The sequence below is a fragment of the Rhinolophus hipposideros genome, assembly GCF_964194185.1.
Source record: "Rhinolophus hipposideros genome assembly, chromosome: 20".
Taxonomy (NCBI): Eukaryota; Metazoa; Chordata; class Mammalia; order Chiroptera; family Rhinolophidae; genus Rhinolophus; species Rhinolophus hipposideros.
The window spans coordinates 32,442,273-32,586,451 of record NC_138066.1 but is presented as its reverse complement, the minus strand read 5'-3'; the positions used below and the strand labels follow the sequence as shown (position 1 = coordinate 32,586,451).

General features: G+C 44.4%; 4 protein-coding genes across 8 annotated transcripts in view; all 4 read right to left on the bottom strand.

The window, feature by feature from the left end:
- The window catches only part of PHOSPHO1 (phosphoethanolamine/phosphocholine phosphatase 1), a 7,194-nt gene extending 1,580 nt beyond the window's left edge, over positions 1-5,614 (bottom strand). The window contains exons 1-4 of one of the 3 annotated variants that reach the window (XM_081028838.1): positions 5,391-5,614; positions 4,066-4,164; positions 2,178-2,287; positions 1-477 (exon numbers count right to left, since the gene is read on the bottom strand). The exon at positions 1-477 is cut by the window's left edge and continues 388 nt beyond it. In XM_081028838.1, coding sequence (XP_080884964.1) covers positions 1-344 — 344 coding nt within the window. In that variant the 5' untranslated portion in view covers positions 345-477; positions 2,178-2,287; positions 4,066-4,164; positions 5,391-5,614. Of the gene's footprint in view, positions 478-2,177; positions 2,288-4,065; positions 4,165-5,282 lie in introns of all 3 variants that reach the window. The other 2 variants (XM_081028837.1, XM_081028836.1) reach the window with 2 other exon arrangements.
- A 34,535-nt stretch (positions 5,615-40,149) lies between these two features.
- Positions 40,150-102,008, bottom strand: ZNF652 (zinc finger protein 652). 2 transcript variants are annotated; one of them, XM_081027893.1, is made up of 7 exons: positions 101,992-102,008; positions 101,802-101,877; positions 60,849-62,000; positions 58,288-58,435; positions 57,805-57,920; positions 57,230-57,374; positions 40,150-49,271 (listed from the first exon to the last, which is right to left on the bottom strand). In XM_081027893.1, exons 3-7 carry the CDS (start codon positions 61,746-61,748, stop codon positions 48,760-48,762), a joined length of 1,821 nt encoding a protein of 606 aa, XP_080884019.1. In that variant the 5' UTR covers positions 61,749-62,000; positions 101,802-101,877; positions 101,992-102,008; the 3' UTR covers positions 40,150-48,759. The 2 variants fall into 2 exon arrangements, with proteins under 2 accessions (XP_080884019.1, XP_080884020.1); XM_081027894.1 differs by lacking the exons at positions 101,802-101,877; positions 101,992-102,008 and adding an exon at positions 99,741-100,126.
- Positions 88,150-88,504, bottom strand: LOC308488738 (ATP synthase subunit g, mitochondrial-like; the record flags this gene model as incomplete). Its single annotated transcript, XM_081028752.1, has 1 exon — positions 88,150-88,504. The coding sequence occupies one exon, from the start codon at positions 88,502-88,504 to the stop codon at positions 88,196-88,198; it is 309 nt and encodes a 102-aa protein (XP_080884878.1). The 3' UTR covers positions 88,150-88,195.
- A 26,497-nt stretch (positions 102,009-128,505) lies between the features above and the next one.
- Positions 128,506-138,348, bottom strand: PHB1 (prohibitin 1). Of its 2 annotated transcripts, none has more exons than XM_081027891.1 (7): positions 138,263-138,348; positions 137,034-137,148; positions 135,524-135,685; positions 133,211-133,353; positions 132,944-133,060; positions 130,620-130,715; positions 128,506-128,863 (listed from the first exon to the last, which is right to left on the bottom strand). In XM_081027891.1, exons 2-7 carry the CDS (start codon positions 137,119-137,121, stop codon positions 128,651-128,653), a joined length of 819 nt encoding a protein of 272 aa, XP_080884017.1. In that variant the 5' UTR covers positions 137,122-137,148; positions 138,263-138,348; the 3' UTR covers positions 128,506-128,650. The 2 variants fall into 2 exon arrangements, with proteins under 2 accessions (XP_080884017.1, XP_080884018.1); XM_081027892.1 differs by having other exon boundaries at positions 138,091-138,270.
- Between the last annotated feature and the right edge of the window lie 5,831 nt (positions 138,349-144,179).

The window sequence follows — 144,179 nt, the reverse complement described above, 5'->3', positions numbered from 1 at the left end:
AGCGCACTCTCCACGCCGAACGTGTTGGCATCCGAGATGAGAATCACCTCGAAGCAGGCACCTTGCTTGGCCACAAACTGCAGCAGGTCGCCCATGCCCGGGGACAGGGGGATGGCCTCGTAGATGGCGCGCAGGTCCCGAGGCCTCACTCCCTGCTCACCCAGGTACTTGAAGACGCGCTGCATGTATTCATTATAGAAGCCCTCACGGTAGGTGGCGCGCAGGCTCTCTGGCAGCCTCTGGCCCGGCGCAGCGCGCACAATAGAGTCGTCGCTGTTTTCATCCACGATAGTTTCGTCAAAGTCGAAGGTCAGGAGGAAGCGAGGCGCGCCCTGCGCAGCCATCCCGCCGTCCTGGGAGCAGAGGGGAGAGGAGCAGGAGGAGGAGGAGGGAGCAAGCGAGAGCGGGCAGGGCGGGTGCCGGCCCGGGAGAGGCTGGTTAGCGGGCCATGGCCAGAGGCGCTGGCATATCCAAGACCTGAGGAGGACCCAAGGCTGGTTAAGCTGGGGTACCAACGCCGCCGCCACCCCACCCCCCAGCTCCCTGCCCACCCCCTTGGCACCTCTATTAACTGCACTGGGGTTTATCCTCAGAGGATCATTCTCCTCCTGGACCTAGAAGGGCTTCTTTGGCACCTGTTTCTGCTACTCTCGTCAGGGCCACTGGACCTTAACAAGTCAGCTTAAAAGAGAGGAAGAGCAGCTTCCAAGGGGTGACCCTTTGGGAGAGGTTTCTGAACTAGGCCTTCTAGTGAAGTACTGTGACCCCCGTTGTTGGTGTAGATAAAGGGAGGGCAGAGGGGACTCTCCATTCCCTTCTTTCCTAACAAACAGTCAGGCTTGAAACCACCCATTCACCCAAGGGGAGCAGGCTCCACAGTCCCCTTCTGGGCAGTGGGCTGATGGCTATGGACTGTGGTGCACAATGAGGAGCCAGGCTCCAGGAAAAACTTGTGAACACCATCCAAATTATGTGGACAAGGAGTGTCCAACCTCAGGTCTGGAGAATAGGTGCCTAGGCCTCTGCACTGGCTGGAGAACTGGATTTTAGTTCTTGGAATAACCAGATAGGTAGATTGACTGCACAAGACCCAGGAAGGCTCTTTGGGAGCTGCTTCCGCCAGATGGCTCTGGGCAGGGGTCCAGGGATGGGACTCAGCTTCTTTGGGGGAGTTTTAGGGCCCTGTGTTGACAGCTTATCACTAGTCACTTGCCAATTCCCCTGGAGGGCCTTGTCAGTGGATGGGGTTCCTGCCAGAGTCCGAAGCAAGCGGGTAGCAGAAGCAGTGGGGCTTGGGGAGGTAGGCGCCTCCCGTGCCAGGCCACGACATACCTGGGAAACAGGTAAGGGAGAGGAAAGAGAGCAGCAGTGGCTGAAAAGGCAGAGGAGGAGGGAGCAGATAGTGGGGGTAGTATGAGGCAGTGGTGGGGACGGAGGGGGCTAGGAGAAAGTCATGCTGGGGTAGCATGGAGACAGACTGGACAGGAAGACAGTGGGGGTGGGAAGTTCCAGAAAGTGGAGACCTTGGGCCAGAGTCATGTTGACGGGGAACATGGGAGAGGATGGAGACAACAGGGCGAGTGTGAGGGCACAAAGAAACGCAAGCAAATGGAGACAGCAGAAGCCCTCAGCAGCCTCTATACCACCTCTATATGCCAACAGCTATATGGGCCCGAGGGTCAGAGTGAGCAGGTCATGCACAGCTTCAGAATATCCACCACACTGCCTTTCTCCCTCCCAACCTCCCACCCGTGAGTCCAGACGGAGCTACTCCCCCTTCTGTCGTCTTCCTCACTCCCTCTTTAATATTCCCGTGATGCTTACAGCCTGGCACACCTTGTGAAACAGAATTCCAGGCTCCTAATTTCAGAGCTGGGATTTGAACCTGGCTATCTGCCTCCCTAAGAGAAGTGTTCCTTTGACCTCATCCTAGAGTCATCCATCCACTGGTCTCAGTAACATCCATCTGGGACTCTTCAGTGGCCCAGAGTCCCTGGAGTTAAGGATGTAAAAACATCAGGACCCCTCAACTGGGATGGAAGCTTCTCGGGGTTAATGGCGGCCCAGTAGAAGTGAGAGTGAGCCTGAAAGAAGCTGGATAGTGTTCTTCCCACCCCATGATGGGGACATGGGGGCTGAGACCTCATCCTAAGAGACCCCTGGAGGGACTTACTTACCCTAGACAGGCATCGGAGGCCAGCAACTGGAAAACACCCGCTCATTGTTGGTACGTCACTCTGAGCACCACCTGTAGGATCTGTTGGCCTCTAGCCGTCGTCCAGAGCTCCTGACAACCACACAAGTTCCATGTGAGGGTGCCTAGTCAGCTAGCTTTGCTTCCACCACCAATGCCACCTGGCCTGTCCCCTCTGCTGAGCCCCAGGAACCACTCCCAGGGGCTCAATAAAAACAACCCCTCAGATAGGCAGAACCCTTACAGATCACAAAGCCCTTGCTAGGCATACTCTTAGCAATCCACTAAGATGCTGGAGAGGTTACAGATATTATTGGAGACTCAGAGAGGTTAGCTGACTTGCAGAGACCAATCTCAAAACCAGATCCGAGTCTGGGACCAGTGCTCTTCTCTAGTGTGATCACTGCCCCTTTCTCGTGTACGGTACATCACAGTTTACAAGTCACCTTCACTCATATTCTCTCACTGCTCATCACAGTCCCCTGAATTCAGCACATGAGAAGGGCTCGGAGAGGTTAAATATCTTGCCTGTGGCCATGCTGTTTCCATGGAGCAGAGAGCTTGGCTCCTGAACACCTGGCCACAGCTTTGCCTGCCCTTTCTTCACAAGGGAAGGGGCAGATAAACAGGCTCATTGTACCACAGCTGGGGGACCCAGACCCCTGGGAACCACAGGAGATTTGGGACTGGCTTCTCTGGTGCCTTCAGGGACCCGGAAGTCAGACGGGAGAGTCAGATTGAAATTTCTGCAGGCTGGAGTTTGCTACATGGCTTTGGGGACAGGTTTTGGCTTTGTGGGGCCTTCACCAACACAGCTACAAAGGACACCACCTACAACTCCCAGTGCCCCCCTTCACACACACACACACACCCACCCTCCACCCTGGGGTTGAGTAAGAGGCCAGAGGCAGCTGGGACAGATCTGGAAAGATATTGAGAGCCAGGAGACAAGACAGGGAAAGGAGCAAAGATCTGGCTGGCTGCTGCCCTCTGGCGGTGACAATGGATGACACTGGAAACCCTTCTGACTTTGTCAAGGTGACACTCTCCCCAGACCATCCCAGGACAGCAGGGAAAAACTATTGCCCCCAAGACAGAGACTGGGACATCCCAGGAGCAGGGCACAGGTCAGAGGGAGGGGCTCTATCACCCTCCATCTTGAGGTGCCCCATTCCTCCCCACTCCCTGACCACACATACATTAATCACTTTCAGTTGGGATGGGATGTGGGTCTCAGTTCTTTTGCAGAGGAGACACAAGATCAAGATGATGGGAGAGAAGGGGAGGGAGGCATAGGAACAAGGGAATGGCAGGTTTTGGGTTGGAGGGCTGTCCCCAGGCCTTATCTGGAGGGAGTTCCAGCCTTTCAGAATCCTAGCTGATAACATATGGGGCCAGAGAAAGGTCAGGGGATTCCACTCTGGTTGTAAAAGCAAACAGGAACAGACACGCCAGGCACATGGAGAAGCAAGGGTTTAGATACAAAGATACAGAGTCTCTAGCAGCCATCCATTCCATAGAAAAGGGTCTCCTTACTTTGCCCTTGTTTCTTTTTCTACTTTGGTGGAATATTCTCCCAACTTTTAATCATCCTCAAAACTTCTCATTTCTCATAGCAAAAGACATCGTTACTTTTTTTCATATACTAATAACAGTATTTAGGGATATTGGTTAAACGTTTATTATTTGGTAAGTTGCTTTTGTTTCTTTTAGTCCCCAGAGCAGAAAGCCAGGCATCCTGGGTTTTTTCCCCTGGAAACTGAGAAGACCGTGCTGTGAAACCCCACCCCTACCCACAGTCCCACAGTTGTTAGAGGGACCCCAGGCCCCATTGGAATGTGGCTCCCGTGATGTTCAAAGAAGTTACTCACCTCTAGCAGCTTTGTCCTGAGTGATCAAATCATTTTGTGGTCATCAAAAGGAGTCCCTCAAAGAAAAGGGGGGCAGGATCTCTGAGCTTCTTCCACAGGCTATAGCAGAGAGAGGAAAGAAGGGTTTCTTTGGGGTGGCAGGGGGCCCATAATTAGTCCTATCTAAAAGTGGTGCCTGCCTCCTGATTCCACACCAGGTCACCAGATTCCTCCCAGCTTGCCCCTACTTTTTATACGAATGCTCTTAGATGACATCTGTGGGAATGGGTGGGAGGGTCCCCTGGGGATGGGGGAGGAAAACAGGCCCCTCTTTGGCAGAGGCCCTCAGATCGAAGTTCCACTCTTAATGGATGGATGGAGCCCACAGGCTCCTGTTTGGGACAGTTTCCCACAGGAAGTGTGCAGGATGGGGATGGGGGGAGGGCAAGGACCCCAGAGATATCACAGTCACAAGACCAAATCTTGTATCAATCATTAGAAACCAGATTCAGCCACTAAGTTGGAATTCTTTTCCTTCCCCAGACAGCGCTCCAACTTCACCATGGTCTCTTCTTTGCTCACCACCGCCAGCAGCAAATAGGTGAAAGAGGCCCAGAGAGGTCAAGCTAACATCCTGGGCCACACAGTATCAGAGTCAGAGAATTAGAACTCAGGAGGCTCTGGTGGCTCTTGGGAAAATTGCAGCCAAAGCTTCCCTTACTGCCGTGGAGACCCCGTTGGACTGTGAGATTCCTGTCCTGACTAGCTGGAGGTGATGACCTGGAGCCCTGGTGCCAATGAGGAAGCTGGCACCTGGAGTCACCTCTGGGCTTGCCCTGCTGGGAGGGGATCCTCGATGGGCAGGGAGGTGGCAGCTGCTGGTGGAATGGGGGGAGAGATATTTTTAGAGGTGGCTGGAAGACAGGCACTCTGGCACACCCCCAGCTGGCGATTCTTCGCTTCAATGCAGGGCGGGGGGGGGGGTGCGCAGCTCGGGGAGACGAGGGGACTAGTGGGTGGCGGGGAGCAAAGGGGCACCGACTCTTTCGCTTTTGCCGAGTCGGGGACAGAGGGATACCCGGCAGCACGTTCCTAGGGCAGGAGAAAGAAGGGGGACTCATTCCTCCCCTCCAGGGACTCCCCCACTGACGCGTATAGGAGCTCCCTCAAACTCCACACAGCCCCCACTCTACACTGGGACCCCAGCCCTCCCCTACCTAGGGAATCCCAGGACTCACGTGGGGAACGGCAGCTGCAGAGGTCTGTCCCGGCTGAGTTTGGAGTGTAAAGAGTGGGGAGAGGGTCTAGCTGAGGTATTTGGGCTCAGATGAAGTCAGGGTGCTTACGGGTATTGGAGGGGACGCGGTGTCTTATCCACCCCCGGATTTCTGGGCTCCGGCTCAGGAGTCCCTCCGGTCCCGAGGGGCCGTGGATGATGTGCGGCTGGGCCGTCCCCTCCACCTGCCCTCCATCCCCCCCGGCCCGCCGCCGCGTCCCCTTTAAATGCCCGGGAGCTGGAGCCCGGAGCCGCGGCTGGCGCTGCGGCTGCCGCAGCACCCGGGCCCACCGCAGTCCCCACACGTCACAAGTGACTGTCCAATCACAGCGACGCCGGCGCACATCAAAGGGGCGGGCTTCCAGCGGGTCACGCCTCTCGGCTGCCCCGAAGGCTCCCGGAGCAACTACAAAGGTGGGATTGGGCGCCGCTGGAAAGGGCAGGAGGGTGGAGAGGGAGTGCAGCCCTTTCGGAGGAGCGTGGATTGCGGGCACCCTTATTAGAGCGGCTGCAGGCCTTTGGGTAAGTCCCCGCCCGCACACCCAGGAGTGCCAGGGCTATGGACTCTCAACCGCCGCATGCAGGGCTCCAATCCCTGAGATGGGCAGAAATGCACCCCCACCTTCATCTTTCATTTGGTGGTTCTTCGTCTCTAAGCCCCAGTGGTAGGCACGGGTTGACCCAACCCAGGAAAAGCAGTTCCTCTGTTCCTTTCCCACATGCGCGTAGTTAGGTGCTCTTTGCCCTGCAGGCGGAGTCACAGCACCCAGTCCCGGCCTTTGGGACCCTTTCCCCGTTACCGTTTACCGGGGATTGCCAGGAAAGACTCTTGCGCTCTCCCACCCTGTAAACACTTGAATTAGGGACTGGACAGTTTGCCCCTGTGCGAGTGGTGTTGTGAATAAAAGAGCCACTTTCTCCTCTTCTTCCTAAGAGTCTGTTCCCAGCCGCACTCCCCCACCCGTTTCTGCGCTCACCACCTGATGGCGAGGAGGAGAGAAAGTTCTGTTTAGCGAGGAAAGAGGTGAAACTTATATTGACTGAGAACATGCTATGAACAGGACCCTGGACTCGGTTGCTGCATTCATGGTTCAATGTTCACAACACTCAGGAGACATTACTTGCGGGAGTTGAAGCCCAGGCACACCTGACTCGTGGACTCCAAGGAGGCTGTGTGGGTGGGGAGAATAGAGGTGTCCCCAGGCCTGGGTCTAACTGCAGTCCTCCCTAAGTCTCTCCAGCTCCACTCCTTGAAGACAGCCAGCAAATGTAAAGGCTCTGAGTGATCTGAAAGTCCTGGGGTTAGAATCCAAAGAGGGAGGAAGGGTCAGCAAGGAATTACCCTAATCTCGGGCGCCAGAGGCTAGGGGTACATTAATGAACAGGACATGTGTGCTGTGATGAATGCTTTAGAACTGCCAACCTGATCCTTAAAACCCTTGACAGTAACTGCTAGTGCCTCAACTCCTGAAACTGGCTTGCTGTTCCACGTCTTCTCACCCCTACCTTCACTCCTCACCCTTTCTTCCAGCTCTCCAGCACACTTTGCTTTTTCCTTGGGACCTCCCTCCTCAGGAACACACCTGTTCCACTTGCTGGGCCAGCTCAGCCTCGACATTATCTCTTGCCCTGTTGCACACCCCACAGCTCCATTTATTACACTGATCACATGTGTGCTGCCAGAGCACGTAGTAGGTACTGTATGTATTTTCCCATTTGTCAATTCATGTAATCCTCACTACACTATGACCTGGGTGCATGGCTCATTTTACTATTGGGGAATCAAGGCACAGAAAATTGAGCTGGCCCAGGGTCACCCAGCTGGTGAATGAACGGTAGAGCTGGGTTTCAACCTGGTTGCATTAACTGTTATCCCACACCATCTCTCTCATTCAGTGCCTGCCACCTCTACTCTCCTGCAAGCAACAAGGCAATAGAGACCATGTTTGTCTTATATATTAATGTTCCCCTAGTTCCTAGCATATAGACTCTGGCACACAGTAGGCCTTAGATGTTTGCTGTTGAATGAAACAAGTCCCCTGCTGTGTTCCATTTGTGTTGTCTCATTAATCTTCACATTAATGAGTCACTCCAGAATTATCCCCATTTTACAACAGGGAAATTGAGATTCAGAGATCAAATGACTTACCCAGGGTCACTCGCCCCCAGGAGGCACTAGTCAAATCCTGACTCTTGGATGCAATTAGCAACCCTTTTCAACCTTGTTTCCAAGTTCCTGATGGGACTGGGGAAGGGGTGGGCAGAGGACTTTGTGTGGCTGCCTATAGCAATCTAGTGAATTCTTACTGCCCAACTCTGCCTTCCAGCAAAGTGCCTTTGTGAAAGAAATGTAGATACTCCTAGTTCTCCTTATACTAAAAATTTCAGTACACAATCCTATCTTTTTAAACTTTCCCCTCTTATTGTGCCAGTAAGTAAGCAAGTTGAATGATCAGTCATGTGCCCAAAGATAGGGACAAAAATGAAATGGGAATCCCACCTCCCACTCCCATCGCAGACCCCAGCAGGTTGAGGCCTCTGCCCAGCGCTCAGGCTGCAGAACTTCCTCTCTTCCTGTGGGGTTCACCTTAGAACGCAGGACTGTTATTCAGGACTGGAGTCATCTGAGGTGACAGGGACAAGAGTCCCTGGTGATCTCTGACTCAGGCAGCCAGGGATGGAGCTTTCCAGCTGGTCTTCACAGACATTGTGACTCTTGCCCATGGTTTGAGTGTTAGAGGCAGGAAGGTCAGGAATCCAGGAATTTGGCTTCCTGCTTTCCAATTGGCTTGGTGGGGGGAGGAACAGGGTGAGAGGAAGGGGCAAATCTGGCCAAGTTCCACACCTGAGGAAGGACCAACTGGGTGCCAGGCTTATAATCCCCACAACAACACTAGCAGAGGGGTTTTAGCATTCCCATTGTTACCAATGAGAAAGCAGAAGCTTGGGGACATTAGGAAAGCACCTTGCCCAAGGAGGCTGTGTAGCAAGAGGCGGTCAGCCCAGATGTTGAGGTCTGTACTTCTCTGTGTGCAGAAGGCAAAGTGCCTTCGGTGATCTGGCGGCTGACGTGGGCAGGCTTAGTGGAAGAGGCCACTGGGAGTGTCCCCGTTCAGGCAAGATCTGCTGTAGAGCGCTCCAGGTCTAAGGTATTGTGTTGGGGGTTGGGACTGAGGCTGAACAAATCCCTTTCCAGGTCTCTCATCTCCTTCCTAGGCAACAATCGCCAGCACTGATGGAGTATATGCCAAGTAGTGTTCTAAAAGGCTCAGTTCTCTTCATTTTCACCTCAACCCTATCATCGATTAGTCCTCCCATTTTACAGTGAGAAAAGTGAGACACAGACCGGTAATGTGATTCGTCCAAGGTTCTGGAGCTAGGAAGTTGCAGAGCTACATTTTTAACCAGAACATCACACGGCCTGCCATAAATTTTCTGAGTTTCGAGATATCCTTCTACGGATCAGAATGCTGCCCTACCCCCACCCTGGTCCTTGGAAGAATCTGACAATAATATAGGTCAAGACTCTTATCTTCAGAGCTGGATCCCATCAGTAGCTGTGGACGGTCTCCTGCTCTCCAAATCAATATTCATTTGTTTGTGCTTTCATTCATTCAACAAGTACTAACTGCATCAGGCACTAAGGGATATGATATTGAACAAGATACAGACCCTGCCCTCAAGGAGCTTACAGTCTGGAGAGGGGACCCAGACAATCAAGCAGGACTTCCCTAAAGAGGGTTAGACAGGAACAGTGGGCACCAGGGCAATTCTGTCTCATTCTTCGGCAGCTCAGGCAGCTGGCACTTGCGGTACCTACAGCATAAAGGGGAGGCTCCTAATCACCTGGAGATGTCCCATTCTGACCAGTGCCCTTCACGTCCCATCTCAACTCCTATTCTCGGCTGTGCGGGCTGTCCCCTCCCCTATCCGCTCCACCTCCTCTGTGCAGCCTAAAGACAACCCAGGACAACCTTCTCCTCACCCTTATCTGCATCTTTCCCTCCCTGCCTTCCTCGCTTCCAGCCCTTTTCCATACAACAGACTTACTCTGACAGAGCTGTTAGAGAGAAAAACCACAGCCCCAAACGGCCTCATACCTGATCTAATTGCAGTGTTAACCTTCCCCAGAAATGTAATCTTCATCAGTCTGGAATTTTCTGGTCAAGCATCAGTAAGGTAACCTGTCACATGGGCCTTCTCCATCCTGCATAGAAAGAAGAGGTGATCTGCATGATAAAAACCCTTTCCTTTCTCTTCCCCACACACACAAAAAATGTCCCAGCCCAAAAATAATCCTTTTCTTTTGTCAATAGCTCCCTTGCCCCACGCTTCTTCCTATAAACTTTCCGTGCCCTTCTAGTTGCTAGGTGGGAAGCTGCCTGATTCATGAATTGCTTAATAAAGCCAATTAGATCTTCAAATTTACTTGGCAGAATTTTGTTTTTTCAATAGAGCTGTCCACTGTCCTCCCTCAATAAGCAATAGGGGTGGGGAGTAATATGGCCGAAGGAACAGGACAGAGAAATGAATGAGCAAATAAACAAACCCCCTTTCTGCTACCTGGCAGACACAACAGGTGAAGTAGAGAAAGCAAGCTCCCAGAGTCCTCTCTGGGCCAGGAAGTCCTTTCTCTCTGACTCAAATCCCACTTATTTTCTCTCATTTGACTTCTGAGTGTCAAAAGAACTCAGAAAGAGTCTGGAGGCTTTGTTCCGAAGAAGGGAGAAAAGCTGAGTTCTCACAGTAAAAAACACATTGTTGAGAAGAATCAGTTCTGCATTCTTAGCTTCTAGATTGGTCTGAGATGGTAATCCTTTAGATGATTGGTGGTCTGGATAATGAATGTCAGGTGGTCTGGATACCTGAAACTCTTTCCTTCAGGGGGGTAGGGCTATCTGAGGTGTGATGTAAATCCAGGCACTTACGTAGGACTGGAAACTTGAAAAATTTAAGTTTCTAGTTAAAACAAGAATTGTTTCCTCGTGTCTCAACCTACTTGATTTTGGTAATTTAGCAGCTTGAGTCCAGTGACTTCATTTTATTTCTTCACTCTGTTCCTCATGAGGCCCCATCCTGTGTAACACTATTCAGCGACTTGAAATCTGCCACTCCAGTCCCTTTGTCTTTGCAAATACCACATGAAAGAGAACAATGTGATTTAGTCTCTGCCTGCCTGACTTCCCTGATAAAATCCCTCTGCTCCTCACCGCATACTCTAACCACACCAGCCTTCTTTCAGATTTTCAGATGTGCTACCTACCACAGGCCCTTTGCACTTGCTGTGTGTGTCAGACATTGTGACACGCTCTGCCCAGAGCACTTCCACCCCACCCATTGCCTCTCATGGAGTTCAAGGCTCAACTCATATGTCATTTCTAAAATGACACTTATCCTGCCCTCCCATCCCCCCATCATAACCTCCCATAACACATCTTCACAGCACCCTGTACTTCTGGCTGATTGACTACTGTCTGCCTCCATCAGATTGTCAGCTCCAAGAGGATAGGGACCATAGTGGGTTTGCTCCCATGGTGTCCTCAGCACCTAGAACAGGACTTAACCTAGAGTAGCTGCTCAATAAATATTTGTTACCCAAATGATTGCAGAATTCTCAGTCTAGTCTATTTGTGTAGGGTGTGGTCTTATGCCTGGAATGAGACCAGAGCCAGTGGTACCCAGCCTCAGTTCTTAGCTTGGCCAACTGACTGTTGATATGCTAACTAACGACAGCGCTGGCAGCTCAGCCTGATTTTTCCTTCCCTCGAGCAAACTGCCCCACCCAGGAATCTTCCCACCCCAAGGCAGGTCTGTGCTGATGGAAGGTGGAGGGACTTGAGGGCAGGTTGATAGGAACATTCCGTTCCTTTTGCCTAAATCCAGATGTTCCCACCAGAATAAGAGTGCAACCAAAATAAGAGTCCCTCATGCTTTTAGTAGGCTTTGTAGCTTACAAAACACTCTGTAATTCACATTATTTTCCTGATGAGACAAATGAAGCTGAGAGAGGTTAGGTGACAAGTCCAAGGTCATATAGTTAGTAAGGTGGCTAAGGCAAAACTGGAATGCAGATTTTTGAAGGCAGTCAGTTTTCTGGAGGCAGTTACACAAGGGGAGAAGATGTGCAGCTAACCAGCAAAGGTTCCACAATTCTGGCCTTTTTGCCCGTTATTTGATTTGTTTGTTCTTTTTTCATTCATTCATTCCTACATGCATTTATGCATTTGTTCAGGAGACAAAAGCTCTAGTGGTTGCCTTCAAGGAGGCCACAGTCCAGTGCTAGCATTTTGAAGCTATGGTCCATCGTGAATGTCCAGAGCTTATTATGTATACTTTTTTGTGTTTATGTACAAATGTGCATTTTTCAGGTAACCTTCCAAAAATTTCTGTGACACCGGTTGCCTTCTCCTCCCCTTCCTGCAAAAAGTTTCAGAAGCATTGCTGTAACACATGCTACTTAGTGGCAGTGGACAGCAGCCCAGGTGCTCATCAGTCTTTCCTGCCTATTTGGGTGACTAAGGCCCCAGCATGTGACCATCTCTGGCCCAATTGATAAACCTGGTGTCTGGACCACATGACCCAACCAAGGCACTGCCCACCTTGGACAGCTCCTCAGCCACTGCTCTCAGAAGATCAAACATATAGAAACACACACATACACCCATTCACTCCAACATCCTACCTCTCAAACTGCTCCTGACTCCGGGAAGATACTTGGTTTTCCCCTCCAGTATCAATAATACACAGTACCGCCCAGGACGGCGACACTTACGGAGGGCGTGTGTGAGTCAGACCCTTTGAGTGATGCGTACACCTTCATTCCTTTAATCCCTACAACAAGCCTGCGAGTTTGGGAACTTGCCAAAGCTTATACAGCTGGGAAGAGGTGGAGCTGAATGAATTATAAGAGGACCTCTTGGGGACAGGGTGTGGCGTTGGGGAAAGCTGAATGTGTTTAAGGTCCTTCTGGGCTGGTGCGGTGGTCAGGGCGATTACAATAGTTCCCCGTGAGAACTGCAGCCCGCACTAGGCATTCTGCTGAAATCATTCCTTCTTTCATTCAACAGCTGTTTCTTGAGCACCTTCTGTGTGCCAGACATGTGTTGGGGATTGTGGTAGCCAGCCTCCAAGATGGCCTCAATGTCCATAGCTGGTGTCCACACCCACACCTTCGTGCAGTCCCCTGCTCACTGTATCAGGCGTGTCTGTGTGAAGGTGGCATTGTGCAGAAGCCAAGGTGACCATATTTTCCCAGCCTCCAGGTGATCTGGGAAAAATTCAAGTGAAAGTGCAAGATTAGGGAAATGATTTAAAAAATGCAATTTGGATGCAGAAAGACTCAAATTTAAGACGTCCTCCAATGATTTATAGGGATAACAGGTAGAATAATCTAACTGAGGCTTGTTGCTAGAGTTGCAGGTTATTCTTTGTAGTTTCCGCTTTTGAACAAGCAAAATACACAGTGTATCTATATCACGGCAAAAAGTGCCAAAATAAGAACCTGACCTGCCCATTGGGCATGCACACCAGCCTTGTCTCCAGTAACAGATTTGTTGCTTGTAAGTGACCCCGTAGCCTGAGGACTCCCTCTTTCTCTGCCCTCCGCCCCCCTCTCAAACCAAGGACGCCCTCCTTGTGCTACACTGCATCCTGAGAGCTCTTTGGGGCTCCCCACTGCAGACCCATGGCCATAGCAACCATATTTTCCAGATCAGGATGGACAGACAGTGCAGCAAGCCTGAAGTTATATTTAGAGGACACAGGGACCGAAGCTGTGGCTTTGTGGGAAAATGAAGGGCACAAACTAGCAAATACCCACCCAGAAGACCCACTCATCCTGAAGGGGCAGAGGAGTCATTCATTTATTCATTCGTACATTCTTTCAAAAATTTTTCCTTGAGCGCCTACTGTATGCCAGGACTAAGCTAGGTGCTGGAGAAACGACATGAGCAGACAGAGTTCCTGCCCTGGGAGTGTTTATACTCAGCTAGGGAGACAGACAGGTGCATGGACAAGAGTCTGGAGCTTCTGGTGAACATGGGAGGGACACCCACCCCAGTCAAAGGGGAGGACCAGGATGTGTGTGTGTGTGGTGATGGCAGGGGAAGATTCCATGAGCAGTGACTTCTAAGCCAAGACCTACAGGGTGAGTAGGAGTTAGATGAAGAGGAAAACTTTGTACAGGCACAGGGAAAACTTGTCAAAGGTCCTAAGGTGAGAGCAGTGGTAGAAAGGGCAGAAGGAGCGAGTCTTGGGAGCATTATCCCTCAGGGCCATGCGGAACCAACTGAAGGTTTGGAGCGAGGGATGGACACAATCACGTTTGCATTTTAGAAACATCGCTTTTGTTGCTGTTAGTGACTGACCACACCCCTTTTTATGGCCCTATGGCTAAGCATGCCTAGCTGAGGCAGGGGCCTTTGGAGAAACTATGACCCAGGCTGACCCAGTCCCCAGGGTGTTGGGGGGATAATGACAGGCTCTCCTCTTTTTCGTAACCCGCCCCAGCAGACTTCAAGGTCAGCTTCTGAGGGCTGCTATATTGGGCTCTCGTGGGTGAGGGTTCCATCCCGCCTCTGCCCACATCAGGCCAGCTTCCCCCAGGATTGAGGGGTCATTTGTATCTCCAGGGTGGCAGGTCCTCCTCCCCAGAGCCACGGCGCCCAAGATAACAGGGCAGCCTGGGAGCTGTTTATGAAAAGGCAGTCTAGTGGGGGGTGGGCAGGGCCCTCAGGAACGGTGACTGGTGCCACAGATAGCAATTGGGGTGGGGAAGGCTGTCTAAATTACAGCTCTCAGAATAGAGGGGCCAGAGGGAGTGGCGGGGCATCCTACCAAGGAAGCACTGGCAGCCTGCCAAACACGTCAGGGCTCCAGGCCCTGCCGCAGGCAGAGACCGGGTGACCACATGCCAGTGGGGCATGGGGGATGCCATTCATCATTGGCCAAAGCAGCTGGGCAGCTGTGAGGTGGGGTCAGGCAGTCGCAGGGAGTCTCCTAGGGGTTGGGAGAGAACCAGCCTGGTGGGATCTTCTGGAACGGGTGAGGGTGGTGAGGGGAGAAAAAGGCTGAGAGGAGGTGACATCTCACCTGTCCCTAGAGGAGACCCTCTGTCACATGTCCCTGTGGATTTTTCATGTAAGGAGCATGAGATACTGTGAAGATAATAAGAATGACAAGCATAATAATAGCAGCTATGTGTCAGGCACGTCTCTAAGCAGTAATGTACATCAGTTCACCCTCACAGCTCCACCTGACGTAGTTGGTATTATCCCCATTTTATAGATGAGGAAACCGAGGCCCATAGAGGTCAAGTATGTGCCAACTAGAGCTAGTGAGCGGTAAACCTAGGACGAGAGCCTAGGTTTGTCTGACTCAAGCCTGGCCTCCAAGTCAGGGAACACTTGTGGAGCCTTCACCTCACTGGGTCTTCAGTTTTCTCATCTACCTCACAGATCATAGTCTCTTGCTCTGTGTGAGCCTCTGAGAGCTGTTGTCGCAATCACACAGGACAGCATCATGTGCTGGGAAGATCAAGTCTGAAGACCTGGCTGAACTGTGTGACTTACCTACTCCAGGCCTCTGTTTTCTCATCTACACAATGGGGAGCATCATAGATACCTCCTAGGGTCATCTGAGAAGCTGATGAGAATATACATTTATATGCGTGAAAGTGTTCATATCTTTGAAGGCAGATTATATATCAGAAAGTGTCACATTTCAAATGATTATTATGTTGAAGCTGAATATTTATAAAGGCAATCATTTCCAGTTGACTGGGGGAGCTCACATATGCACAGCGCCCCCAAGGAGCAGCCTTCTTTAAGCTGTGAATAACCCCTTTGTCTGTCCTTGGTAGATATTCAGTTTTCTCCTAAGTGGCCGCTTAAAGCAAGGAACACTTGCATTCATTTTCTGTGAGGATTTGCTGCCTTGAAACTGTATTTCTTCAATTGCTTGTTCTGAGGTGCCGATTTTCAGCTGAGGCTGGGGACGCCCCAGCCCCAAGTTCCCAGCACCAGCTGTTTCCTGGGCTGGGGTTCTCCATACAGAGAGCCAGGCTTGGCTCTGGATGACCCTTGTCCCAGACTGCTGCTGGCTTACTGAGCTTCGTGACCTCCCAGGTATGTTACTTCATGTTGTGCAAGATCCTCTAGTCTGCCCCAGGGGAGTGCTGCAATGAACCCCAGAGGCTGGAACTTGCTGATTCATCTGGGGTGCCAAGGGCAGGTTGAGGGCACTGAGTCCGGGGGAAGGAGGAGACCGCATGTCTGGCAGCCTAACTGACACTCCCATCATGCATGGCTGCCTTCACTCTCTCTTGTTCCCTGGCTCAGTGTCTGTCGTGACCAAGCACCATGCAGGGAGCAGGGAACCATACCTTCCACTTGCTTCTCCCAAGCCCTTTCCAAGGCCGGGTCTTCTCCTCTCCCCCTAGGATCCTGGTTATTCACAGTGAGGAGCCGGTTCACCTCCGCACCTGTACCTCCCGGTGAGATGTATAATGGCAGGGTTAGTTCTGCTTGAGGCGCGCAAGGTGCATTTGAGCCAGGACATACATCCTGGCTCCTACCGTTGCCTACGAAATCCAAGCGCCTGGCCGGTGTGAGCACCCCTCTCTATCCTAGGGAGGATTCTATGGAGGCTCATTAACAGCGAGTCACTCATGCACTCATTCATTCAATGAATGCTTAGTGTGTACCTACTATGTGTCTGGTGCTATTCTAGGTACCAGGGGCACAGACGATTTTTGACCCCATGGAGCTCACCTGTAATGGGAGCGGTAACCAAGTAAATACATAAAATGCCAGACAGTGATCTATGCCCTGGAGAACATAAAGCAGGGAGGGTATTGAGAGTGGGGGGAGAGGTGGTCGGGCACCCAGGGCAGTTGGAGAAAGCCTCACTGAGAAGGTGTGGGCACCGTGAGGGATCCAGCTGGGCAGCTCTCTGGGGTAGAGCCTTCCGGCAGAGGGAGCAAGCAGCAGGAGGCCAGCGTGTGGATAGAGTGGAGGGAGCCAGGGGGCCACTGGAGAGTTATGTGGAGAAGCAGCTTTGAAGGATGAAAGTTTTTGCTGCGAAGATCTTCCCAAACTCTAACTCAAGTCCCTCAAGCGAGTTAGTTTAATTAAGCTGGGGATAAGGGTTCAGATCCCGATTTGCTGCTTCTTGTGGTCTGACCACATCTCTAACCACATCTCAAGGGACAGTGGCCAAGCCTCCCCTAGAAGTCAGTGTCTCCTGCAGGTCCTTTCCTCTCCAGCCTTCCCCTGCCTTTCCATCCCAGGCCTTCTCCTGCTCCCGGTATCCAGAGATGACGTACCTGCCTGCCACCTGCCTTTACCCCTCACCCCGCACATACCTGCCTAATGTTGTTATCACTTCTTTTTATATCCTCTCTCCAGCTATAATGAGAGCCATGGGAGGGCAGGACTAGTTTTAAACTGCTTGGAGTTTATTGTGTTGGGCATATTGAAGGTCTCCATAAATACTCTTGAACTGGTCAGGATGTGGATCCTCAAAGAAGGCCACCTGTCTTCTTGGGGACACGTGGGCTCCACGCAGTCTTCTTCATACCATAGCCCTCCGTGGGCCTGAGGAATGCAAGGAGGCCTGGAGTTTAACAGTCCTGGGGGACCCAGGCCTCACTCATATCTAGAGAATTCAGCTGGAACTTCAGGTTCCTTCTGCCACCTTGGATTTGACCATTTGAATTTCAGATTCCTGTTACCTCTAGGATGTCACCGAAGATGAGATTGTAGTCTTTCAACACCAGGGTTCCAAGGAGGTGCCACAGGGGCTGACATAAGGCAGGGGCAGCTCAGTGAGTTCCCTCTACCCCACCCTCACTTCAACAGGAGGAGGAACTCAGCTTTCATTTCACATGTGTGTTTCCAGATATGATTTCAGTTTGAAAAAGGATTTGCTTCGAAGGACACACACACACACACACACACACACACACACACACACACACACTCTGCAAAATATGGCTGTAGCTGAAAGTGTTGGAAGCTCTGATTCTAGACCTGGCATTATTTGACCAGTTCTGGACTCAGTCTCCTCACCTAGAAATAGATATTTGGAAATATCTTTCCAACCTCAGGATGGTAGCTGTCAAATTCTTCAAAGCAGTGTTCTCTAGCTTTAATGTTTGTGACATGGGGAGTGATTCTGACGTAGGTGGCCTATAGACCACATCTTGACAAACATTGCTTTTTAAAAAAATTCCTTGGGCCCAGTGGCTCAGGCGGTTAGAGCTCCGTGCTCCTAACTCCGAAGGCTGCTGGTTCGATTCCCACATGGGCCAGTGGGCTCTCAACCACAAGGTTGCTGATTCGACTCCCACAAGGGATGGTGGGCTGCGCCCCCTGCAACTAGAAGCGGCAACTGGACCTGGAGCTGAGCTGCGCCTTCCACAACTAATATTGAAAGGACAACTTGACTTGGAAAAAAGGCCTGGAAATACACACTGTTCTCCAATTAAGTCCTGTTACCCTTCCCCAATACAATCTTTAAAAAAAATTCCTAAAAGAGAGCATTTGATTTCTGGAAGGCTATTTAAGAAACTAGTAAGAGTGGTTTCCTCTGGAAGGGAATTGGGAGGCTTGAGGCATGGGAGCATGGAAGACCTACCTTTCACTGTATTCTCTTGTACCTTTTGGATTTTGCACCATATGCATGTGTATTTGAACCATATACATGTATAAAAAATATACATTTATTTGAGAAAATAAATGTTAAACATTTAGAGCATTATTCAAGTACAAGGTAAAAAAAAACCCAAATACCCAAATATGACCACTTGCTGTATTCCCACTGCAGATTGAAGCTGAACCACAGGGAAAGCCAGAAAACCTATTCCTGAGGCCTTTGGGAAGAGTCACACAGGGTGACCCAGAGACCCACCAAGAGAAGGGGACAGGGGAGTGACCCAACAGACCTCTCTTTTAGGTGTGTCACTCAAGCTGGGTGAAGGGTGGCAGGTCTTGAACTGCACATGGTTCCCTTAAGGGAGATACCAAGGATGCCAGAGAAGTTAAAACAAAGTAAAGCAAAACAAACTCAGTACACTGGGCCGTGCCTCCCCCCACCCCAGCTCCCACAGTACAGCTGTACACTTCATGAAAACTGCCTCGAGGTGTTGTGCTAATCTGGTTACTTGGTGGTCCCCTACCTCCAGTGTCAATTCCTCCAAGGCAAAGAGCGTATCTTGTTCATCCTGTGTGTCCAGGGCCTACGCCCAGCCCTGTTTACAGACTACGTGCAAGTGCCTAAGGAAAGAAAGCTGCTCATGGCCCCACGTCAGGCATCAGTGCAATTGCTCCTACTGCACCACCCAACCGAAGCAGTTTACAGCAACCAAACAGTCTTCCCTTCTGTTCCAGCCGAGCTTCCTACAATCCTGTAAAACAGACATTATTATTACCTTCATTGAACAAAGGAGGAAACGGTCTTATTTCTACCATCTCGTATTTTGTGGCGTTGTCTTGCCCAAGTCACTTCACTTTGGTTTTGTCATCTGTAAAATGGAAGCCATTGTTGCTGATATATCCACAGGCCAGGGAACACCTAAGAATGCAAGTGTTCAAAAAGGTGACTAGCCAGAAGCAGTAAGGGAGGGGCAGAGAGCAAATTTAAACCCAGGCTTTTGAAATGAAATATTTCTGCTGCCCTACCGAACTCAGGTAGTAGCTATGAGCTCCTTATCATTATAAGGTGGTGCAGAAATACTTAGAAAGTATTTTTCTGTTTCCTTTTTTTTTAAAGATTTTTTTGGGGAAGGGGAACAGGACTTTATTGGGGACCAGTGTGTACTTCCAGGACTTTTTTTCCAAGTCAAGTTGTCCTTTCAGTCTTAGTTGTGGAGGGCGCAGTTCAGCTCCAGGTCCAGTTGCTGTTGTTAGTTGCAGGGGGCGCAGCCCACCAGGCCATGCTGGAGTTGAGAAGTCAAAACGAAAACGTTGTGTTTGAGAGCCCACTGGCCCATGTGGGAACTGAACCGCCTTCGGAGATAGGAGCGTGGAGCTCTAACGGCCTGAGCCACCGGGCCGGCCCCAGAAAGTATTTTTCTCTTCTTGTTTTTAGTCATCATTAGGAATTTGTTAGGAGAGAGGGGACAGACAAAGGTATACTTTTATACTTATTTAATAACCTTTTATTGAGTACTACTATGTACACAGGTGCTGGGGAGGCAAGTACAATTATGATACAGAGAAAAGGAAGAAGTTTTTAACTTCTTATTGCAGGCTGTTGCCTGTAGGGAAGGTATGTGAATCAGAATCCTGGAATATTAGTGCTGGAAGGATTCTTAGGGGTGAATATAGACCTTCTTACATAGATGGGAAAACTGAAAGGGCTTGACCAAGCTGCACAAGTTAGAACATTCAAGTGGTTTTTAATGAGATTTATTAATGAGAAAATAGTATTGGTCCTTAGCTTCTGATCCAAATGGAGGGAAGCAGGGAAAGGTGGAGTGCATGAGGAGAAGACAGGAGGGGGAGGGTGGAGTCATCCTGCTAAAGGAAGCCAGGGAGCCCAGAACAGGATCCAGGACCTTGATCCCCTCTCTCCCTACTGGTGGGGAGATCCTTGAAGCCTTCCATTCCCTCAACAGAGGATGTAAGCAGGAAAAGAGGAAGATTGGCACATCAAACTCTGAGCCCATCCTCGGAGCATTTTCCAGAGCCTCACTCCAGGGACTAACAGTGGAGGGATAGGAATTCTCTCTTTTCTGCCAGTTGTATCTCGCGATGTGCTTTTTCCAAGTCACTTCACCCCTCAGTTTTGTCATCTGTAAGATGGGGCCATTGTCCCTGCCACATCGCAGGCCAGGACGGTATAAGAGGATCAAACGAGAGGAGAGTAAAGCCGAGGTTATTCGTGCCTGGCTTTTCCTGCAAACAGATTTCTACCCCCTCCCCCAGGACCTGTCCCAAAGAGGCGTCTGGAAACTCAACAGAGCCAGCCAGTCTGGGAGTTAAACAATCAGCAGCCCTACGCGGAGATCCGCCGAGACAGAACAGCTATTCAGACGGCGGGGGCGGTGAGTGGGGGCCTGAGCGGCGAAATGTGGAGAAAGAAGCGTTTCACACGCGTCCCCTCTCGGCCCACGCTCGTTGCCATGGTCGCCCCCCTCCCCGCTTCGCTCGCAGCGGGCACGGAACCCGGGCTCGCACGGGCCTCGGCGCCCGCAGGGCGTTCCCCTGGGCTTCCGGGTTTGTGGTGGCGGGAGCGCGGAGCGGGTCACGTCCAGGAAGGACGAGTCGCCCGCGGCGAGGACCCGGCGTCCGGCGGGCAGCGGCCCCGCCCAGCCCGGCCACGCCTCTGCAGGCGCCACGTCCCGGGAAGCGAGCAGTCGCTTGGAGCGACGCCCTCTCGGGGCCGCGGCGGGGCGGGGCCGGGGAGCCCCGCGACAGTGACCCAGGAGCCCGCGTCCCCGCCGCGCTTGCGTCCCCGCCACGCCCGCGTCCCCGCCGCGCCTGTGACTCGGGAGCCCTGCGCCCCTGCCACGCCCGTGACACAATGGCCGTGGGTCTGCCCTCCCCACAACCCAGGAGCGCGGGTTCCCGCCGCGCCCGCGCCTCTTCCCAGCCAGACGTGACGCTTCCCGGAGCGAGCGCGGAGCATCAGCTCGCAGTTGGAGGCGTCCTGGTCCTCACCGGCCTCCTTTGTCAGCTCCGGATACTTGCTCAATTGAGAGTCGGCAACTTGGGGTCTGAAAGCCACCCGGAGAAGGAGCTCAAAGAACTTTCGCGGGGTCCTCGCCTCTGCTGCCTGGGGTCAGGTCTGGGAGCATTCCTGCTGCGCTTGGCTAACACTCTGGGAGCCAATGGGGACCATAGCATGATAACCGCCGGCGGAGAGGGATGTAGAGCGCCTATGGGGGGACCCTGTGCGTTTCACTGATGAGAAAACCGAGGGGCAGTGAGGGGGGCTGACTTATTCAAGGTCAAGCCCACTGTAAGTTACGGCACAGCCAGAATGGGAGCCCATGTTTGTGTAGCACAGCCCAGTGCATTTCTCCAACACTCCCATACCCTACCTCAAATTAAATCAAATCCACCCTGAGGCTAAGGACAACCAGACTTTTTGCCAAGAGTGGTTTGGCTAAATTAGTGAAATGCCTGAAAAAAATGGAAGGTTTCTATTAAAAGCTGTCTCCACGGGCCCAGAGTATTATAAGCGCTCACCCACTGGCTCCACAAATCACCTGCACAACTTCCTCTGCATTTGCAGCCAGGCAGCTCTAGACCTCCCTGCAACTCCCCACCCCCCCATCCCTTGGCATTTTCTTCTCTGGCACCTGGAAGGGGCAGAGATGCCCAGAGACCTGGTTTGACCCCTACCTCCTGTGTTTCTTTGTCTTAAAAACATGCCCAAGGCTGGGAGAGGAGGTAGGGGAATGGGAGGTGGATTTGATTTTTCTACTATCTTATACCTCTATTTGGGGTTCTTCCGTTCAACCACAGGCAGTTCTCAAACTGTGTCCTAGCTCTATTTAGACATCCCTTCATTCCTGGTCTTTATGGAGTGCTAATTTAGTCATTATCCAAACACACCATGGCAATGTTTCAAACCACACCAAGGAGGACCCACCACATCAAATGTGGCTCTTCCTAGATCACTGCCCTGCCCCCAAACATTTCAGAAAGGAAATGGCCAGCTACTGCCATTGTGGTAGATTGCAAACCTTAGCCTGGCCAAGACTTGCTTTGGTCAGGATAACCCAGAGGGGGAGCTGAGAAAGCCAGCTGAGAATCTGGATCACTCCCTCAACCTGTGGGTGCTTTAATCAGACGTATTATTGAGAAAATAGGAGTGTTGGTCCTTAGCCTCCTTAGCCACCTAACCCCTCTAGATATTCTGTGCCTCTCTCCCCATTCCATCTTCTCACTTATTGAGAAACACTACCTCATGGGACACTGGAATGACAGACCTCAAAATGCTTTCAGATGACTGATCTATGCCCAAAGAAGGAAGAGAGGCATGTCTAATCCCCAAATACCTGAGTACATAATGTATACACATAATTTCTTTGTGTCCCAGGGACCAACTAGGTTGGGACGCTTGGATCAAGCTCTTTTTGATTTGAGGGTTTGGGAATCCTGGGCCTTTCCTTCTCGTGCCTCTCCTGCATTAGGGCCCAATCCTGGAAGTGAGGTTGAGGACATCACAAACTTTTTTTTTAATATTCCCCTCCCCCTTCACCAGGCTCCTCCCCCCGTCCAGATCAAGCTGTTGTTTCTCAGTCTAGTTGTGTAGAATAGCTCCCCTGGCCCCTGGCCCATGCTGGTATTATGAGCCTTGCGCTCCCCCCGGCTGAGGCAGTTGGTCACCAGTCATCGCTTACAGCAGCTCATGACAACTCTCACCAGCTGCTGGCCACTCATGCTGGCTGCCGGCCACTCACGCCGGCCACCAGCTACCCATGGTGGCACACAGCAGCCAGCTGCAGCACACGGAAGCTTGCGCCAACCTCCGGCGGCTCATGGCAGCCCAGCTCCAAGGAGAGCTGCTGTTTACAATCTTAGCTGTAGAGGGCGCAGCTCACTGGCCCACGTGGGAATCGAACCAGCTGCTGCGGTGTGAGGAGCACCGCTCTCCAACGCCTGAGCCACTGGGCGGGCCTCATCACAGACTCTTAAATAAGAAGTCACTGTCAAGATCCACTGGCCTGACCCTCTCATTTTGTTGTGACTCCATTATTATTTATTTGTGTATTGAGTACCTGCCATGTGCTATAGTTAGATGAAATGACCAAGACAACTCTCTTCCCTTGGGGAGCTCATAGTAGGAACAGAAGACAAATAAGTCTGCCACTAATTACAAACAACATGATAAGAATTGTGACAATTATGTGCAAAGTGCGGGAGTGACTGAGGAGGGACCAGCTTTGCTTGGGGAAGAATCAAATACACAGAGGATGTAATGCCTGAGCTGGGTTTTGAAGCATGAATGGTTGGCCCAGAAAGGTGGGTTGGGATGGAGACTAAGTTAGGACTAAAACCTCGTTTTCTAGGCTGGTGTTCTTTCCATAAAATGTCACTCTTTCTATGATCTTGAGATGATTTGCTGGGGAAGCTGGAGGCCTGAATTCCCAGCTGTCTGAAGTGGGGCACCAATGCAGCAGCCTGGGAAAGGCCGTTGCTATGTTCAGCCTTGACCCAGTATCCATCAGCAAGACCAGACCTGCCTGGGCAGTTGAGGGAGGAAATGAGAGACAACCTTTCAGGCAGACAGCAGTAAAGATTTGAATCCTTCAAAATCTTGGCATGGCCTGTGTCATGCAGGGTGTCATGCAGGGTCTCTGCTCCCGCTCCCCGCACAAGAATGCAGGATAGGGAGAGGCCAAAAAGGAACACATGGAGCCATAGGTAGGGGAGTTATACTACTATATTCTCTCTGGCGGCTGGGTTGGAGACACAGGAAGCAGGAGCCACACTCTCCGCCGTCCTAACTGCAATCCGCGCTTGCCAGCCACCATCTTCTTGCTAGCCCCCATTTTTTGCTAGCGTAGCCACAGCAGTTATATTAGTGGCCAATGGCTCATTGGTTACAGCTGACGGCCAACTAGCCACAGCTGATGGCCATCCAATCACAGTTGATGGCCATTTACCACCTGAGCCAGCACCTTTCCACGTGAGGCCGAGAGCCTGGAAATTGCTGTCTGGGGCTTTGTCCCCACACTCCACGCCTACAGGGTCTCACCTCACAATCTACGCAACAAGCGTCTTCCACGAGGGGCCCCGTGCAAGGAGCCTGGAGGTGAATGCAATATCCTGGACACAGCCAGGCTTTCTGGACACAGCCAGGGTTTCTCAGGGCACCACCAGTCCTTCTGGGCACAGCCAGACTTCCTGGGCTTCTTAGGGTACCACCAGTCTCCCCGGACACAGCCAGGGTTTCTCAGGGCACCACCAGTCCTTCTGGGCACAGCCCAACTTCCTGGGCACAGCCAGGGCCCTCAGGGCACTGCCACTCTCTCTGGGCTCAGCCAGACTTCCTGGACACAGCCAGGGCTCTCAGGGCACTGCCACTCTCTCTGGGCCTCTCGGGGTACTGTGCTGGAACAACAGCGGCTCACAGTCAAGGTGCTTACATATTCTCGATAGCGGCCGGTCAAGACACAAAAGCAAACATCCACCAGTTCCACTACATGGTGGTAAGTTCCAAGCAAACAGTGAAACGGTCCATTAAATCAGGGATAGAAGGCAATTCCCCATAGTCCACAGTCATTCGCCAGGGCTGTCCTGGGGGTGAGGGATGACCTGACCTCACCCTCATCTCCCACGGAGGACTCAGCAAGCGTTTCCTCCTGGGACTACAAGTCCCGCATCCGGGCTGCCTCAGCAAGCACTTCCCAGCCCACAGGGCGGCAACAACCTCCACTTTCTCCGGCCTCTGCTGGTTGGGGAACCATCCACGTCTTCCCTCCCCTCCACGGGGGTCCAGCTCTCTGGCAACTGCTCCTCCTGGTCTTCCTGAGACTGAGTGTTCATAACGCACAAACTGCTCCACTGCCCTTTGGGGAGCTTTGGCCGGCACTGTACCCTGCTCGCTGCGCCATTTGTCATGCAGGGTGTCATGCAGGGTCTCTGGCCCTGCTCCCCACATAAGAACGCAGGACATGATGAGGCCAAAAAGGAACACCCACGGAGCCATAGATAGGGGAGTCATACCACTATATTCTCGCTGGCAGCTGGGTTGGAGACACAGGAAGCAGGAGCCACACTCTCTGCCGTCCTAACTGCAATCTGCGCTTGCCAGCCACCATCTTCTTGCTAGCCCCCATTTTTTGCTAGTGTAGCCACAGCAGTTATATTAGTGGCCAGTGGTTCACTGGTTACAGCTGACGGCCAACTAGCCACAGTTGATGAGCATCCACTACCTGAGCCAGCACCTCTCCACGTGAGGCCGAGAGCCTGGAAACTGCTCTCTGGGGCTCTGTCCCCACAGCCTGGAAGGACAGCAGGGTCTAATTGTTTCATTTATCTTAGGCAAGGAGAGGAGAGGAAATTTCCATTTCTCTCTCTATTTGTAAGCACCACACACGTAGCCTGGTGCATTTGATTCTTGATTATCTGTGTGTGGCTCATCCACGGGTGAAGAAATTGTTTCCCAGACTTTTTGGTCCCTGTCATCTGGCTTGTGATGCTCAGAGGATGCAAATGTCTTAGCACAAGACAAGCCCAACTCCGAATGGCAACTTGCTACATCCCATGTGCAACTAATTATAGCATGAATATCCAATAACAATGAAGTTACGTTTTATTCTTTTGGATCAGTCTCTATATTGCTTCCACTCCTTTAAAATACGAATAAATTGGAATGTTCATATTATTTTGAAAGACTGGAATAAGAGAAATATCAATAGGCAAGTGAAAGGATGAGAAAGGAGTGCTCCAGGACGTCCTGAGACTAACTTCCTGAGGGATGGAGCCTCAGCTCTGCCGTGACCTTGCAGGGTGGCCTTCGGTGGTCACCTCACTCCAGGAGTCAGTTTCTTCACCTATAAAATGAGGGTTGATTGTGGGGACAGAGTCCCAGAGAGCAATTTCCAGGCTCTCGGCCTCATGTGGAAAGATGTGGGCTCAGGTAGCAGATGGCCATCAGCTGTAACCAGTTAGCCATTGGCCACTGATACAACTGCCATGGCGGAGCCAGTAAGTGTGGATTGCAGTTTGCAAGGGGTTGGTGTGTTGGTTGGTTGGCAAAGAGGCAGACGGCAGATTGTGGATCGTGTGGTTCCTGCTTCCTGTGTCTCCATCCCAGCCGCCAGCAAGAATATAGTGGTGTGACTCCCCTATCTAGGGCTCCGTGGGTGTTCCTTTTTGGCCTAGCCATATCCTGCGTTCTTGGGTGGGGAGTGGGAGCTGAGACCCTGCATGCCAGTGAGATGTCAAGGAATGTGACACATGGTGTTTTGACTTAGAGAGTTTTGACTCTTGACCCTAAAGCCCATCTGCCTGACTTGATCCCTATGTCACGTGGAAAACAGTGTCTCCTGGTGATTGTCTAGCACATCAGTCTAGAACAACAAAGTGAAGGAACATAGCTAGGATTGAGAAGCAAATGCACGTAGCCCAGGCCTGGGTGAGCATATGGAGAGGGAAGTCTGGGAGGTGGGCTCGGGGATAGGCACAAGGACCGGATGTTGGTGACAGGGCTGGCCTGGAGGAAAACCAAGGAGGCAGAAGTGGCTGTACACAGTCCTTCCAGTTATTAGTCAGGCGGCCTTGAGGGAGCCTGCGCTCCTGCCATTCCCCCAACCGATGGTTTAATTTAGGGGGAAGCTCTTGGGATTCATTCAAATGGTCCCTGAGTTCGGTGGAGGTTTCAGACGTTCCACCATAGGTGTCTCCTGAGCTGAAATCCCCGGCTGTCTCCCTGATGTGTCTCTAGGGTCTGCAAACTTGGATCATAAAGAGATGGAAAAAACCAAATCCTTTTGAAAAGGGCCCTGTTCTTTCACTCAAGACAGTGGGTGTGGGTCTTAATAGACCCAAACCAAACATGTCACATCATCCCCAAATACCTAATTCTATTTATGCTCCTTGTGGTAGCGACTTGGGCAGAAAGATATGGCTCCCTGAGGACAAGAAAGGTAAATAAGGGAGTCTTAATTTGTAACTAGCTAATGTTTGAAGTTCTAATTCTGTAACTTTCCAGGGTGAGCACTATTTTGTGGTCTAAGATTGTCTGGGATATTATTTGCCAGCCTGGGCCACCATCATTCACCTCAGCCGGCCTGCATTCCTCTTCTTCAGCGCTTCTGCTGCTCCAGGTCTGCACTGGGCTGGCATCTTCCCAATGAGTTCGCTAGGTTTTAATCCACCACCATGCTGGTTTACAGGAATGAATATCTTCTCACCTGGGTCCAGCATGAGGCGAAATGAAAAACCCAGCTGTGGAATCAGTGCACCAGTCAAAGCAGCTCAGTGGCTTCCTAAACTGATTTTTGCAAAGTCACAACCAGAAAGCAAACAGAGTAATTACTACATGTGGAATACCCACTGTTCTCATTTTTCAGTTCAATATTCCTGACTCCAGAGGGGCATGCCTCATTACTCTGACTGGTCGATCTCTATTCCTCTGCTTCTGACCCCTTTCAGGGCTTGACCTGGTCACCTCACACATGAGGGACTGTGCTTCTGCATTCATCCTCCAGGGACCCCTGGCTCCCACCCCACATCAACGCCCATCCATTTACCCAAGGGGGAGCCTTCTCTGCAAAAGTCTTCTTTGAATTAATCGGTACCCACCCACTCAGGGTGGCCACACTCTGCGGTTACCATTCCGGCCATCCACTGACAACATTACATAGTGTGATTTACCACTTTACATGGTTATTAACGCTTCCTGGGTACGAGTGGGCAACACAGAATATCAGCCCAGAATACAAGGTCCTGCATAGTTTCCTTCTTCTCTGTCTTGTCTTTAACATCAAGTCCAGATGCTTGGGACAGTGGCATGGCCTTAAGTCGGGTTCCCTGGAAACTGATGATTTGGGAGTAGAAGTCTTTAATGCCCACTCCCACTCCTCCTTTTTAAAATAAGCCCTCAGATAGTGTTGCTGGCACAGGCCTTGTATCAGTCAGGGCTCTACCAGGAGAAACAGAACCAGCAGGAGATGTGTGTGCGTGTGTGTATGTGTGTTTTATATATAGAAATAGTTTTAGATAGAGATAGATATAATTGATTTATTGCAAGGAACTACACAATTGTGGGGGCCTGTCTAGACGAGTCTGAAATCTCTTAGACAGGCCGGTAGGTTGGAACTCCCAGGTAGGAGCTGCTGCAGCAGTCCACAGCGGAATTTCTTCTTACTCAGGGAAAACTCAGTGTAGATCTTAAAGCCTTTCAACTGATTAGATGAGGCCCCCCAAATTATTGAGGAGGATCTCCTTTACTTACAGCCAACTGGCTGTGGCTGTTGAATACCAGCACAGCAACACCTAGATTGGTGTTTGATTGAATAAGGGAACTGTCGCCTGGCCAAGCTGACACACAGAATGAACCATCATTGGCCCGATGGCAGGAAAGGCAAACCCATACCCCAAATTTGTGTTGATTTCAGTCCAGATGAGTTGTTGCCTCATCCGGAGTGGAAGGGATCCCATGTAATCATCTCATCGGCAAGTGGCTAGTTGATCTCTGAGGAATGGTGGTGCCGTTACCAGGGCATGGCGTTGGTCTCTTACCAGCAAGCAGGTCGGTTGGCAGTAGCGAGATGAATCTTGGTGAGTGGCCGCCCATGCTATTTGGTCCGATTATAGCTTTCATTCCCTACCTCCGTGGATCTCCATGCAGCCAGAGTGAGTACTGGGGTGACAGGGGCTGGCTAATGTCTACTGACCCAGTTATTCGGTCTCCGTGGTGTGTAGTGCACCGTCTGCTGGATGTACTGATGTGTAATGTGAAGATGTACACGTTTCATGCCCCTTCCCATAGGCCCGTCCGCACGTCTCTTTCCCATGCCTCTTTGTTCCTGATCTTCCAAACTTTATTTCTCAAGCCCCTAGACAACTAGTCAAGCTATCTGCCACTGCTCATGTCTCTGGTATATCCTTACCTTGAATGACTTCTCTTTCCATACGTAGTGAATGTCCAGGTACACCGCCAAAGCTCGGCCCACTGGGAGGAGTTTCCTCGCTGCTGTTTTTCAGGACTACTCAGAATAGGACTGTAGTGCAACAACAGTCTATTCCCAGCTGGCATCCAGCAAGCCAACCCATCTGTGAACCAGGCTCTGCTTTTTCCCCTCTTTCTTCGGATGAGCACAGTGAAGTACCCCACCCCCACTCCTATGCAGCCACCACACGCGTGTGCAAAAGGAGAGACCCTGGTGTAATGGTGGCGGATGACATAGGAATCTGCACCACATGCTTGTGTAGCTTATTTGTACGTCTTACTTGTGTCCTCTCTTCACTTGTCAAGTTCAATCCTGGATATATTCCTTGCATCTTAGAGTGCTACCTGACCTTATGCATTGGTGGGTCGGACAGAATCAAGCTCAAGATGGGCAGTTCTAGCTGCGTGAACGCTGATGGCCATGGTCAGGTGTTCTGTTTCTATCAGGGGCCAGTGGCATTCCAGAAGCTATTTTGCAAAAGGTTTATAATGATCTTATGCAAATGGCATGGACTTGCTCCAGATCCTATGTTTCTACATAATTCTCTTATTGGGACTTGCCATAAATTCCACATAATTTTTTCACCGATCCCTCTAATGCTATGGATGGCCCTTATGTACAGGTGGTAGGCCTGTTTGCACCATGGCCTGGGTCTGGTACCCCACCCCAAAGATTTGTCCTTTGTTTTGGATGCCCTAGATCACCGGACATCGAAACATTTCACCAATGTGGCAGGCCCTCGAATCTTCCTAAGGCTTATTGTCCACCCTCTAGAATACACATGTCTTAGCAAAGCCTCCAAAATACTTGCCACTTCTCGTCTATCTAGTCTGCTTAATATAATGTCATCAGTGTAGTGGCTCAATGTCATGCTCCTCAGGATGTCCAGACAAGTCAGCTCCCTTTGGACTGTATTATAGCAGAGGATGGGAGAGATGACACAGGTGGGAAGTAGGGGGAATAAGACCAATATGTACACTTTAATCCATCTAAAGTGAATGTAAATTTTTTCTGACTTTCCTTGATAGTTTTGGAAAAGAAAGCATTCACTAGACCAATGGCCACAAACTATGTACCCAAGCCTGCGTTCATCAGCTTTAGCGAAGATACCACATCTGACACAGCATCTTTCAGTGGGGCTATTACTTACTGAGTTTGCAGTTGTCCATTTTAACCCCCTAGGGTCTGTCTGGCTTTTGCAGGGGCCAAACCGGCCTCTATTCTGCACGCATCCTATCATCCCCATTGCTACTGGGGAGTGTAGTTGTGTAACGTTGGCTCTGGCCTACAGAGGACAGGCACTTGGAGCTTCTCAGTGACGATCATGGCCCTCTCACCAGGTATTTCTTATCCGTTTGATAAAAGGGGGTATTCTCCAGGCTGTCCTGCAGAATACAGTTCGCTGTTCAATTTCCAGCTTTTCTTAGTATATCCACTCTAGCATGCCCACTTCTCTGAGCCTCTACTTAATTGTCTTCTATAGCAGTTTTCGCTTTCTGCTTCTCTTAGTGTAGGCCATTGCTTTCTCCCAACTTCCAACAGCCATCCCGGCAGCATGATAGCACCAGCTCCTGGGATCTTTGCTAGAGGCCATTATCAGAAGGCTCCCACATTAATAAACTCTTACTTATCCAACCTTACACCACCCTACACCCTTGGTCCAGTCCCATAATACTGGCTTCTGTCCGTTCATGCTGATTAGGTCCTGCGACTTCAGGATATGGAACCTGGTCAGAATCCAGTCAGGAGACAGAAATCACACAGTAATTTGAACAGGAAAAGTTTAAAATGTAGAAAAATGAAGTATAACAGGGACCTGGAGTAATGAAGGATTGGCTAGTAAAAAAACAAAAAGAACTCAAAAGAGTATAGGGATAGCAGACAAAAGGAATGGTCACTACCCCTATACTGAGACAGATCACCTAGGGAAGAGGCCACCTTGGGGCTGACACCCAGATCTCATTGAGAGGACAGTCGGGACTCATTGGATGGCAGAAAAGTCACTGTGCTGCTGAGCAGCTAGGACCTTCTGGAAATCTGCAATGTAGAACTCACCAAAATCTGTTCTTGAGGATGCTTGGGAAAGCCACGCATGAGGTGTGTCATTGGAGGCGGTCCACTATGAAACTGCGGAGGAAGGCTGCTGGCTGCTGCCAGCTGCACGCGCCACACTGGGCAACGGAGAAGCTGCCTGTGCTGCAGCAGGCTGCCAAGAGTAGCACCCCAGACCTTGGAAGGAAAACCCCTTTCTCCTGAAGTTTCTCCATGGCCAGCTAGTGACAAAGCTTAACACTGTGCCAGCTGGCAAAGGAGAAATAGTTAAGGGGCTCAGATCCATTCTCACCAACAGGCAATGAAGGATATGTAGGCGCTAAGAGACAAAAATTGACAACTGGCAGAGAGTCCTTTTCTTCCTTTAGGAAGGCTAGCACTTCCCTGGCTCGTATGTTGTGACTTGAGCCTCGTTATTGGTCTGGTGGCCAGGAGAGGTGGAGTAGATCCAGAGAGGGGTGCATTATTGCAAGGCAGAGGCCTCTGCACCCTCTTTAAGCAAGAGGGGAACATCAGCCTCTTACAGGGAAGAGTGAACCACATGTTCACTCCTCCCAGAGGATTCAGGGAGCTCTGGGATTTCCTGGACCCAGACGTCCCCATTATAAATTTCAGGGTCCCACCAGGGCCCAAGCAGGGCCCTGACCTTGTCACAGAAGGCTTGTAGTGGATGAGAATTCAACTCTACCAGGGGCTCTGCCTCTTCTATCATTCGTCTTGGGCCTCACCCTCAGTTTTCTTAAATTCTGGGTGCAGAAGGTGAGAGTTTCTCTCTAGACACTGCCAAGGCAATTACTTTTCTGCGGCTGCGTAACAAACTATCACAAACAGATGCCTAAAAGCAATTCTGTAGGTAGGGCATCTGGGCAGGCTGGACTGGGTCAACTGTGTCATATATCGTGTTTCCCCAAAAATAAGACCAGGGCTTATATTAATTTTTGCTCCAAAAGATGCATTAGGGCTTATGTTCAGGGAATGTCATCCTGAAAAATCATGCTAGGGCTTATTTTCCGGTTAGGTCTTATTTTTGGAGAAACATAGTAAGATAACATAACCATAGGAGGAGTAGCTCATGGTATTAACAAATTCCGGGGATTAGGGTGTGGCATCTTGAGGGGCTATTTTTAGAGTTCTGCCCACTGCGGTACCCCTCTGGCCTCCAAAGATTCATAGCCCTCCCAAATGCAAAATACATTCACCTCTTTCCAAGGTTCTCAAGCTTCTCATCCTATATTATGGCATCAATTCCAAAGTCCAAAATCTCATCTAAACATCATCAGCTCAAAAATCCAAAATTTCATCATTTAAGTCAGGTGCAGATGAGTCCCGAGTATAATCCTTTAAGTACAGCTCCTGGACACAATTGCTCTCCAATTACGGACCTGTGAAACTGAAGAAATAAGTTCTATGCCCCCAACACTCCCCACATGCAATGGTGGGACAGGTACAGGACAACAATTATATTATGGTTCAACAACTATATTTTAGGAAAGGTCACCAGTCCAGAGCTGTGTTTAAATCCAGTCGAGCAGACTCCATTAAGTTTCAGGCCTGGAAACAACCCTTCATGACTCTTGACTCTGCCCTCTGGGCAGTTAGATCCCCCCTGAGTCACTCACTCTTCCTTTTTCATGAAAGATGATGGCACATGTTTGCAGCTGAGTTTTGTGAACCAGCTTCCTGCCAGTAAAATATGGGGGACCCAAAGCCTTCTTTCATTTTCTACTCGTGTCTCATCCAGTCCAAGCTCACAGTGTTTCTGCAGGTCTAAAGTTCTCAAGAACCTTGTGGATTTGCATGGACTGCACAGGGATTCGCTCCATTCGGCAAAAGGCTCTCCCCCTGGGTCTTTCTGGGATAATGCCTCAGAATTTAGCTTCTGCTGAGAAGGCTAAGGGGAACATACCCTCAGCTTCCTAGAGGTGCCCTGGTTTGGTGGCGATCTGAAGAATTCCCTGTGTCCCCAATTTATATGGTGAGATCCTAAGCCCTAGTGTCTCAGAGTGTGGCCTTATTCGGAAATGGGGTTGTTGCAAAAGTAATTAGTTAAGATGAATTCAACATGAACAGGGCGAACCCTCAATCCAACATGACTGGTGTCCTTACAAAAGGAGAAAGTTGGAAACAGACATGCGCACAGGGAGAACACCTTGTGAAGACGGAAGCAGAGATTGAGCTGGTGCTTCTACAAGCCAAGGAGTGCCAAAGATGGCCAGCAAACCACCAGAAGCTGGGGGACAGGCCTGAGACAAGCAGATGTTCAGTCTTCAGAAGGAACCAAACCCACCCTACTGACACTTTGACCTTGGTTTTGTAACCTCAAGAACTGTGAGACAATACATTTTTGTTGTTTAAGCCACTTAGTTTGTGGTACTTCAGTGTGGGGGCCGTGGCAAACTAATACAACCCTGAGTCTCGTGACTAACTGGCCTTTGGGTCTTTCTGGAGTTTCAGCCGAAGGTTGAACAGCTACACACCGGGGCTTTCTCTACGCCAGTTCTGACAGCCGTTTCTGGGTTTTAGTATCTTTTGCAATCAGGATAGGCTGAGAATTTCCCAAATCACCAAGTCCTGGTTGCTTTTTGTTGAATAGTTCTTCCCTTAATTTCTTTCTCTCCTCTTGTATTTTATTATAAGCAGCAAACAGAAACCAGGCTTTGCCTAGAAAGTCTCGACTAAATATCCGGGCTCATTGCTTGTAAGTTCTGTTTTCCATATAACTGCCAGACACAATTCTGCTAAGCTTTCTATCTCTACATAACACAATTGCCCTTCCTTCAGTTCCAATAACATATTCACTTCCTTCTGAGCCCATTAAGTGTCTTAAAGTCCAGGTTTCTACTAATGGTCTGTTCATGGAGATTGAGCCTTTCTCTAAGGCAATTTAAGATCTTTCTATAATTTTCCTCATGTTCTGACCAGCATCTTGAACATTGTATTTCTACCAAAGTTCTGTTCAAGGCAACCTAGGCTTCTTCCATCATACTCCTCAAAATTCTTCCAGCCTCCACCCACTGCCCAATTCCAAAGCAATCCCACGTTTTTAGGTATTTGTTACGGCATCCCACTTCTAGATACTCACATCTGTTTTAGTGTTCTATTGCTGCATAATGACTATCACAAATGTAGTGGCTCTAAACAACACAAGCCCTCTGACTTTCACACTTGCCTTCAGTTGGTGATTGAACACCTCTGGCCTTTCATCTTTCCTTAATGTAGCAAAGACGTTCACCAAAAGCCTTCAGATTCAACGTCTTCAGAATTAGTACCTCCCCAACCTCTCAAAGGCCTGTGATATTACCACCTCCCTGCCGTTCCTTCCCTTCTCTGGTTCACCACTAGTCAAGTTTGAAGCATTGTCCCACTTCAGCATCAGAGGGCTGTCAGTTCCACCTATCATTAGTCATGGAGTCTTCACTACCAGCTGCCCAGCATGGGTCCAAAATCCCATTGTACAGTCAGCTTCCCTGAACCAGTCCTGGTACCAACTGTATGAGATCAGGTTCCCCGGGAACTGTCTCGAGTGTTGAGAATCACAACCTGGAGAGACTTCAAGGTAGCAGGATTGGACAGAAGTCAGGATGGGCAGAGCTGAATTGTGATGCTTTCACAACAAAGGCCTCAGCTGAACTCACAGGGAGTTTGGGAAAGGATGGCGCTTCAAAATTGTTCCACCTGGAGACAACAGGACCTCTGCACCAACCAGTCATTGGATGTGGGCTGCCCCTGGGAAGGGGAGGAAGTGTGACTTTGAGGGAGGTGGCTGTCTTCAGCTGGGAGCAATTCCTGGCGAGGGACAGGTGAGAGCTGTTAGCACAAACACTCTGGAGCAGCAGGGAGCGTGAGGGCCTCAATCCTGAGCGGGAGAATCTGGGTGGCACACCACGGCACCCCCTGCAACTACTGTTTTCTCTATCTCCTAGGAGCTAATATTTGTACTTTGTATTAATTGTCTATTGCTGCACAATAATTTATCTCCAAACTTAGTGGCTGAAAACAACAAACATTTATTATCCCATAGTTCTCTGGTGGTCATGAATCTGAGCTCAGCTTAGACAGTGTCTCTGGGTCAGGGTCTTTCATGAGGGTCATCAAGCTATGGGCCTGCGCTACAGTCACACTTGGAAGTGGGCGACAGAGCCCACTTCCAAGTTCACTCACGTGGTTGCTGGCAGACTGTTCCCGGTCATGTTCTCCACAGGTTGCCTAAGTGTTTTCATGATGTGGCAGCTGCTGAGTGGAGAGAGACCACGCCCAAGTCTTTTTGTAACTAGCCTTAGTAGTGACATTACATCCCTTCTGTTCTATTCTTTTCCGTACAAGCAAGTCACTGAACCCAGCCCAACTAAAGAGGAGAGGAGAGGATGAGAGTAACAGGAAGTAAAGATCACTGGGGCCATCTTAGAGCTGTCTGTCACAAATACTACCTGACAAAGCCTGAGCTGAGCATTTTACCTGCATTGCTTTATTTCATCCTCACAATAACCTAAAGGGAATTGCTATTAATATCCTCTTTTTCAGATGTGGAAACAGGCTCAGAGTGGTTAAATAACTTGCTCATGGCCACACAAATTACCATGTAGGAGAGAATATTGAGCCCAGTTTTGTCTGTGAACAAGCCTGTGTGTTTCTAACTCCTTTATTATACCGTCTCTCTCAACATCTTGGGAAGCCTCACAATTGTTGCAAAATATAGAAGCTAAATAGGGTGCTACTATGCTTTCGGTGCAGGGACTGAGGGACCTGTCAGAGGGCTCTAAAATCAGGCATTTCCTAACTCAGAAAGTTCAGGAATAAGGCTGGGAACGCAGAAAAACAGGCCAGAAGACTGGGTGGAGGGGAATTCTGAAATGGTTGTTACTGGTGAGATCAGCTGTGGACATGAGAAAACCCTCCCTCCTTTCCAATTCATAGCTGCTAAGTATGGATTGGAAAAAGGAGTAGCAGGGACCTAGAAAAGAATCAGCTAAAAGTATTCTTCATTTATGACCAAAAGAGTTAGCCTTTTTGCCTACAGGACTGTGCAGTTGCAAGCTCCTGGTCACTGTGAGATGTAAATCTGAGGGCTGTTCCAAGTCATCTACTGCTGTGTAACGAACCACACCAAGTCTTAGTGGCTCATACAAGAATTTATTTCTAGCACTTCTGTGGGTTGGCTGGGCAGTTATTCCGCTGGTGTCACCAGGACTCCTAGCCTAAGCATTCATTTAGTTGGAGTGTCAGCTAAGCGGAAAGGCCTGAGACGTCCTTCCCCACGTCAGGAGTCTTGGCAGGGACAGCTGGGACCTCTCCATGCAGTCTCTGGTCTTCCAGTGCTCTAGCCTGAACTTCTTCCCGTGGCAGTCATGTTCCAAGAGAATAAAGGCAGAAGCTGCAAGACATCTTGAGACCTAGACTCCAGAACTTACACATCATTTCTGCCGCATTCTCTTGGTCAGAGATGCCACAAGCCCGGCCCAGATTCTAGGGAGTGGAGAATGGCAAACCTCTTACTGGAAGCTCACAGGGGGAAGGGCAAGGGCGTTCTGCAAAAGGGTGTGGACACAAAGAGGTCTGACTCATCCAGGGTCATTATTATTACCATTGACAGTGGAGATCTCAGGAAGGAAGTTTATGACTTTGGTACTGGCAGTGGGTTACAGGTCCATGAGAAAGGGCTGCAAGGGGCCTGGGATTTGAACTGTCCCTACTGCAGGTGCTGGAATCAGCAATGGTTAGTCTGTGCCAGGGGCTGCAGAGCTCAGACCCAGTCAGCAACAGAAACACATAAGACTTCAGATGTTGGAAGATCCAGTTCAAACAACCTGATTCTATACAAAAGGGAATTGAGGCTGCTGTTGGAATTCAGTAATACACGTACGAGGTCTGACAATTAAGTTTGCGAACTTGTTGCAGCGATGTTGCTAACCTTTTTTGACATCAGAGGGATTATTCATTATGAATTTGTACTAATTGGACAAACAGTTAACCAGGTTCACTATTTGGAAGTGCTGAAAAGGCTGCGTGAAAAAGTTAGACGACCTCAACTTTTCGCCAACAATTCATGGCTCTTGCATCACGACAAAGCACCAGCTCACACGGCTCTGTCTGTGAGGGAGTTTTTACCCAGGAAACAAATAACTGTATTGGAACACCCTCCCTACTCACCTGACTTCTTTTCTTACCCAAAGATAAAGGAAATATTGAAAAGGAAGACATTTTGATGACATTCAGGACACCAAGGGTAACACGACGACAGCTCTGATGGCCATTCCAGAAAAAGAGTTCCCAAATTACTTTGAAGGGTAGACTAGGTGCTAGCGTCAGTGTGTAGCTTCCCAAGGGGAGGACTTCAAAGGTGACCATAGTGATATTCAGCAATGAGGTATGTAGCACTTTTCTAGGATGAATTCGCGAACTTAATCTCAGACCTTTAGAACAGGTTTCCTCTAACTACAGGCAGGACTTCTTGGCGGGTCTTCAAATTAATTTAGAAGTTCACGATCAGCATTTAAAAAATAGGATAGTAAAGGACAAAGGGGGTCAAATATGAGGTGACAGAAGGGGATTTGACTTTGGGTGAACACACAATGCAATATACAGATGTATTATAGAATTGTACACTTGAAACCGATATAATTTTGTTAACCAATGCACCCCAAAAAATTTTCAAAAAAGAATAGGAAATATCAAGTGTAGCACATACAAAGGTATTTTTATTTTTTCTTTTTTTATTTATTGGGGTGACAATTGTTAGTAAAATTACATAGATTTCAGGTGTACAATTCTGTATTACATCATCTATAAATTCCATTGTGTGTTCACCACCCAGAGTCAGTTCTCCTTCCATCACCATATATTCGATCCCCCTTACGCTCATCTCCCACCCCCCCACCCCCCCTTACCCTCTGGTAACCACTATTGTCTGTGTCTATGAGATTTTGTTTCTAATTTGTTTGTCTTGTTCTTTTGTTGTTTTTGGTTTATATACCACATATCAATGAAATCATATGGTTCTCTGCTTTTTCTGTCTGACTTATTTCACTTAGCATTATACTCTCAAGATCCATCCATGTTGTCACAAATGTTCCTATATCATCTTTTCTTACCGCCGAATAGTATTCCATTGTGTACATATACCACAACTTCTTTATCCATTCATCTATCGGAGGACATTTTGGTTGTTTCCATGTCTTGGCCACCATAAATAAAGCTGCAATGAACATTGGAGCACACGTGTCTTTATGTATAAATGTTTTCAGATTTTTTGGGTAGATACCCAGGAGAGGGATTGCTGGGTCATATGGTAATTCTATTCGTAATTTTTTCAGGAATCTCCACACTGCCTTCCATAACGGCTGCACCAGTCTGCGTTCCCACCAACAGTGGATGAGGGTTCCTTTTTCTCCACAGTCTCTCCAACACTTGTTACTATTTGTCTTGTTGATGATAGCCATTATGACTGGGGTGAGGTGATACCTCATTGTGATTTTTATTTGCATTTCTCTGATGATTAGTGATGTTGAGCATTTTTTCATATGTGTATTTACCATTTGTATGTCTTCTTTGGAGAAATGTCTCTTCAGGTCGTCTGCCCATTTTTCAACTTGTTTTTTGTTGTTGAGTTTCATGAGTTCCTTGTACATTTTGGATATTAGCCCCTTATCGGAGCCACTGTTTGCAAAAAGATATTTTTCTTGACTTTTTAATTCACTTATATAAATAAGCTCATAGGTGTGTATATCGAATAGCTGAATAATAAAAAAATACTTATCTTACTATGGGTCATAGTCAAAGTTTAAAAGCTACTGATTTAGTATATGTTGAGGTGGGAGGAGTATCAACTTTAATCAATAAAAAAATGTGTTGGGGCCACCCGGTGGCTCAGGCGGTTAGAGCTCCATGCTCCTAACTCCGAAGGCTGCCTGTTCGATTCCCACATGGGCCAGTGGGCTCTCAACCACAAGGTTGCCAGTTCGACTCCCGCAAGGGATGATGGGCTGCGCCCCCTGCAACTAGTAACGGCAACTGGACCTGTAGCTGAGCTGCGCCCTCCACAACAAAGATTGAAAGGACAACAACTTGACTTGGAAAAAAGTCCTGGAAGTACACACTGTTCCTCAATAAAATCCTGTTCCCCTTCCCCAATAAAACCTTAAAAAAAAAAAAAAAAGGAAGAAACACAACATTGCTTTAAAAAAAAATGTGTTAACATCAGTATTGAGTCAGAGTTACAAGATGATCGAGAATAAGAATGGTAATTCTGTGATTTGGGCAGTTTCGTTCTGTTCTAAGAGGTTTGAAGCAAAGGGAACCCTGAACAGTAAGATTTCCTTTCTATATGCTTAACTCTTTCATTGGAATCCTTCGACAGAACAAAACAGGGCGGGTGCTGAGCCAGAAAAGCTTGTGACAGAAAATGAGCAGTCTTCCGGTTGGCTGCCATAACAGCTCTGCCGGAAAGCCTCCCACGGGTCTCGCCACCTGACATTTTGTCAGATAATGACTTGTTCACTGTCCCACTGGCACATGAAACGTGCCTCCTGACAGCAGGGCTCTGTCTGGTTCACTGCCGAATCCAGTGGCTAGATCAGTGCCCAGCACACAGTAGGCACGCAATAAACATTGGTGCAATAAACGAACGAGCAGAGGAATAGATGGGGATTGGGCAGGAAGAGGAACCTCATCCTAAATGCCACATTTTATGGTCATCGCTTTTCATTGAATGTACTTTGTAAGCTGTTTCCATCTGTGCTTATTTTTCTTCAAACCAGTTCAGAACCCAATCATGCTGCTTTTTTTCAAATACTGTTTTCTCGGATATGTTCAGATTATTGCTCAGCCGGACTGAGTGGTGTTACGAAAACCAATCAGCATGGAGCCAGGCAGCACCAGAAAAAGAGAGAACTAATCACTTTGGCCAGCAGCTTTGAAAACACGTTCTCCTTCATAAAGAGGTCAGCAGGGTTTGTAGGCGGGGCAGCCTATTAGCGGGACGGGAGACAACTGTTAATAGCAGATCCGGCTTGTTCATTTTACAGATAAAAAGGCAAGTAATTGAGCAAGGAGACCTCAGAATGTTGTCAACAGAGGATGAGGAAGAAATGAAGTGAAGAAAGACACAACGGATATGGCTACTTTTTTTTTTTTTTTTTTTACTTTGACCATTAGCATTAAGTTGGTTACCGTACACATCCAAAGGCCCAGCATCTTGGAAATATCATGAAGTGGCACACCTTGTACCAGAGTCTCACAAGAATAAAATAGACAATGCTACATCAAGTGGTTAAAAATACACAAAAAAGTAGTTTTAACAGTCTATAAATTTTTTATACTTAAAATCATGATTGAGTTGAAATAAAAAAGTGCATTTCAATTGCTAAAAAAATAATATTGGTATAGTTAACACAAGGGGGAAAATCAGTACACTGAGGGATCTGACAGGATGCTAGAAAAAAGATGACTCAGGGAAGCGAGGCTAGTTTGGAGATTCAGGAGGGGAGCTGTTCTACCTCACTGTGCTTCCTAGGGGCCAGGCAGCTCTCCTCTCCCCAGTATCTTTCCCATCCTAAGGGATCCTGTCCTACCTACCTGTCACATCCCCAACTGAAAGACTCTTCTAAACTTCTTTGCAGCATGAAAAGTACCTGCCCTACATGAGTCAACTTGACCTTCAATCATGTCTTGGCAGAGGTAGGAGAGGGACACTGCCCCCCCCCTTCTGGACTTGACACAAGTACCCCAGCCACACGGCCTCCATCCTTAGGACTTGGCAGGCAGAACAGGGACCAAGCAGCTTCTGTTTTGTCAAACTCCTTTGGACAAATGTTCAACATTCAACAACAAGCTTTGTAAACCTAACACTAAACAATTCCTGGCAAGCAAACTGGATATTCTTTTCTATAAGAAATGAGGAAAAGTGCAAGTGATTTCAGTACTACTGGGGAAAACAAAAATAAAACAAACAAGTTACACCTGGCCACCTGTTAACCTAAACCACTCACAGCTTCAGTATCATCTTTTTTTTTCTCTTTTTCTTTTTTTGTCAAGTGTTGGAGTTACAGGTGGACACGTCTATCTATCTGTATTGCTCAGGGTCAGACTTGGCTGGGGAAAAGGAGTCAGGCAGGTATCTGTTAGGAAGGCCATTCCAGGTGCAAATGCCTCCTGGCTCTGCAGGAAAATGGTTCCGGGCTGGTGTTTCCCTTTCGTTGATGACCTGCTTATTGTGGAGGAGATGCTGCAGGGAGCACACACAAGACTCCTGGTCGGAGAGCTGATGAGGGTTAGGAGGGAGCCCTAACACAAGTGACAAACTGAATTCTAACCTGGAGGGGGACTGGCTGCTGCCGGGGACCTCCCTGACCCCAGGACTGGCTTCCTGGTGTAACAGACCTCCACTGGAGCAGAGCAGTGAGAGGCGCAGCCTCATTCACACTCCAGAGTTACCCCCGCTGCTCTTGTCCTTCTCAGAGATGGGAGGTCCTGCGCTGGTGGTAGGATCCGGAAGAGAAGTAAGGAGGGTGGCCTTCCTGCTCTGCGTTTAGCACACAGCGGATTCCCCGGTGGGAAGGTCCGGGCTTTCGCCTCGGGGCACCGTTGTTTTAAAAGAATAATGAAGGTGCCTGATCCACAAGGACCTATAACTGACACATCAAACGTTGCATCATGAAGGCTGAGCAACTGCTGGACTTAGTAATAAGGGAAAATGTCTTAAAAAGCAAGATCTACAAATATGCATTGAGCCAAGAGAGGATATTCTATAAGAGACTTAAAAGTGGGATCTTTCTTTAGAAGACTTAGAATAAAAAAGTGAAAGTACTTTATTGCTCCCTTGTGGACAAAGCCAGTACTGCTGATGGAATAGAACAGAGCCTACATCAAGAAATGAATAAGATGCATATTCCAACTTCCAGAAGATTGCGATGGACTCATCTGATTTTCCGAGGCTGCATACATATCTACGGGGATAAAACTTTAGAAGTTGACACCAAAATGATGCTACATACTTTCTTTCTTTCTTTTGAAAAACCTAATGAGTTGAATAATCAAGCAGACATTTATTTCTAGGAGGGTTAGAGATTCTAAAGGAATATTTCCCACTGACTTTCAAATGCAGTTAAACACAGTTTCGAGTCCTTTATAGGGTAGGAGTTGGCACCTCTGTCCTTGTGATCACATGATCCCTTTCATCTGTAAAAGATGGGGAGGGAGCTGTGTTTGTTCAGAAGAGCTGCATATGCAGAAACTACTGGATTCTTTGGCACACCCGGTACAGAGACAGGCTCTTTGGTCGATCAAAACCAACAATGCAAGTATCAGCTTTCCTTCTGAAGCAAAGTCCAGCTTCTACCCCTTCTTGCCCATTTCCTTCATCCCCATTTCCTACATGTCCCCCAAATAGTTTTCAAGTAATCTGTAACACCCCCCTCCGTCCCCAATCTCACCAGAGAGGCTCCAATAGAGTAAAAGCAATCTGGAACTAGAAAGTAGAGGGGACACTCTCAGGGGCAAGGGCCCTTTGATACTTGCACCAAGTATTTCTTATCACAGAAGACAGGAAACAAGCCAACAGTCTGTCTCTGGGATGTGGCTCCTCCCAGTGTAAACTCAGCACGGGGCACCCACTTGTTACCGCCTGTGACTCTGAAAAGAAAAGCCACACGTTTCAAAGGGGTCACTTTAGGTCGCCAGTTACTACCTAAAAGAGGCAAACTTCTAGGTCAATAACAGGGAACTATCAAAGCAAATGAAAGCAAAAAGTATTTAAAAGAACAAGGAACACTTGCTACTTATTTCTGTAGGAATCTACCTTTTGCATTTTGTCACTAGTCTTCCCATTGCAAATAGCCAGTGAAACCTTCCAATGTCTTGAATGTATTCATTAACAAACGTAACCAATTCTCACACTTTTGCACTGTCCCACCAAAACACACCATCACCAGACAAAAAGGATTAAGAATCGATTAACAGCTGCCTTCTTAGACTCCCACTTTATGTGGTTATTAGTTAAGTCTCGAAAACCTGAGCGTTAGTATTATGAACTTTAAGAAAAGAGGCATGACATTTGAAGTCAACAGGAAAGATTTTAACTAAGGCCAAAATACTCAACCTAATAGCTTTCATTTACTTAAAAAAAGAAAAAAAACACCAACACAACTCAATCCAATTTCCCTATTTTAAAGAGTTTTCAGTTTTGGAGGAGAACTGAAAGGGAGCAAGAGATATGTACACAGCCCAGACTTCAGTTCTGACTATGAAAGATCAGCCCATTGTTAAAAGATGTTTTATTAATAAGGTGCTCACTTCACATGGAGAGCACACTGCAACTCCCTTTTTATTACATCCTTCATATATTATCTATCAATCATATTTAAAAAATTAATTATATGAGAACAAGTAGAACAGAAAGTATCTGGAAATTTAAAACAAAAGGATGTCAGAGGCAGGTCAAAATTCAATGAAGGACTTTTGATAAACCCAGAGAGCACTTTTCAATTATTTGACTACAATGAAATTGTGGGTACAACCTTGCTGAATGTTTCTGGAAGAGAGAGGGCACACAGGAATAGGGCACAGCCACAGCGGCATTCAGGATCCCTTAATCAGAAAGGGGAGGCATTCAGGACCAAGATGAGAAAGAGAGGCTCAAAAGAGATACTCAACGACCTTCATTTTAAAGGAACATCTAGTTTCTGGTGAAAGAAAAGAAAATGAAGAGTAAGAGAGGGATAAAATCTTTCATCCTTAGAGGTGCAATATGTGAATAAAATATAAATAAAAGTTAAAAATGTAACCTAAACATGATATGAGGCAACAAAACAGAAATATGTTCAGAATTCTCATCCAAGGTTTGAGCTGTTTTGTCGAGCCAAATCAACCGGAATAGGGTGAGCTGCAACAGTCACGGAGAATGAAATAATCAGAGGTAGGATTTAGACCAGGAACAGGATGTTTTAGGATGCTGGCTTTTTGAAGGCACTCAGGAACAGAGTGAGAGAGATTGAAGCTGCAGTGAGATGATGGAGGATGGAAGAGAGGTGTACACTCACAGATCTGTCATGTGAAAATTAAACAGCTCCAGGAACATTGTCACAATACATGTGTTATTGAGTAAAAAGAGCAACAAGGTAGAAATCCACTTTGTAAGTAGTTTCTTACAACAATATAGCTTCTACTCAGGGAGTGAGAAAGACAAATTTGTTTTCCAAATAGGCAACTCTGCAAAATAGTTTTACCTTAAATGAAGAATTTGATAAATGGTACATTATCTGGTTCTCTAAACAAATTTACTGAAGTCCAAGCTTCAAAGTTGGGACAACCAAGGAGTTTGATTTTCCTTTGAATCTTGCAAAACCTATCCTCTAAGACAAAAAGATCTGATCATAAAATCTATAAAAAGGCTACAGAGTATAAAAGCATAGAACTATGAAAGTGGATATATTGATGGCAACTTTTATGGCTTCCATAGAAAGTGTAGAGAGGGTCTCTGGTTTGCTTTAACGAGGTAGTGTCCAGGGTTGGAAGGTCATCGTTAGCTATTATAAATGCTACAGATGACAGAAGCAGGTTAGCTGTTATTGCATAATGCCACTATCTCTAATGGCTAATGACCTCTCATTCCTGAAAAAATGATCTTTTGGGAAATTTCCTATCTTGGCTTCGGCAAAGGAAAATTAAAACCCAATATTTACTTGCTCAATTTTATAGTTTGAAGAATTCCAGGTGAATTGATTTTTATAATAGTATAATGGTACATAACTGATAAAACTCTTAAATGTAACGTAGCCCCTTTTCATTCAATACTTCCCATCAGTCTAGAACAGCATCGAAATGTGGATCATGTGGATCAGCAATGTAATAAAACCTGTCTCTTCTATACAGTAGCTCAAACAAAAACGTTTCTCTAACTTTAGCTTTCTTGCATTTTTTTTTTTTTTACAATAAAACCCCACCTACCACCTGTGTTTCACTAACTGAGATCTGCAAGATGGGGTAAATACATATACATCTGCAATGGATTCCTATTTTTGCTTGATCGTCTCAAAATTTAAAACTTCCTGTGAAATCGAAATGAAACTAAACATACATATCCATTCAACAAACATGAAAACTGCAAAATTTTTCAAGAAGTAGCAAATTCAAAGTTTACAAGCATTGTCGAGATATTCTGCCTTCAGTTAGTATAGAAGGGACAATCAAATTATAGGGAGTGTCTAACCACAATGAAAAGGTACCGCCAACAAATGTAGCTTTTGAAAAGATGGTACAACCATGGCACTGGTCATGCTCAGTCATTAATTTAGAATGGTTCATGTACATGGGAGACTGTAAAAGCATACGTAACTGATTTGCAAAGGTTTCTTTGAACTACTGTCAAGTTTTATGTGGTAACCTCCCTGCCGGCTAAAAATAAGAATCAAATCACAAATATATGTGGAAATAAAGCCGCAGGCCTTTAAACTGTTCATGTTGTTTTCTTCATTCAACTTAAAAAATCTAACTATGAGCTTACCTGACTCAGTTTGAGAAAGCAGCAAGCAGCCTTTCATTAAGGCTAAGAGTTTATATTTGAATAAAAAATCCATGAGAAAAGAATAGGAAAAGAAAAAAAAAAGGCAGTATCAACCCAAGAAAGTCCTTGGGAATTTTCCTCAAGTCTTAACCCTAGCAATGACACAAGCCTTTGGAGACAGTAAAATTAAGCAATGAGAAGCAGCCTCAAGTTGATATCTGTATAATGCTGAGTTGTGGCCCTTGTAGTTTTTAAAAGACTTATTTAAGTACAGATAAGGTCTGAGAACTCAAACTCCTCCATAGTTCTTTTTTCATAAACAGATAGCAAGTAGTAAGTTTTGAAGAAGTCATGGGGTGCTGTACTACATGTGGGAGAGAACACACCACACAATGTAACTTTTATCTTAGTAAAGGATCCCAATCAAATTTTCAACCCTGAGTTTGAGTCTCAAGCATGTTAAAACCTGCAGCACACACGTTTAAGGCTTAATCCTGCAGTTCTTACATCCACAAGCATTCAAGTTGTGAATATTCTTAATGCATTTCATTATTCATATGTAATATGACACTGATGAGGAGCCATTATGTTCTGGCAGATTTTCCTGAAGACCAGAAATCCCGTCAGGAAAGGTATACTTATATAAGGAAAAAAAAAAGGGAAGGTTCCAGATTGTTCCACAGTACATTTAACTAGAACTGTACTGTGTGACAATGGTGATTTAAAAAATAATAATCATCCTTTTCTGCTTCTGTTAAGGGTGGTGGTGATTATTTGCTTAATACTGGTTTTCCTATGTAGCAGATACTTTCTTATGGCTATATTCACTTGAATAAAAAAATGAAAGGTGACTACCTGAATTTTCCAGTGTATAATTATAGTACACCTCATAAATGGTTGATTCAATGGCCTCAAGTCTAGAATTCAGAATTGCTGCCCAATACCTAATTAAATGTAAATTTAATTAGAACAAAATAAGGTATAGCCAATTAGTTAAGCCGCAATTTACATCTTTTTAAAAAAACTCATTTTAATATTATAGGCTTGGTAATGAAGTAATGATAGTTATATCTACGTAAAGGTGTAGATCCACAAACTTATCATGGAATGCAAAGGAGACTGTGGGAGTAACGGGAGGCAGACATTAAAGATACAACACCCATAAACAAGGAATTAACTTTCCTTATTAGTTTGGGTACCTGGGTGTTCGAAGAATGTATACAAAGATTTAAAATAACATACTTTAGAAATGATGTCCAAAAACAGTTAGAAAAGTATTTGAGATACTTTTTTGCCTCATTCCAAAATTTTTCTACGCTCATTATAGAAGACAAAGGCAATAATCAGAAGGGGAAAAAAATGGAACTGTTACACCAAAAAGCTAATAGAGAATGCAACGTTTTAAAAATATGGACTTAACCTCAATGGAAAGAGTTCCATTTTTCCCTACTACAGAGCTAATCAGCCAGAAAAGTGCTTGAAGTATGTCTGCACATTTAATATAAAAATAAAAATAAATAAAAGCCAGGGTTCTGATTCAGGCAATGATTTAAGAGCCCGAGGAAAGAAAAATGAAGAAATTTCAAGATTGAAAAATCAAGGGAGGGAGAGAGAGAAAGTAGACTGAGCTTTGGAACTGAGAAAAAATAATACAAAATTTTTAGCTATAATTGAGTCTAGATAGATTTGATCAGTTAAATACATGTTAACCCTTCTGGTCAGCCTTTCCTATAATAAACTCCTGATTGTGCTCTTTTGAAGTTCCCCAAACTTGAGAAAGTCACCTGCCTAAAGGTATTTGGATGCCGCTGTCCTCATCACCTCGGAACGCTGCTATCACATAATTATTTGTAGAGGACAGGGCAACAAAATGTAGGTGTTTTTGTTCCCTCACTGCAATTCAAACTGTGTTGGAATACCTAGCTCAAAGTTGTGGAGCTCTCCAGTGATACAACAAACATTTTAAAACTCAGAACCAATTTATGTTCTCATCCAAATTTCTCAGTCACTATCAGCAACATCACATTTGTGATTTTAGTGTGCTGTTTTCTCTTTTCATAACAATTCTGGAAAAATAAAGCAACCTCAAAACGAGAAGTGTATTATGAGACTTCAATTTGTCATCCCATAAAGGTTGAGCATGAACACAGTTCATAGGGAAGTGAGAAAAGACGTGACTGGGATGAAACAATCTCCACTACTTCCTCCTCTTAGCAGTGAACAGCTTTACTCAGATGTTCAAGACCTGCCAGTTTCAGGTGACTTCTACGGAAAAGGCCCAATACTCTGCAAATCATCCACTTAACGCACTAACTGAACCGAATAAAACATGGAGGACAGGAACATGTCAGTGAGCCCAACAGACACTTGAGTGTTAAGCAGAGATTTAAAAACTAACAAGAACTTAACGCCAAGTTCTGAAAGCAAAACCTTATTTTTGCCGTAACCTGGTCTGGAGACCTTCTCAGATAACATCTAGTTTCTGAAGCACCTTTGAGTTGTACGGATGTAAGAATAACTTTGAACTATAGAAGTTATATGCATCTTTAAGAATCACATTTTGATGATTATAAAAATTTTTTTCTATTTTACAACATAGGTCCAGCTACACTGAAAAAATTACACTGCTTATTGAAATACATTTCATTTTAGAAACAGACTACTAAAGAAGTCTATACAAAAACTCTAAAATAATTTCTGTAGTAAAATAAAGAGTGTGTTAGGAGAGCTACATAAAGGAGAAAATGTCCATCTTTCTCTATAATGCTTGATATACTGTGAAACATGGCCAGCTCAATTCTGTAGCCAGCACCAAAAGCTGAAAAGAATTACGATACACAGTGGTACAATTAATGCTCTGGATTAATCTCACAGCCTTCCCGATTAGTACAAAGGAAACCAGGTCTGTCCCCTCTTTGAGGAGAAGTCCAGGATATAAAAGCAAGCATACCTCATCAGCTGATATGAAATTATAAAATTCCACAAGTCTGAGTATCTGAAATTTATAAAAGTCACCAGAAAATGCGAGCAAATCGGGCTTTAGTTTGGTGGTTCCCCTGGTTTAGATGACAGTTCCCTCCGTGAGCTTCAGGTGGGCGGCTTGTTCACCCCCTCGGATGTGCTGACTCACCAAGACACGGACAAAGCTCTTGGCGGAGGCTGAGGAGTCTGACAGCTACAGACACGCGCCCCCACTCCCCTCTGCAAACTCACACGTGGGCACTGCACTCGCGGAGAACGCTCGTAAGGAGACGGACGTTAATGAGGCTGTGCGGAAGTGTTCTTCTCCGCCAGGTGCCGCAGAAAGGTGTCCTCGCCCTGGCCTCTGTGGTTTAAAGGCTCGCTCTTAAAGAGAGCTGGAGGTGGGGGCAGGTGAGGGACTGGGGGGATGGGGAGGTGGTGAGGGTGGTGAGGGTGTGGGTGGATGTGAAGGTGTGAGAAGGGGTGAGGGATGGGTCGAGGCGGGAGAGTGTTTACAGGATTCATGTTGATCGGAGGGGCTGGGGTTGTGGGTGTGTTCACCACAGAAGGAACTGGGGTGGCCGGGGAAGTTGTCAGTGGGATCTGGACAGCAGGCGGCACGTTCACGGGGCTGGTCACCCGAAAGCACTTCTCCTTGTGGGCCTTAAGCATGTTGGAGAAGCGGAACCGCTGGCCACACACATCACATGGATAGGGCTTCTCGCCTGTGTGAGTTCTGCGGTGCCTCTTCATGTTGGGGCGGCTGGTGAAGCTTTTGCCACAGATTTCACAGATAAAGGGTTTCTCTCCTGAGATGAACACAGACACAAAAACATGATTAACACACTAGGCGGTAATTATGTGCTCCTGTTATTCCTCATATGAAAAAAGACTAGCACTCTTCTTCCTTATGGCATATTATGTGCTAATCAACAAAGCAGAGTGTCCCAAAGTTAGGACTTAACAAATAAGAGCAGACACAAGCAAGACTTACATACAACCTATCACCTGGGCTTGGTTACAAAAAAAGGCATCTGTAGCAGTGATCCTGGCCGTCTGTGCTACGTGACCGACTGTTCACAAGGCTTTCCCGTGCTCAAGGAAACACATCACAGATGAATCTCTGCCTCTAAATTTAGGCAAGTTAATCTGTAAGCAATTTGACATTCCAACCAAAAGTACGACTTTGCTGAAAATGTCCTGTGGAGCAAATTAAGTCTCGTGTCCACTCGTACATGCTCTTTAGTATGGGGCTTATTACTCTTTGGTATCAGACTAGGAAAATACTGGCCAGACTCACCCTCCAGTGAGAATTTCACACTGCAGTTTTTTTCCAATGGGAGTGCTACTGGCATTTCTTTATTACGTGGGACTACATGGCACATTTGAAGAGCACTCAGCATTCCTGGTGCCAGGCTCCTACTGGTGCAACTGGTACTACTGGTACCACTATTGGTGCAAAAGTGATTGCGGTTTTTGCAAGTATTTTTAACCTTTTAAACCGCAATTACTTTTGCACCAACCTAATAAATGCCTCCAAGAGATTCTGATGACAAAAATGTCCTCATACCATTTTCAAATGTCCATGGGTGCGGGGAGAGTTGAGAAGGGAGCTACTGCTCCTGGTTGAGAACCACTGGCCCGGTGAGTCAAAAAGGAAACACAATCCTATAGTTCTAAGGGCACTTAGGGAGAAGTCAGGTTTGGGTTCTAGGAGCTTCCTAACTTTCCTTTGGACTTATTGCTTAGTTCCAAGTTATGTCTGCCTGCTACTCTCCCCAGGCTATAGTGGGGAGATGGCGGCATATGTCCATTAATCACTTTATACAGAATGCTGAGCTGAGGGGAAGAGTGCCTGTTACATGTGCTTCAGTGAGCATATGCTTGTACTTATCAATCCCTTCACCAATTCTCAGTGCATGTGGCAACTCCTGCTACAAGAGAGTGTACCGTCACTTCAATTATTGCTGCCTTTCTTTCCAATAGGTGGCCCTACTCTACTCTATAAATAAAAGCTATTGTGTACTGAGTCTTACTGTGTGTGCTCGTCACTGGTCTACGCACTTTACACCTATTAACCGTGGTGGTCTTCACAATAACCCACCAACAGACCGACAGACCCTATCAGGTAGGTTTCTTATTATCCCTATTCTACTGATAAGGAAACTAAGAAACTCAGCCAAGATTCTATTCTACAGCGAGTGGCGAGCCAGGTTTTAAATCTCTGCAGTCTGGCTCCAGAGTCTATGCTTTTGACGCATAAACCCCAGCGCTTCACACCTCACCCCTCTGCACATTCCTGCGTACACCAAGCAAAGTTATTTTCTTACTGTTTTCCTCCACTTTGGGACCCTTTCTATACTAGGAGCAAAGACCTCTTTACCTATATCATAGTCCTTATTTCTTCTCTCTGCCTTTAAAAACTGGTATCTCCTGTTGCTCTCCTCCCATGGAAGCCAGAATTTTCCTTACTTCCCTGACAAAGAGTCAAATAAACAGTCAGGAGTGACCTGTTTCCTCCATCTCCGTAACCACCAGTACTATTTCCTGACTATTATATTTCTCGTATCTTTCAGCTTTTCATTACTCAATCACTGCCCCTGATCTTCACTGTGATTTCATATTCATCTTTCTAGATAAGTTCTGACCCCAGCTTGTTTTCCTTTTTAGTCCATTTCGTCCAATCACCTTAAAAACTTCAAATTCTATGTTAAATGGAATGGATTAAATAAATTATGATATGCCCATCTGATGGAAAGTACCAATAAAAATATTATAAAAGTATAGAAATATAATTTTTAAAATGTTTTAAAGATTTTTATTAAAATATAGCAAACATACAGTATGTTAGTTTCAGGTGTACACTATATTTATTCAACAGAAATGTAATTAACATGAACATCTATACTCAATTATCTACAGTCTACTAAGTAAAACAAGCAAGTTATGAAAATGCATGTATGGCATTATCCACTTTTAATGAAAAATATGTATAGAAAAAAATGGAAAGAAGTACAACAAATGTTACCAGTGATTATCTCTAGGTAATGGGATTATGAGTGATGTCTTACTTTATTTTTTAAACTTGTATGTACTTTCTGTTTTTCTAAACTAAACATGCTTCACTTGTTTAAATGCACACCTGTTTTAGAATGCTTTAAAAGCACAACTGTTTGATGACCTATCGAACTCCTCCCTCCTGGATTCTCCAGAGGAGGTATTCTTCACTCCCAACAGCCATATGGAAACAGAGCCAAAGGACCTACTCTGATTACTAGTCTAATGGGAACAAACACTCGCCACTCGATTCACTAACACTTCTTGGGTACACTAGACACTTCATTCGCAAAGAGCATGGATTCGTTGAACGTTTACTAAATGCTTAGACATTTGGCTTTTTGTTATGTGCTCAAACAACCTGGATCCAATCCTGGCTCTCTCTAATCATCTCTCATTTGTAGTTTTGTAAGCTATAATGATTTGCCACAGAAAGAGCAAAAACTATTAGAACTGGCCTACCATAAATCCATGGATTCAAATTAAAATGGGTCCTTTTCACTGCTTAATAATCTTTCACTCATTTCTTAATGCCCTACCAAATCGTCCACATTTGTTGTTCCAGACATATGCTCATGATCCCACCTACTTCTAACTCAGATTATTCACCAGGCCCCATCTCCTAATTGTGCTAATGACTGATGTCAAGGTTCCCCTGAAACCTTAAAGTGTGATTACAATGAGGCTGAAATAAGGAAAAATCAAAATGTAATATTTGAAATCAACCACCTGTATAACGTCCCACTTTAAGGAAGAGCTAGTAAATGGATGGCTGGAAGATTTATTAACAGCTAAATTCATCAAGGTAACTAGAACAGCATGTATATCGATACAGCTAAAGATCTGACCTGTTACATATGATAAAGCGAACCTGATTGTAAGGCACAGTATTGTAATGAGTCTGAAAAAAGAACATTCTAAATGAAGGCAGACAATCTGCAGGGAAGACAGAAAGGAGGAAGAAATTAGTTAGACGTCTTTTGTACTGTTCCAAGGAAAAGGCGATCTGGCCGATAAACGCAAGCAATCCAGTCTGCTTATTATGAGTGTCCTTGAGTAGCATCAGAAGTCCCTATATCGATATATCTAGCCTAAGTCTCTTGCTTGAGCTTTAAACCCATTTTGTAAACTGCCCACTGAACATCACATAGATATCTCAAAATAACCAGTGATAAAATAAATTCATTATCCTACCTAGCAAACCTGCTCCTCCCTCCACTATTTCTCTATCTTGACAAATGGTATATAAGCCCCAAATATGGGACTAACAATTCACTCTTCCTTCCCACACCACTGATATCCAATCAATCTCCAAAGTTCCTTACACTCTACCTTGCCTATCACTTTAATTTCATCCACTGCTATTACCACAATCCTTATTATCACAATCATTCACTGCAGGACTACTGGATACGGGACTACTGCCAGTATCCACCTGACTGGTTTCACCACCTCTATTCTTGCTCCCCACCCTCTAACCCATTCTCCACACTGTAGCAATAGTGACCTTTCAGATAGTTGTGTCACACTCTGCTTAAAATTATTCCAGAACTTCCCACCGTCCCTAGAATAAAGTCCAAATTTTTTTTACCAGACTTTTCTTGTTTTTCTCTTTGCGATCTGGTTCCTGCTTACTGCTCTCCAGCATCATGTCTTATCATAGTCCCTGCCTCGCACCCCTAATAATCAAACTCTAGCCAACTTCTTTTAAGTTCCATGTACTTACTACGCTTTTCTCACCAAACCACTGTTATGCCTCGCTTGTCTATCACCTCACCTGACTATAAGCTCAGTGAACCTAGGGACTATTTCAGTCTTGTTCATTACCGTAGCCCCAGTTAGCAGATTCTTATACATAAATATTTGTTAATTCTAGGACAGGTATTTTCCCCTACATGGGAATAATCTCTGAAACTGACATAATCTTACAATGGATGACATGCCATTGTTTAATTTGCAGGACTGTTTTAGTGGGACATAAATGAAGTTTGTCTTACAAATGATGGCTTCATGGATTCAACGAAGTATGGTACTCACCATTAAGATTATTTAATTACCTTGCTTTGCTGTAATTCCTTGTCCCTGACAATCTTTTGATTATAATTTAGCTTCTAATATAATTTATTCTTTAGGTAAAAATATGCTTTCCAAAGACTATAAGAGTTCTGAACCCCTTGCCACTCAGCCTTTTCACTGTAAATTAATAAATTAGCAATTTCATTTATATATCTTTAAGACTATTTAGCACACCCCAATCCCTCTGATCCTGATCTACTTGAGTACACTGACAAATTCTGGAAGCTGAGAACCAGACTCTGGGTGGTGCTTGTTGCCTTTATGATGTCCTGTGTATCCCTCCATTTTATTACATTAAATTTATATCAGAATCATTAAGAATGTAGTTCTGCAGTCAGACTGTCTTGGATAAATTGTGTAATTTCTGAGCCTCAGTTTCCTCATCTGAAAAATGAAGACAATAATAGGTGATTGTGGTAAGCTGAAAATACAAGAAAAGTGCTGAGAATAGTATCTGGCACACAGTACACATTCAATGCATTTTAGTGCTATTGTTATTATTGTTATTACCACCATCACTATCATTGAATTGTAAGCTCCTTGGGGGAAAAAACAAGTCTTAATTCATCCTGTGTCCCTAGGCACTTAGCGCTGTGGCTGGTACAAGAAGAATCAGCAATTACTCTATGTGGAACTCACCCGGAGTCCATCCACAAATCCTAGAAAACCCTGCCTGAGGGCTGGTCAGTTTCCCCAGATAAGATCTGCCTCACTTCTCTTTAACTGCAAAGAAACAGCCCAATCAATGTCAGTTCCTGCAATGGCCTTAATCCCCATCAAAACATAGTCTAAATGTGTTTTCACCCAGCCTTAAGAGCGCTATCCCCTCTTCTTTAAAGCTAACCCTTCTCCTTGTATCTCCTCAGGTACTACTGTCATCCTTATTTAATATCAAGGAACCAGAGGCTGACAGAGGTTGTCACAATGTCACTTAAGGTTACAAAGCTAGTAAGTGGCAGAGTCAGGTTTGTCTAACTCCACCATACATCTATTTTCCCAATTTGAATTTTACAAACAGTATTACAAGGCAGGTGACAAACCAGGCGGAAGTATTTTAACATTGGTGTTAAACAAGGTCTAGTATGTATATTAGGTTTGTACAAAAGTAATTGCGGTTTAAAAGGTTAAAAACAATTGCAAAAACCGCAATTATTTTTGCACCAACCTAATGCATAAAGAGCTATTATAAACAATAAGAAAAAGTCAAACATTGCAACAGGAAGATGAACACAGAAAAGGCACAAGCAATCCAGAAAAGAAAATATACTGATACTCAATAAACATATGAAAAAATGCTCAATCTTACTTAGTAATTAAGTGCAAGTTAATACAACAGAAACCATTTCTCATCTATCAAATCAACAAGGATTTTATTTAGCATTGGAGAGGGTTGGGGAAGTAGGTATTTTCACGCATAGTTGGTAACAGTGTACGTGGATGGCTGTTTTGCAACATACCATCGTCTTAAAAATACACACATCCCTTTTCCCTCATAATCCCATTTCTAGGAATTTATCCTAAGTAAATAATCATGAATGCATTTAGCCACAAATTTATCATACATTATTTGTAACAGTAGAAAAATTAGAAACAGAAATCTAAATGTCTAATAGGGAACTGGCTAAATAAAAATGGAGATAACATGCTTTACTTTATAGGACTGTTGTAAAAATTCAATTATATTGATTAAATGAGAATGTATAAAAAGCACTTAAGATAGTGTCTGGCATATATGCACATAATAAATAATGGCTATTATTACAGAATAATAAATTTACAAGAAGGAATATTATAGAACCATTAAAATGATATTGCTACTAATGATAATACAGTAAAATAAAAAGCGGATTAAAATAAAGTATAAAGGCCCACTTTTGTTTTATTATTATATACACCAACACATATATACTTATGCATAGCATTTATCTATATGAAGAAAACTAAAGAATTTTTAAAAAGTGTATGCCAAAATGTTAACAATAGTGCAGTGATAAGATTATAGATCATTTTTATTTTGTTTCCAATTTTCATATTTTCAAATATAGTTTAATAAGCTCTTTTAATGAGGATAAAAAATTATGTAAGATTATTATTATTATTATTTAAGTTTAAGTAAATTTAGCTAGCTATATTCCTTTAGAAGAAATAGGAAACGTTCACCTTGCCTATCTGGTCAAAAAATGCTTAACATAAAATTTTATTTAACAAATACATTAATCACAAACATATACACTCTGGATTCATATTATGGACACTTAAGGGTCTGAGGAAAGAATGAAGGACAAAGGGCAAGGAAGAAAGAGAAAAAATGCAGAGAAAAAGAGAGGAAGGAATGGGGAGACAGACGCACAGGGAGACAGGCAGAAAATAGGAAATGAGTGCAGAGGCAGAGGCTTAAATGGCTGGAGGTCCCTTTCAATCTTGTGACAAACATTTATGGGGCACCTACTATGTGCCAAGCACTGTGTATGAATTTCACACAATTTCTGCCTTCAAAAAAAACTTTCTGTCAAGTTCATAGTTTCCTGTTGAATAACTAAAAATTGAATCCTAAAACGTGACTCAAAACTTAGAGCCTATACAAGAGCCACCAAATTAATTATAAGAGAAGTTGTTAAGTACTCCATATATTCTGCTATCCATTTAGGCTTCTAAGTTATTAACTTTTGAGGTGTAATTTACTTAATTCAATTCCTCTCATGACTGTCTTATCTAGTCAAATTCTTAAAATCTGAGTTTGCTCTGCTCTGAATGGGGAAGAAGTCTACCAGGCAGGCATTTTTCTTTGGACTTCCACAGAGAAATGGAAACTAAAGAGATCCAGCCATGGGCAGAATTTCCTCACCATTAGTTAAGCAAAAAGAACAGCAGGCTAAGCAAGATAACTTCTTATGGTTCTTTCTAGCTTTGCTACTCTGTAACAGACTAACAGAACCAAGAATCAATCCTATGATTAGATTTTATTTAGAAACCTGAAAAATGTTTCATACTGTGCAATTTGTGCAAAGACAGCTAATTCTGGGACACCAAGTTAAGACTGAGATACAATGATAGTGTTTAAAGGGGGAGCTATTATTTTCGCCAGCTCCTTGGAAGGTGGATAGACAAATGCTTACAAGATTCAAATCCACGCTATGGAGCATATACCCCTGAAAACACAAAGTGGATAAAACATTAAACCTCATTTGATGGGTGTGTCCCTGAAAAGGAGTGAATTTTGGTAAAGCAAATCCAATCAAACCTGACGACTACTGAGAGGGTATTCTATTTAAAGCAGTCAGTGTCCTCCATTTTTTAAAGGTCCAGAACCTGTTCCTTAGAAAAATAACATGCATACACACAAAAACAAGTTTTGTGCCACTGCAGGAGATCCTGTGCCCCAAAGAAAGAATCCGTTTTCTTGAAGGAATTTGCAGGTAAAAGGCCCTAACAAATAATCCTTTTTAAATAAACAGAGTTATGACAGCCTAACTATTCAGTGTTACAAATTGGTATTTTTCTGTATCAGGTTTATTTAAAGTGCAATTCCCACTCAGAATGCAAACCAGTGGTTTAGATTTTTAAACAGACTCACAGGTGACCATCGTCAACAAGTACTTGAGACACAGCTGTCTCCTTTCCCAGAAATTCTTACCAGTGTGTGTTTTCATGTGCTCGTCGAAGTACTGCTTCATGTTGAAGTCCTTGCCACACCACTGGCACATGAACTGTTTGTGCCCAATGTGGATGCTCATGTGGGAGCGCAGCTGGTACTTGTACTGAAACCTTTCGTCACAGTTCTGCATTGGACACAGGGGAGATTTCTGAATGCAAGCACAGTAGCTTTCCTTGAGCCCACCCTACAGTCTCTGAAACAGGTTTATTTTTCGTTCGCAGCACAGACCCTGCTTCTGTCAACTATTTGGCTCTGCTATATTTCTGCAGCTGAGTTATTCATAAAAGGGACATTTCTCATATAATGGTCACTGACGTATACCCAACTTCTCTGGATTACTAAGAAAAATAACTCATGTGTTAGTCCCAAATTTATCTTATTCCAAGAGAGTTCACAAGGCGTTAAACATGACATTTCTCTCAGAGCACGTGTTGGAAGTTCTGTGGAAATGCAGCCTGGCATCCGGGACTACAGCACACCCTTCTCCCACTGCCTCACTGTCCACACAAAGGCCAGTCCCTACGCCTGGGCCTGGTGGGCAGCACATTCCTTACCTCACATCTGAAGGGCTTCTCTCCAGAATGCTGCAAGGAGTGCACCTTGAGTGACATACTGCGTTTGAATGATTTTCCACAGGTTTCACATGTAAAAGGCATGTCTTTCGTGTGTGCTGCAAGACAGAATGCATTTGCACTCAAAATAAGTCCATCCCAAAGCCCGAACTGAAAAAGATAGGTGTTACTACTGTAAGGGCATCATGCCGGCTTCACTTTCTACACGCTAATTTGGGAGGCTTTAATAGCAGTGTTCTGAAGAGAAAAATAAATAGCAATGTTGAAAAACCACCTGGGTGTGGAACACTGTATCATCCAATTTGGTGATGCTTCCTGAAGACATGTTCTTGCATTTAGTCTCAACAAGTCAAAAGTGACTAAAGTAAGGCAATTCCTCATAGCCTGCCCAATCTAGAGCATAAAACACACCAAAGAACAAGGGAAAATTATAGGTGTGAGAGAAAAGCAGCTGACAAAACTTACCAACCATGTGTTTCCGCACATGAGCCATGGTATAGAATTTCTTCTCACAAATTTCACAGGAAAATTTCTTCTCTGCATATCCATGGACAATCTTGATATGTTCATGAAGGGACCAGAGTTTCTTGAATGATTTGTTACAGGAAACACACTGAGCAGGATAAATAGAAATAATCTTTATTTACAGGGGCTCACCAAAAGCCAAACCTGCCTACTGGCAGATGGAATGGGTGTGCTTTCAATTCATGGCACAAGGGCCAGAATCCAAACAAATGCTATTCTTCCATGGAGTCCACGTTCCAGCACCATCAGTGTGTTCTAGTTTCTAAGAGGCATCTTTTAGAGACACTTTGGGAGTATGAAAACAATGGCAAAAAGACAAGAACAAATGGAAAGTGCCACTAATATTGAAGAATTAACTGCTTTTATCCAATTTGTATTGTACCAATAAAAAGAACCTTCAAGTTTTTGAAAAATATATGGATTACCAAGAGTAGTTGCCTCCTACACATGGGTCTCTATGCAGTATAATAGGTGTTCACCACAGATTACAAACTAATTTAAAATTAGCATAAATAAAAACAAGGTAAAACACATTCATGGTTACAGAGCTGTAGAAGTATAACAATGTTTTTGTACCTCAGAGAATGTATTTAGAGCCTTCATTAATACAAATTACTGAGATTTTGTATTTTCTCAAATCTAATTTGCTCTACTAAATATTTCCCTCGGGCAGAATTTAATGTAACCTCTACACTGTTAGGATCATTCTCCCTTTCCCCATGTAAGCATCTATAGGAAACACATGAAACATTTCCTAGCTCTTCGTATTATAAATTATTAATAGTCTAGAGTATCAGGCATAAAGTGTACCAAACTAAAAAGATTCTGGTTAAAGCAAAACAATACTAGAACGTTCTACGTAACCATCAGACCCTGGGATACTTAAGGGAACAAGTTGGTATTCACTGTAAATAAAGATCTCTTAACATCACTGTCACTTCAAGAAAACAAGGACTCTGAGAAGAGTTAAAAAGATAAGCCTCTGGCTGGATATTGCTTGAGAAAAGCACAGACAGATCTTTATGAACCATTTTTGGGGGGCAAGGTTTTAATTTTTATTTGCTATAGGTCATCAGGATTATTAGGATCTGTATGTAAGAACAAAGCAGGGTTCTTTAGGAAATCTAAAGAGTTCATTTAGCGGCATCCAAAAACCTAAACAGAAGTTTAAACGTATAATGGTAAGGAATAGAGAGGAAAGTCACAAAAAAGATTTATTAAATGTTTCTGTACGTTAATAAAGCAAATTTGTTTTTTTAAAAAAAGCTATATAAAGGTCAAGATCAAGATACACCTTTTCAGCAGTGAATCACTACCGAGCCTACGTTCGACCCCTAGGGTGCAGCACTGAATCACACTCCCTTTAGCCCGAACTGCTGGAGAAAGTCACCACCAAGCAGGGCACTGGCAGTTACTGGAGGGTACTGGCATCATGACTCAGTCTTCTTTTATTTACCCAGCGTTTGGGAGATCAAGTCACAACTGGCAAATCAAAAAGCAGTGAATTTTTAGCAAATGTAAATTACATTTTAAAAAAAATCTCTTTCAAGTAAAGCAATGATCTCAGTTGTTGATCAAAAAAAACAAGAGGAAATGTGAAAAATAAGTAGCACTCCAGGAAACAAACCAAAACACAATTTCATCTTTTAAAAGAAATTTAGCTTAAATATGGTACAAAATATGTCTATTTTACATATGGAGACATTAATAGACTTACCTTCTATAAATATTCATTGATACGCATTCACATGTACAAACCAATAAACCCAACATAATATAATTCACTCGCATAATATAATCATCTCTTAACCTATCACAGTACAGTCCTTTCAAGACACCAGGCTGGTTTGAATACCATGTTTTGTTACTTTGCAATATGGTACAGGAGCATTACATAACCCTACTGCCAAGTGGGCAACATTTTCAACCAGCTCAGCCTCTGTTTAAAGTTTGCATTTTCCCATGGGCTCAGCCTCTTGACAAATTTAGTGTTGTCATCTCTCCACTGGTAAAAGCAAACTCACTCCTGGAGGTCTTCCATTTCCACCGGTCTCCGTCATTATGGTTTTTGTCCCCATCAGCTGCTCTAGAACCTGGCATCCTTTTAAGCCTAGAAAGGGACCTTTCTCTACTCCTGAACTTTGCTCAGTATTTCCCACCTTGACAGAGAAGATGCCAGAACGAATAGATTACATGTCCTACCACAGTGAATCTCAGTGCAAAGACGGTGATGACTCTACCTCCTGGGAATCACCTATAACAGATCCCCCTTCCAGTGTACCTGGGTTCCCACTAGTCCAGCATCAGTTATATTTAATGCTTGTGAAATAAAACGTTAAGCTTGGTTTTTGTAAAGACCAAAGCAGGAGCTTTTAAAAAGAGAAATTGGTGAAATCTGTCCCTTCAGCCTCTATTGTGTTTATTCTCTTGGGCGATACCAGGTGAGTCTGAACAGCCAGGTTCTATCCTGGAAAGTTTGCCCTCTCGGTGATGAAACCTACCTGAATATTTTTTTCACAGTCTGTTTGCTGGTGAAGGGACAGCTCACTTTCCAGGACAAACTTCTTGCCACACTTATCACAAATCTGCATGCGCCTATGAGTAACGTTCATGTGCTTCTCCAGGTACCAGCGAGTATTAAAGACCCTGGGGCACTTCTCACAGGTCAGAGTCTCTTTCTCTTCACACTTAGCTTTCTGGACTGGTGCTTTGGGCTCCTTTGCGGCCCGCTTCTTACGCTTAGGTGGCTCTACACTCTTCCTACGACCTCTTGTAGTTCTGGGAGTAGGGGAAGTGGCAGCTGCGGCAACAGAGGCAGCTCTCCTCGTTCTCCTTTGTGTAACGCTGACTTTCTCCACTATCTTCTCCTTTTTCTTCTGCCTTTCGTTCTCTCCATAGTCATTGCTGTCATCTGTGGCCTCTTCCTCACTCTCTTCCTCTTCCTCCTCACTGCTTGTCTTAAGAACAGGAGTCTCTTTGGACTGAGAAGAGACACCCTTTTCCCCTTTAGATACATTTAATGTTTGATTATTAAGGTTTACCTCCACTATGATCTGCTCCCTTTTGTAAGAGACTTCCTCCTCTTCCTCTTCTGTGTCATCAGAATTCTCCCGGTCTTCTTTAACAGCATGCACGTCAGACACTGCTCTTGTCTCCCTGAAATATGGCTGTTCCTCTGTTTCATGGAGATGCGGTTTGCTCATCTTGGTGTCCACTAACACAGAATAAGGACTTCCTGATTCCCTTTTGTACACTTTGGTGGACAGGTCAAGTTCTTGGTTGGCACCATGATAAAAGGTAGATGGCACTTGACCACGACGACTATCCTCCTGTGCCATCCCTGCTACATGCACAGCACAGTTTTCAACCAGCTCCTGACAGGAACTGGCTGTGTGGCTCATTGGTAAGTGGCCCAATTTATTAAGCAGTTCAGACTACAGAGAAATAGCTTTAAAACAGGGTAATTATCAAGACTCAAATCTTTTTCCATCCACAAAGAATCAAATGAAAAACAGGTATTCCTGGAACCTGTGTGCAATTCTTCCAGTGTTGCAGCACCAAAGCATAAGTCAAAAGGTTTGGTATTATGGCAAGAGCAGAGCACTAGTGACTTTTCTTTTGAAGAAAGCTCCAAGTGACTTGGAGCATCTTATCTACAAAGAAAAACAAAGAGGAAAAAAGGTCAGACACCACTATTTTCTTCTTATATCATGAACTTATAAAACAAACACAGCTTAAAATAATTAAACTCTTTATACATATACATATATACAAATATATATATATATACACACATATATGTATATATATATATATACACACATATATATATAAATATATATATGTATATTTCTTTATCTTGCTTAAATGGTTCAGTGTGGGCCATAATTTTACCGGGTTACATGAGCCATTATCCATCCAGTTCACTGAGCTATCCTTAGCGCAGTGCCTAGGTGTTCAGGACATATTAGATGACATCTAAATGAACAGCTACTATTGCATAGTACCCATTATCCTACATGCAATAGGACATGCTGATATGTCAGAATATACACTTGTACATGGTCTCTTGTACATGGTACAAGGAGTTGACAGTCTTGTTATGTAATATGTGTCATACATGAAACATGCAAGAGCTATATGCTGGCTGGCTTTCTTTTCATTATTAGTCACTACAACCCACCAACATGAGAGCTCATAGAACAAAAATGGTAGTGGGCTAACTAACCACTGTGGACCAGGAAAATAAAACAGCTAATTGACCTAACTCCTGTAGAGAGAGAAAATGTCCCTGGCTTTAAATAATTTATAATCTAGGTATAGATACTACTATAGATATTACTGTTTTCAGGTTTATTGGAGTAATTTCAAAGTTGCAAAATATTTTTACATTTTTTCTATGCATAGCTCACTAGATCTACTCAATAACTGGGTGATTTTTCATGTGTCAGTTGCACAGAAGTCTAAATTCTAAGAAACAGTAACCATCAGGTTGATATGGTTCCAAGAAAAATAAAACCATCAATTAAAAAAGAAAGATCAGAAGGGTACATAATTTGCTTTGTGATATACCTCACACTGCTGTTTAGCCAACCACCTAACCTCTGGGTCATATGATTATTACTGCAAGCACATACCCTGTGTAGTTGACAAAAGGAAAAATACTGCTTTTTCCTTTTTGTGCAATGTGCAATGCAAATGTGCACATGCATTGCAAAGGTCCTCATTAATTATTTCTATTTAATTACTACCACAAAACTTTGGGGTTGATTTTTTTTAAATTACAAGTTTATTGGGGTGACAACTGTTAGTAAAGTTACATAGATTTCAGGTGTACAATTCTGTAATACATCATCTATAAATCCCATTGTGTGTTCACCACCCAGTCGGTTCTCCTTCCATCACCATATATTTGATCCCCTTTATCCTCATCTACCACCCGGGGTTGATTTTTAAACTATTCTTATCTCCATATTCTTTCTCTTTATGGATTTCTTCTCTTAAAAAATTATTCTACTTTTGTTTTAGTGAAAGGAGTGATGATAAATGCCACTATGTTTTACTTGACATTTGAATAGATATATTTATACTTTTTTTGTACTTATTAATGAGAAAAATTATGCCTCTGAGAGGCTAACTTGTCTAAGACCTATTCAATAACAAAAGCAATGTGTGACCCCAGGCCTGCCTGACTCCAGAGCTCCTGTTCTTTCTATTTCTACTATGACACATGACACTCCAAAAAACAATTTAAAATCAATTATTCCTGTAACCACGTATCTTTTTGCAACAAACAGTTTCATACCTCATATTTTAAGTAGAAAAATCCTGGTAGCTTTATTTTGCATGTGCCAAAACTTCTGACCCATGGAAATAAGGTAAACTACTATAAGTACTGTTAAATAAACTTACATTAATTATCTCAAATTAAGCAAGGGAGGAGAGACAGTAAAATTCAATTAACCAGCAAAAGCTAGGAATTAAATAAAATGTAGGAAGACAAAGAAAAGTAAATGAAGGGAAATCCTCTGTGGTAGTCATAAATGCATTCTTCCTAAATACTTCTGGGTGCGAGGTAGGGCTGCATTTTTCTAACCCTGCCCCCTCCCTGAGGCTGGGTGGGGCCCTCTGACTACTTCTGGCCAGTAAATCATGAGTAAATATGACACACAGAAAGCCAGGGCATTTTCGAACCAATATGAGACCCTCCAGACCTCTTTTCCCTCTGCCACAGGGACCAGCAATCGTCAAGGTGATCACCGCTATCAAGCTGGGTTCAAGGGATTAAAATGACCTACAGGATATGCACAGTACAGTGGATTTTTTAACAATTTAATTGCGTGTGTGTTTGCGTGTGTGTGTTTTCAGAGTGTGTTTGTTAAAATCACTGAGATCTTGTGTTGTTTAATCCTGCGGCAGTATCTGGCCTATCCTAGCTGATACAAGTGGATTCCAGAAGTGGGGTGCTGTCTTATCTAAAAAAGTAAAATATATGGAAAGGGCTTAGGAACTGGGTAGGAGGAGGGAAGGAAACTGTGACTGGAGGCTAAAAGGATAGCAACTCACACTATGCAGTGGTAAGATTATTGGTAAAACTATCACCTAATTATCTCAGATATAGACATTATGCCACAGAACTTATAGCTCTAGTGGGAAAATGGGACTATTCAGAGAGAGCGTTGGTTACTGTGGGCTGCATTGGACAGATTACTACATGAAAAGGATGCATTCAGAAAAAAATCGATCTGTTTATAATCAAGAATAAAAGGAGTCCAGAAAGTCAGCGATTTGTAGGGTTAGAAGCAAGTGCTTAACATAAAACTAAGAAGGTCTTTGAGCTACAAATGCTAATTAGAATTCAGTCTTGAGGCAAGGGCCCAGTGGAAGACGCGGCCTTCATAACCATTGATAAAATACCCCAATTGATTAAGGTGGACCCCAATAAAATAGCTTTTCTAAAATGAGACTAAAGATGAGGTATTCTCACCAAAGCAGTGTCTTAATCTGTATGGCTACAAACCATATTTCCTAATGTGAATTAGTTCAAACGTTATTAGTAAATAGAGAAATGATGTCAATAACACAAAAGTCACGTTGGTTTACACAAGATTTTTTCCTGCAAGTTAATGTCTGAAGTGATCAGGAGAAAGCTGTCTCAAAAACAAACACACAAACAAACAAAACCATAGCAATATATGAAGACCTTTAAAAAGCTAAACATCCTACTTCTGTACCTTCCTTTAATGCAAGTGGTCAGCTGCTTCATGGGCCACTACACTTTCCACTTTATATCTGGTGAAGCTGAGAGTGTTTCTCCTCCTGTGTTTAGAAACGAAAGTTTCTGACTGCTAAAGCCTCTACCATACCACAGACCAAAATTTTTATTGTAATGAAACCGGTCTCTATTGTAAGCTACCATCTTCAAGACCCCAAATCTCAGAGGGGGAAATACCCACCCACGGGATTGAGTCTCTAGAGGTTCAACTGACTGATGCTGGGTGCATAGGCCAGTGGAAATTTAACACGCTGCTGTTTTGATTATACTTATTATTGTTTCTGGTAGCGCACGGGTTAGTGTTCCACAGATTTTGAGTGGTCTGTTCCAATGCATAAGCTCTGTTTATTTCAGTGTATAATTTTGCAGAATTCAGGAATGCATATATGGAATTATAGCAGAAGTATCTGGACGCAAAATGAAGTCAAGGAAGAAGTATGGGACCAATAAGGCAGAGCTATGCAGCAAATCTAAGAAATATGGTTAGAAAAGAACTAGGGATGTGGCTAAGGAACATGGAGCTGACCGGAAACAAATAAAAAGCCAAGTAAGTTTTTGAGAGCTACGTTGCCAGAAGAACACCAGCCTGGGCTAAAAGGGGCTATGACTATTAATGCTTAAAACGGTCTTTGGGTTCCCAAGCACCTATGGCAGGAAGTGCGTAAGAAAGCTGTTCGTCCCCCTCAGGGGGCATATTCCTCATTGCCCATTTTGGATATAGCCAAGGAGGATAATAGAAAAAAAAAAGAAGATCCAAAAGGATGAAGCGAGGGAGCAAAGAAAAAACAGACAAGTGAGCTACTGCTAAGAAGCCAAATCAACATCTATTGAGGAATATTCCCCACCCCTGGAGGGGGCCCATTGAATGACTGCTCAGGAATTCCAGGATTTGCTGCAGTCTGTTGACTGCTGTGTGTCGCCTGTTCCCCTGTGGCCTTGAAAATGGGAGGGTTTTTTGTTTTTAATTATCCTGCCCTTAGTCACAATTGTACATTGTATGGGGGGCAGATCATTTGTCAATTGCTTTCAGGGGTCTCGGGGGTCAAGAAGAGCAGCACCTGGACCTGGTGCAGAAACCACTCTGCATCACCTCCTCACAAGTAGGCCACCAATCGTCACAGCCTTGCTTTACTCAGCGAGCCCAGACTTCGAGTTTGATGCCAAGATTGGATAAGACCTTGGGGTTCCCTAGCTTGGGGAGGAAGAGAGTGTATTCTGCCCATCAGACAGAATAGAGTGAATATCTGACGACCAAAAGGATGGTGCTGTTTATCAAGTATTTTCAGCTCTCTGTTCCCCTGGCACGGGCAGTGCTGTGCTTCCTGGCCCCCCACAGTTTCGTGGGACAGGCCTGGTTCTGGCCATCATGTTGCGAAATAAGTGATGTGAGTCACTTCTAAGCTACTGTGTTTAATTGCTAATGAGAGACCTCTGGACCTAGCATGGCAACCAGTAATGTGCAAGATGTGTGTTCCCTCAGCCTGAATCACTGAGCGATAGGAGCAGAGCTCCCCTGCTGACCCATCATGGCCACGTAGTGGGAAAAAAAATCCTTTATTTTTTTTAATTAAAAAATATTTTTTCAATTACAGTTGACATGCAATATTAGTTTCAGATATATAGCATAGTGGTTAGACACTTATATTAAGTTACGAAGTGATCCCCCCAGTAGGTCTAGTACCCACCTGGTACCACACACAGCTATTATATTATCGATTATATTCCAAATGCTGTACTCTACATCCCCAGAAATCCTTATTGTTTTAAGCGACCAAGATTAGAGGGTGGTTTGTTACTGCAGCATAACCTCGCTAATGTAGCTCTTTGTGAATATGGAGATGTATACACACTACATATCTCAATTGTCTCAGTCTTAAGCTAGATAGCAGAGACAGAATCTAAGTGAAAAGTTAAAAAAAAATCAAAGACAAAGGGCTGAATTCACAAGGAATTCTCTACTTAATAAATCAGCAAATAAGACTATTCTTTCTTTTAAAAATTAGAAATAGAATGCTTTATTCTATTTTAAATGAGGTGCGAATATATGCATTCCTATGTGAACCTGAAAGTGACATCTCACCACTATTAAAATCAGGAATACTCCCAGAAACATCAATAAATCTCACTGTCACAATAGAAGATGCAGTCTAATCGTTCACTTTGAAACACACATGGGCTGTCTGCCCACATTTTACTTTCGTCATTTGATTTTGGCACCTTTCCCCTGTTTGAGTTTTGGTAATAATCTTCCTTTATTTTCTTTCCAGAAAACTTAAAATAGCTCCTAAGGACAAAATAAAGTAACCTTTACAAAGCCAAAAACACATTAGGGAAATTAGAACCTTCCATGTTCCATTATCCAACTCTTAATATGTATCCTCAGTTCTAACTTATTATAAACCATCTTAACTTAGTTTTTCAGAAGAATCTCTAGGTGAATACATTGAGTTCTAAGAACCTGAAAGTAGACAGAAAAAGCAAATAAGAAATAACCCTCATTGGTATTTAAAGCTGTTTACATTCATCTCTCTATGTTATTAAAATAACACAAGTTCATCTGTTCTTAGAGATCATTTTCTACTGTTTCATAAAATAAATTCCAAAAGAAAGTGGGTCAGTCCTAAGCGTCTTACTATAATTAATGTATACAACTTAGGAAAAAATGTGCTGTTTGTGTTAGAGGGTATACAAATTGAGAAGCAACCAGTCCTGGTATACTCTAATAGCTTGACCAGCTACTGGGGAGAAAATACAATTTAAAAAAAAAGAAATTAGAGAACATGACAGTATATTACAGCTAGTAAAGTACAGCTTCCAGAATGTGCCTTTTTCAATGCCATTTTTTTCCAAGTGGACTACGAAATAAGTTTACAGTCTTCAAGAGTGTTTATTTAAATTGAGTTTTAAAAGGAAAACAATTTTGTTCCACGAAAAGTTTTAATAGTTTTTGACAAATTCAACAGTTTTTTTCTCTTCAAATATATACCTATGCAGGGACCCTCCTCGTACATTAAAAAGGCTATATCTGGGATGAGTCTTTTCAAGTTGAAAGGGCAACCTTGTAGGGTACATCAATGCTACCTCTGCTTACTCCACTTCCTGCAGAAACACTTCCACGGACTTCCAAGGCACTGCCTGACCCTGGTCCTGTTTAATGGAGAGCTTTCCAAAGCATACAACTACCTATAAGGATCAGGCCAAAACTAAAACTACCAAGAAACAGAAAGTAACAAGGAGGGAAAGATAAATATATATCAGCAAAGTTCTTCCAAAAAAATGATCCACTAGGAAGAATGGACAGGATGAAATTTAGGTCTGTGATCGTAATGGTCTGGCAATTTATTCAGAGCTATGCTACTTTTGCAGAAGGCTACTCACTACTTTCTCATTAGGAAAGGATGCTAATGACTTTTGCCAAATAGCAACTAATCTCAAAGTCTTTGGATGGTCAAATCATTATTTAACTATGTGCTTAATACGAGTAAAAAAAAAAGTGAAGATCTGAAAACTTAGAAGAGAAAGAAATCCCATCTAGTTGGAGAAATCTGGAAAAGTTTTGCAAAGGATAGTACATTTCAGAAAAGCTTGAAAGACAGGTAGGTTTTAGACTGGTAGAAATGAAGGCCAATTTTCATGGCAGAAAATCATTTCTAGTGAAGGAAAATCAGAATGGGGTAATAATGGGGTATATTACTGAACAAGAGACAATTTAAGTTGTTTAGTTTTACTAGACTATAGGGCTTGTAGAAGGGAGCGATGGTAAAAATTATTGCTATGTTGTAGCCAACCTTGAAGGCTGAGATGAAAAGTTTGTAGTTAATATGGATGGCAAAACAGAACCATCAAAAGTTTTTAAAGAAAGAACTCATATGATTAGAGTTGTGCCTTACAGGGGTCAAATTATATGACCACAAACAACTGTAGGCCTATGTTTATATCTTTGAAATATATATCTAATAAAACAAATATACAATTAAGCAAGAAAGAAGAAATTTAAAATAAGTAAGGAAACTTAAATGGAAAAAAATAAAAGTAGGAAAGTAAGGTATACCAGGAATTAGAATAAAATCAAAAGCACAAACCATTCTATACTAAGTCCTATATCAGTACTGACTAAAATTAAAATTGAAAATATTTGAATTGTAATTTTAAAAACTTTTTTACAAGAATGTGTTCCTTGTGAAATAATTACTTAATTTCCCTATCTAGTAAATAAATAGAGTTTAAAACTATGTCTATACTAAAAGCTTTATTTTTTCTTAATACTTGCCTGTAATGAATGAAATCTCACTATGTCCTGTCTTTTCCTTAAAAATAATCTCTAAGAGTAAGAAACCTTTCAGTCTACTTACGGTGTAACATGGAGGTCTGAACTACTTATGATGCTAAACTGCTATATCATTTTAGCAAGTGTAGTAAGAATCATTTACATCCCTCTGGTCTTGTTCTTTTATTATATAAAACAAGCCATAATATTATGGCAAAGAATGTGTGACCAAACAGGCTTAATGAGGGGACCAATAACTAGGGTTTTTATTTAACCTAATTTTGGTACTGTCAACCCTTAAATTTTACCATTTTATACACCTCAGTCTGCCAACCTGAAAACTAGGAGCTAAGAAAAGAAACTGCAAAACTGAAAGCCTTGGTAAATTCTACATTCTGATCTACAAAATGCATATGGTGGTAGTGATAATAATTTGCATTTATATGATACTGTATAGTTTACATAAAGCACATCCATCATATATTTGTTACACATTTATTAAGTGCCTGCTGCGTGTTAGGCACTGTAAGAACTGGAGCCATCAAGATGTTGAAAGGTCTAACTGGGGAGACAGACATGAAAACCAGTAATCACAACACAGTGATAAAAGATAATCACAAAAGACAGCTTAGCACAGTGGTGAAGAGTACAATCTGTGAAACTAGAATGCCTACATTAAAAACCTGGGGGCTGGCCTGGTAGCTCAGGTGGTTGGAGCGCTGTGCTCCATGCTCCTAACACCGAGGTTGCTGGTTTGATTCCCACATCTATAGCTAAGATTGTGAACACCACCTCTTACTGGAGCTGGGCTGCCATGAGCAGAGGGAGCACAAGGCTCATAATACCAGCAGGGGCCAAGGAGCTGTGTCCTACACTAGACTGAGAAACAATGGCTTGAACTGCAGTGGTGGTGGTGGGGAGAGGCAGAAGAAGGGGGAAGAAAATAAAAAAAATAAAAAATAAAACAGCCAATTACTTAAAAAAAAAAAATTCTGGCTCTCGCACATACTAGCCCGCTGGCCTTATGCACATTATATAACCTCTCTATGCCTCATATTCTGCATCTGTAAAATAGAGAGAACAGTGCCTACCTCATGGGACTATTACGGGAATTAAATGAGTTACACGTATAAATGCTTATAAGAGTACTTAGCAACAGTAAGCACTATTATTAGGGTTTCTTAAACACAGTCATCAATATATACAATGTATAGTGGCAGTGTGGAAAAGGTGAGTCAAAGAAAGTTTCAGAGATGAGCTAACGCTGGAGCTGGTCTTGAAGGACAAGCAGAAGTCTGAGATGGAGAAAGGAGGGTAGGCAAGTTGCATACAAGAACCACTATCTGTAAAAGGCAGGAATGAAACCACCTAGGTTGTTTCTCTTAGTTAAGCATCAATGCCCTACAATGACTTGGAGTGTCGTTCCTATTTCCCAGCTGAGGCTCAGCTGAATAACCTTCCCACTGTCACTGCTGGTACGTGATGAAGCAGGGACTAGAACTCTCGTTTTCTCACTCCTAGTCCCAGTTCACCCACTGTCTCCTATGGAGCTAAATGGTAAACAACAATTATCTCAAAGATGCACTTTGGCCTGGAACAAAAAATACCTACACAACACAAAGTAAAACAATACAATTTTTTTGTTTTTATTTAAGGGTCTAAGTTTTATCCTTGGCTAGGGGAATTCACACCTCCTTTCAGAATGCCCTGTTACATTAATTCACACAGGTACATTTCAATTTGATTCACCTGCAGTTTGTGTCACAGTACCCACTTTTGACAAACAAAAGATTGAAAATTTAAATTATATTTTAGTTAAATTTCTTGCAAAAAAAATTGTTCAGTTTTCAATGGATAAAACCTAAAGTAACTTAAATTTGCTGTGTAAAGTGGAAGACACAGATATAAAATTTACAGTGAAAGGGTTCTCTATCATAGTATCTGTTTAGTTGCATACTTACAAAGGCCCTTTGTTTCCAAAGCTGCTCACAAAATCCACCTGGGATACTCTAGAAAAGCTACCAACACCAACATGTAAGTCAATTTTACAACAAACAAAACCTCAAATGACATACGAGTATATCACTGGGCCGTATTTTATTTATTTTGTTAAGGAGGGTGCAGCTCACAATGGCCCATGTGGGGATTGAACCGGCAACCTTGGTGTCATCAGCACCTCGCTCTAACCAACTGAGCTAACTGGCTGCCCCTCACTGGGCCCTACTGTGGATAAATATTATAAAGTGTTCTCAGATGCCTATATTTTATATCATTGAAAAAATATAATTAATTTTAGTGCAATCTCATCTAATAAATTTTAATGTCAGAACCATATGAAACAATTATTTTTTAAGCAGTCCATCTAATCCATTACATTGAGAAATACATGGCTGGCACCTTCGGTTTTACACAAAGCTTTTACAAAAATAAAATTTCACTGTAGTTTTTTACATATGCGTTTAAATGATACTGACATTGTGTTTCCTCAATGACGTGCAAGTAAAGCTAGCAGGAGAGGACAAAGGAGAGGTACTCCTCCTAGATACTACCTAATTACCTTCAAGCATCAACAACCTTACATTTCCATATAAGATAGTAAAACTAATGTGCATTGCTCATCACACACTAAGCAGGCTACAGCCGTGCCTGGATAATCAATGTATACTCAAAACATCTTTCCATTATTCAATTCAATTCACAAATATCGTCTCAACAAAGGAGTTATTTTTAAAAGCAGGGTAAGAGTTTTATATTACTGTTACCTTTTCCACTAAAATCTACCCATTAAAATCCTGACTACGTAAGTGCTCAAATAACACTCAGTGCCCTTAAAAACAAGCAGAACATATCCACAATATACACAACCTTGGAAGGTCTCAGTCTTAAACACCTAAGGTAACACCTCAGGTTAGCACTAAGACAGCTTTAGAAGGTACCGATGCTCACACTACAGCTGCCAGTCATGTAAGCCATGATGAGAGGCCTAAGTACATGTCAATTTGACTAGATCACCATGAACTTGAATTAAAAACTCATTTAGAAAATGAAAATAACTAAGAAATGCCCTTATTACATTCCTATATTTTACAAAAATTAAAATCACAAATATTTTAGATGTGCAAACATCGGGACATGTTGGAATTTGATTTACATATTTGACCTACCAAAAGACAAAGGACTGTTATTGTTTCATCACTAACAAAATTTTTTTTGACACTTCAAAAATTAACACTTGGGTGGGGCAGACGGGTGGCTCCGTTGGTTAGAGCATGAGCTCTGGGCAATGGGGCTCCCACTTCGATTACCATATGGGTCTCAGCGAGCTGCTTCCTCCGCAACTAGAATGAAGTCAATGAGCTGCCTCTCAGCTCCCAGGTGGCCAGATGGCTCAGCTGGTTGGAGCACGGGCTCTCAACCACAAGGCTGCCGGTTCGACTCCAACAAGGGATGGTGGGCTGTGCCCCCAGCAACTAACAGCAACTGGACCTGGAGCTGAGCTGCGCCCTCCACAACTAAGACTGAAAGGACAACACCTTGATTTGGAAAAAATCCTGGACGTACACGCTGTTCCCCAATAAAAGTCCTGTTCCCATTCCCCAAAAAAATAAAAATTAAAAAAATAAAGAAATAAAAAATTCATTGATGGAATTAAATGGTATTTGTTCATTACTTTAAAAAAATAACACATGGGGGAAAAAGTTTAACTGAACTAGTCTTAAATGTTGGTATAAACAAACATTCTAAGATACAAATGTATGAAACCACATGGGAAGGTTTAACCCAAACCATGACATACCCAAATCATGGCTCGTGGAAAAAGACAAATTGCCAATATACCATCTGCCTTTTCTTTCCCATAAGTCTGTGTGTCACTCTCCTTAGCAGCAATTCTCAAACTTTAGAAAATCTTTGAAAAACTACAAATCTTCTCTCCCAGAAAAATGAACAGACAAAATTTTACATGCAGTTTCAAGGAGTCGGCCCATTCCCTGGATCCCGTAGGGGTCCAAAAACCCCAGTCTAAGGATTTCTGTTACAGGGCAGAGTTAACTTTTTCATATTTGTAATGTACATTCAGATTAGGTTTGTAAATTAAATTTTTCTTTACCTTCTCTGCTCTTCTTCCTACCCCATTTTCTCCCAATATCTCCAGCAGATCCATAGTCATTAATGAATTAACAGTTGAATGAAAGAACATCATTAAAATGTAGAAACAAAAGATCTTAGCATGAACCCCTTATGGCACCAAACCAGGTATACGACCTTGGACAAGCCAATTAATCTCGCTCAATCTCAGTGTGTGCCCTGTCAAGATAGAACAACAGTACTCAGACCTATCTAATCTGATAACACAGGCAAAATTCCTAGCACATGGGCTTTCAGTGCTGGCTCCTCCCTATTTGAGAAGATTTTTCCTAAAGAAGTTACAGATTATGGATGGCAGAGCAGAGATTTATGTAATTTTAGAGTTTATTGCATGCATTTTTCCATAGTAAACCTGAGGTAGTGAAAAATGGGAAAAAGGAAAAGATTGGGAAGAGAAAGTTGAAAAAAATAAAATAGGCTACAAACAACCAAAGAAAGAACATAAACTGAACATTATCAAATTAAAAACGTCTGTGAGTCAAAGGGCACCATCAAGAAAGTAAAGAGATAGAGTAGGAAAAAATATTTGCAAATCATAGATCTGATACGGGTTTGTATCCAGAATATATAAAGAACTACAATTCAACAATAAAAAGACAAATAAATAGCCCAATTTGGGCAAAGCATTTGAATAGACATTTCTCCAAAGATGATATACAAATAGCCAACGGGTACAGGAAAAAAATGCTCAATATTTTTAGTTATTAGAAAAATGCAAACCAAAATCACAATAATGTACTGCTTCACACCTACTAGGATGGCTATAATCAAAAGCTGGAGAGTAGCAAATGTTTGCTGGGATGTAGAAACATTACTGATGGGAATATAAACTGGTGCAGCTACTTTTGAAAACAGTCTGCAGTTCCTCAAATGTTTAACAGGGAGTTACCATATGACCCAGCAGATTCCTCCCCTAGGCATGCACTCAAGAGAACTGAAAATATATATTCAAACAAAAACTTGTGCATAAATGTTCACAGCAGCATTATTCATAATAAATAACCCAAAATTGGAAACAATCCAAATATATATCAACTGATGAATGTATAAATAAAACGTATGTCCAAACGATGGAATATTAGTCATAAAAAGGAATGAAGCACTGGTAACGTTGTACAACCCAAATGAATCCTGAAAATGTATGCTAAGTGAAAGAAGCCAGACACAAAAGAAGTCAATCACAAACTGTATGATTTCATTTATATGAAATGGTCAGAATAAGCAAATCTATGGAAACAGAATGTGATTGACAGAAGCTGGGGGTAGGAAGACAGCAGGGAGTGACTGCTAATGGGTTCCAGATTTCTTTTTAGGGTGATGAAAATGTTTTGGAAATAGACAATGGTGATGGTTGTTACTTCTGAATATACTAAAAACCACTGAATTGTACACTTAAATATGGTGAATTATATGGTAGATGAAAGTATATCTCAATAAAAAAATAAATAAAATGAAACAGACTATCTGGACACTAAGAGTCCAAAGGTGATATTTTATATAAAAATGACATTACTGATGTACTGGATAGGTCATAAACTACACACTGTGCTCTAACAGCAGTGATGCAAGGAGACTGAGTGCTGAGAGTCAAAGCATCTGGCAGGCGCTACTTGGGACTCTTCCACACAGCGGGGCAGGTAACTGCCTTTCGAGCCCTCAGTTTTCTCCACTATACACTTAAGTGATTCCCTTCCATCACTGACATTTACTGTTTGTGCTGAGTATTTGTTTCCATTCTCCTGCCTAATTCATCTGGTCGCCTACTTCCATACAGTAATTCCCAACTTTTTCAACATTAAGGGCTACCATGTATTCTCCTCTCCTGCTCCCCTCCCTGCCCCTACCCGTTTGCCATGTTCCCACAGAGCACTGATTCAAAATCTTGTAAGAATTTGCATTCAGGTCATACTTTTTATTTTTTACCAACCAAATATAAAAATAGCCTATCATAGCTTTTTGGTTAGACTGTCCAGCTTTGCCATAATTTCCATTTGACTTTTCGAACACGAAAATTAGTTTATGACTCTCAGGTTGGGGACAGACACCTGGATTATCTACAGCCTTGAAATTACAGCCTTGAAATAAGTATGACACTAACTTGGATTGAGACCACAATGTTACCCATGGTATAAACACCAGCTTTTCCAAAGACAACACTGGGTCCAACCACACTTTCTCAGGGTGGAGAGAGACATCATCACATTTAATATTGTTCCTTGGATAATTCTATTCAATCATCTGCCTTCATCAGAAAGCATTTAACGCAACCTGCCAAACGAGATGCAAAAGAAATCCACGAAGCCTCAGATACCTGCCATATCCACTGCTACCTTTGCTTTTTTTATTTTTTATTTTATTTATTTATTTATTTTTTAGATTTTATTGGGGAAGGGGAACAGGACTTTATGGGGGAACAGTGTGTACTTCCAGGACTTTTTTCCAAGTCAGGTTGTTGTCCTTTCAGTCTTAGTTGTGGAGGACGCAGCTCAGCTCCAGGTCCAGTTGCCAGTTGTTAGTTGCAGGGGGGCAGCCCACCATCCCTTGCGGGAGTGGAAACCGGCAACCTTGTGGTTGAGAGGATGCGCTCCAACCAGCTGAGCCATCTGGGAGCTCAGCAGCAGCTCAGCTCAAGGTGCCGTGTTCAATTTTTTTAGTTGCAGGGGGCATTGCCCACCATCCCTTGCAGGAGTTCAGGAATCGGAACTGGCAACCTTGTGGTTGAGAGCCCACTGGCCCATGTGGGAATCCAACCGGCAGCCTTCGGAGGTAGAAGCATGGAGCTCTAACTGCCTGAGCCACTGGGCCGGCCTTGACCTTTGCTTTTTTTTAAAGGTCCCTCCTCCTGTTTTCTAAAACATGAGTTGTAGGCTAAGCAAAACAAAACCAGATAACAATGCCACAACTGTATCAAACTTCAAGGCAAAAGTGCCCAACTACTCCGTAGGTGGCGAAGAGCAGAACTTTACCCAACAGATTGTTCTGTGTTGGATGCTGGCAAACTGACGGATGGCTCCGCCCCCCTGGTTGGGGGTACAGCGGGACACAGAGAAGAGGGGTCACTGGGGTTTGGGTTGGTATCCCAACCACACTAAGCTACGGTTAACGAGTCTTCACTGGACACCCAGTGCATCCGTCTTGGAAGCGGTGGGCTGTGCGACAAGTGCTGCTACTCACACACGGCGGTTGTCTGCGAACGGCCACAGCGGCCACATCTCCTTTTTCCCTCCAAAGAGAGAAACAGACTTTCAATTTTTTTCTAAATGTAAAGGTGAAGCTTATAGGTCAAAAGGGTTTGTACACTAAGTGTTTTCTGTCCAATTCCCATACTCCACGCTTTATTCACAAGCTTTTGACTATCAACTACATGCAAAGGACCAGGGTCTAATATACGCATAAGGAGAAGATGTTTGTTCATTTATTCCTTCAAATAATTGTTGTATAGACCCTAACCATTACAAGCTTAAAATTTGTTTGGGAAGCAAGGACTATACACCGAAATAAGTCACAAGTGTCAAACAAAACAAATGGTATTTAAAAGGTGCCATATAATTATTTAAAAGGGTAAGAAAGATGGAGCGTGGACAGGGTGTGGGAGGCCCTGCGCAGACAGAACATGAAATCTGTGCTAAGTTCTGAAGAGTGGGAGGGATCTGAAAAGGCAGAGAGGAAATTAGAAGGCAGGCTGAGGAGAGGGCTATGTGAGTAAAGCTGTCACCACGAATAAGCACAGTAGATTCAAGGGGTGGCAAAGTTACAGGCCTAGCCAAAGGACTCTCACAGGAGATTAGAAGGTGATAAAGTTATAAATGTAGAGAGTACGTAGGGACAGAAAATGGAGGTTTTGATTGGAGGGCTGAGAAATACAGGCTTTACTGAAGATGGCAGAGAGAGCCAAAAAAGGAGAAATCAACAGAACATGCTCATTAGATGTAAAGGATGAAGAAAGAAAAGGATCAAAGAAGATTCAGACAACTTCAATTTCCATTCCTATGTCTAATAGGAAAATACAGCTGGGAGCTATCAAATTCAGAGATCACATCTAATTCTATCTTTTGCAAAGTGTCTAGATAAGTTTTTCACTAAATATTACTAAGATTCCTTTATAATGACAACCACTGCCAAAAAATGAAGTCCAAACCTCCTTCAAGATTAGACCCTTCACCTTATCTTGCTAACCTCATTTCCCTCCTCATCCCTCCACAAACCCTATGCTATGCCCCAGACTTAGGGTCTACAGAATGTTCCCTAAGCATGCCACATAATTTCTCTGTGTCAGTCATTCGTGTATTCTGTTCCTTCCAGCTGAGTATATATGCCCTTGTCTTCTTCCCTAACAACTGAATCTTACTAATATTTAGTTCAAATACCACTTACTCCTTCTGTAATTCCCCAGCCCCTAGCACTTCTCCTGTTTGTATTTCCACTCTAATGCTCCTGCCTCTATTATACTTATTTCATTCTATATTGTATGAGAATCGTTCATATTCCCATTGCCAGTGATTGATTTAGAAGTGGGCCCATGACCAAGTTTCGGACCAAGAGATTTAAGTGGAAATCAGCTGGAATGCTTCTGAGAAAGGTTTCCAAACTTTTAATAAGCATAAGAAGGCAATATCCACCACCTTCTGCTGGATTTCATCTTGCCCGGAAATGATGCCTGGAACTGTGGTACCCATCTTGCATCCATGATGGGAGTTGGCCAAAGGACAAAGCAGATATGTCCAAGATGGCAAAGCAGAAAGGTGGATAGAACGTGGTTCTTGATGACGTTGCTAAACCTACAGATTTAAAGGCATCATGTTACTTATAATGATAAATCTTCCTCCTTTTCAAATTATTTTGATTTGAATTTTCTATCATTTTTGCCCAAAGCATCTTAATTTACACAGTAATCCTGAGATGCAAATCAGGCATCTAAGTAGAGATGTCCAGTAGTCAACTGGATAGATACAGAAAGAATTTAAATTTGGGGGCTGGAAAGACAGAATAAATAGAGCTATAGGGCACCCTAACAGCAGGGGAAAAAGAGCCAACAAAAAAGAGAGAAGAAATGAACTGTGAGGTAAAACGAAAACACTAAACTACAGCGCACAAAAGCCAAGAGATAAAATTTTAAATTTCCTTCAAGAAAGAAGAACCCATCAACTTTACAAAATGCTGCTAAAAAACTAAGACCACTAGTTTACTGACTGAATAACTCCAGAACATGAAGGCTACCTTGTCCTTCCATAAGGCTCCTACTCCCTGAAAAAACAGGAGTCTTGAGTTAGTGTAATGGTTACAGGACCAGACTTGGGCTGAGTTCGGGAGCTCTCACTATCTCTGGGGTCTCCTCAACCAGCAGGCTGCAATGGGATGAGGGAATGGAAGCTGAGGAACACAAGTTACAGTGGGACTCAAACCAGAGAAAAGGTCTGAGTATGGTTTTTAAAGATGAGCAAGATTTGAGTATGTTTAAACACTGATGGTGGAAGGAACACCTCTTACCATAAAAGAACTCCATTACAAAAAACATTTTGGAGTTCATTACAACAGGAAGTTAGTTCATTAAGCTTTAAAAAATTACATATAGAAGAAAAAGCATGATAAAACCACAATCTTAAGCTCCACCTCATTTCAGAACACAACCAAAAGAACAGATACGTCATAAAAGGTAGTAATAGTAAATAGTAAATGGAAAGTGCTTCATTTTCTCTAGGTTATACGATGTTTCCCCGAAAATAAGACCTAGCTGGACCATCAGCTCTAATGAGTCTTTTGGATCAAAAATTAATATAAGACCCGGTACCGGGTATAATATAATATATACCAAGTCTTATATTAATTTTTGCTCCAAAAGACTCATGAGAGCTCATGGTCGGGCTAGGTCTTATTTTCGGGGAAACACGGTTATCATAAAGATGATTCCAATAGTAAAACACAAACTCAAAGTCCTAAACCACAAAAGCCCAGCTATTTTAAAAGCCAAGGAAATCTATAATATAACTACCTAAGGCCATTTGGAATACCCTTCTTAAACACTTTCAGTCTTCAATATGTTCTCAAACTTTAAGTATTTTTCCCTTTGGTTTTACTGAAGAAATATATTGTCTGGAGATAAGCTTTCTATAAACTAGTGTACAACAACCACATAAGAAAATATTAAAACATTTTTATGTTCACGTCAGGAAATTCAAAAATTTAAAACCACTCCAAATTAAAATATGACCACTTCAAAGAAAAGGGGCTAATTTCAAAGTCAAGACCAGAACAGCTTTTGAGACAAACCACTGCATGTTGCAGAAACAGTAACCTAGTTTCACTTTGAGTACTGTGTTTGTTGCCCTCAAGGGATCTGCAACTTTCGAGCAAGATTTTTTCACTAAATGCCAAATAACAGGTAAAGCAAAGAGGGGGAAAAAAACAATCAATACATCTTCATGCTACAACACATCTCAGCTCTTCAGTTTAAGAGAAGAAAAGCACAGTCCTGATGAATACATACACAAATATATGTATCCTATCGACAGGCATCTGTTATTGTGAGATAACACTAAAATTTTAACTCAAAGCTGAACTACAGAACATGTGGCAATTTAACAATGTGCTTGTGAGGGGAAAAGAACCCTCAGCCATCACACAAAATCATTCTCGGCTATTTGGTCCCTGGCACAACAATTGGTCAGTAATAACCTGAGCATGGAAAGCCAATAGATGTTTAAATGCCCAAATGTTTCCCACATAGGATTCTTATCTTTTCCCAAAATATGGTTCTCTATATGGCCTTGTAAATGGCTGTGTATAGTTCAGTAAGATAAAAATCCCGAATCACCACCACATTTCTGAATGAACAACCTGTTTCAAAACACTATCCCCTCATAAACTCCAGAGAAGTTACTTGTAGGGTATAAACTAAATTAGTAACAATACACACTTTAGACATTTATATTTTACCTGCAATGGAACATCTTAAAAAAATAAGCCTATGAACAGCAAAGGCACTGAGCCCAAGAGGAAATGAACAGACTCCTGGCTTGCAGACAAATGAGTAGGTGGAGGAAACGCTTATGTGGGGAGATGATTTTTATACAGTGCTTTTCTTAATCTAAAGAAAACCACAGCTTTTCATAACATATGTGCTATAAATAGATGTACTCAGTCAAAAGCCTGAATATTTGTTTGCTTGCTTATTCGGTTTTTTTGTTTGTTTTTTGTTTTTTAATAACTTTTGTCATAACGCAAATGCAATGAGTGGTCAAGATAAGCAAGCCAACATAACCTAGCAGGTTGCCCTATCAGAGAGGCCTGGGGACATATGACAAAGTTGAATTCCCCTTTATCTATTTATGTTGAAGAAAATATTTTAATTAGTAATATAGGTTTTTATTGTAATATCTTTAAATATACTTCCCATTCCAAAGTCAGAGAATTTTCACACTTTTTCTATCACCACTTTGGCAATATATTTAAAAAATGTGGCTAGAGAAACCAAAGATAGTTTCAATCATAGAAACATTGTTCAAGTAATTGCTCCCTCCCTCCCTAGCTTCTCCCTGCCAAAAAATCTAAGAATCACAAAGTTCCTGTCAAATAAGTATTAGTCTCTCTTATAAAAGGAGGAAATTTAGGGGCCGGCCCAGTGGCTCCGGTGGTTAGAGCTCCATGCCCCTAACTCCAAAGGCTGCTGGTTCGATTCCCACATGGGCCAATGGCCTCTCAACTACAAGGCTGCCAGTTCAATTCCTCCCGTCCCACAAGGGATGGTGGGCTCCGCCCCATGCCCCTAACTCCAAAGGCTGCTGGTTCGATTCCCACATGGGCCAATGGCCTCTCAACTACAAGGCTGCCAGTTCAATTCCTCCCGTCCCACAAGGGATGGTGGGCTCCGCCCCCTGCAACTAAGATTGAACACGGCACCTTGAGCTGAGCTGCCACTGAGCTCCCGGATGGCTCAGTTGGTTGGAGCGTGTCCTCTCAACCACAAGGTTGCCAGTTTCAACTCCCATAAGGGATGGTGGGCTGCGCAGGGGCTCCTGCAACACAATGGCAACTGGACCTGGAGCTGAGCTGCGCCCTCCACAACTAAGACTGAAAGGACAACAACTTGAAGCTGAATGGCATCCTCCACAACTAAGATTGAAAGGACAACAAGTTGACTTAGGAAAAAAGGCCTGGAAGTACACACTGTTCCCCAAAAAAGTCCTGTTCCCCTTCCCCCCCCCAAAAAAGGAGGAAATTTAGGCCCACTGGCTAAAAAGTGAGTCAGAGGAACTCTGAGAGAGCAAGAGTTAGCTGAATATATAACAGCAATGCTCTTTTCTTCCTTAACATAAAATCCAACCAGGGAATTTTTTTTTTGGAAGTGGAGGATAGGGTTGGTGATCTAAATTTTCTAATGTTTTCACAACAAACATGTATTATTTCTTCAATAAACAAAACAACTAATCCTAAACTTAAAAAATAAATCAATTCATCAAACCCATTCAGATTCAATATATGAGATCATTTAGATGCAAGTGTGGGTGAAAGAACATTTTTTTAAAAGTGCAAACATAATGTAACTATGCATAAAAAACACTTAATATCTACACCAAGCCTCAAATTATCAACTGTAATAGTAACATTCAACATTTATTGAGCACCTATTATGTGTGAAGGCTATAGCTTCACACATAATAGATATGATCCCTCGTTGCAGGAAGCTTACAATATTGCCAATTAGTTTATAAAAAGGGTGACCATATGTCCTACTTTGCTGGGCAAAGTTATGGTTTATACCCATTTCTCCCAGAGTAATTATTAATAATGTCCCTCTCACACATCTCCCAGTCTAGACAATAAATATACTGTTACCCATTTATGCAAAAACAAACTACTGTTCCTACAGGGCTACATGTTTGTAAAATGTATATCATTTCAAGGTTTTATCTCTTCTTTTATTCATTTTTATTACACATTAAACTTTCTTAAATTATAAAAAATAACATTTTAGACATTCATCTCATTTTGATATATAACTGTTATATAATGAAATCAAAGATTTGCCTTAATCAAATAAAAGGAAATCAAAATCTGATTTTATCACATCCACATGTATACTAAGTAAATAAATCAAATGAATAAAAAATAAAATCTTTAAAGACTATAAGTCCCTTGAGGGCAGGTAGTTTTTTTTAAAATACTACGTCAACATTCTAGTCTGTCTAGCTCAGTACTGAGAACATAATGTGGTTTCCAGGTATTTCCCACAAAAAGACAACTGGACAGCAAATGTGTAAGATGAGTCTGTAACTATCTGTCATAATGGAAAGCAGGAAGCTGTCAAAGACTACCAGAGCTGTGTCAAAAAGGCTCAAGAGCCAGACTGATACGCGCCTACGGACAAAAATAAGACAACTGAGTATCAACAGGATTAATAACAGTAGTGAACTGAAACACATCAAATATGTTTAAATCCACTGGTCACCTTTAAAGGATGCTAAAAGAACCAATTCATTCTTTTGAAAACTGGTAAGTGAGGGCAAGAATCAAGCATTTAGTCTGTCATTCCAATCAGATCTGCGCCATAAGGAAACTAAATACTTGTGGAGGGGAAATTTCTTTTTATAGAAGTATTCCAGCTAATAAATGAAGAAGAAACTATAGCATTAGATATCATTTTGCAAACCCAATGAATAGATACAGGCAAGATCATCAATGGCTGATAACCGTACCAAAAAAGAAACCGGCACTATATGTCTCCTGGTAGAATGATATGTCACCAGCTATTAAACAGTCTTGTCCCACACCCACCAGAAAAATTAAACTTTATCTGATCAAGCCTGTAGATCTAAAAACCAAATTACAGGAAATAAAAGGGACTGAGGAACATGTTAAATGATACCCCATAGACTCAATCAGCAAAACCCAGACTATGGGAAAGTATACAACAAATGATCTGGATTCTTCAACAAAAACTGCAAGGAGAGGGAGGGGGGGAGAGTGGGAGAGAGGGGGAGAGAGAGGGAAAGACAGAGAGAGGGAGAGAGAGGAAGGAGAACCAATAGATTTTTTTAAAGAGACTTAACAGACATACTAACCAATCACTCTTCTTTGGACCCTAATTTGACATTCTAGCCTGTTGCTGAATGTTTAAAAAACAAATATGAGTCAACTGGGAAATATAAACACTGACTGAACACTTAAAAGATGCCCAGTAAGTGTTTTAGTGTAGTGATACTGTAGTGTTTTTTTTTTTGATAATTCTTACATTTATAAATAATGTCTAGAATAGCTTCAAAATAATTGGAAGAAGGGGAGTGTAGTGAGGATGGATATAAATGAAACAAGATTGGCCATGTCTTAATAATTGTTGAAGCTGGGAAATGGCTATATTAGGTTCATTGTACCTTTTCTTTATTTTCTAACATTTGAGAATTTCTATAATACAAAAGGTTTTTTTCAAAAGCAGTATTTCCTCTTTTGAAAGACCAATAGTAATATCATAATTTAGAAGCAAAATAGGACACTACAGCCTAATGAAGAAAAAAAGTTTATAACTACAATTATTCTTTTGATATGACAGATGAATTACAGATGACATAAGTGTGAAAATCCTCCCCCTATTATGACTATATTTAACTTTCTCTTTATACAACTTAAATTTCATATCTCTAAAGACTATAATGTAAGCAATATGGTATATTTCTGATTTAATAAAACTTGAATCCCAAATACGCTAACATGTTAGAAGCAAACAATTTGCCTAGTTAAGATGATCACCCAATCTTCTAGACAGTAGCCACTACTGTATTCCAGACACTAATTTAACTTTTTTCAAGGACAGAACGATAAAACTGAACCAACAACTTCGTTTGTCTTCATGTGGAACTTACTACGTAGACCCGGCTACAGGTAGGGTTTTAGATCTGTATGGCCCAAACGTTTAGTAGGAGCTGGTATTAAAGCTGCTTTGTATGTGCTCTCCAGCTGACACACTACATACCATGTTCTGCCACCTGTGTATGTATAGGTCCAACTAACAGACCGTTTTCCAAACAAAGTACATGTATGTTTACTGTGAGCCTTAAGGGGGAGCAGAAGACTGTTTTAGATGGCTTTCTAAATTTGCTGTGCTATGAAATAGCCAGGATTCTCCGCTTATTCAGCCAGGATTATGGTCGTCTTGTTACTGTGAGTACAATGGACTGAAGCATTTCGCTGTATAAAAAATCAGATGTAAGCACAGGCCATAACCATGGCGCTCATTGTTAAATGAAAACCCACCTTCTTCCTTCCCTGGATTGCTCCCTCCATCCTGGGTCAGCAAATGTCATGTGTCCTCAATGCTAAGCCGCACATTTTATTGTTTCTAAAACAAGAATGCTACATACTTTTCCTCAGTTCTAGGATGCTAATCATTTTAAGTTCTTGTTTTATGGTCAAGTTTGTGGAAGATCCAAATGAAGCAGCTAGTCTCTGACTGAGGCTCCAAACCTCATGTTCAATTTCGGCTGTTTTTTCTACCTTACTCCACTCACTATTTAAAGAACCAACAAGCCCAACTTTTAAAAATTGCCCTGTTCCAACTGCTAACATAACTTCCCAGTTCAGGCCCTAATCACTTCATACACAGATTATAACAGCTTTTCAAACGACAGAGATCTTCTAAACTACATTTTCCTAAAGAATTAGGATCATGTAATTCCCTAGCTACAAAACCCTTTATTGGTTTCTACTGCGTTGGAAAAAAAGCACAACTCCTCAGCGAAGCATTCAAAAGCCCTTCACCATCTGAGCCCAACTGACTTTTCAGTCTTGGCTCCCGATGTCCTCCCCTCCCACCAAAGAGCCTCATGCTATTTCTCAAATGCACCTTGACTTCTTCCACCTCTGAACCTTTGATTATGTCACTTTCCTTCTACCTAGAATACCACCACCACCCCAAGACAATTATAAAATAAATCCTGGCCTTTTTCTTCTTCAAGAAACACTTAATACTTAAATTCTCTCAGAGCAAGATATTATAGAGAAACCATCCGGCATAGTAGACTCTTGATTATTACTTTCTTTTTTATTTTATTTTATTTTTTTATTGGGGAACAATGTGGTGTTTTTTTCCAGGACACATCAGCTCCAAGTCAAGTTGTTTTTGTTTGTTTTTTTAATCTAGTTGTGGAGGGCGCAGCTCACTGGCCCATGTGGGAATCGAACTGGCGACCTGGGTGTTATGAGCACTGTGCTCTAACCAACTGAGCCAACCGGCTGCCCTTGACTATCACTTTCAATTAACAGACAAGTGACTACCCTAGTAAACAGAAGGTGGCTACTTTCCATGTGCTCCTGGAGATAGGGACTTGTAACTGTACTGAAAAGGGTACCACTGTGCAAGAGCTACACTCACTGATGTTACAAATCATGTTTCTGCAAAGACTACAAAAAAGGGTAGAGACAAATATCTTAAACGCTACCCTAAAATGGCCTCGGGCAGAACTGTCTGTGAATGTCAAAAGATAACTTTCAAAGGTATTGATGTCAAAGGTAACTTTGTTTAAACAAATACAGAGCTCTAGGTGTGTTATATATGGTACATACATATGTATGACTAAAATTTATCTATGAGCAGATATTCAAACTTATTAAAGTATAGAGTTTAAAAGCTTGATTTAAGATGTTTCCAAATAGAAAAAGAATATTAGTTGAAAAACTAGTGAAATCTGAATCAAATCTGAGTTAACAGTAATATACTGTCAAATGTTGGTTTTAGTTTATGTAAGGTTTTAACATGGTTATGTCAGACTTTAACAACAAGGGGAACCACATGAGGGGTATAAAGGTACTCTCTTTGCAACTTTTCTATAAATCTAAAAGTATCTCAAATTTTTAAATTTATTTAAAAACCTAAAAAGGAGAAATTATTGGGATAACACAAATTGAGTTATAATCACTTTAACTAAAAGATTTTCTTTGAATTGAAAAACCAGGTTGCTTTATCAGTCTATTTTTCTCAAAACTGAAGTTTTAAAAACTGTTTAAGCTTTGAAGTTTTTAAACATTCTCAGATTTAGTTGGTAAAGACTATCAATTAGCAAACAGGCTGGTTTTTTTTCAGCAGGATCCAGGTACAAACATGTGTGGATATGTTTTATGGCTTAAATTCCAAACTGGCTAATGCCAAGATAACCTGACTGACTTCTGACATTAAATGGCATGGCCAACTATAGCTCATAATGCTATGTGAATACAGAAGAACCTTCCTTAGAGCAGTTCAGCACTATTTTCCTAAGTGTGAGGTGTGCTTATTTTTGGACCCAGAATTCACCATTAGAAGATAATGCCATAAATATAAAAAGATGTGCATACAGGGTATTCATTATAGTATTTATTTATTAATTGGGATATCTTAAAAATAATTGGTATCCCCTTCTTAATTAAAACACCTTTGCTTTCATTTTTGTTGAAAGCAAGCAGCATTTTCATTTTGTTTTATATGCCAAAGTAAAACAAATATAATTATTGCCTTTTTCTTCCAAGTCTTTAAAGAGATTACTATCTAGTACTACTTATTATAAAAACTTGAAACATAAATAATAAGTACAGACACTGACATACTACATAGCCATTAAATTATGATACAAATTTATACGAACTAACAAAGAAATATGTCCACATTGGAAAAAAAAGACTAAAGAACACGTGGGAATGGGATCATGCAATCGCATAATGTAAGACCATGTACACTCACTCGCATGTATGCATATACCGTGTTTCCCCAAAAATCAGACTTCACCGGAAAATAAGCCCAGCATGACTTTTCAGGATGACATCCCCTGAACATAAGCCCTGATATGTCTTTTGGAGCAAAAATTAATATAAGACCCGGCCTTATTTTTGGGGAAACACGGTATGAGGTTGGACCGTTAAGTTTGCAAACTCATCCTAGAAAAAGTGCTGCATACCTCATTGCTGAATATTACTACAGTCACCTTCAAAGTACTCCCCTTGGGAAGCTACACACTGACGCCAGCGTTCTGGAACTCTTTTTCTGGAATGGCCATCAGAGCTGTCATCATATTACCCTTGATGTCCCGAATGTCATCAAAATGTCTTCCTTTCAATATTTCCTTTATCTTCAGAAGTAAGTCATTGGGGGCCAGATCAGGTGAGTAGGGAGGTGTTCCAATACAGTTATTTGTTTCCTGGCTAAAAACTCCCTCACAGACAGTGCTGTGTGAGCTGGTGCTTTGTCGTGATGCAAGAGCCATGAATTGTTGCTGGAAAGTTCAGGTCGTCTAACTTTTTCATGCAGCTTTTCCAGCTCTTCCAAATAGTAAACTTGGTTAACTGTTTGTCCAGTTGGTACAAATTCATAATGAATAATCTCTATGGTATCAAAAAAGGTTAGCAACATCGTTGCAACAAATTCGTGAACTTAACTGTCATACTTCATATACACTCACCTTGGGAGCTATCTCAAGATATGGTGGGGTATGGGTGAAGAAGGACATTCTTTTATTTTTTATTATCTTTCTCTAGTCCTAGTTTTAAATAAGCATAATTATTTTAGAAAATAAGAAAAGCTATTTTTTTTATATAGAAAATGCTGATTTTGACATGTTTTATTCAAATACCAGTCTGATCACACATGGTCCAAGAACATTCGAATAATAAACCCAAAAGAAACAGATGTGAACGATTGGTCTTCAAACATTATAGCCAATGACGCCACGCTTGCCTATGATCTCGCCGACATAAAACCACATCCACACCTCAGTGGCCACTAAACCATTCAGAGCTTCCTTAACTGTGAGCTGTTTGAAGCTACCAGTTTGAGCACTATTGACTATTTTTTTCAAGCTCTGAATAGCTGTAGGGATCTCAGCAGGGGTTGGAGGAACCAGCTTAACCTTGGCATAGTGCCAAAATGTGGCAAATCGAGGCTTCGAGTAAGTCACAGCAGCGTTTAGCAGTGCCGGGGTCTTTTCTGCGAGATTACGGACAAACTGGGCCATGGTTCTAGGATGGAAAGTCCGTGGCCTCGAAAGGCCGGCTGAATGAAAAGCTATTATTTTTAATGCTATTTATTATAGAAGCAATTTATCTCACATGCAAATATAGACATTAAGGACAAGTACCTAAATATGTCATTTTTTAAAAAAGTGTCCCCTATTCATGACAGAAAATGGCAAAATATTTGTTATTAAACTTACTGTAAATGATAACCCCAGAAAGCTAAGAAATATTATGAAAACATCAGGTATTAGCCAGACTATAGGTTGTCAATGTTAACTGCAACATTAGCTATATAATTTTAGCATATAAATATGACACATACTATCACAGTATTACTATGTTTAGCGCCAAAGGGTAAATTATAGTTATAAATATCAAGTTATTCCATATGGATTCTCTCTCTCTCTCTCTCTCTCTCTCTCTCTCTCTCTCTATATATATATATATATATATATATATATATATATATACACACATACACTGCTTACAATGTTTGTACTTTAGCTGAGATCAGTCAATAATGTTTTTCTACAAGCAAACACAAATGTGTCCTCTTGCCAAAGATATCTTTCCCCTTCAAAGAATTTAGGGGCTGCAAGAGAACTTACATTCAATATTCTCTATCATATGAGAGATGAGGAAACTGAGAGATGAGGAAACAAGAAGCTCAGAAAAGTTAAATGGCTCCTCTAGGTCAATGGCAGAGCGGGGCCTGTCACTAATATTTTGTTCATAAAGCTCAAAATGAATTATTCCTATTTACCTATTAGAATGACTAAAGTAACATACTGACAATATCAAGTGCTGACAAAGATCCAGAACAACTGGAACTTTCGTATATTTCTGGTGGTGATGCAAAAAGAGTACACTCACTCTGTTTATAAACACCCAAAACTGGAAACAATTCAAATGTTCTTCAACTGGTGAGTGGATAAATTTGTGGTACAGCCATATAATGGAATATTACTTGTCAATAAAAAGGAACAAACTGCTGATACACAGAAAAACTTGGCTGAATCTCAAAGGCATTATGCTGAGTAAAAGAAGCCAGTCTCAAAAGGTTACGTACTGCATGATGCCATTTACATAACATCTCCAAAGGACAAAAGTATAGTGCTGGACCCCGGATCAGTGATTGCCAGTAGTGGAGGGTGGGGGAGAGTATGAATGCAAAGAGATTATGGAGGGAGTTTGTTTGGCTGCCGGAACAGCTCTGTGTCCTGCCCGCGGTGCTGACTGCAGGAATCTACACGTGGAATGATGTCCACACAATTGTACGCACACCAAAATGTCCATTTTAGTGCACATTAATTTAAAAATTCAAACAACTGACTTACTCAGTTTCTGGCTTCTAAAAGCCAGAAATATTTATGGATTTTAAATTCTGTTTTTTGAAATGAATTTTTCAATTAGCAAAATGATTTAATGGGTATTTGCTTTAAAAATCTCAACGTCAAGCAAAGTACATACTCAGCTTGGCAAGTTACATAACCTCACTTTGTCTCAATTTCCCTGTTGGCAAAACGGGGGTAATAATATGTACCTCAAAGGGTTACATAAGGATTTAAGTGGTAAATGCTATGTAAAAGGTTACATAAATAAATAAAATATGGGCATGTACACAGGATATATAACTTTGGGTACAGAAATGAAAGAAAACTCCAACGAAGCAACTTTTAAATTTTGTCCTGGAGAAGCAGGTTCTGATGATTGCTTCTCTGATAGGGCCGTCTCTGAAATATAGTCCAAGCCAGAGTCTGATTCAGTTCACACAGAACTAAACATTCCCTACTGAGTTCTTGCTGTATTTTTATTCTGTAACCTCTCTACATAAGTAAACTATTGTTTGAACCAGGCTTTGTGTTAAAGGAAGTTATACTATAGCGTTTAAAAACTCTATATTAATCTTCTCAGTTCTGCCTAACTTAATGAATCCACAGGCAGACTGTGTATGTACTAGCAGTAGCAGGTGTACTGCCTCCTGGAAGACCACAGCTTAAGTGCTAGGCAAAATAAGGATCTGACCATAAAACCCTTCCCGAGTTTTAGGTCTTTAAGAATTATCCCTCTCTATGAAGCAAACAAGGTCATAAAGATAAGGATTTTCTTAATGCCACATTTCTTAGCCTTCTACTTGAAACTCATACTTCTAAGCATAGATTTTATCCCTCCTGCCTACCCCCATTCCATCTACTTCAAGAAAATATATTTTGTGAAGCACTGTACAGGTCAGTGATTTTCAAGCTGCCTGTCCCAACCCAATTTTTAAAAATGAAATGGAATAGAACAAAAAAAATAACAGACTGCCTCCCATAGTAAGGAAGTGCTGTTTCATGAAGCTTTTGTTTCAGATGTGGTGAGAGTGTGACTACGAGTGGATACACGTGGGCATGCATGCACTGCTTCCTACTGTGGAGCATGGTCAAAAAGTTTGAGAAATAGTGCTGTACAGGGAATTAAATAAACAACAGTTCTAGATTTAGAACAGTCCCACTCTGCAACAGTTGGCACCTGTGCACATGTCTTTTAGCGCTCAGTGCAGCACCTGGCCTTAGAGACATAAATCATTTTTAAAGAAAAGCAAAAACCTAACTTTCAATTTGAGGTGATGAAAAGGTTGAAGAGGGGCTGGAAGGCAGAACAAACTATCTTTTGGATTTTGTTATAATACCTGACAAGTTAGGATAGACGCAGAAGTGTAAATATTCTTTACCACAACATCACAGGAAAACATTATCACTTGAAATTAGATCATTTTTCTACTATGCATGTATTTTGCAAATTTAAGTTAAACATTTTCTTACTTAGCAATATTAAGTTTTTTTAAGTTACCATTATTATACAAGATTTAAATATATTTTATGTCAAACAGCCAATTTTTTCTTTTAGAAGAGAGCAAGATATACATTAGGATAATAAAAGTAAAAATGTCTCTGCTTTTGAAAAAAATTATACCTCTAAAAGTCTTTGCTATGTAATATATGTAGAGACTTTTTCTCTTTGTGAATAACCTTTTAGATAATAGCTATATTCCAAGATAATCTGGCTTTGCCCACTAGGAGACTATAAATAGCCTATCAAAAAGATGACTGGTCCACTAAAACTTATACTAAAATCAGTCTTCACATTTAAAATCCTCTTACTATTTTAAAATTACCTAGCTTATTTCTTCTCTAGACCAGCTAAATTAAGAGAGTTTCATATGCTAAATCTAACAAGGTCAGGGCTAAAATTGCTATTTGCCTAGTAGCATCAGTTTAGTGACTAGTTACTTCACAGCAGGGTTTCTCAAACTCAGCATAGTGGACATTTTAGACCAGATAATTCTTTGTAATGGAGGGCTGTCCTGTGTAGTGTCGGATATTGAGCAGCATACCTGGCTTCTACTCACGAGATGCCAAGAGCACACCCCCAGCCGTGCTCGTGACAAAGATGTGTCCAGACATTGCCAAATGTCCCTCAGAGGCAAAATCACTCTTGGGTGAAAACCACTGCTTCACAGGTATAAACTTTAATCATTATTTTCATGTTTGGGCAAAAAGGAGAGGAAAATGGCATTACTGCAATTAAAACAAAAAATGTGATCAAATTCAGTTTTTAATAGAAATAATGCTTCAGCAGTTATTAAAGTGCATGGAGTATATACAATTGCATGCCACCAACCAATTGGTTAACGGGTCTACCAAATTTCTAAATATTCAAAACAAGGTAAACTATATTTAAGTAAGTTTCTCATGTTGATATTTGTTTAAAACCTTGGGTTTCCAAAAAGTTTAAACATATAGCAGTTATAAAAATTATATTAAATGAAAATATTTTAATAATTAGCAATACAGGAAGGATTGTGATTTCAATATTATGAAATGATATAGTTAAAATAAATAGCAGTTACAGAAACAAATCTTTCAAAAGTTGTAATTATTTTTAAGACATTTTCTATCATACTTAACCCCTCTATTTCAGGATAAAAGAATACAGGGTTTTCTGTTAGGTTGGTTTGAGAACTCTCTTAATATTGTGAAAATTCAAGCCAGGTTTTTGAGAACGTAAAAAAGAAATAGTTTGAAATTATTATGCCCCATTAAATATCTTAATATTTAATTTAAAATATAACATTATGGTTTTCCTATGGATCTGTTGGGGGATACTTTTAAAATAAAAAAACTATTTAATAGGTATACACTCACATGGACCAAAAATGTTAAGTACAGAAAAGTATATAGTGAATAGAGCAGCATTACTCATGCTAGCCAAAACCAGAAACAACCCAAACGTCCATCAGTGGTAGAATGGACAAATAAATTATAATATATGCTTACAATGGAACAGTATATGAGAATAAACTATTGCTCACATAACAATATGGGTAAATCTTACAAACATAATTTTGAGATAAGGACACCATACTTAAAATAGTACACACTGTATTCCACTTACGTGAAGCTGGAAAAAACAAGCAAAACTAACCTATAATGACAGAACTCGGAATAGTGGCAACCTTTGGGAGAGTGTTAACCGGCAGAGGACAAGAAAGGCTTCTGGGATGTTAACCTATTTTTTGTTCTAGAAATAATCTGTGTAATCAGCAGATTACACAGAGAAAAGTCTGTTATTTTTCGGGTACACCTATACTTTCCCTACTTTTCTGTTACTGTCTACTTTAATTAAAATTTTACTTTAAAAAATAATACAGTGAAGCATTTCCCTCGAACTCAGTTCCTTCACTCATCCAGTTCACTCCCCCGACTGACAACCAATATTATTAGTTTCTTATGACACTGGTGATTCATTTCTTAGAGTTATTTTATGATATGTAGGAAAATCCTCAAATATAATCACTCTCCCATCCAAACTTTTATACAAACAGTAACACATTATATTCCTGTTATTTCCATTAACAATAAAGCTTAGAAATTTTCCATAGCTATATATAAAGTTTACTCATTCTTTTTTGCAGCTATGTAAAATTTGTTCATTTCATGACTATACCCTAATTTATTTAACCAATTCTATGCTGATGATGGACGTTTAGTTTTCTCCCAAACTTCCGCAGAATTAATTTAAATGAATTTGTATGAAAAGGAAGGAAGGAAGGAAGGAAGGAAGGAAGGAAGGAAGGAAGGAAGGAAGGAAGGAAGGAAGGAATAAGGAAGGAAGGAAGGAACGAAGGAAGGAAGGAAGGAACGAAGGAAGGAAGGAAGGAAGGGACTCTAGGGTTCTCTACAAGGAGGACCTTTAACCTCAAACTCCAGTTCTAATAGTACATTAATACAGGAAACGTCACTGGGCATCTGGGTCACAGTCTTAAGAGGAATTGGGGAAAAATACAGACTTATCCATATAACTGAAATCACTAAAACCCCTCAAAACAAAAGACAAAACCCCCACTTGACCGTATGTTTCAATGTTCACAGGCCATGGGTACTACTTTAGATATATTAAAATGGTATATTCAAAATGATAAAAACAATTCATAAGGGCCTAGTTTTAAATCTCATTTTGTAAGTCACACAGTATAATTAAGAAGTTATGTTCCAGGCTCAGCAGCCGGATGGCTCAGTTGGTTAGAGCGTGAGCTCTCAACAATAAGGTTGCCAGTTCGATTCCCGCATGAAATGGTGGGCTGCGCCCCTGCAACTAAAGATTGAAAACGGCAACTGGACTTGAAGGTGAACTGCACCCTCCACAACTAGATTGAAGGACAACGACTTGGAGCTGATGAGCCCTGGAGAAACACACTGTTCCCCAATATTCCCCAATTTAAAAAAAAAAAATTTTTTAAGTTATGTTCCATTGAATCCCAAAAACTGAATCAAAATTCAAAACTGAACCAAAATTCCAAAGCATAAATATGTTAAACACTATATTCTTCACTAGCATCAAAGACAAAAGGAATCACCTAGCGCTGTGTATCTTTGTGAAATCTAGCTAAGAGTCATAACCCTCTGACGCTACATGCATAGTAAAGACCAAAAAAAATCAGGTTACGCAGTCATTCTTTTCATCCTTTCGATGTCTGTTCTCTTCCAACAATCCCTTCTCACCACACACTGATTGACTGGTTTTAGCAAACCAGAAAAAAATAATAAAGAGAATAGCAACCCCCTCCCAAGAAAAAGTTTACTTACAAAATGTATTACAGTTGAGAAAAAAACATTTAATTCAATCATCTAAATTTTATTTGTTTAGTTACTCTGGGCTCACAAAGCATGAGTGCTGTTATCATTAAACATTCTGGCCAAGATTAAGTTCTTTCAAGTGTTCTGCAAAATCTAAGGTGAGGCTAAGACCATTATTTGCCAATCTCTATCAGCAATCCAATACTAGTGACTGCTTCCACTGATGGGCAAGCCCCTAGAGATGGCTCAGTAACTACAGAAAATAAGGATTAGCAGATTCCCTTGAGGTAAATCCTGGTGCACTACTGATGTACTTATCTGAAAAGTTTCTAGGTAACTCTTGTCGGCTCACAGACTTGTCACAATGATATCCTTAAAAAACTGATAGAATAACTTAATTCTGGAGAACCCAAGAAATCCTATTTTAAAAGTTCTATGCACTGAATAAAACTCTAACCATTTACTTTTCAAAGTAATCAATCTCCTAAACTGTTTTAAAAGGGGGGGGGGGGAAATGACATCATAGTTTATCATAAAACTGCCCTTTTGGGCTAAAAAAACAAGGTTAGGAGCTACACACAGAATCTGTACATACACACCTAAAGTGGATAGTTCATAATATTTGACAGGTAAAGCGATCTTACGTTTCTTTCCTTCTCCAACCAAAGCAAAAATGCCTAAGGCACTCAAACCTATAGCTCTAATAAGAGTTTATCATCAAAACTTTAAAGAGCAATGGGAATTATTTAAGAGAAAATGTTCATAAGTGTAAAAATCAAAGCTAACTGCTATATAAACAAATAGGTTAACTAAAATAAGCATCTGACGTCCTCACTGATTCTACCGAGCGCTTTATGGCTTGCATTAACCATGAAAATTTACACAAGGCTTTGCATGTGACTCAACTCTGGACACTGAACTCATTGAGATAAGTTAATGTCCTAAAACACCCCTTTCACCACCATAAGCTCTGAATAGGCTTAAAACAAGCACAGCCTGTGGGTAACTCTGTAGAATTTGGAGCTAAGTTTAGTCTCCACCAAGTTCAGCCAGCCAGAGAGCAACAAATCAAAGTTCCACACTGCACCTGCAAGACTTAGGTATGCTCCAAGACAAATATTTGCAATTTTTTTCATCCCAAATCTGCACAAATGAAAGTATGCAGACTGCAGCGCCAGACTTCTAAAGTTTGTAAGCCAAAAAGATCTGTAGTTATACTGCTCTATCACCCGTGTCCTATCATTTATTGAGTCTTTACGTGTACATTTGCCAGGAACTGTGCTAGAAGCTTGGACACATTACCTCTAATTCTCATAACAAATCTCATTCTGCTGATGAGGAAACTGAGGCCAGACAGGTCAGGGTGACTTGCCCAATGCCATAAAGCTAATACATGGTGGAACTGGGATTCAAACCGAGTTCTGCCTGGCTCCAAAGGAGCATCTTCCTGACCCTCCTTCAGCTAGAGGCACTCACTACAACACCAATTCACCTCAATCAAAGTAAATTCAAGGGCTAACTGTCCGAAACAATGACGATAGCTGAGAAAAATACTATATTTAAAACCGTAGCACAAGACCCAAGAATTCCCAGTTAGGAAATGCAGTCACCTCCTTTAGGATAACTAGTTCCAAAGGCGATGGTTCAAAATACAAGAGATCCACAGGTTATTTTTGTTGTTGTTGTTGCTGTTGGCTGTCTCTCAACTGACTTTTTACAACAAGGGAAATGAAACTCAAGAGTAGCTTCACATTTCTGGTGAAATTATCTAAAACCCTTGAGAGAAGGGTTTTTTTATTGTTTTGTTTTTTAACAGTTCACTTTTACAGTTTATTTCTTCAACAGGCTTCAGACATGCAAAAACAAAAATCACATCAGTAGCATTACTAATCAACTTTTTTGCTACAGACTTGAAAAGTATTTTCTTACCACACTACGAGATTACTTCCCATACTCAGAGCAGAAATGAAAACAGCTCTGGGTGTCACGAATCAGATCTGGAGGCCACAGTTGCAGAAAGTAGGTGTTGTTTCCCCTGAGTAGGAGCTGCAGATCTGAAACCTCCTAAGGGAAGGGAGTCTGAAGAAGAGTGTTGAAGAAACTAAAGCAAGCTGTTCGCATTAAGTAAGGAGTGCGTTGCTGGCACCACTACTCCTGAAGTGTTCCATTGCTATGCAATTGTTTTCCAGCTTTCAAGCTCTGAATCTGGCAGAGAGAATGTTCTTCTCACAGCCATACGTGTTATATGATCAGCTGCTCTGTGGTGTGTGGGTGTTTAACTAGGTAAGTGACTGGTTGCAAGAGGTTCTACAATATTAAAAAACAAGGAGGCACCCTGTCCCGAGATTTTAACGATCTGTCACTATACTATGCTGACAAAGGAAAGTGACATATTTGCAACTCTGAAATGGTTCGGGTTTAGGATAGGCAAATAACTTCCGACAGTAAAACTTCAGGCATGACATGAACAAAAAATATAACCTGTAATATAAACCACTTCAAGCATGTTTATTAGATAATAAAAAAATGCAATATATGTAATCGCAGCATGCTTCCAAACTTCTTAGGGCATACTGCATAATTATTAGAATAAATGCCATTCTTCAGGTGTGTGGAAGATTCCAAGGCTCCCTTGCCTTCCAAAAAACTGTTAATACCATGAATTCCTTGGCCTCTCAGAACCCCCAAAATGCAAAAAATATGAATGTCTCAAAGGAATACGCGAAAAATAGAACTGTAAGCTCCTGGAGAGCTGAGGGCTGTACTTCTTTAATGTCCTGCCCATCAAAACACAATCACAAGCTAGAATAAATGTCTCTTGATTAAAATATGATCAAAAGGTAAAGTCTGGGTGCAGAGCGATTTAAACAAGAGCAGATGATAGTTACCCCCTGCTTAATGATAGAATGGTGCAGCGTTCATCCCTGCTTCTAGATTTTAAACATGGAGACTGAACTCCCTAACTACAATTAAAATCCTTCCATTAAAACAAATTTTTAAATGGATGATTCTGATGGTAACATTGCCCTGAATAAAGACATGAAATCATATTTAATAAAGTTGAAAAGAACTTCACTGAGCAGGTGCTCTACTATAGGAATGATAAAGCCTTCTTTTAAGAGATCAGATCAACCTCAACCAACACATAACGATTCCAGATAGGCATCATAAAACAGACCACTGACTTTGCTGTGGAAATTTGCTACATTTAAAATACAGTGAAAGGAACATACATACATTATCAACTGGTCAAATGTAAACACATTTTGACTCCAGTTTTAACTTTTTCTGCAACTCTCACATACATCTCCTTTTTTACAGGAAGACTGGGAAATCATAAAAATATCTAACTCACTGCAATCAAATAAAACACAAAGATACACATATAATCTACTTTGTTGCTTATTGCTCAGGACCAAAGTAAAGCTAATCCCTAAGGAAAAAAAAAAAAAAGCAAAACACAAAACTGAAGTTCCTTTCACTTTTGCATAATATAGATCTTAACCTGAGGTCCCAGGACCAGCTTCAAGATGACTGTAATTACATGCAAAATTATGTGTGTCTATTTCACTGAGAAGAGGACCCTAAAGGATTCGATGACCCCAAAGAAAGGTCAAGAATCACTGAAGCAGACATTTCCAGATTTACTAAAACTCAGCAGTGAACATTTTAAACAAAATTATACTAAAGATAGTATCTATTTGAATACACAGTCCTGATACAACCAAACAAGCTGCCTGCCAGCTCTGAGGATCACAGTGCAGCTCGCCCCTCTTAAATCAGCTTTACATGGGAACATCACCTGCATGCAGCACACACGCGCGCACGCACACATACTCACAAGCCAGCCACAGCAGCTCTTCATTCCCTAAATATACACGTTGTCAACAAAGCAGATACTAGTTGCCATTCCCAGAACAATACGGGCCCAACCATCTCTGGAAAAAAATACACATTCTTCCCAAAATATTACCCTATTTATTTACTATGCCCTGATGATAGGTGCTAAACATTACAACAAAATAAAAGAAATTCCCACAGACCGTATGGATCTAACTAACTGGGAAAATGCATCACTCAGGTATTACTGAGGGTCCACGGGAGATGCATAATAAGGGAAACAGTATAATAATGAAGCTTGAACATGGGGACAATCAAAGACAGACTCACGCAGGAATATTCTGAGAACGTGGTTGTGGAAAGCCCCCTTCTCCAAAGGCAAAAGCACACTCCTTTGATTGGCACAAACCATTCCTGACAATGGATCGCGATGACAGGGGCTGCTCAGCAATCAGGAAGTGTGTGTGTGTGTGTGTGTGTGTGTGTGTGTGTATGTGTGTGTGTGTATGTGTGTGTGTGCGCGCGCGCGCTCGCGCTCGCGCTGTGGGGGAGGGATGTACTAGATGTGATCAAACACTGGACCTCTTCAAAGAGCATATGGGATCTTAAATCGTAAAGACAGACTTCGAGGGTGAGGCAGGGGCATTTATCATTTCTACAGGAGACATCCTTCGACAATGAACACGTTATGTGCCGATGTAAAGGGGGTGCCACTACCTTCAGTGTCTCCCATCTGAGAATCTTAAGTAGCACCTGATTGGAGGGGAGGAGAAGGTGGGGGTGGAGAAAGGTCTGCATTACCCTTGGGGGTGAGTGTTGGGCGGCTGTACACTAGATGCATTTTATCTTGGGCGGCACAATACTCCCAGGGGTTGGAGGTTTAGGCGCAACCGCAGGGCGGGGGAGGCAGTGGGTGCAAGCCACCAGCTGCAGGGCAGGAGAATGCTCGCAGGAGGACCGGTGCAAACCTCCCCTTGGCCCGCTAACCCATGCAGCTCCAGCCTTCCCTTGGGTCTCGGAGCAAGCAGACTCTGCAAAACTGGAGCCCGGGTCCGGGAGGGAAGGGGCGAAGGGGCAAAAGCGGGCACCCTCGGCCAAAGCGCGGCGCAGCGCCCCGGGCCTCCCAGCCGGATGGGGGCTGCTCCGGCCTAGTGCACGCAGCTGCCTGGGCGAAGGGTTAACCCGGCGCCCAGAGCCCCGGCCGGCCAGGCGGGCAGTTGCAAGGGGTGCAGCCGCGACTGTAGCTTGTGCTTGGGGGGCAGGGGCCCCTACTCACCCGGGCCGGCCGCCTCCGCCTCCGCCGCCCCGACCGCCGCCTCGGCGGTCCATCCTGCGGCGGGGGGCCTGTAGCCGCGGCGCTCGAGTAACAACCGCCGGCCGGGCCGGCCCCTCCCCCCCGCCCAACGTCTGTCCTCAGGGCCGCTCCGCAGACCCGGCCTCGGCCGCCGCAGCGCTACGTGGCCGCCGCTCCGACGTCTCGCGACTCCCTTCCGAGCGCGCGAGGCCGAGCGGGGCCCGCTGGGCGGGCGGCGCGCGGGGAGGGAGGCAGGGGAGGGGGTGTGCGCGTGTGGATGTGTGTGCGGAGAGGGGGGCAGGGAGGGAGGAGAGCGGCGGCGAGAGCGCGCGCGCGCGCCCGCGGCCCCTTCCCTCTCCGGCCCCCCCGCCCAACCGGGATCCCGACACCTCCCTCCGCCCGCCCCCTTGGCATCCCGGCCGCGGGGAGCGGCGGCGCGCATGCGCAGCCCCTGGGTCCGGCCCTAGTGCACCTTTTCTCCCTCCTGCCACATTGTGAGCGCTCCGCCGCCCAGATAACTGCCGACTACCGCTCCACCCCCGCCCTCCCCCACTCCGCCCACTCCCGAGCGCCCAGGTAAAGGCGTGGACTGCGCGTGCGCACCGTTCTCCCTGGGTCTGGGGGCGTGGTTGCTGAAAGGAAGCCAAAACGTAGAGTGGGAGGGAGTTTGGGGCAGAAGGTGCGGGACTACACGAAATAGGGGGCGGGTTAGTATTAGGCAAAGGTAAAGTGAAGCAGGGGTCAAAGTAGAAAAGTAGGCCCAAATGAGATTTAGAAGTAAAAGAGCCTTTGGTTGATGAAACAAAGTAAAAAAAAAATCTTGACTGTGGCCTCCTGGTTACAGGAGGGCAGTGTGAGTGACAGAAGATAGAAATAAAGGAGGCAAAATATAAGCAGTGGCATTGGACAGTTGAATGAGACAGCTAACAAAAACTGGAGAAATATAGAGAGATTGCCAGAGTGGTCAGAAAAACAAATTGAGAGCCGCTCAGGTTCTGTGGCCAGGAATAGGGAAGGGGACGTGTGTGCGCTTGAGCCACAGAGCTGCTGCAAGAAAGGAGGCCTCCACTGTCAGTATTACAGCATTATGACTAATTAGCTATTAATCATTAATATAATTAATGGTACTGTTAGCTAACAAGGTAGCATTTCTCCAAGTTCAGAGCCAAGAGAGGGTGTCCATAACGAAAGTGCTTGGAGTACAGAGAGGAAAAATGAACAAGGCGAGGTGAATGCCTAAGGTGGAGAAGACCCAAGACAGCAACTTGGAGGATTTGGATGACCTTTTCCCACCATAAACCAAACTTCCCTGATGTTTTCCAAATCTTATCCTAAATGCAACTTATTATCCTCCTTCTGTTATTAAAATCACACTTAGCAAATGTTCCTGCACTAAGGCTGACCTCTCTACACATTTTTAATACAGATGTGGGTTACTTCTCTCCAAAATAGCACCCCCTCCCCCCACACACACACAAATTCTTGTTCAATGTGAAATGACCTGAGCCTGAAACAAGATTAGGGAAGAGATTGAAACTTTATAAATAAAGGGGTTCAAGGGCTAACTTTGTCCTTGTTCCCTTCCAAAAACAGACACTTGGTTTTTATTACACTTGGACTCTACACTCCAGGGATTGTAATTCGGCAACTTTGGGTCGTGTTCTTCAATAGAGGATAAATGCTAAAAATGATAATCATATTTCTGCAGATAGAGAAAATCTTCAGGCAAAACAGGAGGAAATAAGCATTAGTAGTAGAAGGAAAGACTTAGATCTAATGCAAGAAAGAACTTGGCATCGGTGGGGACTGGTGAGCCCAGAACACCTGACTTAGATAATCTTCTAGCTTTTCCTTCTAGGACACTTGATCCCTTCCACCACCACCTCCCCACCCCCCCTGCCTGTCAGGGCTATCCTGCTTGGAAGAGGGGTGTGCAGAGTGATGGCTAAAGAAACAAGGTGACCTTCCAGTCTCTATGACTCTCCACCCACACAGGCCAACCTGCTGAAGGGCTCCTAGTAATTAGAATAGTAATATTCTTACCTTCCATTTGAGGAGTGCTTTCTGGTTTTTTTTCAGGGAGGTTAGGTCCATTATCTCATCAGATCTTCCAGCAACCCTGTGAGACAGGCAGGACAGGTATTATTCCCAATGAAGGAAATTCAGGCCAAGGAATGTTTAATAGCTCAGCGAAAGTGGCCCAGCCCAGTAAACAATGGAGCCAGAACAAGACCTGGGTTTGTGACTTCCAGTGTGCTGTTCTTTCAGAGGGTTTGACAGGCCCACTGTGAAAAACTTCTACATATTCCTGTGGAGTCAAAACAAGTAACCTTGGCATGTGATGGAGAATAATTCTAATACTCCGCATCTAATACATCCGCATCTCCTTTATTTATTACAATTGTTTCTCTTTTTTTCTCTCTCCAGGACCCTGGGACTTGCCCCTGTGTATCTGAAGCTTTGGTGACTGATATTTTGGAAGGCTTCAGGCCTCAGGGCTAGCAATGAGATCCCAGTTCCTCTGCTCTCCCTTCACTCCTCCCCTTCACAAAGCTACCAAAAGAAGGGGGCTGCCAACTAGTGTCTTCGCTCAACACAGCTGGCAACATTTAGCACCCACACCTGGCATTATTGGACCATCAGGCTTCTGTTATACTGGTTTCCTGGCCTTGGATAAAGTTCTTCACTAACGTTCTCATTAAGGCAGTGGGCAGACACCAGCAGAACCCATTGTTTTAAATTACAAAGTTTAAGTAAAAAGTTCTGTACACTTTGACAGTTCTGACAACCTTCAAGATTTAATTTAAACAGTAGCAGAGCTATCTGGTTTCTGTAAGGTGAGCTGGATGGCCTGGTACAAGCTCCCTGTTCACTGCATTTCCTTGCTTCCCAAGTTTCCAGAGATGTACCCCTAGTCACAGTTTTTACCGCCTGTAGGGGCAGTAGCCATGGCATCCTGCCCACCTATTAACTAACGTCCTACCTTATCAGACGTGGAGCCAGAGCCATGGTCATGGTCTCCTAGGTTCTCATACTTTAGTGCTGTGACCTTTGCTCAATCACTTCCCCTTTTAAGCTTTGTAAAACAAAAAGGGGGATTATATGGCTCTTAGAGTCCTCCAGATCTGATACCCAGGATTTTACAGCAGAAAGTTGACCGTGTTCCTTAATACCTTGTAATTCCATTCATTTCCTAAGAATTACTATCCAATTCTCATCTGTAAGCCCTTCTTACAGGAAACTGCCCCTTTTATAGCATCGATAGGGCTATCGTGGACTCCCCTCTTTTATTCACTTTTTCTCATATTTCTAGGTGACAGTGTTTAGAGATAGCTCAGAAAACTAGACTTTTGGCTTTTCTGTCATGGGGCGTGGATGTCTACGTGCACGCATGCGTATATGTCCAATTTTAAAGAGATATGGGCCGTGGGCACCTTCACTCTGTGCTCCCTTACCTCCCACCACCCCTACTTGAATTCTGGTGAAAAGTTACAAATAAATACCAGGACGCCCTAGAAGATAAAAAGAGGATGCGCTAAAAGGCCAGCTTTGTGACTGCAGCTGTTTCACTGTGGGGATAGAGAGGAGGGAGGTTACTGCGATAGCCAGTGTCCTTGGGTCTCAAGCTTTGTTTTAGCCGTAGCATGGCCTGGAGCCATCATTTGGTTCACAGTTCCTTACAGCTGTGGTCTCTGTACGTCAGCTTCTCAGTTTGAAGCATCTCAGAGGTTGGATTTTGATTACTCTTGGGCATTTTATAATTTTTTAGAAACCATATTTATGTGACAATTTCTACAAATCTTTCTTTTGCATTGCCTCACTTAATTCTTCCCTCAACTCTGGGAAGTAGGAAGGGCAGAAAATGTTGTTCCCACTATTTTTTTTAAAAAAAAAAAAACAGTGAATAAAAATGAGGTCTGTATTTTAAGGGTCACAAGGCCAGACCTAAAATCCAGGTCACCAGGGTCCAAGTCCAGGACTTCTCTGTGACACTGGACTGCAGCCCTTTGCTGGACACCATACAAAGCAAATCGAACAGATGTGGTCTCTGCTCTCTGGAAGTTTGGACTCAAACGGACAGCCACAATTTCAGCAAACATAAAAGGACAGAGTGAATCACAGTCAACGCACGCCAATAAATAAATGAGTAAAATAGATATAAGGAAATCCATGTTGACCGGGTATACTAATGCTTTTTATTTCCAGTTGGGATGTTGATGAGGCTGCTGTTTTAGGCCAGTCCCATCTCTGCCTGCTTGCTTTACACGTGGAAAACTATTTGTAGCTGCACTGCACGCTGTCTCCTCTCTTTATCTTTAACCTTCTATCAGCTTTCCCGAAGCATCTACCAAGTGTCACACAAGGTGGGAATCACGGACCATTAAGAAATCATCTCTGGGCCGGCCCGGTGGCGCAGGCGGTTAGAGCTCCATGCTCCTAACTCCGAAGGCTGCGGGTTCGATTCCCACATGGGCCAGTGGGCTCTCAACAAAAAACAAGAAATCATCTCTGCCCTCAAGCAACATCTTCAACCATTTTCCTAATTCCAACCACTGTGAAAGCATCAGTTAACCCTGCATATACCATCTCTGCTGATGGAAAAAAGGACAGATCAACTCAGTCCCCGTCCTATTGTTAGAGGGCCTGAGATCCATCTTTATCCATACAAGTTAGGACAATGGGGAGGTGGACTTTGGAATTTGAGGGACATTGATATTAGTGAAGTGAGGCCACCACACTACCCTCAACAGGTTAGCTTCCTGGCTATCTAAGGAAAGGCAAGGAGGAACCCTGGGGTCAGGGAGTATGGGCAGCTGAGAGCAGGGATCCAGCAGGAAACATCCTCCTATCTCTAAGTGGACCGTTACAGTAATTCCTACCTTGGAGGGTTCTGCCTCAAGGTCTGTCTACAGTAGAGTGCTTTAAAGCAGTTAGGCCCAAATTATGTTTGAATCTTTAAAGAGCTCACAGATTCTTTTAGGCAGCACGCTTAATTGTTGTCTGTAATTGATGTACATATGCCCCAGAGGCATGTACTGAGGTCCAATTGGAGAGATAGTTTTGTAAAAATTGGAATTAATTAATTAAAGAAGGCAGCTGCCTGGGCTGTGAGTTAGTGCCAAACTTCGTAACCCTAAACCAGCCAACCCACCCAACCGGCCTCACCACCTGAAGAACAAGCCTGAAGTTCTCGCAGAGGTGGGATGGGAGACCTGGGATGCCGTACAGGAAGTGGGGACTGCAAGGGGGAAGGGTGGGACTCAGGGAACCCTCTCAGCTTTCGTGACCCCCAAAAGGCTTGGCTCTTGAGAACTGTTTGTGCACCAAAAGAAATATGTTGGAGGACTAGGAAACTGCAGAAAAGGGAAGATAGATCAAAGGAGGTATGTGAGATTATGGGGAAGGGGCAGTAAAGGGAAGAGGACGGTGCAGAGCTGGGGGACCCTGTGGGCAGAGCTGGGGGGGGGCGGATGTAGGGGGCGGCAACAGGGTGCCTAGGGCTTCTGGCATTCAGAAGAGGTATTAATTAAACTCCTGACCTGAGGTCATTAAGGAGCTGTAGCAGCTTTTCGTAGGAGTTGGGTTAAGAATAACAACAATAATAATAACAATTAAGGATAATGAGACCTTATCTACAGTAAGTTGTTCCTAGAGCTTTGTAGGCAGTAAGTCATTAATTCTCCTGGCCCCGAGGGCCACCTTTTTCTAGAAGTAATGGAAGTACTGGAGGATACAGGCAAACCTCGTGCAGTTCGGCCGATTGCCATTGTCTGGATGGGTTAGTTCACTTACAGAGCGATAAAATCCAGGGTTCCTATAAACTGTTATCTTTTGCATTTATTTAGTGGCTCTGAAGTGGTGCTTAAAGGAGGTAAGTTCAGCAGTGTAGAAATTGATCACCACAAGATAGCTACACAACTTTGATGTGAAAACTGAAGTCCTACCTGAGAGCACCAGCCTGGACAATATGCTGCAGTGGAGAGCGGCCTGAAGATGACCAGGAAGTGACCATCTGGGTAAAGCCCGAACTGCAAGGCTTGAGCCTTGGCCTGTAAACAAGGTAAATTGGAGGACTTCAGGTGTCTAATCCCCACAGACCAAGGAGGGAAATTTAGAGTAAGGACTCAAGGAAAGGGAAAAAGAGAAGGGTCATCCTAGAATGGGAGAGGTACACGGGATGGAGCCTAGAAGCCAAAGTCTTGAGCGAACCTTAGTGCCAACACTGACTAGCCTTGCAGATTTCAACTGTTCTTTCATTTGTGTTTCACATAACAGTGGTTACTACGAATTTTACACATTCAATCCCAAAACACTGGCATTTGTATCCCAAAGATGAGAGTCTTTATCATCATCCTAGTTAAGATTAAAAACAGCAAATAGAGTGTGCATTGTACAGCACTTTTTTAAAAAACAAAAACAGATGGGTACCTTGGTCATCCTTAGGTCATGGAGTAGCAGGGATGATTCTCCCCATTAATGAAGGGGGCAGGTGAGATCCAGAGCAGGAACTGAGCTTGTCCAAAGCTCCGAGCTGGGCAGTAGAAGAATCTGTATCACAGCTGAAAAGCCACCACCATTCATGACAGTGAAAGTATAGGGACAAGTCCTCACTACACTGACCCATGCCATCCATCCCTCTAGAACCTCAGCCTGCCTTCCTTTCTTGAGTTATTACTGTACAAACAAAGTCACCCGTAAGAAGGTACTAGAACTTTTAGGGCTTGAATACCAATCTACTTTGTAGACGGCATGAAAGAACACAGTAAAGTGTTATAGGATGACGCTGGGGAATGGAGTGTTCAGGTTCATCCAATCATCTGGTAGACAAAATATTAAACACATAGTAACATTTGAAACATACTTATCCTAAAGTTATTTATTGTTTACCTGAAACTCAAATTTAACTGGATGTCCTGTGTTTTATCTGGCAACCCTGCTTGCAGGTAAAGCACGAGGAGATCTATATCCACACCTTTGGCGTGGCTTAGAGAAAAAAAGCAATGGGAAGCGGAGAGATACTTGGATAGCTTCAGGTTCATTGGTACTAGGAAATGGGGACAGAGAAGATGGCTGAAGATCTATTAGGGGAGCAAGGGACCCGGAACCAGGTGCCCCTGGGTAAGATGTCACCAAATCTTTAACTGGCCCCCTGTCAAAAAAGTTTGTCTCAGAGATTTTAGGGGAGAAAGCTTACGACAAAACATTGCCTATTCTTTAATACTATCCAACACCCGGACAGAATCTCACGATAAAATGGGAACAGATAGGGGCAGTTTCTATCCCTCATTTCTTTATGCCAACAGAGAGGAAGAAGGTGAGTGCTTCAATGGCAACGTGGTGCCATTCTGGGGGACTGCATGTTTCCTCTGTGCCAGGAAATCCCCTGGTGCCTGGCTACGTCCTTCTCCATGTGCTGATGGTCCTTTGGAAATGGGTCCCCTCGGAAGCTATGTTCTGCTTTGCACGGCATCGACTGTGAGTGTCTTCTTCCTGACCAAGTCACTGTTCTTAGCGTATACTGAGTACGAAGATGTTCCCAATTTATTGTAGAGGGTCAACTATATGGCAATGGAAGGAAACTTGACTTTTGGTGCTGAGCATATAATAGAGTATACAGATATTAAATTATAATGTTGTACACCTGAAATTTATATAATGTTACTAATCAATGTTACTTCAATACATTTAATTTAAAAAAAGATGTCCCAATTTATTGCATCCTTTCTGCTGTTCTAAGTGTTTCACCTCTATTATCTCATATAATCCTTCCAGCTACTCTTTGAAGTAGACATTCCTATTTTACAGATGAGAAAACCAAGGCAGAAAGAAATGATACCAGGTCTCATCACTCTCATGTGGCATACTCAGGGCTGAACCCAGATAGTCAGACGCCTAAGCCTGCTCTTCTAACCACAAATGCTATACTGCTGAACCCTCCAATTCAGTCACACCACTCTCCTGGGCAGAATTCTCAATGGCTCCTGTGGTAGGCAAAATAGCCCCCCCGGATGTCCACATCCTAATCCCTGGGACCTGTGAATATGTTACTTTACATGGCAAAAGGGATTTTGCAGATGGGATTAAGTTAAGGATCTTGAGATGCAGATTTTATTCTGGGTTATCTGGCAGGTACAATGTCATCACAAAAGTCCTTAGAAGAGGGAGGCAGGAGTGTTAGAGTCAGAAAAAGATGCAGCCACAGAAGCAAAGGTCAGAATGATGTGCGCTCATCCCCCAGGCTGTGACAATGGGAGAGGGACGTGAGCCAAGGCATGTGGCAGCCTCTAGAAACTGGACGTGTCAAAGAGCAGACTCTTCCCCTAGGGCCTCCAGAGAGAATGCAACCTGCCGACTCCTTGAAACTCTGGCCTCCAGAACTGTAAGAGAATAAATCTGTGTTGTTTTAAGCCACTAAGTTTGTGGTGATTTGTTACAGCAGCATTAGAAAACTAATATGGGGCCGGCCCGGTGGCTCAGGCGGTTAGAGCTCAGTGCTCCTAACTCCGAAGGCTGCCGGTTGGATTCCCACATGGGCCAGTGGGCTCTCAACCACAAGGTTGCCAGTTTGATTCCTTGAGTCCCGCAAGGGATGGTGGGCTGTGCCCCCTACAACTAGCAACGGCAACTGGACCTGGAGCTGAGCTGCGCCCTCCACAACTAAGATTGAAAGGACAACAACTTGACTTGGGAAAAAAAAGGCCTGGAAGTACACACTGTTCCCCAATAAAGTCCTGTTCCCCTTCCCCAATAAACTCTTTTAAAAAAACCAAAAAAACAAAGAAAACTAATATGGCTCCATGTTGCCTACCGGGAAATCTGAACTGCTGTGCAAGGCATTCAAGGGTCTAATGTTAGCTGCCTAACTGCGCCCTCCCCCTTTGCTTTACATACTGAATTTCTCCAGGATCCTCAACAGGCCATGCCCTCACTTATTTCCACGCCTTGGCATGTGCTGTTTCTTCCCCTGAACACCCGCTCCTCACTTGCTTATTGGGCAAAATCCTCATCCTTTGCATGTCAGCTCAAAGAATGCCTCCTCCGTGAAGCCTTCCCTACTTTCTCTCAAGGAATTTAGGGCTCCTTTCCTGTGCCTCTGCTGCATTTCATTTGCATTCATGTTAAAGCAGTTTCTCTATTTTGAGGACCTCTCTGTTCCCTTCTTGGACTATAAGCAGTTTGAGGGCACGGAGCCTCTCTTTTCACCTTTGGTCTCCCTTAGCATGAGCACGGTGCCTGGCATATCAAATAAAGGTCCCCAGAGACTAGAGCTCGTATCCTGACTGCCACTGCGCCCTGGACCAATGACACAGTCCATCCAGACTATTTTTCCATCCATAGCAAGCACTGGAGGAGTCATCCCTTCCCTTCTGTAGTGAGAGATGAAGACAAAGGAAATCAGACATGGAAGTGCTTCAAGTCCAAAGAAGAAAAAGGTGCGACTCAAAGTTTTGTAATATTCCCATTATATCCATGGCATAGCATGCTTCCTCTCCAACTCTCACTTTCTTCAACTGGAAATGCATTTTCATATGCTTCCCGAAGACAGGAGTCATGTCTGCTTCACACCCCATTGTATCTTTGTGTCTAAACTGCTCTTTAGGGTGACTTCTCTGGTGTTGGTTGGTGGAGATCTTGGGGGAGGCTTTCCCACATTCTTTGGACTTGTGGTTTCTCTCTAATGTGCAAGCTGATGTTGGGATCATCTTGAGCAAAGGTTCCCCCAGTCACCGCACTCATGGAATGAGCTCCATGATATTGTGTTAGATGTGCCTTACCAGCCTCCAAGTCACCCGAGGGCTCACCCACAGACACCTCAGATACAGGGTTCTTTCCCGTAGAAATGACCCCATGTTGTATAAGATGGTTACTCCACCCAAATAAAGGCTTCTTCACGTCTTTTATACTTATGAATGTTTGAATGTTTGTTTTTTTTATGTGAATTCTCTGATGTTTAATGAGAAATGAAAGGCCAATGAAGGTCTCTATAAAGGCCTATTATGTACCCAGCCCTGTGCCCAGTGTGTGGAGGGACTCCAAAATGTAGGGAATGGCCTCTGTCTTCTGAAAGTTTACAACCTGGCTGAGGAGACAAGATTCATGTACATGAAACAGCTGGGGAACATGAGACATGGTGTAATCATGCCGAGCTGCATAGTTTAGTGGCATTAAATGGGAATTCAGAGAAAGGAGGGTTCACCCAGAGGTTGACTAGATGGGAAGGGTAGCATGAAAGCTCAACCTGAAAGGATGGCTGAATTGAGGCTGGAAGAGAGAAGAACAAGGTGGTCAGGAGGTGGCTTTACAGCAGGGATAGACACTCTTCTGTAGGGACTGGCTGTGTTAGGTTCTGGATAAGAGAGAGGGAGAGAGGAAGGGAGAGAGAGAAGAGGAGAAGAAGGAGCAGGAGGAGGAGGAGGAGGAGGAGGAGGAGGAGGGAAGAGGGAGGGAGGAGAGGAAGGAAGGACAGGGAGAAACTTTCTGATGTAGTGATTTGTCCCCTCGATTTAGGAAACTCTCACAAACTTCGGGCAGCGGCCTTTGGAAATTGCATTCCTCTAATGCTGTTTTCACGTTAGAGCTCAGGCCACTTTCACTTTTACCAGGACTGCCTGAAAAGGAAGGCTGTACAGCTGCATTTCAGAAGCACAGACCTCCCCATGGCTCCCAGCATTCTTGGGGCCCATTCCAGTTTCCTGCCCAGGAATGTCACCATTCCCAGAGAACAGTGGAACCAAGTGGGGAGAGAACTCCACCTAGGAGAGGGCCCCAGGAAAGCACCCAGGGGGCTATATTTCAGAGCTCTCTTCTCTCCCGTGCATCATATCCTCTTTAAGAAATTCCACATGGGATGTTGACATTTAGAGAGAATGAGAGGCATCAGATCCAAAGGCTTTTCTTATGTCAGTTTTATAGAAGTTTTTCCGGAGCTTTCGTCGTACGGAATGCTTGATAACTTTTCCTGGTTTTCTCCATTCTGCAGAGGGTGGCAGACAAATAAGAGGGTGGAATTTGCAGCATCTTGTCTTGGTTAGACAGTTGGAAGACGTTTCTACCAATTGTAGTGGTTATTAAACCCTGACTCAACAACTGCATGAGGTGTTGGAGTCTTCATTCATAGACAAGTTTCAAACTGAGACTCTGGAGGGCAACGGACCTGTCATGGGCAATGTCAACAGAGGAGTGGATTTCACACCCAACACCGTGGCTGCTTCTGGAGAGGTTGCAGGACCCGATATTTTCAACACAGTGAAATTGTGGAGTGCCTTTTGTCAATGTCATTGCCCAAAGGGGTTGTTCATATGTGGAATTCTTAGGCTCTTAATTCTGTCCCTGCTTCCTGTGTCACTTCCCTAGGAGACTGAATTCGGGAAGAGAGGGACCTCACCCCTGGGGGAGAACAGATTGGGGGCTGGTGCCTTTTGGGTGAACATCCTATTGGGACAGTCTCCGTTCCTCTCCAGTAAGGCCCACTCTGCTCTGTGAAGAATGCAAGCAGGAAGTGAGAGAGACCTGTGTAGCTTCAGTGGAAGTGCCCAGACTCTCAGGAGCTCTGGGTGGTCACCCAGTCTGACCACGCACCCCATGATATTTTCGTTATTAGTGTCTGTCCTGCTTGCTACTTCGTGGGCTTTCCCAGGGCAAGGGGCATGTCTGTTCTTGTCACCATCAGAGCCATCTCAGTTCCTGTCACCTGGTACACAGCAGCTGTTCATTAAACATTTCTTGAATAAATCAACTATAAGCGTGAAAGTTTACAGGTAAATAACTCATTCTCTAAAAGAGCTCGTTGTTCTTGTTTAGAAGTAGAGTTATATTTCATACACATGTTGGTGTGCTAGGGATGGGAAGGGACATTGTTGGGTAATAATAAGAGCTAGAAACGTGTGGGGGGCCCTGGAAAATAGCCCAAAAGTTCAAATGGTACCTGATAAGCAACACGGAGCCTCTGCAGTTCTTTGGGTCACCAATAAGAGACAGCAAGCAGGCAGAGGCTTTCCAGGCTGTATTTCATCCAGAACATGGTGGAGTCACTAAAGAACAGTGTGTCTTGGAGTGGCCTAATCACAGTGGTAAGCTCAAGGGATGATTTCTGCGGCCGAAGGCTGAATGTTTCAGCTGGATGAACGGCAAGAAAGCAGCAAGAATTCTAGTGTGTGTTGCTTCTGTGTGAATTCAGAGAGCTGGAGGTGGAAACAGAAACAAGGGCCAGTACTGTCGTGACCAAACATGGCCAGGGAGAAAGAAGACACCTCAGGAGTCTGGTAGTGTACTGTGTGGAGCAGAGGGAGAAACCCAAAAGGAAGGTTTGTTTTTCTCCAGAGAACGCTTCCTGAGGGCAGAGGCTGTCATGCATCTGTACCCAGAGCTCCCAGCAGAGTTCCTTTCATATAGTCGCTGCTTGATAAACACTCAATAAATGAATGCTTGCTTGCTTGGCCAACTCTGGGAGACATAGAAGATGCGAGAGCTTATGAAGGCTCCTGAATCTGTTTACAGTTTTGTCTGCTCCAACTCCTCAGCCTGCTCTTGTGTTGTCCCACCTCTGCTTTCCACCAGAAGATGTTCCCAAAGATTGCTGCGCTGTAAATGGACAGCAAATCGTGGGGAAGGGGACTCTAGCACCTACAGGCTGTGTCTCAGCCTGTAGCCTGTCGGGCCACGCTCTCCCTTCTCCTTGGGGTTCCCACTGTCCCACAGGGTCCCTGTGTTTTGTAGGATTCCACTGAGCCCCCCACCCAATCATCAGGTTGTTGTTCACCTTTCCTTCTGTTCTTTTTCTCTTTGAGCTCATTTCGGCAGGTAGGGACATGTCGCTGCTGGAAGCCTGGTGTTAGCAATTACACACACACACACCTTTTTCTGTTTCTGAGCCATTGTCTGGCCCTCTGCCCCTGGGCCTGGCCCATCTTTACAAGACCCAGGCTCTTCCTATCCGAGGGTGCTGAGTGTGGCCTCTGATGCAAGACACCTGGGCACTTGGCACGTCCGCAGCACCAGCCTCCCTTGGGGGCTTGGGGAGGTTCCACCCAGAAGGCAGGACCTTCCAAAGAGACCCGAAACCAGGAGCCTAACCTCGTGATGCCCGCAGCGCCTGACAAGGAGGGTACCAGCTCTGCTGTCCTGGCCCCAGCCCAGTTCTCTTCTAGAATCCACACCTTCCCTGGCTCCCCTCCAGGCTGACAAGATCTGCCCCAATTGGGGAAGGATAAGCATGGGCTGGTGAACAGGGGATGGCAAGGGAGTGAGTGAGGGGGGAGCTCTCCCACAGGACCTTGCTCAAATCATTCCCTGGCTCTGTGCCTCAGTTTCCCCCTTGAGAAATTCGGCCCGTACTTCCAGGATTAGGGAACTGCTCAGCCCTTGGAAGTTCCCTGAGCAAACTGGGGAAGAAACCCAGTCATGTCGTGTTCCCTTGCAGCCAGGAGCCACCCACCCCGCCCCACCCCACCCCAGGAGGCCTTGCTAGTTGGTGACGCTGGGCCAGCAAGGCAGGGTCCTGCAGGATGAAAGCTCAGCGAAGTCAGAGCAGAAATAATAATGATAGTCATCAGCTGCGGCGTCTTAACCATCCAGGAACGCAGAGCCCCACGCCCTGCGCGCCTCACACCCCAGGACACTCCAAGGGCTCCTCTCCCTTCATTTTATTGCTGTGATCCCACAGTCTGCTATTCCCAGCCCAACCCATTTGGGTTCCCAAGGACTTCAGTCCAGTCACCAGCTCATCCACCACCCAGGTTCCATGGGAAGATTCAGCTTGACAAGGCGCAAGCCAGCAGCAAGGTAGGACGCCCAAGGACTCGGAAACTCAGGTTCCAGGCTTTCCCAGAGAAGCAGTCTGCCCGCCTCTGGCCTGGAGCACTTTCCCACAGACCCATGTCTGTCTGGTCAGTGTGAGGTCCAGGAGCTTGTGTCAATACAAATCTCTATTCAGGTGCTGGCTGGGCCATAAACTAACTCATCATAGGACTCTGAGCAAGTTGTGTTTTGTTTTGAACTTTGGGCTTTACTGCCTCGCCTGCTCCAAAACCTTCCAAGGCTCCTCCTCACTCACTGAAGATAAACTCTGGACCTCGTCGTCCAGCATGTGGCTATTTAAAGTCTGTTTCTCATCCACTTTTCCAACCCGATTCTTCTTCTTCACCTTCTAGATGCCAGCAGGAAGTATCTTCTCACTGGCAGTCAAACATATCCCATGCTTTTCCATTCTGGGACTTCGATCCTTCTTCGGGAATGTCATTTCCTCCATCTACACTTGGCCACACCCTCCCAGCTTTCCAGGCCCAGGCCAGAGGTCATTGCCTCCATGACTATGCCTGACTCTTGTCCCACCTTGGGATGTTGGCTTCTCTTTGAACGTCTCAGGCCCCTGTGCCCACCCCGTGCGGTGGTTATGTCCATATCGTAACTTGCCCACTGGATCATCGGCAAGCTGAGGTCTCGTTCATCTTTGCGCCCCCAGAGGGCAAGGACAGCAACATGCACACGGAGTACCTGCTCAATAAATAAGTGTGGGACAGAAATTGTGGCAAATAATCATCCCCATCCTATTAACTTCTTCACATAAATGTGCTTTGAAAAAGTAAAAATCATGAATGTAAAATTTGATGTGTGAATGTTCTCCCCAGCTCTCTCTGTAGCAGGTGAAGGGAGCAAAATCTCCCGTGAAGGCGTTAGCTCCATGGCGTTGGCTCCCGGGCTGACACGTGGGATGCCCTCCTCAGCCAGTCACTGGTCCAGTCTGATCTTGGGCTCTGTCTAGCAGGAGGTGAGCTCTGTCCTCCTCAGGGAACGACAATCCTACCTTTTGGGGGCTTCAGTTGGTCTAAGTCCCAGCAGCCTCCACGCCCATAGGACTCCTACGCTAGAAAGCCCTGGATCCCTGCAGTGTAAGAGATAAACAGTTGGATGTGTTTAGAAACCTCTCACCTGGCTCCTTATGAGAATCCCTTGGAGCAGTGTTCACCACTGCTGCCTATTAGTGTTTTTAATAATAGTAACAATTACTTCGGCAACGCCTTGTATTTACTTAATGCTTTTCTCCAGGGAGCTCAACTAGTCATTCCCTCATCTCCATGAAGGAAGAGAACGACCAAGACGATGAAAGACAACTGAGCCACTGCGGCCATGCTCTAGAATACAAGCATCCTTTGTTCTAAGAGGTAAATGTAATACATGGCATTTCAGATGTGTAGAGCTGATAAAATAGGAAACTAGTTCCTTCCCTGGGATCTGAAACCTGTGACTGAAGAATTTTTGCCCAAATCAAATCCTGTGTGAGACGACAACGCCCATACTGAGAAGTTACATCTCATCAATAATAAAATTTGAGCACGCAACCTTAATATATGTTCAATTATTTACAAGCTGTATACATGGCCTATCGTCATTCGTGTCTCAAGCACATGTATGTACTTGGGGTGAGGTTTGTTTTTTGGTTTTGTTTGTTCATTTTGTTCTTTGTATTCTACATGTAAGGTCATATGGTATCTGCCTTTCTAAGTTTGATTTATTTCACTTAGCATAATGCCCTCAAGATCCATCCATGTTGTCGCAGAGGTTCATTTTTTAACGATGGCAGAAGTGTAAGTTCCCATTTCAGATAGTCTCCTTGGTCATCACAAATTACAGAAAAAGTCTGTGGCCATCTTCATGTTCAACCTGATCGGATTGTCACTGTTTTAACCTCAGAATGAGGCTGACAAAGAGCTCATGTGAGAAGTGCCAGCGTAGCCTTTTGCTCCTGTGCTCGCATTTGCTGAATTTGGGCAATCTTTAATGTGCATTTTCTGTGCAGGGATTGTTTTAACCCCCTTGTCCATTTTGTGAAGGTGAATTACAGTCCATAATGTCATTTAACCAGGCAATGCATATTGTGCCACTTTGCAATTTTCTTGCCATGAACTAACGAGCGAGGGAGCCCTGTCAACCCCTCTGGTATATTTCTGTGCTTCTCCCAGGAGACTCCGCAGGCCACTCGGGGCCCAGGACTCAGTGTCCATCCATGTGGTACAATAACAGCAAAGCTTCCTTCCCTCATCTGAGGGAGTCTTTGCGACCTCACCTCATTTTCATCACCGTACCTACCATTTCTACTATCTCCACGGCCCTCCTGGCTATCTCAGCCACCTCAGCTCCCTTCTAAAACCTTCTTTTATAAAGTTCACTTCTCTCCCTTTCTTTCCTACTTCCACTGAGGACAACACTAAATGTTCTAGACTAGTAGCTAGAAGCCACAGGGTCAGTCTCCCCTCCTTCCTTCTTGTCGTGCTTTCCAAGTAGTCCACTTTCGAAGGGTCTTCCACTCTTTGTCTCTGGCCTTGACCATCGCTGGGCCACTTAAACCAGTTGGGCTCCCGGCCACCATTCTCTTGCCCTCTTATTTCCTCTCCTCACTTCTGCCAGAGAAATCTTTCAGATCCACATGTCTGATTTGAGTCTCCGCCTTCCTAATCTCTCCACTTGCCTCATGCCTATGGGATCCAGTGTGAGCTCTTGGCAGAGTGCTGCAAGGCCAGGCCCTGCTGACCTTTCCAAACTGGTCACCCCAACCAACGAGCCAGGAGTCGCCACCTTGAATACCAGGCTTCCTCTTCTCGGCCTGCTGAGTTATATTACTTAAGCTCTAAGACCAGTTCTTTGGGCAACTTCCAAACACTGAAGGCAGAGAAAGTGACTCCATCTCTCTGCACCCTAGCACTCGGTACAAAACTCTCTTATATTGAGCTGAAACGTGATTGATAGCTGTTTGTATCCTCCTTAAGACATCGATTCCTGAACACTTGGGCCCATTCTTATTTCTCTCTATACCCTCCGTTCTCCGCACCCTCCTAGCCTGGTGTGGTGGCAGGTTTCTCTGTGCAAGGCTGTTTCATTGACATGAGGTCTTAGGAACTTCTTTCCCACCCATCCCTTGCACTGCCCCCTACTCCACCCCCCATAGCTAACACTTAAAAAGCAATTACTAGGGATCAGGTACTGAGGATACCAGCTCACTTAGTCCTCACCACAACACCATGAAGTCAGCCCTACCGGCATCTCCATTGTTACAGATGAGGACACTGAAGCAAAGAGAAGATACGTGATAGTCCAAGGTCATGTTGCTAGGAAGTGCGAGTCAGGAGTCAAACGCAGCATCCGGGATCCAGAGCCCTCACTATAAGCTCCGAAGAGTCAGTGCTATGCGACTTCTCACTGTTCTCCCTTTTCTCCACGAGAGTCGCTGCTTTTCCCAAGACCAGCTGAACACCCTTCCACCCTGAAAACTCTAGCTCAGGCAGCTCTCTCCCCGCAGAGAGAATGACAGACACGGCAGGCTCCCCTCTGGTCACCCTGGCTCCCCTGTCCTGGGGGGAGACCGTCTGTCTGCCCACTCCATTCCTGGGCCAAGACTCACGGAGGGGATCTGAATCCTGGTCTCAGTGGGTCCAAGTCAGTTCTGTGGGAAGGCTTACCCGCACTGTGTCCATCGCCCCAGCCCCTGCCCACCAGCCCATCAGGCACCTGGAGGACGTCCCCCACCTGTTCTCCTGATCAGTTTCTGACCATTGATAACTCCTTCTCCTTCTCTGGGGCTTTTGTCTATTCTGCCTTGCCTCCCCACACTTCCTTCCTGTTCTTCTTTCTCTTTACAACAAGACTGCGTATTTTTAACCTGAGGTTTCCACACACCTTTCACTGTCCAAGTGAGACTGGGTGGGGCTGCTGGCGTGGCTAGCCTAGGAGGCTACAATTTGTGACCCTCACTGCTGGGCCCAGCCTTGCCCTCATCCTTACCCATCTCTGTTAAGCTCTCCCATCTCTACTTCTGGAGTAAACACCCCAAAGCAGACATGGGTTGAAGCTTTGGAAACTGCACAGGGCACGTAGGGAGCCGAACTCCCCCAGGGGTAAGGCTGTGAAGACTGGATATAAAGTTAGGTGAAGATCAAGGAGCACTGGAACCTCACACGTCCCTGGAACAGCCACCAGGGTCATCTCTCGGTCCACCTGTGTGCCCCACATCATTGATGCCCTCTGGAGCACGAGGGGACTTGCAGAGCTACTGTTTCCTGGTCTGCACCGTCTGCTCTCAGCTTTGGAGATGCAGCTCAGAGAACGCAGCTCTCCTTTCCTGCCCTCCTCAAAGCTCTGCAAAGGTCTCTGCTACTGGGCAGCCCTTTCTGCTTGTGCTCCACCGCAGCCCCCAGCCTGGCCCACGCATAGTTCTCCCCTCCCCTCACCTGCTGGTCTCCAACCCCCACAAGGCTCACGCTTCACAGAGCGTGACAGAGAAACTTTTGTTTGAAACCCAAACAACTGCAAAGGGGTGATAACAGGGCTTTTAGGGTTTCAGAGTTAGGATTGTTTGTTTTTAAGTTTCGTTTCTATGCCCAGCTTTCTTAAAAAAGAAAACAGTGGCAACTAAACAAGTAGATATCAGAGATTCTTTATTTTTCTCAAGCAACTGACAGTGACTCACTGCAGGTTGCTGGGCCCACGGCTAATGTTCTCTAAAGTAATTGATAGTCCTAATGATTGCCCGAGGCACCGTGATAGCCGACTGCATGTTCTGAGTCACCGAAAAGGATTAAATAAATATACTCAGCGTTGTTTTGATGTTGACTATGTTTTTAAAAATTCCAATTCCTTAAAAATGGGCACTCCCTGTATAACGTGTGCTTGTGTGTATATATACATACATACGAGTATATATATACATATATACCAACTGATTACTGAGTGAAAAGCAGGGAACTGATTTTCAATGGGCCCCAGGGGACCTTCAGGACATGTTGACTAGATAGAATATTTGCAGTTCTCATCATCGGCCTCCATTCAAGCCACACCTTTGCTTCACACTGGGGACTGTCCCCACCACTCCCTCCAGTTCAGCTACCCCACGGTCTCAAGTCGCGATGCCGTCTGGCCCCACTGTGAGCTGTGGTTGCAACCCTGTGCTGTCTCCTTTGTCGCCTGCTACCTCTTTTGGAATCGGTCAGTCAGTCAGTCTACAAACATTTATTGGGTGTCCCCATGAGCAGAGAGCACCCAGCTGAGTGGGGTCTAGGAAAAACCAGGAGAAAATGTCAGTGCTGCCTCCAGGGAGAAAACAATCTCCCACCACAGACACCCACAGAGCTGCTTATTACAAATTCAGAACTCCATCTCAGAACCATAGGAGTGAGGGGGAGGGAGGTCCAAACAGGGTGGGCTTTCTCAGACAAGGCTACCCAAAGGGGACAGATCTGAGCCTAACTGTGATTGTCAGGAAGGCTGCCCCAGCTGGGCAAATAGGTGCAGAGCTGGGGAGCCCATCCTGGAAGTGGGACCCAGAATTCCCCCACCACCTCTGCCAGGAAGCTGCCTTGTGAATCCTGGGCTGCCCCTTCCCCTCTGGGCTAACTGGGCGATAAAGACAGGGGACCAGCCCCAGCAAGGAGGAAGTGGACTGGCTTCCTGTTTGTTTGTGAATCTCAGAGCAGCACCATGTGGCCATGAACACCAGCTAAGCAGAGCCTGAGCCAAGAGCCTCCAGGAGCCCATCCGCCAACCCAGCAAGCCCTCAACCAGCTGGAAGATACAGGGACTCTATCCCAAAGCAGCCATACCCAGATAGCTAGCCTGGCAGCAGCCATGCCAGCTTGGCAGGGATAGGAGGTGGAGTAACAACGTCCCCAAAGGAGTCAGAGTGACACATTCCCACTAGGAAGCCTCTGGGCAGCTGGGGGTGGGGGAGGGCTCTAGGCCCCTGAGCACAACCCTTTTGCCCTGTAGGGAAATCTTGTGCAGAGATCACTGGACCCTTTAAAATATTGGGCAGCAGGCATTGTGGGTTTTTTTGCAACAGCAAAATACATGAAAACCACCACCGAGTCGTGCAAAAGCCTACCGGTGGCAAGAAACCACGATATAGACCCAAACCAGGGAAAAGGATGTAGCCATCAGAAAGAATGCAGTGGATTCGTAGGTGACACTGTGGCGACATGTCAAAAATATTTCAATAAGTGAAAACAAGGTGCAGAACCGTGATTCCTTTGGTGTCAGTAATCAGGACAGCAGAGGGTATGTATGTGCATGGAGGCTTAGAGATATCTGTGCAATTGAATGCGTGACCTTTTTTTCTGGAAGGAAATTTGAGCAATCCAACAGTGGTGCTTTTGGGGGAGAGGAACTTTGAGAGAAAAGTGGTGGGAAGGGTTTCCCTTTTCATTAGTTCTTTCTATACTGTTTGCATTGTTTTTAGTGATGCTTATCTATTTTTAAAAGATTCCCTACGGGTGGTGGCATTATGGTCCATTCTGTTCTATTCTTTACATGTCTGTGTATTATTTGAAAGAAAAAGTGTTCTATCACTAAGTATTATTTTGAAGGCTATTTAAAGAATTGGGCAGCATGCATTTGCAAGATGAAACAGGATAGGGCTAGGATCACAAATTCTCCAGGAAAAGTGATGGGAAATGCTTTGCTTTAAGACCTGTACACATCAGTAACAGACAGCACGCCAATTTTACACTCTGTTTTGTGGATCCTTATGGCAAACGTTTGAGCTGTCTCTGCCTTCCTTCCAACCCTTCCCTTTCTTTCCCCTGTTCTTCCCCTATTTCATAGCCTCATCATTTAAGTTTCGACCTGAACCAAACAATAAGGAACAGAAATCTGAAGAAAGAAGGAGAAAAACATAATGTACTTCAATACACATGATCTGATCACCTGTTATTTAGACTAAATTGCATTAGTCTTTCTATAAAGGACTTGTGTCTGATTCATCTTCTAATCCCCTGAAACATGTAGCCCAGGACTGTACACAGTAGGTATTCAATAATGGTTGGATGAATGAATGGGCCAATTTGTATACATAACACTTGTCCTTTTCAGGTCTGTTCATTGGAGAGCATCACAAAATGCAAAGTCAGGACTCCCGTAAGTGCTTGTCAGCCTCTTATGTTTAATTTTGCTTCTCCTGAGTGTTTTAGGAAATTAGAATGAAACGCCTGAGGCCTTAGAAAGAGACTTTGATGTCCCCTCCATGTCTTATTAACTCATTAACCACTCGGTTAGCACCCCAACCTGACCTCAGGCTGCTGAAGCCTGAGTATCCAGCATCCGGGGAGCTGCCCTGGTTTAAGGAAGAGTTAACACTGAGCTGGGTGGTGATCTCCTACCTGGCAAGGAGAGGCGCAGCACCAGTTTGGCTGGTGGTTGGGACGGAACACTTGGTGTATTTACAGTCACAGATGCCCAGGGGGTTCTATATCAGGAAGTCACACTCAGAGGGTCACCTCGACCTATTTACTTATCTTCAGAGCTGGCACTAAGATCCTTCTAGTGCCTTCCCTGGGATCTTTGAACATCTTGTACTTGTCCGCATAGCCTGGCAGCTGCACCAGCAGGCAGGTTGCTGCCATCTGGTGGAGAAGAGAGGCCACAGCCTCGCGGGGCTCAGCCTGAAACAGACTTACTTGAGAGATGAAAGGGACCTTTGAGAACAGCTTGCAGGACAGGATTTCAAACTATTGCAGCCATGGAACCCTTCCTTCAAACAAGAGATGCGACTAAGGACATCATGTAAGACTGATAAACTCACCACTGCTCCGCCTGTAGGGGGGAAGGAGGGCCTCCCCACTGGACCCACTTGCCGCTCCTCTAAGCTCAGATGGCGAACAGCTGATAGACTTATCCCCTCCTTGTAAGGATGGGAAATGCAGACCTAGCGATATGAAAGGGCTTGTGTAAGCATAACAAAGAGTACAACACAAATTCCTTGTACAAAACACCCTTCAGAACTTGCCCATCCAACCTGTACCTTCAACGTCACGTAAAGACTGAACACAGCTTTCTGAATACCGGGTCAGGCTACCTATCCCGACATCTGGACTCCTGCAGAGGAAGAAGCTGGAACTCAACCCCTTCTTCAGCTTCTTGTTTGAATCAAACCAGGTTCACACCTGTGATGGTCTCTATGCCCCTTCTCAACAGCTGGCATGGTATCAGGGTACACAGGTACCCATTGCTATCTCAGGATTCCAAAGAAGTGTCCTGGTCCCTGATATTGTGGATAGGCGGGCAGTCCCTCTAGGACACAATGGGGACGGGAACAAGAATGTTTGGAGCACCCACTCTCTGCTGAGCCCTGTGCTAAGCATTTTCACATCTGTCACCTCATTTACTCCTCAACTAAAAAACTGCACTGTGGGTATTCATCTCCTTAGTTTTTTGAGAAGGAAAAACAAAACAAAACAAAACAAAAGATGTTTGAAGTATTTAAGTAATTTACCCGAGGTCTCCCAAGCGAGAAAGTGGCAGGGGTCAGACTCACAATCCAAACTCAAAATCTCTCTCATTCTAGAACCCGTCTCCTTCCCTAAATGCTTTGCCTTCTGGAGCAAGAAATCTGGGCCGTCCAGCCCAGCCTGGAGCTTCACAGTGTCAGCAAGGATTGCTGGAGTTCACTGGTGCGAAGGGCCTTCCGAAAGAGAAGACGTTGTCTCTGCCTCCCACCTGTTATATTCGAGCCGAGGACAAAAGTGCGCTCACGAAAGGAAGGACAATCACACATGCACTCGCCCACCTGTGGTTGCAAGGGAGGGATTTAGAGAACGAGGAGCCCCGGATATAGAGCATCGTAAAGCTGAGAGATGGGATGGAAACAGCACAAGACAGAGAGTCTGGAGACCAGGATTCCAGCCTTGGCTTTGCCACCTGCATCCTGTGGGGCGCGGGACGAGTCCCCTCACCCCCCTCACCCAAATGAAGGGCTTATTCCTGCGAATCTGAGAGCCTCCTGCTCAGTTCTGTGCCGTTGTGATTTCAGTGGGATGGAGTGAGGAAAGGAGCCCTGAAGAAAGTGAGTGTGGGACAGCATCTTGAGCAAGGGAGGGTTGTGGACAGAATCAGAAGAGGGAAACGGCATTTCAGGCTGAGAGGTTGGCACAAGCAAGTAAGGAAAACAAGCAGTTGCTAGCCAGAGATGGCAAGCTCATCTGTTCTCAAATGCTTGGTAGAGGTTAGATTTGGCACAATCTACAATGAAGAGCATTAGTAGGCTCTTTTGGGGCCTGGTCATCTCCAGGACAGACAAGGTTTTAACCAAGAGATGCTTCTGCCTAGAGGCTAACGCTCCCAGAGGCCCCCGTTTTTGGGGGTCATCCCATCACTATACTCGGCTCCCTTCCTTGGCTGTGGCCCCTGGCTTTGGAGGGGCAGTTCAGCGGCAAACCCTTCCTGGGGGGCAGAGGAGTGGCAAAGAAGTGGTTTTACCCTCAGGCCTGGAAACCCTCACACTTTGGGGGACCACAGCGTTCTTCCTTCCCAATTCCCACCTGTTTGCTACCCCCATTCCCATCTTGTGCCAAGTTTGAAAACATGTACAAGCCATGGAGAACGGCAGCTGTTATAAATCTGTGTGCCAGGGCCCCAGGGTGACCTTGCTTCCCAGATCACCGCAGCCTTGGACACAATCAAGGACACTGGTGACAACTACGTTGCACCTGACTTAAATCCCTCAGCCTCTCGTGGTGCCAGAGGCATCCCATTTCCAAGGTTCTTCCCCTTCTTCTCCAAGGTGATCTAATCCCCTAAATCAGGGGTCGGCAAACTTTGCCTGTAAAGGTACAGACAGTAAATACTTTGGGCTCGGCAGGCCACAGTCTCTGTTGTAACTATTCAACTCTGCTGCTGTAGTGCAAAGGGGCATAGTTATGTTCCAATAAAACTACTTGTGGACACTGAAGTTTGAATTTCATATCATTTTCATGTGTCATGAAAACATATATTTTAAAAAATATTTTCCAATCATTTAAAAGCATAAAAACAATTGTCAGCTCTTGAGCCATACAGTAACAAACGGTGGGCTGTATTTGGCCCACAGCTCATATTGTTTGCCAGTCCCTGACCTAAGCGTTTGCAGCTTGTTCGACCACATTTGGACGGTCTAAGCTTTTCATTGACCATGGTTTTTCTGGCTAATCCAGGTGGTTTGGCCTGTCCTCCAGGGAGGATGGCAGCTTTCAGCTCCTTCAGGGTAGCTGTGCCCTTTCACCTTTACTCTCTTCCAAAGTAGCTAGATTGGAGGGTTCTGGAAAGACACCCTCTTCCCTAACCATCCGGTGTCCTATGCAAAAGTATTCCATTTCAATTGTAAATTGGTTTCCCCAGACCCGGTCCATTTCCATTCTCTCTCTCCCAGCTATGTGCATCTTGGCCTTGCCAAAGTACCCCAGCCTCTACTGGCTGGGGCAAGCCTCATCACTCCTTTTTTGTTCAATTCTCAACCCCAAAGTTGCCACAGTTCCGGAGCCAATGTCCTTTTTATGAAGGGAGAACTTATATGCAAGAAAAGCTGGGGAGAGTTCAGCTTTTAGAGGTAAAAGCTGAGGTAAAGTCCTAGAGGTAAATTCCTGGAGAAGAGAGATTTTTTTAAATCTTTTTTTTTTTTTTTTTTAGATTTTATTGGGGAAGGGGAACAGGACTTTTTATTGGGGAACAGTGTGTACTTCCAGGCCTTTTTTCCAAGTCAAGTTGTTGTCCTTTCAATCTTAGTTGTGGAGGGCACAGCTCAGCTCCAGGTCCAGTTACTGTTGCTAGTTGCAGGGGGCACAGCCCACCATCCCTTGCAGGAGTCAAACTGGCAACCTTGTGGTTGAGAGGATGCGCTCCAACCAACTGAGCCATCCGGGAGCTCAGCAGCAGCTCAACTCAAGGTGCCGTGTTCAGTTTTACTTGCAGGGGGCGCTGTCCACCATCCCTTGCGGAACTCGAGGAATTGAACTGGCAACCTTGTGGTTGAGAGCCCACTGGCCCATGTGAGAATTGAACCCACAGTCTTCGGAGTTAGAAGCATGGAGCTCTAATCACCTGAGCCACCGGGCCGGCCGAGAAGAGAGATTTTAAATTGGGCTTGGGACAGGGAGAGGGACAAGCACTGAACAAGGGAGGGGAGGAGTGGCGCTGCAGACAGAAGCAGGAGAAGATGAGCTGTGGGCAGGTGACAGTGAGGGGAGAGTCTGCACACAGAGGCCATATAAAGCAGAAGAGTGAGGAGACTGGGGAATCGGTCAGGGTGGGACTTCAGTGGACGGGGTGGCCTGCCACTCCCCGATTCAGAGCGCGGGAGGTAACTGAACATATGGTGTGGGAGAACTCAAGGGCCTTAACTTCCAGCCCTCACTTCTAACCTCAGTCCTGCACTCTATTCCTCATCTAGTCACTCGACAAAGATGCAGTAATTCCCTCAAGATCCGGGAATGTTTGGCTTGGGGAAAAGATTAGGAGTGGTTAAGGGAAAGAAACGTTAAAGGAAAGGAACACTGAATCATAGAAGTGTCGTGCTCTCCAGAAATGTAGAGTTGCAGAGAGAACACACAAAACTACAACCCAATGGAGAGAGTGCTAAACGCCTCATGGGAATGTGGACAAGGCATTCAGGCAAGGGAAAGGGAATGGAGAGGGGGAGGCAGGACATCAGCAGCAGTTTTGTGGAAGCAAAGGATCTGGGCTAGGACTCAAAGGATAGGGGACATCTGGACCTGTGAAACGTGGGGAAGAGCTGTCCAGGATGAAGTGACACTGTGACCAAAGGGGGTGAGGTGAAAGCATAGGGGGATGGGATGCAGAGAAGGGCAAGGAACTCCGTTTGGTGCGTTTTTGTTCAATAGGGGTGTGACTGGCATAACTTTGGGGGGCAATTTTTCATTGTACGAATCTGTCCCATACAAAGCAGGTCTTGTAGCTTCCCTGCCACCTTCCCTCCTCCTCACCCAATGCCAGTAGCCACTGCCCCTTTCCATCTGCTCTTTAAAATAACACTCCCAATCCCATGGGAACCACTAGGTGGGTTTGTGAAAACAAGCAGTAAAATACAAAGTTGGACTAGAAAAGTAACAGCCAGACAATGGAGGGCCTCAAAGGCCAGGCCAAGACGCTTGCACTTTATGAAGTAAGGAGTGGCCGCCGGAGGTTTGCAGGAGGGAGATGAGATCTGCTTTAGAAAAATGAAGTTGGAGCAGTGTGCAGGATGAACGGCGGCCTAGGAACGGCGGGGAAATCAGTTACAGTCTCCTGCGACCTCTCACCCAGGCTATTTTCAATCAGGGTGGGCAGCTTTACCCACAATTACTGGCGGATGGAAAAGGTCGAGGGAGGGCCTCCTGCACATCTCCCTGATGACTGCCGGAATGCCCCATTAGGATAGCATTTGGTAAGTCAGGATGTGACTAATACGCCATTGTCTCTTTCAAATCAACCCACCTGGGGATGACCACAGCACAACTCGTCCCCCATTGGTCCACACTGGCAGGATTTGTGTGACACCACAAGGAAGGAAAAGGGCAACGCCTTGCGGGGTTTTCTCTCCCCTTGCTGCCCAGGGTCCACTGTCTTCTTAGTAAGTGACCCCTCCAAGCCTGAACAAGGCAACTATTCAGCCTGACCAAAGGAGACAGGAAGACCCTCCCTGCCATGCCCCTTCCCTGGCCAGGACAGGACATGGCTTTTGATCCACAACCCAGAGAATCCCAAGCTGATAAAGGCCCATTGTGGTAACTTCTGGAGAAACCCAGAGACCATCAGCAGACAGTTAACAGCCCTTGAACATTTGTGAAAAGAATTACTTGGCAGAACTCAAGGCAGAAAGAGGCCTTGAGGCCTTCGGGCTGTCACTGGCACCATCCATGCAGGGAGGCTAACGGCAAAAAAGGGCTGACCTGAGGAAGAAGGAACGCAGGCTCCCCTGCAGACACCTGGAGCGTGAAACCCTATCTCCCACCAAATGCAAGACACAACTGCTCTTTTAAAATGGGTCTGGAGAAAAGAGGCCCGTTCCTCCACCCCCCAGAAGGGTGTCCAAAGCCACAAATGGTAGGAAAGGAGGACAGCAGAGTGGAAGCTTGTCTGGAAACTATTTAGGAATGACGCTCTTTCTGCTCCACTCTGTAACGAGTTTTCTGAGTCAGGGACCACATTGTTTGCAGGTCTCGCTATTCTTACAGCGAAAAACGAAGTAGGAAGAGACATCCTGATAGACGATGCCAGGGAGGTGGTAGGGAGACGGGCTAGATGGGCGGTTGGTGGAAGCATACAGCAGAATGAAACTTCAGTGGCAGGTCTGAGGTTCTGCCGAGGGTCAGGAGCCCAGTGCACACTTGTCCATGGGGGTATGGGAAGGGACTCGATTCCTGCTGTGAGGCCCTGGGAGGAGACGGGTGTAGGGATGGGAGAACGCAGTTCCCAGGCCCACCCTAAATCTGCACATCAGTGCCTGACTTTCTCAGCAGACAGCTGGCCCTATCACTCCGGAGATGAGATGCGGAACCCAGGTCAGAGACCGCCGGCCGTGGCCAGGTGCTGGGCCCAGGGATTAAACTGCGAGCAGAGGTTAAAGCGCGGTCAACGTGAGCACTTCCTGCTTGCTGCTGTTTCCGTCTTGTCCCTAACAGAATTGATTTGAGGTGGGTGATTGGGATGGCTCATATCTCAATTGTAGGTCTGCTTTCCCTCACCACCATCCCAAATGCATAAACTTGGCCCTCTCAAATGTCAAGTCATTCCCACATCAAAGCAAAGCACAAGAAGTAACATAAATCCACAGCAGAGCCCCTGAAGCTCTAATGTATGTAAAAATCAAACTAGAACACACGGAGGGCTATCGCATCCGTGTCCTGTCAGTCACTCTTCCCTCCTGTCAGGGTCAAGTGTTGCGGGCAATTGGTGGCCAAGTACAACCTCCCGTTAGTCCTGGTACCAAGAGCTAACGACCCTCCACTCACCGGAGCCCATCTCCTGACAAATCTCACCTGATACCACTGAGAAGCACTCCGGTGGGGGGTGGATCTGGAACACAGCACAAAGTGTTTTCTGAAACTCAAGCATTTTCTGCCTTGCTGGAGATTCTGTCCCAGCTGGTGATATAAACATGTGCACTCAAAAACTGCTAGAACGCTCTGTTCTGAGCCCAGGGCTCCCACAAACAAACAATCCCAGAAGACTGAGCTGGAAGGTCTGGGTGTCATTTATTGACAGCAGTTTTACACACATTTGTTTTCTTTCCGTGGTCGTTTCCTTCCAAGCACAGGCACAGAGCCCTTTAGAAGGGCAGTCTTGGAGTGAGGGAGCCAGGAACGCAGGATACACGTCTTTGGCAGGCCTGTTTAGCCCCAGCAGGATGCAATCCTTCAAGTTGGAATTCCACGGGGTATTTGAGACACCAAGGTGGGGGGTGGAGAGGAAGTCTTCCGTAGGACTCACATCTTGGTCCAGGCCTGCTCTCTTTCCAAGCCCATCCCAGTTTAGAACCCTTGCGGGACAGCAAATGAGGCCCACCCACCTTCACAGGGGCCGATTCTTTAATCCAGGCCCTGCTTGTACACACCTGCTTCCACTGGCCCCACAGTTGAAGAGAATCAGCCTTCTAATAAGGGACGGACTACCTCCCCGAGACCCTCCCCAGCACCTCTCTTCAGCTGTGTCTGTGCAGGAACTGCGTTCTCGGTTCAGCTGTGAATGCCATCTTCTTCGGATCTTGAATAAATGATGGGTGGAGGCTACAAGTTTATTCAGGCTGATAACTGTGCTCCCCAGCCCATCACACACACATGGCCCTGCCTTTCTTCTGCCAATTGCCAGTGTCTAGGTTGGAACTTCAGCAGGCCCTAAAGATAAGAGCCAAGCTGGTCGGCGTAGGCACTTGGCAATGTTTGGTAGGAACATGGATAAAAAGTGGGTGGAAATGAGAAGAATGAAAGAGTTTCACTTGATAGAGTAATTAGAGATCTGAAGTGATTTTACTTTTATTTCCTTCACTTTAAGCCAATCATGAAATTTCACAGTGATTCTGGGGTGGGGGCGGAAGGAAGGCGGCGTTAAGGATCCTCGGGCTGTGGCCCAGATGGCCCAAGGAGGTGCAAGCAGGGCAGGCCTCACTGGGGCAGCTGGAGGAGCACTGACTGCCCGGCCGGCAGGTAGGTGATATTCCGCGACCGTGAGAGCTGGTATGCAATGTCCTCTGCGGCTTCCAGCTTGCGCAGCTCAATGAGGCCGTCGCCTGCAGTGGCAAGCGAGTTGGCGATCAGCTCAGCGGCCTTGGAATCGCCCTCGGCAGAGATGATGGCCGCCTTCTTCTGCTGCTCGGCCTAGGACAGTGGAAGTGGAGAGAGACCAAGATCACACCTCAGGGCCCTGGAAGGCAGGCTATAGCCGGAAGGCCCAGGTTAGGCACCTTCACCGGTTCCTGGAGGAACTCTGGAGATCGGCCTCCTCTGCTCAACGGGGTCTAAAGCACTGTCCATCCGATCGCCCCGTCCTGTACCGCCCACTTCTCAGCACGGTAGGAATACATTTCTGTCGGCTGCGTAAACATTTGTCTTATTTCAAAATCTTCATTAATATTAATAGCATCCTAGTCTGGCTGCCCTACTCTGAGCATCCCAAGCAGGAGAAAGAAAAACAGGAGAGAAAGGTGGAATCGATCCTCACGCTCATCTTTCCTTCCAGTCCCAAGTCAAACTGACTTTCACCAAATCCAGTGTAGCTAACTAAGTAGGAGCAGCAAGCACGTGTGACACATGTGGTGCTAGAGCTGCCTGCGAGCGAAACTGCTTCCCCACCAGGAACCCAGAACAAGATCTCCTAGGTCTTCCCTACACAAATCAGTAGAAGGACATCTACGTACAATGTATGACCTTTAGAAGCCTGGGAGAAGCACAGCACCAAGCCTCTCTGAAATTAACACAATTTCCCCGCCCCCTTTTTCCGCCTCCCCCCCCACTCCGGTTCAAGCCGTTGTTTCTCAGTCTAGTTGTATAGGACACAGCTCCCTGGCCCCTGCTGGTATTATGAGCCTTGCGCTCTCCCCGGCTGAGGCAGTCGATCACCAGTCATGGGTTGGCTGCTCACAGCAGCTCTTGCCGGCTGCCAGCCGTTCCTGGCAGCACACGGTAGCCCACGGCAGCACTCAGCAGCTCATGCCAACCTCCAGCTGCTCACGGCAGCCCAGCTTCCGGGAGAGCTGTTGTTCACAATCTTAGCTGTAGAGGGCGCAGCTCAATGGCCCATGTGGGAATCGCACTGGCGACCGCGACGTTAGGAGCATGGTGCTCCAACCATTTGAGCCACTGGGCCGGCCCCAACACAGTTTTGAAACCGCTGAACTGCTTAGACTCACTCAACAAATGTTTATTGAGCATCTAGTAATCCAAGACACAGTCTTAGGCATGTTCTAGGCTCTGCAGATAGGCAGATACAAAGGGGAAAAAAAAAGTCCCTGCTTGCAGAGTTTACATTCTCTAAAATTAAATGCTGGCCACCCATATATTCCCATTTTCCATGATTTGAAGTACTAAGGGGTCTTGGGTTAGAATACCAACCCGAAAGAATCAGTGGTGGAGAGAAGGGGACAGCAAGAAATAAATACACCTTTACAAACAGACCAGGAAGGCTGGGCTGCTGTGCAAATACACTGCGTCCCATCGCACTCGGACACATCTGGATGGATTTAGCTCTTGAAAAAAACCCAGTGACGACAGTGCATCTGGCGCAACATTTGATCCTCTCTGCTGTCAGCGTTCACTGTGCAACTACAGTTAACAATGACTTCTCAGCGAAGCTGAGAATATTCCAGGAGAAACATTTTTATTTGTAGGAGTGTTTTTGATCTTAGGGAAGTGGGAAAAAAACGACCCTTCAGTGATTTAGAAACAACTTTACATATCCCTGACTAGACCCCAAAGACTCTGGAACCAATTGCAATAGTACAGTCCCTTCAATCCCCTTCCAATGATCCCGGAAGAAGAGATGACAGATGATGAATTTGCAGGCCACCCAGCAAACAGGGAGCCTGAGCATAGGAGAAAGGGAAGAGAGGCTCCTGCCATCTGGTCGAACACTCACCTTTTCCACCACAAATCTGGCCCTCTCCGCTTCCTGCTGGGCCACCTGTTTGGCTTCTACTGCTTCTGTGAACTCCTTCCCGAAGGTCAGATGTGTCTAAGGGGAGAGGGAGCACAAGAGGAGGCAGTGTAATGGCTTAGACAGCGCGCTGCAAGGCCCCATGGCCGCTGGAGGAAGAGGGCAGGAATGGCTCCAGCAGCTGGAGGCACTGGGAGGCCAGAACACCCTTCCCCCTCCGTATCCGTGTCCAAACTGAGTTTACACCCCAGTACCCTCAGCTGCCCAAACTGCTCCTGTACATCATTCTGTCACCGTCAGTGCAACGATCGGAAGGAGAAAACAGCCCACGGGCACTGAAGGTATCTGCTCAGCTGACCACCTCCCTAGGTGGGGAGACCTGTGGATTCTAGGGCCCCCTCCACTCACTCGCGCTCTTCCCAGGTCCTTTGATGGTCTATTTGAAGCCCCCAGAGAGGCCAGATGGAAAACTGAGCCCCTGAGAGTGAGGGCTGCAGCTGGTTCTCAGGGATTCAAGCGCCTGATACTCCATGCTTATGGATTAACCAGTCCACTGCTTCTCACAGCACCTCCACCACGGAACAGGAAGAGGATGAGAGCATGGAACGCAACTCATGGTGTTCCCTACGTGTGAGTACTTCTGGTAATGAGTTTAAAAGAAAGAGAAGGCAGGTAAAGCTATCGCTTAGGGAGAGGGTTTAAAATTTTGATTATCCACAGACCTTGCCTGATAACATAAATAACAGACTTGGCTGAAGTAACTGTCTTTAATGATCATGGAAACAATGGGAACAGATCTCAGAACTCCTATGGCCTCGTCAGAATGATTTACTGATTTATCCAACTTTTTACTAAAAGGAAGAAAGAAAAGGGAAGAGCAATGGTTTTGCTATCAAATTCTATTTGTTTCATTTCTTCCCAACCTCCCAAACTCTGCTTTTCTTTCTTCTTCTTCTTCTTTTTTTTTTTGTTTTAATACAAGTAGCTCAAAATTTCTCCTGAAGAGTAAATCCTAGTCCCACCGCCTTCCAGAATTTTTAACACTCTTGACCATTAAACTACAGCTGTTCTTTGCCTGATCTGTTTCTGGCCTCTTGTTCAAAGTTTGGGGAAGAAAATACAATCCTGAGAGATGAAAAATGAAATGTGCAATTAAGGAATAAAGTTTCTTTCTACAAGGGCCAGCTGAGGGCAGCAAATTCCCCATGAAATCTAATTTTCTTCTCACACCTCTCAGATATGGTTTCTTGTGGTCAGCCCACATTTCCCCAGAATGGACTATGTGGTTCAAGTTGAGCAAAATGCCAAGCTTCTCCTTAGGTTTTTACTTAGCATTTTCTCACAGCCAAGGTGCTCAGGTTAACAGTAAGTGGGAGAGCCGGAGGAATTGCTCATCAGGAGCCAAATGGCTGCAGTCTGGCATCTTGCCAGTAGAGGGAGCCCACAAGCCCTTCCACTGCCAGCCAAAGATGCAAGGTGGTGTGGCTAGCACTGGGTGTTGTAGAGTGTGACTGTTGAAACAGCTGCACAGATGCTGAGGGGGAAATAGTACCTTTCCCTAGCGATGCACAGGAGAACTAAACAGGAAACATTCTACCTCACCACCTGAACAAATCACTCCAAATGATTTTTCCCAGAGAATCTAGAAACATGACCCTGCCCCTCACCTCCTCCATCTGAAATGCTATCCCGCCTGTATTGCTTTCCATCTGAGTGATGGCATTCAGTGTCATATAAATACACAGATATGCAGTCTCAAGAGGATAGCTTACGCCTCAGAGATGTCCCTTGCCCCCCATCCCAGGCTTTGGGGAACAGAGCCATGCATTTACACTCTATCACCTTTCACTGGGGTTCCCAGAGCTCACTTCACTGAGCTTCAGACCCTAAGAGCTAGGAAACTCCCAGGGGTCAGGCTGGGAGGTCTGCGCTAGGGAGAAAGACGAGCTGAGCGATTGTCTGGTCTCACCAAGCAGTTTCTTCCTGTGTCAAACGGTTAACAAGATATAACTTCCTGGGGAACACTCACCAATTGGAGAAAATGAAAAAAAACTCACGGTTAGGTTACCCCCATGGGTAGGGGCAGAAGTCAAAAGAAAAGTGTGGGTGGCAGAGGTGAGATAAAAGAACGCTTGTCTGAAAACAAACCCAAGGAGACGGCCTCAATCCATCAGGAAGTTACCATGTTTTCATGTCTCACACCTAGGCAAGTGGAAGGCAGGAACTAACAGTGTCTACCCAGAAATAGCACCAGGTACCTCAACAAGCACCCAAACCGCCCCCTGTAGGGTCCCCAAGGATCTTACCAAGGATACGTCATCCAGGATGAGCCCGAAGGTTGCGGCTCGCTCTGTAAGGTCGTCGCTCACCTGTCTGGAAACCAGCTCTCTCTGGGTGATGAGTTCTCCAGCATCAAAGCGAGCCTGGTTCCAAGGGAGAGCAGAGGATCCGGTCAGGATAATGAGGAAGCAGAGAGAGCCAGGAAACTACCAGCCACATCCCGACCCACCCACTGCCAAGCTCTCCCTACTGCCCAGCGTTCTGGGCTTGGGGCTGAGGCCCTGTCCACTCACCACCACCGACTTGAGGATCTCTGTTGTGATAGAGGGCAGCACTCGCTCGTCATAGTCCTCTCCGATGCTGGTGAAGATTCGGGGAAGCTGGCTAGTGACCGGCCGGAAAAGTATGCGCAGGGTGATGTTGACATTCTGTAAATCTTAGGGCAGAAGACAAACGCTGCAGTTAAAAACAAAAATCACAGTGGCCTTCTGTACGACCACTCCTACCCCAAATGTGCTACAATTTCGAAGTAAAGTCTAAAGTCGCGGATTATAAGACCCGAGAGGGCAAGGAGCACATATGCATGGTTTCCTTGGTAGGGAAGTCAGCAGAGCACCAATTAGGAACTTCGTAAAGGTTTCTGGTGATGACGGCTTTCTAGTATATCCTGAATGCCCTCTGATATAAGCAATGAAGATTATATGTCCAGTAGGTGCTGTGGGTTATTTCGACCAAATACTGAGCGTCTTAAGAAAACTGGCCACGGCCAAGAATTCCAGGGTGAGGCCTTCCCAAGGCCTGGTGAATGTGGCCCAAGAAAGGAGCTTGCCTCAGTGAGGTTTCCATGGGTCCTGAAGAAATAGTCTACTTTGGACTCGACCCGCAGTCCAAAGGCCTGGGCTATCGTCCCACTCTGCTGTTTACTAATTATGTGACCTCACTAAGCCGTAGCCATTTCAGCTTAGTTCCTTGTCTACAAGAATAGGAATGATTTCATCTGCCTTCCAGACACGTTGGGGGGAAACTGACAGAGAAAACAGATATAAAAGCACTCTATTAATGCCCAACAGATGTAAGAGGCTATCAGAAAATTATCTAGAGTTTGCTTCTCATTCCTTGGCCCAGTCAAAGGACCCAGGGGGGGAAATACAACTTCCCCTGACAATTCAGGCCTGCTCAGAGCTAAAATACTGTCACAGCTGTCCGTGGTCATCAATAATATGGACCAACAGTCCACGAAATAAGAGTCCTGAACCAGGCACCAAGAAACGTGGAAATGTATACACACAAGTCTCTGGTCTCTGGAAATCCCTATGAACAGTTCTGAAGACAGGAACATAATACATCCTTAAAACAACTGCAAAGCAGTCGAGAAAGAAAGCCCAAAGAGGTGAGAAGTCTAGACCTAGGCTTTTAAGTTCAATTGTTATGTTTCTTGAAGAACCCCACCCCACCTCTGATTTCCTCTTTTGTAGCAGGCAGGCCAGACCCTTCCCAGGAGGCTCCTTCCTCTCGCTGGCCAGAAGATACAGGACAGATTATACAATACCAAGTTACCCTCCCCTCCTCTGCCCCATACACTGCTCACTCTCTAGTTCCAGCTTAGACCTAAGTTCCTTGCAGGAGCCTGCCCAGCCACCATGGGAGCTAGCTTTCTGTTTTTATCAAGTCTCCCCTCTCCTGCTCCATCTTCCCTGTACCTGTAGTCTCTAGAGGCTTTTAAATAGCTACGAAACTGAGCAATCACTTCCTTTTGCATGTGTCTTTCCAAGGACTCTCCTTTCTGCGCCCTGAGAGTCCACGCAACCTTGGCTCCAGTACTCGCCACACTCCACTGTACCTACTTGTTCACCTGTCCATCTGTCTAGCCAGACTGAGCTCCTGAAGACCCCTGCTTTACTCATCTCTGAACTGCCCCCACCCTCCGACCCAGCACAGAGCCTGGCAGTCATGGTAAGCAAACACCTGCCGAGGAACAGCACAGAATACAGTGACTGTTATCGAGATGACAGACCAACATCCATGTGACCCTCTCCTCTTGCTGTGTGTAAATGTCACTGCTAAGCCAGCCTCTGCTATTCCATTTACTGCCTGTGCACCTCGCTGTGTAGGATGGGGGAGAACAGTGAGAGCAATTCATTTTAAGCTTCAGCTGGAAATCCAGAGGTGTGCAGACATCAGGAGACTGCTCTCAGGGCTGTGGGCCTCCGCCTGTGAGATAACAATGGGAGGGCAGCGCTGCTGCAAGCAGAGGCCTTAGAAAGCAAGGCCAAGGGTAGGGCAGCTGTGAAGGCAAACAGAACAGCTAGAGATTGCTTTATACAGTCACTCTAGGGACAAAGAACCGATGGGAAGGTCAACTGAGCGAGCAAAGGCACTTAGATTTCTTTAAAATTGGACCACAGTGTAATTCTTGAAATAGATCTTTGTGTATTTCTCTAAATTTGTACCGTTGTCTGTGTGTATCTAAAGTGTATTTCTTTCTGTGAATCCCTATAAAACTCTCCAGAGAAAACATGCTAGGAATTCTTATGTGAAGTTCAACCTCTTCTCAATCTCATAGCACTCCTTCCACTCTTTCTACCCTACCCACAGCCAAGACTCACCTTTGCTACCAGTGATTACTGGCACATTCCGTGGTCGAGAGCGGCAGTCAAAGATAATTGGTTTCTGTACCCAAGGGATGAGAAAGTGAGTCCCTTCCCCTACCACGATGTCCTGCACTCCACGGAACCGGTCAAAGATGACAGCTCTGTGCCCAGCGTCCACTAGGAATGAAGGATAATGACAGGTCAGAAAATCCTCACTCTTTAACCAAAAGAATTACGCCTTTGACAGATCCCTGATGCTTTCTGTTTTTATCAAGTCTCCCCTCTCCTGCTCCATCTTCCCTGTACTTGTGGTCTCTAAGAGGCTTTTAAATAGCTACAAAACTAAGCAATCACTTCCTGTTCCATGTCTTTCAAAGGACTTCAGTAATAGGATCTATTCCTCAGTATCCTTCCTAAAAACAACTGCTGATTTTCTGATTAACCACTCCATCCCCAAACTCCCACCAATACATTTCCACAAATTGTCTCCCAAAAGTTCTTTCTAAAACTCCCCAAATCTTCACTGTTACCACCGTGCAATCTAGTTCCAATTTAACCCAGTGTTCCCAGAAGCAGCACCCTCACCATGGGAATCCTAAAATTTGGAAGGTCCCACAATTCCTTCCAAGCTTGTTTTCTCTAAGATTTCAAGGGGCTATAAAGCTGTCTTGTTGATTCAGAGAGAAATTGATGGTGATTGCTGTCCAGTTGTGCAGTGGTGGTCAAAAAGATCAGAGCATAATCTGTGCCATATAAGCCAAACCACCTTTTCTGATCAGCTGCTTTCTGTCTCTGCCTTTCTGGACATTTCAGTTGGTCCAATATCTTCACTCTGAAATTAATCGTCTTCTTGTTGGACATCACACACGTCACACCCGAGGTGGGTCAATCCACTACTGCTTTCCAACAATGAAAGTTCAAGAATATCACAATTGGAGGGGTCTTAGAGATAACGAGTTCAATCCCATTGCTTGACCAACGAGGAAGCTGTGACTTGCACAAGGTCAGACAGCAAAGTGGAAGAAAAGCCAGCTTCAATGCTTACCAAAGTATTAAAAGCTGGGCAATGCATCGCAAAGATCTTTTCTGTGCAACAACCCAACTGCAGCAGAGCAAAAAAAGCTCCTGCTCAGGACAAGGTCACCAAAGGTCTACAGCCCTTGCTGAGTTAGTTATTCCACACACCAGGCAGAAGAGAACAAATGAGATCTCCATTTCTGCTAGCTAGTGAAATCCCAACACTCTGCTGCAGCATTTGAGTGGGGCAGCATCCCTTCAAATGAAGAAGAACAGCTGGAAACATCCAACCAGCAGAGAGGCTCTTTGTGAATAAAGGCTCTGAGAGAACCCACTGCTAAAAGAACAGGGCTCTGATGACAATGCAACCATATGGTGTGGGCTGGCAGCAGGGGAATCCTCTTGATCACAGAGTGCAGCACTACCATGAGAAGTGTCCCATGGGCTGTGCAGACCTATAGATATCCTCCCGCAAAAGGCAGTGACCCACTACCCCTTGGTGCCTCACCATTATACAAGGCAGAGTTCACCACACCTCCTGCAACGGCTAAGGCCAGGCCGAACTTGCCAATGGACTCAAACACTTTGGCAGCCATGTCTCCTTCTGCTGGACCCACTCACACCTAAGAGGGTAAAAACAAACAAAACAACTTGATTCCAAAATCCTCAGAGAAAGCCCTCTCTGCTTCACAACATTCACTTCTCAGGCTGGCTATTTATTTCCCCATTCCTGAGAGCTCTGAATCATCCAATGAAAGACACCTAATAAATAACACTCTATAGCTTTTAAAATTATAGTATCAATTCCTCTGCTTTTTTTTTTTTTTGGTCCATCACTTAAGAAAAGGGGTCTGGAGCACTTGGTTCAACAATGGGAACAAGGCATGGGCTCAATACCCATAGGGAACTTAGCACCACCCTAAATCGCCGTCCCATTTTATGGACAAGAAGGCCCCAAAGAGAAAGGCTGCGTGGCTGGTTCTGTGCAATTTTGGCTCAGAAAAATAACCCAAAGAATGAGCTACATGGCGATTCCCACAGCAAAAATTACAACAGTTAACCTTTGTATCAGTCTTCTAATGGCAATTTATTTAATCCTCATTCCCACCCCTATGAAGCAGATTATTACAGATGAGGAAACTGAGGCACACAGAGAGGTTACACGAGGAGCCCCCGATCACGCAGCTGTTAGGTGGCAGAACCAGGATTAGAACCCAGAGGTCTAATTCTAGAACGCGCAGCTTAACTCCTCATCAGATGGCTTCTCAACAGCAGGTGTTAAGAACGGCCTGTTATTATGGTAGCAAGAGCTGGATGACATTCTGGGACCAAGTTAACAAAGAACAAGTGAAAGAGGAGCTGAGGCGGGAGCACGGTTTAACTTTTTAATGCCCCGCCCCTTGGTCTTCGTTAACTTCAGTCTCAAACCCTCCCGCCTTCCTTCCCAGACTACCTTGGTGCATTTAAATATTCCTTTCCCAAGGCCAGGCCGCCCAGCCCTTACCACTCAGCATTTCCATTTCTAATAGCTTCTGGATTATTCCTCACCCTGCCCCCATACACACCTCCCTTACTCTACGCAACTCCTGGCTCGTGCTGGGCTCACACTCTTTCCCCTTTCCCACGAGGAAGACCCACACATGCACGCCCGTAGCCCAAACTGCGAATGCGATCGCAGAGAGGGACTGCAGAGTCGGCCAGACGCGTACGCAGCCATTCCCCAACATTCTCTCTCACCTGCTTCCAGTCTGACCTCCACATGAATTCCACAGCCACACATACTGCGCACGCGCCTGGCAGCTCCTCCTCTTCCCCTCCGTCCTTCCAAGATGCGCGCCTCTGATTGGTCTGGAGGAGCGCTGTGCATTCTGGGAAGGGTAGCTTGCAGCCGTAGCCTGGTTGTTCGGCAATTCGCAGATGAACTACAATTCCCAAAGAGTCATGCAGCGGCTGGCGCACGCTGAAAAGCCTTTTCTCTTTGGTGGTAGACGCCGAGAGTTTGCCGCAAAGCCTTTTGGGGGCTGTAGTTCCTTGGGGATAAATGCACGTGCTTATCTTGAACTGATGCTAGATCCTCCCCTAATATGCGCCCTAGGGTGTTCCGAAAGAGCGGCTGGGCCTGTGGCTGGTGGCAGAGATGGGCTGAGGCCGATTTACAGCTGATTAAAGAGCATGCGTGCGCACCGTGGAGAAAGCTGTAGTAAAATAACTGGTGGGCTGAGAGATCTTGAAGGAAACCGCGGGGCAGTCTCCATTCACAGACCCGCCTGGAAACGTTCTCCGAGTCCTGGGACAGTGATTGCCATAGCCCGAGAGAATCTTAGAAAGCTCCTGGACTAGAAAACGAGGCCCAGAGAGACAAAGGGATTCATTCAGGGTCAAGCACCCATTTAGCAAAGGGGCTTGACTTAGAGTCCAGGTCTCAAGGACACAGTTTTTAAAAAAATCGTCTGATTTGGAAGAGTTGCAACAATAGTACAAAGAACTCATGTGTCTAACATTTCATCTATTGCTAACGATTTGTTCCATTTGCTTTATCATTTGTTCCCTCCCTCCTCATTCTCTCTCACTCTCTCTTCTGTATTTTCTAATAAGGACATCCTCTTATATAACTTGAGTAACTTTACCTGCTGCATTCCAGTTTTGTCGATTGACCCAATAAGGAGCTTTATAGATCATCACCACCCCCATACAGGATGCAGTCTAACATTAGGCATTGTACTTATTTCTCATGTCTCTTTAGTCTCCTTTAATCCGAAAAATTTCCTCAGCCTTCCTGTCTTTTATTGCATTAAAGAAAAAGAAGAATGTTTTTCATTTTGGGTTTGTCCGATGTTTCCTCATGATTAGATTCAGGTTTTGCGTTCTTAGCTGGCATACTACCTAAGTTGTGTATGGACACTTAATTTTGATGAAACCTGGCCCATTTTTGGATTCTAGTAGGATTGGATTCTTTCAACTTCTTTTTCCTGCATTTCTGGCTTCTCCTCTGACCACCTTCTTTGTCCCCACTTGGAACCATCAAATAACCTGATATATTCATGACAGCACTCTCCAGGTGGTATGAGTTTGCCCTAACCAATCACAATTTTTTTCCTTGGACTCCTAAAATGCAAGCTCTATGAGAATTGAAAGTTTAGTTCTATTCCCAGAACATAGAGTAGTGCCTGGTACATAGTGAGTTAACTTGATAAGTATTTGCTGAATGAATGAATAATGAAGTGGCTGGTTAGGCAGGCTGTGGCCAGGAAACACAAAGAGTATGCTCCAGAATCCTGCAAGAATAGCCTTAATATTGTTTGCTTCGATTCTAATCTCACTAGCAGGAATGCTGAAAATATTTTTTAAAAAAACTAATTTTTGTATAATGTTTTATAATTTTCAAGTCTGTGTATCTAGAATATCCCACTGGGCCTCATTACAACTCATTGTCCCTATTGTACAGATGAGGAAGTTGAGGGTCATAGGCTAAATGACTTACTCATGGTCATTCATCTAGTTAGAGCCAGACTGGGCTGGAACACAGGTCTTCTAGGTTTAAGCCCTATATTCGTTTCACTTCCCCAAATTGTGCCTTGGGAAGCAATGGCAATGGGAAAGCTCATGGGACACAAGAGCATTGTGTAGACCTGGGCTGGTTGCAGGTGGAGAGATGGCGAGGATGAAGGACAAGGATACTGAGAAGGGTATTTGGGAATAATTTGATTGTGATGAGACAAAGATTAGGGATAGAGCAGCATTAGTGCATCAGCTCTATGAGTGAGTCCAAGTCATTGTTGCATAGAGCATTTTCCCCTTCAGTCCCTTTTCCCAGTCAGGTGTGCAGACTAGGGATAAAAACAAATATATCTTGAACACTGAGTGTGGGCCAGTTGCTTCATAAATACTTAACCCTGTTTGCATATCACTATTTTTGGAAATGAAGAAATGGAGATTCAGAGAAGTCACGTTATTTGCTTATAATCACACAGCTCATAAGTGGCAGATAGGTCTGATACCATGGCCTGTGCTCTTCCAAGCAATGGCAATGGGTGCTATATAAGTAATACCCAAACAAAGGGTGATTCTACTCCCTAGCTCAATGCCAACATGGGAGGGTGGTAATTAAAGCAAACAATTGTAGAACATCTCTTTTTCTTCATTCATTTAACACACATATATTGGAGCCCTATCATGTCCCAGACATCATGTTAAATGACTGGGGATATGAGCGAATTAGTAAGGGAGCCTTGATGGCAAGTAACACAGAAGTGGACTCAATTGGCTTAAGCAATAAGGAAGTACATTATATCCAATAACAAGTCCCAGGTTAGAGCAGTTCTAGGGTTTTGGTTAATTTAGCACTCACGAAGGCCATCCATGATGCAGAGTCTTTCCATGTTTTAGCTCTGCCATTTTCAGGTGTTGCCTCTTGTCCTCGTGCTTGTACCCTCAGGGGCACAAGGTGACTGCAGAAGGTCCAAGCTCAATGTTCTCACACAACAACAACCAAAGGCCAGAAGGCAGGAAAAGGGCATGTTACATTTTTGGGTGCCCTTATAAGAGTGAGGTTTCCCAGAAGCACCCACCAGACATCCCCTTATATGTTGTTGCACAGAATTTTATCATCTGCCCATTTCTAGACCAGTGGTTGGCAAAGGAATGACACTGCCATGTTGGAACTTAAATCAAGAGTCAACCTCTGAGACTGGGTAGGGGCCTGGCTTCTCCGAAACCACGTGGCCACCTAAACCTTAACAAATCAAAATTGGGGTTCTTGTTAACAAGGAACAGGATGGAAAGGAGAATGGATGTTAGAATTGCAATCAACAGTGTGTCTGCCACAAGGGGTCTATTTTGAACAACCTGGTCAAGAAGGCCTCTATGAGGAGATGATGTTTAAGGTAAGATCTAAAGAAATGAGATGTGGAAAATGGTGGTGAGGTGGGAGGAGAGCATTCAAGCAGAAGGAATAGCATGGACACGTCAGGCACGGGTAAGGCACAACTGCTAGAGATGGCTGGTAAAGAGACAAGGAGCCCTTTTTAGTTTGTTACTTACATAGACACCGAAACAGGAAGAGTAGCCAAAGGTGCCAGCTCCTAGCGCCGCTTGTGTGGGACGACACTGAAACAAATGGGCCAGATGGCTGAGACACAGATGTTAGGATACCCTGTTGCTGAGGAGCCAATGGCCTGCTGCCACTAAGTATTAGTTTGCAGCTGTGTCCCTAGGGGACTGAGACAGAAAGCTACAGATCCCATCAGAACCCAGAGGCTATGAGAACTGTCTCATGGCAAGTCTTCCAGTAGATAGAGAAATGAATGAGAAACGGCTTTGCAGCAGCTCCTCACAAGCCTTCCTTGTATTCAAGAAGGATCACAAGACATTCTGCCAAGACTTAGATTCAGCTGAGGTTCCAGCCTTGCCTAAGTGGACTACATGGAGATGTGTAGGGCATCATGGTGGAGCCATTTCCCTACGGTACAAAGACCCTGAGGCAGGCAGGAACTTGGTCCATCAAAGAAACCGAATGAAGATTAATATGGACAATGCATAATGAGTGAATGGAAGAGTGACACAAGATAGCAATAGTGAAATAAGATTTTGTAGGCTTTGCTGAAAAGTTTTGTTTTAAGTGCACTGAGAAGTCCTGAAAGTTTCTCAGCAGGAGAGTAGATAATTCCTCTGGCGGGGGAAACAACCAACCCAAGAGAAAAACCTACAGATTCTGATGTTTGGATATCTCCACTGAAAAGCCCAATCAGGTCACCCTAGCACAATGATTCTTCAACTTTTTGATCTTATGACCCCTTTATATTCTGAAAAGTTCTTAAGTACCACAAAGGGCATTTAAAACATGAATTATATATGCATATATTCAAAATTAATATGATAAATTAAAATACTCATTTAAAAATAACAATAAACTCATTATGTGTTAACATAGTTTTATGAAAAATAACTATCGTTTCCCCAACATAAATATTTGATGAGAAGAGTAGCACTGTTCTCCACTTTCACAAATCTGAGGTTCTTCATTTGTTCTGTTGTGCTATTAACAGGTCACGTAACCTCTGGAAGACTACTGGACACTCAAAAGAAAAGAGAATGAGAGGGAAAAAGGGAAGTCAAGATTTAGTATTAGCATGAAAATATTTTTGATTTCAAGTAACCCCTGAAAGAGTCTCAAGGACCTTTAGGGTTACCTGGACCACATGTGGAGAGCCGCTACCTAAGAGTGAAACCTACCACTAGACAAGCACTCAGGCACTCATGCATACAAAGCTTCCAACCAGTTTTTCTTTCTTTCTTTTTTTTTAAATTTATTGGGGGTGACAATTGTTAGTAAAATTACATAGATTTTAGGTGTACAATTCTGTATTACATAATCTATAAATCCCATTGTGTGTTCATCACCCAGAGTCAGTTCTCCTTCCATCACCATATATTTGATCCCATTACCCTCATCTTCCAACCCCCAACCCCTTACCCTCTGGTAACCACTAAACTATTGTCTGTGTCTATGAGCCAACCAGTTTTTCAATGGTTGTATCGCTTGAGATCTTAGTTAGAGCAAAGTCTAAGATGCTGTACTGAGATTCCAAAATACAGAAAGACAAAAAGATGCAAGTTAATTTCTCTTTGTTCCACAGGTCACTTACAGACTTAGTTTCCTTTCATTTCATTGGTTTGCCAGCCCTTAAAAAATTGTTTTCATCTAACCATGGGCCATCTGTGTTCCAGCAGGAAGGGAAAAGGGAGGAAATTCAGGGCAGCAATTTTGTTTTAAGCAAACGAGGCAGAAGCAGCACAATATAAATTCCATTTTATTGATTAAAACTTGGTTAGGTGACCTCATCTAGTCACAAAAGAGGCTGGAAAATGTATTCTTTAGCTGGGCAGCCAATTAGCTAGAAAGAAAAGATTTGGGGACTAACCAGCAGTCTGCAGTACCTCACTCTCACATACGAACAATCAGACAAGTAACATAAGTTCATTTGAGAAAAGCCACAAGAAAAAAACAAAACAAACCAAAACAACTAAGCAAAACAAAACAAAGGCAACACACACACAAAACTTGGCAGAATCAGCAAGGCAAGGAACATGGAAAATCTAAACAAATCACCCAACCGTATAATTGATATTCTCAAATAAAGAGAAGGATCCTACCATCCATGAAACTGGAACTAGATGCTATTAAGAAAAATAGGGAAAGATGAAAGAGTGAATCTTTTCCCTTAAAATCAAGAACATGCAAAGATGCCCACTCGCGTCACTTTTATTCAACATGAGGAGGTCTTAGCCAGTACAATAGCCTACAGTAGGCAAGAAAAATAAACAGGAGGCATACAGACTGAAAAAGAAGACAAAACAGTCTTTATCTATTGTGGATGTAGAAAATCCTAAAAAATAATATTTAAAAAACCTATTAGAACCAATAAATGAGTTTAGGAAGGATGTAAAACGTAAAGTCAATATATAAAAATCAGCAATAAACGTTTGGAAATTTAAAGTTAAAAATACTATTTACAATAGCATCAAAAACATGAAATAAGGAATAAGTTAGGAATAATAAGGAATAAGTTAGAAATAAGGAATATTTAGGAATAAGTTTAATAACACCTGTAAGATAAACACCACAAGCATTGTTAAGAGAAATTAAAGAAGACCT

Coding starts and splice junctions, on each gene's coding strand:
- ZNF652 (XM_081027893.1), bottom strand. CDS start 61,748: ATGAGCCACACAGCCAGTTCCTGTCAGGAGCTGGTTGAAAACTGTGCT. Junction 58,436..60,848: donor ACTGTGAAAAAAATATTCAG/GTAGGTTTCATC, acceptor TATCCTGCTCAG/TGTGTTTCCTGTAACAAATC. Junction 49,272..57,229: donor GCACATGAAAACACACACTG/GTAAGAATTTCT, acceptor TGTTCATCTCAG/GAGAGAAACCCTTTATCTGT.
- PHB1 (XM_081027891.1), bottom strand. CDS start 137,121: ATGGCTGCCAAAGTGTTTGAGTCCATTGGCAAGTTCGGCCTGGCCTTA. Junction 135,686..137,033: donor GAACTCTGCCTTGTATAATG/GTGAGGCACCAA, acceptor CTTCATTCCTAG/TGGACGCTGGGCACAGAGCT. Junction 133,354..135,523: donor AGTAATCACTGGTAGCAAAG/GTGAGTCTTGGC, acceptor TTCTGCCCTAAG/ATTTACAGAATGTCAACATC.